At 39.1% G+C, this 108,152-nt stretch overlaps 3 protein-coding genes across 6 annotated transcripts; 1 reads left to right on the forward strand and 2 right to left on the reverse strand.

The window, feature by feature from the left end:
• Positions 1-329: 329 nt before the first annotated feature.
• Positions 330-39,664, reverse strand: LOC132396640 (caspase-3-like). Of its 2 annotated transcripts, none has more exons than XM_059974359.1 (7): positions 39,555-39,664; positions 31,624-31,696; positions 21,204-21,331; positions 17,692-17,820; positions 13,149-13,324; positions 11,284-11,419; positions 330-2,264 (listed from the first exon to the last, which is right to left on the reverse strand). In XM_059974359.1, exons 2-7 carry the CDS (start codon positions 31,689-31,691, stop codon positions 2,038-2,040), a joined length of 864 nt encoding a protein of 287 aa, XP_059830342.1. In that variant the 5' UTR covers positions 31,692-31,696; positions 39,555-39,664; the 3' UTR covers positions 330-2,037. The 2 variants fall into 2 exon arrangements, with proteins under 2 accessions (XP_059830342.1, XP_059830341.1); XM_059974358.1 differs by having other exon boundaries at positions 31,624-31,699; positions 39,555-39,640.
• Positions 39,665-39,827: 163 nt separating this feature from the next.
• primpol (primase and polymerase (DNA-directed)) lies at positions 39,828-76,928 on the forward strand. Of its 2 annotated transcripts, none has more exons than XM_059974361.1 (13): positions 39,828-39,890; positions 45,016-45,198; positions 49,322-49,425; positions 50,776-50,914; positions 57,571-57,718; positions 60,777-61,073; positions 61,627-61,789; positions 64,575-64,672; positions 68,946-69,032; positions 69,136-69,244; positions 73,584-73,666; positions 73,766-73,812; positions 76,651-76,928. In XM_059974361.1, the coding sequence occupies exons 2-13, from the start codon at positions 45,019-45,021 to the stop codon at positions 76,912-76,914; spliced, it is 1,719 nt and encodes a 572-aa protein (XP_059830344.1). In that variant the 5' UTR covers positions 39,828-39,890; positions 45,016-45,018; the 3' UTR covers positions 76,915-76,928. The 2 variants fall into 2 exon arrangements, with proteins under 2 accessions (XP_059830344.1, XP_059830345.1); XM_059974362.1 differs by having other exon boundaries at positions 73,746-73,812; positions 76,651-76,888.
• Positions 76,929-77,058: 130 nt separating this feature from the next.
• Positions 77,059-107,204, reverse strand: cenpu (centromere protein U). Of its 2 annotated transcripts, none has more exons than XM_059974364.1 (13): positions 106,967-107,204; positions 105,818-105,905; positions 102,885-103,065; positions 98,098-98,254; positions 95,126-95,240; positions 88,414-88,680; positions 87,268-87,388; positions 86,162-86,279; positions 81,401-81,479; positions 79,980-80,027; positions 79,821-79,882; positions 78,943-79,099; positions 77,059-77,648 (listed from the first exon to the last, which is right to left on the reverse strand). In XM_059974364.1, exons 2-13 carry the CDS (start codon positions 105,863-105,865, stop codon positions 77,535-77,537), a joined length of 1,467 nt encoding a protein of 488 aa, XP_059830347.1. In that variant the 5' UTR covers positions 105,866-105,905; positions 106,967-107,204; the 3' UTR covers positions 77,059-77,534. The 2 variants fall into 2 exon arrangements, with proteins under 2 accessions (XP_059830347.1, XP_059830346.1); XM_059974363.1 differs by having other exon boundaries at positions 77,060-77,648; positions 106,915-107,204.
• Between the last annotated feature and the right edge of the window lie 948 nt (positions 107,205-108,152).

Below are 108,152 nucleotides of genomic sequence, written 5' to 3' on the forward strand. Positions count from 1 at the left end.
GCTTCTTCCGGTCTTGGACAGGACAACTTCCATACCAGGTTGTGATGCACCCTAGAAGAATGCTTTCTACGATGCATCTATAAAAATTAGTGAGGGTTTTAGGTGACAAGCCAAATTTCTTCAGCATTCTCAGGAAGTAAAGGCGCTGGAAGGCCTTCTTGGCAGTGGACTCTGCTTGTTAATGCTTGTAATACAGCAATTAACAGACTAGTGCACTAAAAATAAGTAAACCATTTTGGTATTAATATTAAGAACAGAAAGGAAGTCTGCATGAAATAAATAGATTTTTAATGATCAAAACAGGTAAAGTAATATCTTTTGCATTAGGGTTTGTCATCAATGAGTTTTTATTCAAAAATTACCAAGAACTTTGAAATCTAATCAGTGTTAAATTAACAAATAGTATACTTCCAGTAAACAATGGCTATGCTTGAAATTTTAAAGACATACAATTTGTATTCATTAAGCAACTTTTGATAGCCATGCACTAATTGCAGTACCTATAGCTGAAGTACTAGTATATTATATCCGTTATCATCACGGGAAGGCACTGAACCAAAGCCAATGACTACGCTTCCCATTCTCTCCAGAGGATAAAAAGGAGAAAAAGGTACAGAACATCAAATCAACAAATCATCACATGCTGGCTGTTTGTACTCATCATTTAGTAGGGGACAACAATTAATTCTGGGTGAGAAACTACTGAAAAAGGTTTTCAAATTGTACCTTACCTATTTCAGTATTGCTAATCAGACACTAGCACTGCCTAATTACACTGTGAAAGATACAGATTTGTATAATTGATTTGGGTTGCCATCTGACTTTATTTTATAAGAATTGCACATAGAGCAAGAGTTGCATATTTTAGTACTTCAGGATAATATGGTCAGAATCCTTCCCCCCCATCACCAATTTTTAAGGGGGATAACAAAAAAAAATTCTTGAGAAATTGGGTATGCAATTGCTGAACAATTAGTTAGTAGGTCTCTACTCAAATATTCAAGCTTCAATTATTTAGCAGTATGTATTACCCAAGGATATCACAATACTTCACAGCCCAATAAAATTACATGCAGCCATAATGTATTTAATCATGGCAGCCAATCCTGCAAATGGCTTACAATAAATGATCAATTACTTTACTGATACTAATGAAGATCAAATTTGGTCCATGAATAAATATTAGCCAAGGTATCTGGGGAATTCTGTAGATTAATTTGAATAATGCCATTAAATTTATTGGGAACTAGGGTCAAGTTTGGGCCTTTAACATCTTGAAATTGAGTCTTTAAACAATTTAACATTTTAGCATTATTTCTGCATGCTGAAAGATTCAAAGTATATATGCAATATACAACCCTGAGATTTGTCTTCCCACAGATAGCCTCAAAACAAAGAAAGAAAACCATGGAACCCGTGCAAAGTAAATCACAATAAGAAAAAAAGAGTTGTGCAAACAGGACAAAACAAAACATAAAAACACAAAATATAAAACACCAAATTACAAATGATCAAACTAGCTCAGTACAATTTAGCTGTGTCTCTCCAATCAAAATTGCACAAAATAGCAACAGAAGACCATCTGGATTTGTGTATTCATTTCTGTTGACCACAGCTTTAAATGCCAACTTTGAGGTGAAAATAAACCGTCTAGCTGCTTAAACAGTTATGAAAAACAGCAAATATAATGATCTTCTTACACATGTTCATCAAACCATAATTTTATCAAAGGCAACTTCTCCATTAAATTTGTAATGAAGTCCATTTAAAATTTAAAAAGATGTCCTTAAAACCTAGCACTTTGTTGTTAATGAAACCCACAGATAACTTTCAAAATTGTCAGAAGGAGATCGTCTTTAACCATTTAATAGATTGAGATTTCAGAAACAAAGTAACTGGTACAAAACAATATAAATAACTACCTTGATTGAAATCTTTATTTCTCTACTGACTGGTGAATTATAAAGTGTAAGAAAATTATCTTTGTAATAATTCTGCATAGAGTTTCAGCAATTTTCATACATTTCCACAGCTGTCTTAAGGAAAATAAAATTCCTTTGTTAGCATGGAAATAATGCAAGGGATTTGTTTTTTTGCACTGGAGTAGTTTGCATCAGTATTAGATTCAAATTCTAGTGCCACTTTGTGGTTGACTCTGGTGAGCAGTTGCATGAGTTCCAGCTTCTTCCCATAGCTATCCAGTACATGGCATAATGCCTGAATAAACCAAGAACCATTAGCTGTATTTCGCCAAGAGTAATAACCTGAAAAAGAGAAACATAACTAAATTACTCTAGAGATTATTAAAAAGTTTCAAAACAAAACTATAATTCAATATCTACACAACTGCACTTAAAGATTTCACACAGGTACAGTACCAGAAGGACCGGATATGTAGGGTTATTATGGAAAGATATGAAAACAGGTTAGTTATGGTGGGCGACTTTAATTTCCCTAATATTGACTAGGACTGCCTTACCACCAGAGGCTTAGATAGGTCAGAATTTGGTAGACTCATCCAAGAGGGTTCCTGAAAAAGTATGTAAACGATCCAACCAGGGAAGGATCACTTGCTAGAGTTTGCATTGTGAAATGGGCCTGGCCAGTTGATCAGACTTTCAGTGGGAGAGCATTTTGGGAACAGTGATCATAACTCCAATTTTTCAAGTAGTTGTGGATAAGGATAAAACAGAATCTCAGCAGAAAGTGAGATTAGGAGAGGCCAGTTGTAACATTGAAGCTGCAAATAGTAGGAGCTGGTAAACAGCAGATTAGAAGTATAACTCACAAGCAAGTGGAAGATGCTTAAATATTAGCTGGTCATAAATCAGGACTGGCACGTTTCTGTGAGGAAAACTTACAAAGATGACAAGTTTCGGGAATCTTGATGATGAGAGATGTTGCAAATTCAGTCAAAAAGGAAATGGAAGTACTTGTAAGGTTTAGTAAGTTAAAATTGAACAAGAAACCTGAAGGATAAATTGAACAAGGTATTGAGGGCTAAAATGATCCATGAAACACACTGGTGAATAAGATTAAGGAAAATCCCAAGACATTTTATACTTCAAGACACTCAACACCAGCAATGCCACCACCACTCAGATAGCAACATACCCTAGAACATCAGGATTCAAACAGTGCCTATAAAGTATTCACACCCCATGGACGTTTTCATGTTTTATTGTTTCATAACACTGAACCACAGTGGATTTAAATTAGCAACAGAAAAGACTTCCATGTCACAGTGAAAACAAATTTCTACAAATTGGTCTAAACTTACTGCAATAATTAAACACAAAACAGTGATTGAAAAATTATTTACCCCCTTCAAGTCAGTATGTGGTAGGTACACCTTTGCAACAATTACAGCCTTGAGTCTGTGTGGATAGGTCTCCATCAACTTTGTACATCTGCACAATGCAATTTTTCTCCATTCTTCTTTACCAAATTGTTCAAGCTATGTCAGATTGCAAGGGGACTGTGAATGAATATCACTTTTCCAGTCCAGCCATAAACTCTCAATTGGATTGAGTTCTAGACTCTGACTTGGCAAATCTAGGACATTAACTTTGTTGTTTTTAAGCCATTTCTATGTAGCTTTGGCTTTCTGCTTGAGGTCTTTTGTCTCGCTGGAAAACAAATCTTCTCCCAAGCCACAGTTCTCTTCAGACCATCAGGTTTTCCTCCAGGATTTCCCTGTATTTTGCTGCATTCATTTTACCCTCTACCTTCACAAGCCTTCCAGGGCCTGCTGTAGTGAAGCAACCGCACAGCATGATGCAGCCACCACCAGGCTTCACAGTAGGTGAGTTCCCCCACCCCACCGAACAATGGCTTTCTCTTTGCCACTCCCCCATAAAGCTGTGATTGGTGAAGCACTTGGGCAACAGTTGTTGTATGCACAATCTCTCCCATCTCAGCCACTGAAGCTTGTAACTCCTCCAGAGGTGTCATAGGTCTCTTGGTGGCCTTCCTCACTAGTCCCCTTCTTGCACAATCACTCCATTTTTGAGGACAGCCTGCTCTAGGCAGATTTGCATCTGTGCCATATTCTTTCCATGTCTTGATGTATTCCATTGTATTCCATTCAGAGACTTGGACATTTTCTTGTCTCCATCTCCTGATGTGTGCTTTTCAGTAACCTTTTCACAGAATAGCTTGGAGTGTTCTTTTGTCTTCATTGTGTAGTTTTTTTGCCAGAATACTAACCCACTAGCAATTGGACCTTCCAGATACAGGTATATTTTTACTACAATCAATTGAAACAGCTTGACTGCACACAGGTCTCCAAAAACAGATCTCCATTTAACTAATTATGTGACTTCTAAAAACAATTGTGGTGTGTCATATTAAAGGGGATGAATACTTATGCAGTTAATTATATTTGTAATTAATTCAGATCACTTTGTAGGGATCTGTTTTCACTGACACAAAAGAGACTTTTTCTGTTGATCAATGTCAAAAAAGCCAAATTAAATCCACTGTGATACAATGCTGTAAAACAATAAATCATGAAAACTTCCAAGGAAGGGAAGGGATGAATACTTTTTATAGGGACTGTACAGTGAAATGTTGTTTACATTAATAATTTAACCTGATCTAACTCTCCTTGGAAAATAATGATGTGAAATACTTGTTTAGTATCCCATCCATTCCCTCTCACTCCAGGCATAAATTCCCTCCTTTGTTCTGGAGTTTTTCTACCCTATCCCTGAAACCCCATACTTTTTAAATGTATGTATAAAATTATGAATGTCTGATCGTCTTTAGCCGTTTAATAGTAGTAAAGTGAACATTAAAGTGAATGAGTCCCCAGATAGAATTTATTCCACATTATTGAGAGGGCAAGAAAGGAAATTACTGAGCCCCTGACAGATGCCTGTATTCTCCTTAACCATAGGAAAGGTCACAGCAAGCAGAATAGAACAAAGAACAGTACAGCACAGGAAATGCCACTTTGGCCTACAATGTTGTGCCAAACCAAATACCTTAATAATCAAAGACAACTAAACTAATCCCTACAACAACACACACAAAATGCTGGTGGAACACAGCAGGCCAGGCAGCATCTATAGGGAGAAGCGCTGTCGACGTTTCGGGCCGAGACCCTTCGTTATGTAAACTAATCCCTTATGCCTATGTGATGTCCATATCCTTCCACTTTCCGCAATTCACGTTCCTATCTAAAAGTCCCTAATGTATCTGCGTCTACCACCACCCAAGGCAGTATATTTCAGGCACCCACTACCTGCCCCTCGCATCTTCTTTGAAATTAACCCCTCACCTTAAATGCATTTCCTCTGGTATTAGACATTTCGACTCTGGGAAAAAGGAACTGTCTACCCTATTTATACCTCTCAATCTTTTAAGCTTCTATCAGATCTCTCTTTAGCCTCCACCGCTCTAGAGAAAACAACCAAGTTTGTCTGACTTCTCGTTATAGCATATACCCTCTGTTCCAGGCAGCATACTGTAAACTTCTTCTGCACCCTCTGCAAATCCTCAACATCCTTCCTATGAGGTGACCAGAGCTGGATGCAATATTCCAGATGTAGCCTAACTAGAGTTTTATAAAGCTGCAAAGTTACGTTCTGACTTTTGAACACAATGCCTTGACTAACAAAGGCAAACATACCATATGCCTTCTTAATCACCCTGTCAGCCTGTGTAGCTACTTTCAGGGACCTAAGAACTTGGACCCCAAGATCACTCTGCTCAACACTGTTAAGGGTACTGTCTCCTTACATTTGACCTACTAAGGTACCACTACACATTTAGCCAGGTTAAGCTCCATGTGCCATTTCTCCGCCCATATCTGTAACTGTTCTACATCCCGTTGTATTCTTTCCCACACATCTACACCATCCAGAACACCAATAATCTTCATATCATCTGTAAACTTACTAACCCACCCATTTACATTTTCATCCAAGTCATTTATATACATCAGAAACAGCAGAGGTCCCAGTGCAGATCCCTGAAGAACACCATTAATCACAGGCCCCAAACTAGAAAAAGTCCTTTCAACCACTACTCTGACTTCTTCAGACAAGCCAGTTATGAATCCAAACAGCCAATTCACCATTAATCCCATGCACCTTAATCATCTGGATGAGTCTCCCTTGAGGGACCTCATCGAACACCTTACTAAAATCCATGTAGACAACATCCATAGCTCTATCTTCATCAATCACTTGCACCACCTTGTCAAAATATTAAATCAAGTTAGTAATACACAACTTGCCCCACAGAAATCTATGGGGGCTCTCCCTAATGAGGCCATGCTTTTCTAAATGCTCATAAATCCTATCCCAAAGTATTATCTTCAGCAACTTCCCTACCATTGACATGAGATTCATCGGTCTATAGTTTCTACAATTACTCCTTGTTACCTTTTTGAATAATGGAACACTTTAGCCACTCGCCAGAACTCCAGGACCTCACCTCTGGCTAAGGAGGACACAACTATATTGGGCAAGGCCCTAGTAATCTCTTCACTTGCTTCGCTCAATAACCTGGGGTAAATCCCATCAGGCCCTTCCTTAATGCTCTTTAAGGGACCCAGTACTATCTTCTCCTTTACTGCGAAATGCCCTAGCATATTAATACTCTCAGCAATAATCTCTCTATCCTCGATGTTCTCCTTGGTAAATACCAATGTAAAGTTCTCATAAAGGACCTCACCCACATCCTTCACATTCAAGCAATGAATAACCCTTTTATCTTGTGTGGTCCCACTCTTTCCTTAGTTACCCTCCTGAAAAAATGTATAAAATGCCTTGTGATTCTCTTTCATCCTACTTAACCTGGCCCCTCTTAGCTTTCCTAATTCCCTTCCAATAGTTAATGTTGTTTTATCTTTTTTAATGAGCAATAGGAATAACCCAACAAATTATAGACTGCTGTACCTTACATCAGTGGTAGGAAAATTATTTACCATTCTTAGGCATCGGATGTTTTCCACATCTGGAAAAGCACAGGTTTATTTGTGATAGTCAGCAAAGCAGTTTTTTGGGGGGGGGGGGGGGGGCGGAGATAAACTTGAGCAAAACACACAAAATGCTAGAGGAACTCAGCAGGTCAGGCAGTACTTATGGAAACGAATAAACAATGAATATTTCAGGCAAGATGAATGAGGGAGGGGGATGAAATAAGAAGCTGGGAGTTAATAGGTAGGAAAGGGAAAGGTCTGAAGAAGGAATCTGACAGGAGAGTGGACCATCGGAAAAGGGAAGAAGAGGGGCACCAGAGGGAGGTGATAGGCAGGTGAGAAGAGGTAAGGAGACCTGAGTGCAGATTTAAAGAGAGAAGGGGTATGGGGAGAAATATTGCCAGAAGTTGGAGAAATCAATATTCGTGCCATCAGGTTGGAGCTGAGCATGGAATGAGATGTTGCTACTTCAATTTAAGAGTGGTCTCAGGAGGCCATTGGCCAACACGTTGGAATGATAATGGGGAGAGGATTAAAAATAGATGGCCAGAGGGGGAGCTTATAACTTATTTTTCTTTTGGGAAAGTGTCAAATATAGGGAGTGAATATTGTATACGTGGACAATCAACAAGGTTCCTCATAGTAAGTTGATCCAGAAGACTAAGGCACACAAGATCCAAGGCTTGAGACAAAACGAAGTAGAAAGATATTATTCTGACATGGTCTGTACCAGAGATGCTAATACCTCAATGATTTGGACAAATATTTAGTGGGGTGGTGACTGAGGAAAATTGTCAAGGAACATAATAGGATATAGAACGGTTAGAAATAAAAGCAGAGAAATAGCACATGTAAGAGACAAGAATACAGTAAATAACAGTATTGATGTATAGAGGAATCTTGGGCTACAAGTCCAGTTTCCTGAATGTGGCAACACAAATAAATAGGGTAGCAAAGAAGGCATATAGCATACTTGCTACATCGCTGGAAAGTAATGTTGCGTTACAAGAAGGATGTGGAGGATTTGGAGAGAGAGCACAAGTGGTTTAACAGTTCATTGTCTAAATTAAAGAGTATCAGCTACAAGGACAGGTTGAACAAAATTGTATTCTTTAGAGCATTGGGCTAAAGGGCTGACTTGATAGAAGTATAGAAGATTATAAGAGACATGGATAGTAGATAGTCACCTCAGGGTAGAAATATCAAATACTAAAGGTTATAGTTTTAAAGGCAAGAGGGGAAAAGTTTACAGCAAATTTAAAAAGCAAGTTTTATTTTACATTGACTGATATACTGTAGGTGTCTGGAATGCACAGCCAAGGGATATGATGGAAGCTGCATCCTTTTGTTTGCACAATTAGTTCTCTCTCTCTCTCTGCACATTTGGTGTATGTGCTTTTTTTTTTAAGCTGGATTCTTTCGGGTTTCTTGTTTTGCGGCAGTCTGTAAGGAGACTACTCATACTTTGACAATAAAAGTACTTTGAACCTGATACGTTAGCAACATTAAGAGGGATATGAATTTATATGCAGGCAGATATGATTAATTTAAATTGGCATAATGATAAGGACAAACATTGCGCAATGAAGTGCTCATTCCCGTCTGTACCTTTCTGTGTTAAATGACATACTGGCAATATAAGCATGCCTACGTTATAGGTTTCTTCCTGTACAGTAAATCAAAAAGTGGTTCAGGATTTTTACTCTTTCCCTATAGATGTGACCTCACCTGCTGGGCTTTGCTGGTATTTTTTACTGCTGAATTCCAGTAACTGCTCTCTCATGTGCCTCACTATTGATGTGGCATTTTCTTTCCCTATCTCCTGTATTCTTTTCTTTCTCTTAAAAATTCAAGTTCTTCTGCCAGCTGACTCCAACAATATCTATAATCCAGTTTGAGGATTAAACTATTCAAGTCTCTGGAGATCTCCTTGGTCTTCACCCACTGCCAGACTTTTCCTCTGATCTCTTCACCCCTTCCTTTTCTCTGCAATTAAAATGTTTGTTAGCTTCCAGCTCTGAAGGAAGATTGCTGACTTGAAACTTCAACTGTTCTCTCCACAGTTGCTGCCTTTCATGCTGAGTAGTTCAAGTTTCTTATTTTTGCTGACAAGTCCTCATTTGATTTTTAACTCATCTATTAACAGATATTAAGCAGGTTCTTACATAAAAGATACACCCAGGATATCTGACTCTACTTACAGTTTTTAAAGTTCTCCCAACTGAACAATCATGGAAGTCCCATCCTTTCTCCCCATTTTCTGTTGCCCTGCAACTTATTCACTCTCACACCCCCAATGATTCCCTGTTGATTTTTCTGCCACTTACCTACACTAAGGAGTAACTTAATAGTGCAATTTAATGCAAATTTTGGCCTGCAAACATTTGTTACCCAGGATCATTTAAAGCTGTTAACCATCAAACTGGTTCAAATAAAGCAAGTGATAAACAAGACAGATGTAGGAATGAGAGTTTAGGTTGCCTATGTGTAGTTGGTAGCTGCTAAGAGTTTTTACAGTTACTGTTCTGGGACTCAACTCTCAGATGAATAAACTATTGTTGAGCTTCCAACTGGGTACAGGTATTGATGTTAACCGACATTTTGATGACAAACTCAACTGCCTTCATCAGGTATGATGCCTGCGCATGTCTAGTCCAGTGGCATTTCTACCACCATCATCCTTCCTGCCTGATTGGTTAGTCATCCAATCAGGTTTCCACTGTGAATCGAATTCTAGTTCTAACTTAGAGTGAGACCTTCATCTTTATTAAAATTCTTCTTCTCTAGTTTAATTTCAATGGCTTCCTTCACCAGGCAGTCCCAAAAGCCATTGATGTGGCACTGTAGTTTTCTGCTAAAGTCAATACTATGGCCATGGTGAATGCAATGTTCTGCTACCACTGAAATGGATACACCTCCTGTGCACCTTAATGCAAGATTCAAACATGCGTCCCATCTTGCCAATATGTACTGCTCCACATTTACAGGGAATCCTGTAAACACCAGTTGTCCTGAGTCCCAAATCATCTTTGACCCCCATACGCTATGATTTGAGCTTCCTTACAAGTTTGTGGATGCTATTAATCTGGTATTTCTTCAGAATCCTGGCAATCCTTCCAGAAGCTATTGAAATATAGGTGCAAACAGGCAGTAGCGAGAGGTTCCTCCAATTTACGATTTCAGTTTATGATGGAGATGGAGAAGAATGGCTGCCTCCTGTTGCTGGAGATTCTTATATGATGGAAACCAAACAGTAGCCTCGGACATGGTGTCTATTGGAAACCCACTCACACAGACTAATGCCTCAACAATAACAAACACCATCACGATACCCAACTTAAGAGTGGTTCTTTCAACTTTAATTAACTATGTGAAAACTACTTCAGACCCACAGAGACTCCACGAGGAAATAAGATGATCATGCACAATGTTCCTACAGAATGGCTAAAGGCGGAGGAAATCAATAGAACCCTTAAAAGGGCTGACAGAAAAACCAGGAAACCTAACAATCAGGAGGAACTCATCGCAACTTCCTGTCTTCCCTGTATTTCCATGGTTTCTGGAAGGGTCACCCGGATCCTGAAGAAATACAGGATTAATAACCATACACAAACCCACAAGGAAGCTCAAATCACAGCTTATGCAGGTCAACAATGTCCTGGGACTCAGGACAACTGGCGTTTACAGGATTCCAGGAAAGTGGAGGCCAGATTGGACACACAGTGGAAACCTGCATGAAGGAGCACAGGAGTGTATCTGTTTGGGTTACCCGGAGAAATCGGCAGTAGCAAAACATTGCATCCACAATGGCTATAGTATTGACTCCGGAGGTACAAAACTACAGTGCCACATCAATGGCTTTTGGGACGGCCTGGTGAAGGAAGCCATTGAAATAAAACTAGAGAAAAACAATTTTAATGAAGACAAAGGTCTCGCTCTAAATAGGAACTGGAATCCACAATGGAAACCTGATTGGATGTAGACTAAACAATCAGGAGAGGTAGACGACAGGGGTATATATACCACCAGACTAGACGTACCCAAGCATCATCCCTGAAGATAGCAGAGTTTGTCATTGAAACTTTGGTTAAAAACAATACCCCTACCCAGCTAGAAGCCCGAGAAGAGTTTATTCATCATATCTGCTGAGAAAGCACTAGATCCGTTTTCAACACTCAGATCGTCATAAGAAAAACACTCACAGGTTTAGTCTACATTAAAAAAATGGCTTCCTGTCGATAAAAGATGAGAAATTCATGTAAGGCAGAGCTGGGTTCTACTCATAACCTGAGCATTTGTGACGACAACCAGTAGAACTTTACAGATTGAATTTTAGAACATTAATCAATAACCTGGTGCTGTGGAGTAAGCGTAAAGGAAGTCTGCCTCTATAGGTATTTTTTGCAGGGATGTAGCCGGTTCTCCTTTGCTGTCAGTTTCAATTCCATCTGTTTCAACACCAGCATCAAATTCATTTCCTCGACAGGCCTAATAAACAGTAGAGAACAGAGAAGCAAAGACATTAAAATAAAAGACATCAGCAAATTAGAAAAGCAATGTATATGTTGCTTAAACAAAACATAGCAGCAAGTCAATCTCACACAATTCTACTGTAACAAATGATTTGTATTGCATGTTGTTTATTTTTCTCTAAAAAGATTGATTCCTGGGTTCATGGTTTATGGATACAAACATGATAGTTATTCCTCTACAATATCTAGATACAGCTTACCAGATTGTTCAATAGTGAATATTTCTTCATCCTGCCTTCACACAACATTCATTTTCCACCAGGTGCCAAAGGTGATCAGAAAAAGGGCAATGATTCATTTTCCACCATCAGCAAAGGTTATCTCAGTGACATGATTACCCCAATGAAATCTACGTTAGTGTTGCCTTTGCTTTAGTGGTACCCTCCAAGTCAAAAATTATGTATTCCAGGTTTATGATATTTTAGACTAACACTTCATCAACTTTGTTTGTTTAAAAGGAACAGTCAATAAAGAAAACAGAACTAAAAGACAAGTTCTAGAAAAGATCTAGAAAATACTGGGAGAGAGAAAAGTGAAGGCAGATTTGGTCATCAAATTCAAAAAGGAACTAGATAGTCATTTGAAAGGAAAGCATTTGCAGAACTATGGGAAGAGAACAGAAAAGTTGGTTTGCGAGATTGACCTTTTATAGAAACAGCAGGGCTAAATTGCCTCATCCATGCTCTAGACTTTCACAATAAATTACAAACCAATGTGATTTAGGTCTAGATCAAGTGCTCCAAGCTGCTCTAAAACTTTACTTTCTAAACTTAAGTGTTTCTCATTTGTTCTCTTTTTCAACATTTTTTATTCTCTAGGTAGTTTATCTATTTGAAGCCAAGTATTTCATTCTCCTTTTGTTTTCTTCCTGTGTTTTCGCCTTTAACTATTATCCCTACCGACACCTCCCTACTTCTCCCCTTTTTCCCTCCCGCACCGAACGCGCTCGAAGTGCATCTCCATTCTCCTTTTGAAGTATTTTTAAACATTATTTTATTTCCTGTTATTACTTTATACTTTGGGTGAAGAGACTGCATACAAAATGACAAGTTAGCAACTTCTAACTGGTGGTTTAAAATTAAAATCTATAAGATGATTTTTTAATCTGAGAGAATTTGTGGCCAAATTAATATGGATTTTCACATACATATGTAATGGAAAATGGATAAGTATTCAGAAATATAATCATACAATTATGCAGATTGATCTAATTTTAGATATATTCACTGCTAGAGCATCCTGTGATTTTTTTAAAAATTGCAAAAACGTACTTACTGGACAAATTTCATTACTAAATGATTGACTATTTTTCCAAGAATATAACTACAGGTTGGAGACTCCAAATATTAGGAAGAACCTCTCAGCAAATAATCAAGCTCCCACAAAATTAGCAAGGTTGGCAGAGACAAAGAATCTGTTACTGTTAAATGACTCAAGGGGATTACGCAAGTACAATGTCTTTAATTATTAGTATTGAACTCTAAGTAACAATTGTAGAAGATTAGCTGAACTACAAGCTGAAGCAACATTTTCTCTTAAAGGAAGAGCAAGTTAAAAGTGTATTTGTACTGGAACCATTTCAGTGCACCAATTACCACCTGCTATAGAAAATGTACGCCAAGATATGCTCAAATACTTCCAGAATATTATAATCAGCTTTAAAACCAGGTTACAAACTTCCATACCTGTATGAAAAACAACTTTGGCTTGCCAATTAGAGATCGGCATAGATCTCCTCTAAAAATACTTGTGAAAGTCTTAATTTCTTCAAGGCCATCTGTTCCATACAGCAATCCTTCTTCTCCATGACTGAGGAAAACACAGATAAAAGCTGCCATTTGGCTGTGATCACTCTTGGCAACTATAAACAAATAGAATGCAATGAGTTGTAAATGCAGTAACAGTTGGCACTACTTTAAAATCCATGTTTCTTTATTTCTTCCCAAATCTGCCTTCTTTAGACACATATTTCTTGCAGAAAATCCAGAAAATCATGGAAGACAAATACATTCAATGGCCATATTATTAGGTACACCTGTATACCTGCTTCTAAATAGATGTGTCTAATCAGCCAATCATGTGGCACCAACTCAATGCATACATGCAAGCAGACATGGTCACTAAGTTCAGTTGTTGCTCAGACCAAACATCAGAGGGGGCAGAAGTGTGATCCAAGTGATTTTGACTGTGTTATGATTATTGGTGCCAGATGGGGTGATTTGAGTACCTTAAAAACTGCTGAACTCCTGGGATTTTCAGTTTCTAGAGTTTACAGAGAATGGTGTGAAAAACATATACTGCGTATGTTAATCAAAATGGCTTCTTTGTTCGTTAAAAGTAAAACTGCTTCTTTGTTATGCTAACTGGTGAGAGTGTTGTCTGGCAGAGCATTCTCGAAGCTTCTCACAGCCTGTTTAGGTTTATAATTGCTGATAACAGAGATTGTATTCATTTGTTAACCAATGGAGTTGGATGTCATTTTTTTCTTGTGGGACTGCGAGCTGGGATTTTGCGGTCTTTTGGGGAGTCAGGGAAGAAGATGCCGAAGAAGGTGGACGTGTGCCGCACATCTCGGTCAACCACTTCAGGTGGTCCCAGGTGCGAGGTTGTGGAGTACAACGAAGAGTGGTAGAATGGGTCAGTGGTTGAGCTCCAACGATGTGCACTAAATTGACTGAACTCTGGTAAGTTTTGGCGCCTTTTTGTTTATTTTCTTTTCCTTCATATGTACTGTATCGCTAATACTCACTTAGTTCTGGTAAAATTCTTAAAGTATATTCTATAACTGGTGTGAGTTTGATATTGTGTGTGTGACGTTGCATTAACTTGTTTTCCAAAGCATCTGCATATACGGGAGGCAGAGTTGGCGAGCGGCTGGAATTTCCCTAGACATATACCAGCCTGTCGCGTAAGCGTTACAAACAAAAAGCATTCAGTGAGCAGTAGTTCTGTGGGCAAAAATTCTTTGTTTTGAGAGATGTCCAAAGAGAATGGCCAGATTGGTTCAAGCTGACAGCAAGGCTAAAGCGACTTAAATAACCACACGTTACAACAGTGGTCAGAATCAGAATCGTGTTTAATATCACCAGCATGTGTCATGAAATTTGCTAAGCAGCAAAATACAATACGTAATAATAGAGAAAATACAACTGAATTACAGTATCTTATATATAGTAAGTAGCAATGAGAAGAGGGCATTGATGGACACCATCTTTTTGAGGCATCTCTCTTTGAAGATATCCTGGATATAGTGGAGGCTGGTGTCCAAGATGGAGCTGACTGTTTACAATTCTCTGCAGCTTACTTCGATCCTGTACGGTAGCTTGCCTATCTGACAGTAATGCAGCTAGTTAGAATGCTCTCCACAGTACATCTGTAGAAATTTGAGTCTTTTAGGTGACACACCAAATCTCTTCAAACTACTAATTAAGTACAGTCGGCCCTCTTTATCCGCAAATTTAACCAACTGCGAATCGAAAAAAACCCGGAAGTACTCTTACAGCACTTGTTGTTCAAGCATGTATAGACATTTTTTCCTTGTTGTCATTCCCTAAACAATGCATATAACAACTATTTTACATAGCATTTACATTGTATTAGGTATTATAAGTAATTCTAGAGATGATTTAAAGTATACAGGAGGATGTGCGTAGGTTATCGTGGATCGGGATTTTAAAAAAAACATTCTCTTACCAAGTAAGACCCAGTAAGTCGGAACAGGAACATTCAGTATTATTTAGCATCAGTTAGTCAAATGTTTGTCTTGGTATATAGTATATATTTTACCTTTCTATGCATATAAAACACTTAAGAAACATACGTTTCAGCACCAGGCGATCCAGTAACGGATCGCTCCTGAGTGCGCTGTACATCCGTGCCGGGTTGATGTGGAGGATCAAAAACTCAAAACCCCAAAACCCAATAATTAAACCACTGCGTTGCTTAGTAATAATTGTAGCTTTCATCGGGGCAGGGCCTTTCTCACTTTATCCTTTGAAATTGTTCCGATCGTTGACCGACTGTAGCCTAACGCTTTTCCAATGATCGATGGTGTTTCACCTCTTTCCGATCGCATTATTACTTCCACTTTATTTTCAATCGTGATCGTGATCATTTTTGTGAACAGGAACACTGCGGATTCAGATCTCTGACGCTGGGTCCTAATGTCCACAGCACTGAGACAGGTTAAATAGGTTCCCGGGTTCCGCTGGGTCCTAAGGTCCACTGCATCGATACAAGTGGAATAAGAGACTTAAGCATTCGTGTTTTTTGGTATCTGAAAGTGGTCCCGGAACCAATCCCCTCGCGGATAAGGAGGGCTGACTGCATAGCTACTGTTGTGCTTTATTTGTAGCTGCATTGATATGTTGGGCCCAGGATAGATCCTCAGAGATACTAACACCCAGGAACTTGAAATTGTTCACTCTTTCCAAGGACTGGTGTGTGTTCCCTAGTCTTACCACTATTGAAGTCCACAGTCAATTCTTTGGTCTTACTGACATTGAGTGAAAGATCGTTGCTGCAACACTGCTCAACTAGATAATATACATTGCTCCCATACACCCCCTTGTCACCAACTGAGACTCTGTGAACAATGGTTGTATTGTCAGCAAATTTATACATGGCATTTCAGCTGTGCATAGGCACACCATCAAGGGTGTAGAGAGAGTAGAGCAGTGGAATAAGCACACATCCCAGAAGTGCGCCAGTGTTGATTGTCTGTGAGGGGGAGGTGTTTTGTCCAATCTGCACAGATCGTGGTCTTACAGTTAAGAAGTCGAGGACCCAGGGAATGACAGAGATTCAGGTTCTGCAGCTTCCCAATCAGAATTGTAAGAGTGATGGTGTTAAGCAATGAACTGTAGTTAATAAACAGCATCCTGACACAAGTATTTGGATTGGTGTGCAGAAGAACATCTCTAAACGCACAAGTCAAATCTTAAAGTGGATGGCCTACAGCAGCAGAAGACCAAGAACATACACTAAGTGCCACTTTATTAGGTACAGGTAGAGGAAGCACCTAATAAAGTGGACACCGAGTATTTCACCCTTCACCCCCACCACCCCATTTACTTATTTTACAAAGCATGGTTTTACCAGCAAAGCCCGCAGTTACATAACTGTTACATACAGGTCTATAACTGGCAGGTCAATTTTGTTGCAAGTGGATCAGTAGACATTGCTAATTATGAATACCAAAAATGACTGAAAATTGTGTGGGTTGCAGGTTTCAATAATCACCGATTATTAAGACAACAAGACATAGGAGCAGAATTAGGCCATTTGGCCCATCGAGTTTGCATCACCATTTAATCATGTCTAATTCATTTTCTTCTCAACTCCATTCTCCTGCCTTCTCCCCATAACTTTTCACACCCTGATTTATCTACAATTTATCAACCTCCACCTTAAATGTACCCAATGACCTGGCCTCCAAAGCTACCTGTGACAATAAATTCCACACATTCACCCTCTAGCTAAAGAAATTCCTCCTCATCTCCATTCTAAATCAATGTCCTTCTATTCTGAGGCTGTGCCCTCTGGTCCTAGATTCCTCCATTATAGGAACATCCTCTCCATATCTATTCTATCGAGGGCCTTTCAACATCAGATAGGTTTCAACCCCTCATTTTTCTATACTCCAGTGGGTACAGGCTCAGAGCCATCATACATTCCTCATATGATAATCTTTTCATTCCCAGAATAACCTTCTGAACCCACTCAATGTCAGCACAACCTTTCTTGAATAAGGAGCCCAAACCTGCTCGCAAAACTCCAAGTGAGGCCTCGCCAGTGCCTTATAAAGCCTCAACATTACATCCTTGTACTAGTATACTAGTCCTCTTGAAATGAATACTAATATTACATTTGTTTTCCTCACCACCAACTCAACCTGCAAGTTAACTTTTAGGAAATCCTGCATGAAGACTCCCAAGCTTCCTTGTATGTTGGACTTTTAAGTTTTCTCCCCATTTAAAAGATAGTCTATGATTTGGGCTCCCCAGTCCAAATGTGTTCTCTTTTCTCAGTCATTCCATTAAAACCTTTGCTAATCTTAAGATCTACCAAAAGCACACAGTTGCCTGTGCTTCTATCCTGCTCTCTGCACCTCAAGTATCTCATCACAAGCAAGCAGTGATATTACAACTTAGTCCAAGGTGCCAGAACTGCAACATGAAGATAGTTTTTTTTTAAAATTCAATTTCATTTGTTTTCACCAACACTTACCATTGCTTAGTTTTTGAAACATCTGCTGACATGTTTGATCATTAAGAATTTCAGTGTGAAAACCCAAGTTTTTGAATGTCTTCATCAAATTACTGGCATCTTTGTCTGTACCATTGCGTATACTCATGCCTATAAAAATAATTAAAGAAAAATAATAGCAATTTTACTCTAATTAACTTGTTCTATATGTTAATTGCATCATGGATGTTAATTCTTCAGACACTAGAGATCCACTTGGGAAAAGGGCCTATTATAAGGGTGTTGGTCTTGATGGCAAATGCCTGAGGAGGAAGGTAAAGCTGCGCAAGCACGGGTGATGTCAGAGGTGAGCACGGGCTTTAAAAAGTGACCCACTTTCAGGAGCAGGCAGCGTCAGTTTAAACTAACTTTGCAGGGGGCGGGGATCCAGAATGTGAGAGAGGATAGCGAGAGGAAGAATAAAGGACAGGTGGGGACTACACGGTTCCGGAATATTAAGTGTGTAGTAGAGAAAGGTGAGGCGGAACAAGTGATAAGGAGGACACATGTACAGAGGATGGTCTGACTGAACATGAAGTTAAATGTGTTGAAAGAATAAGTAAATTTAGGAAGAACAACAAAATTCTAGAGGCATATAGCCTGATGGGAGTTCGGGGAGCTGGGTTAAGCACAATAGGCAGCGATTCAAACAGAGAGAGGGGAAATGGGCTAAAAATTCTATATCTGAATGCATGAAGTGTCAGAAATAAGGCGGATGAGCTTGAAGCTCAGGTGCGAATGGGTAACTATGATGTTGTTGGGATAACGGAGACATGGCTGCAGGGAGATCAGACCTGGGAATACGTGCTATCGTAGGGACAGAAATGTGGGCAGAGGGGGTGGGGTGGCCCTGTTGGTGAGGAATGAGCCTAGCAGAAAAGACAGTGGAACAGCAATGGCAGGTATTCTTGGGAATAATGCACAAGGTGCAAAAACAGTTCATCCCCTGGAGAAGGAAGGATTCAAAAGGGGGAAAGGGGCCACAGTGGTTGACAAAGTAAGTCAGAGATTGCATAGCATTAAAAAAAAAGGAAGTATGACAGAGCTAAGGTGAGTGGGAGGACAGATGATTGGGAAGTTTTTAAGGAACAACAGAACTTAACTAAAAAGGCAATACGGGGAGAAAAAATGAGGTACGAACGCAAGCTAGCCAGGAATATAAAGGAAGATAGCAAAAGCTTTTTTAGGTATGTAAAGAGAAAGAAGATAGTTAAGAACAATGTTGGGCCCTTGAAAAATGAATTGGGTGAAATTGTTACGGGAAACAGAGAAATGGCAGACGAATTTAATGAGTACTTTAGATCTGTTTTCACTAAGGAAGACACAAGCAATCTCCCAGATGTATGGATGGGCCAAGGACATAGGGTAACAGAGGAAATGAAACAAATTGACATTAGGAAGGAAACGGTGATGAGTAGACTGATGGGACTGAAGGCTGACAAATCCCCAGGTCCAGATGGTCTGCATCCTAGGGTACTAAAGGAGGTGGCCCTGGAAATTGCAGATGCATTGGTAATCATTTTCCAATGTTCCTTAGATTCAGGATCAGTTCCTGAGGATTGGAGAATGGCTAATGTTATCCCACTTTTTAAGAAAGGAGGGAGGGAGAAAACAGAGAACTATCGACCTGTCAGCCTGACATCGGTGGTGGGGAAGATGCAAGAGTCCATTATTAAAGATGGCATATCTAGATAGCAGTGATAGGATTGGGCCGAGCCAGCATGGATTTACCAAGGGTAAATCATGCCTGACTAATCTATTGGAGTTTTTCGAGGATGTAACCAGGAATTTAGACAAGGGAGATCCAGTGGATGTAGTGTACCTCATTTTTCAAAAGGCATTTGATAAGGTCCCACATAGGAGATTGGTGGGTAAAATCAAAGTTAAACAAATTTATCGGGGGGGAAGACGTCGACATGGATAGAAAACTGGTTGGCAGATAGAAAGCAAAGGGTAGCGGTGAATGGGTGCTTCTCGGAATGGCAGGTGGTGACTAGTGGGGTGCCACAGGGTTCGGTATTGGGACCACAGCTGTTTACAATTTACGTCAACAATTTAGATGAAGGCATTGAGAATAACATCAGCAAATTTGCTGATGATACTAAGCTGGGTGGCAGTGTGACATGTGATGAGGATGTTAGGAGAATTCAGGGTGACTTGGATAGGCTGGGTGATTGGGCAGATACTTGGCAGATGACGTTTAATGTGAATAAATGTGTGGTTATCCATTTTGGGAGTAAGAACAGGAAGGCAGATTATTATCTGAACGGTGTAGAGTTGGGTAAGGGAGAAACACAAAGAGATCTAGGAGTCCTTGTTCATCAGTCACTGAAGGTGAATGAGCAAGTGCAGCAGGCAGTGAAGAAGGCTAATGGAATGTTGGCCTTTATTACAAAGGGATTTGAGTACAAGAGCAAGGAAATCCTCTTGCATTTGTACAGAGCCCTGGTGAGGCCACACCTGGAGTATTGTGTACAGTTTTGGTCTCCAGGGTTAAGGAAGGACATCCTGGCTGTAGAGGAAGTGCAGCGTAGATTCACGAGGTTAATTCCTGGGATGTCGGGACTGTCTTACGCAGAGAGGTTAGAGAGACTGGGCTTGTACACGCTGGAATTAAGGAGATTGAGAGGGGATCTGATTGAAACATATTAAGATTATTAAGGGATTGGACAAGATAGAGGCAGGAAATATGTTCCAGATGCTGGGAGAGTCTAGTACCAGAGAGCATGGTTTGAGAATAAGGATTAGGTCATTTAGGACAGAGTTAAGGAAAAACTTCTTCTCCCAGAGAGTTGTGGGGGTCTGGAATGCACTGCCTCGGAAGGTAGTGGAGGCCAATTCTCTGGATGCTTTCAAGAAGGAGCTAGATAGGTATCTTATGGATAGGGGAATCAAGGGATATAGGGCAAGGCAGGAACCGGGTATTGATAGTAGTTGATCAGCCATGATCTCAAAATGGCGGTGCAGGCTCGAAGGGCCAAATGGTCTACTTCTGCACCTATTGTCTATTGTCTAAATCCTGATTAACAGGGATCAAGTAATAAAAATCAAGGCTGAGCCTGCTGCGTGGATTCTCTACATGGACATCAGAAGTAGGAATCACATCTAATTTCCCACTCTAATAAAATCTACACAAGCTGAATAACATTGGAAATTTGTTTAACTGTATTTTTGTTCAACAGATCACTGACTCAAATAATTTACTGGACAAGTTCTTCAAGGTATCTAAGCTTACAAATAGTTCACATAACCAGTATTAAATTACATTAAATTTTATCAAAATTATTGCATAGCCATTAATAATTGCATGTTGGACTTAACCAAGGGTTCTGCAACATTAAAAAAATATATATTCTAACCATCAGAATAGTTCAGCAACAGTGATTATAGATTATCAGTTTTAACTCAAATACAATTTATATTCAAAATATAAAGATATACAAGTAAATAGCTCTAATTCAAGATAGAGTATGTGGAAGAGAATGTGCAGTTACCTGTTGATGGGTGGAAATTCTTATTGTTAAAAATGATGCATGTGCCAATATGTTGATAGTTCATATTATATTTCATACATGGATCAGCGAATTCTCTATCCAATTGATTGGCAAGCTGTTTTTGGCTTCTGAACAGGAACACAATCAGACTTAGTATTTGACAAGATTGAAGAGTCATCCAAGATTAAAAGTTTCAGAACAGAAGGAAAAATATAGCAGTCAATTTTAGTACAAGTATACATTCTTTTAGAGAAAACACAATTTAGGGAAGTAAACCGCTTGAAAACATAATACTGACAGCCAACATTCCATCTCCCAGGGTTCATTAACTACTGTATATCTTTTCTATTTGCTTCTTTTATGTTCATAACTCCATGCATTAAAAAATTAGAAATCACAGATATTTTCTGATTTATTCAATTTACAGGACTCAAGTTTGCCAGCAAGGTCTGTACTCAGGAGAATGATTTTACACAAGTTTAATGAATAGCTCTATATAAAGTTTCAAATCCAAAGTCAATAGACTTTGCTATGCATGAAAATCAAACTAAATGGAAAAGGAGTAGGATTTATGGCCATTTTTTAATGGTTTCAATATTTACACTTGTGCACTCAATTCATTCCTTTCACTTCTGGAACAATAGCATTACAAACTGTAGTACAAACAGGATTTAAGAATTAAGAAACTGCATTTAAAGCCACCATTTAGTATTTCAAACTTCCATAGTTTACTAGTCTGGTCTACTTTTTTACTTTTGAGTTTATTGTGCTTTTTAAATTATCTAATTGTACATTCTATCTAATTGCTCCACATCTTGTACCTTCTCTTTGGTATTATTATATTCAATCCCCTCAATTTCATATTTCTATCAATTGACTATTTGCCATTCTTCTGGCCAATAACCAGACCATTATGAATACAGATTAAAACATTCCTTCATAGTCAAGCAGATGACCAGTGTTTTATCATAAGCACTCTGCATTTGGATTTAATCAGAATGTCAGAGTCAGGTTTATTATCACTGGTAAGTGTTGTGAAATGAGTTGTCTTGGCTCAGCACATCCTTGGGTGTGATGGTTGTTAACCGTTAAGTTATAATAAATAAATAAATAAATAAATAAATAAACAGTGCAAAAGAAGAACAAGGTGGTGCTCATAGACCCTTCAGAATTCTGATGGTGGTGAAGAAGCTGTTCTGAAAACTTATGTGTGAGGGTCTTTAGGTTCTGTACCTTCTCCCCAATGGTTGTAATGAGAAGAGAGCGTGCTATGAAAAATGAAGGAATATGCACTAGGGAATTCTTGCCACTGAGCAAGTTTTACATATAATTTTCAACTGTTCCTTGGATTCCCCAACTTTTAGTTTTAACTACAGCTTAAAAGCATTTTAGATCTTAAAAACTGACATAAACTTTCTAGTACATCTTCCATAAAAGTGATAGTTAAATCTCTTTATATATATCCTATTCAGTATTTTAGATACTTGCATCATTCCCCATTTTTGTTAAGAGATATTACTAACCTTTTAAACAAGAAAAGTTTAATGTATCCATGCTGCTGTAACATTGGACAAGAATTGGAACACTTTTAAACATTCACATTTCATAATCACTGATAATTACAAGTGTTGTAAATCCAGAAGCACCCTTCTTCATGACCCATCACTGTGATCAATTCTTGATCACAGCAGTACTGTACATTTGGAATGCACTGAATTAGATAACATCAACAACAACAAACTCTAGAAACCATTTTAAAATATCCCTAAAACATTTACTAGATCTTCACTTGTAAAGTCTTATGTGGCAGACTGCTTCAACATCACATCTAAAGTTAGGAATCATATCTAAAGTGAATACATGCCCTGCTGACAACTGCATTCATGGCTTTTATAAATGACAGAACTTTGGCCTTCACTGAGCTGCAATGCATCTCTCTTCTGATGCATTAATGTTCCTTACATTTGCTTACTGTTTTCCTAAACATTCTATGATGAAATGTAATGCAGTCCACCTCTTTTTTTTCACTAAACATTTGTCTTGTACTATATTCTGTCCAGTGAGTTGAATCCATTAGTGTTGCCAAAATGATTTATGGAAAAGGAATGCTTTGAAAGATCTGATGGGTTTTCAGTGGTCTAATATTGTAATGAACGTGATCAGTAGGTTGAATGATAGGTGATATTTCCAATTTACACCCTTAATTGAAAACAAGACACGTTGAAAGTGCTTACACTTTTACGAAAGAACTGTTAGAAACCATTTTTAAAAAATTATACTTTTTATAAGAATTGTACTTTTTAACAAATTCACATTTTTCACAGTATGTGGCAGAAAGTGATATAGTAGCTAAGCTAACGGTTTATCACCTGTCTCATTTTTAATTGGCTAAATATTAGCCTATTACCCACATGGTTTAATTGTTTTAATTATGTAGCCTATTAACTAGTTTATTTCTATCTAAGTAATTTCTTATATTATGTACAAAAATGATGGATTTTTCAGAGGTGCCATCTTTATTTCTTTTGTCTTCACATCCATTCACCTCTCAACATTGTTTCTCAGCTGTAAATTTAGTTTGTTTAGTACTTGCATGTTTGTTTGTAGACTACAGTATACTAAACTGAAATGTTGGAATACAGACCACTCATTATTCCTGACTCCCAAAAGAACCTTATGGATCAGAAAATGAAGAGATCCAACAATTTAATAATCCACATGTTATGACTACTTGAAGGAAAAAAAAGATTTCAGAAGGAAGTTTTAAGCATGCAGCTGGGAAGCAAGACATTCCACAATTCCTCAACTGTCTGAGAATAAGTATCTTCAGTACGTCATTTAACAAGAGTCCAAGAGTGAGCGGAGTCTGCATTTAAGTTGTGGTGGATTTTGAGGTTGTACGTCCTGTGTAGGGCTGGTCTAAATTATCCGAAAAATATCTGATATTATAGTCACAATGGAGTTGTGAGTTGTCAAACAAGAGGCCCACAAAAGTTTTCAAATAGAAGTTTTAAGATATTATTTGGTTGTAACCCAATATTATAGTCACAACAGGGTTGTGAGATCTTTGACACCTAAAAGTATAGTGTATTTCTTAAGGAATATATACACCCTATATATGGCCCTCTCAAGTCAAAGTTCATGGATGGTTTGAAACCAGATATTGCCAAAATGGTGAAGCTAACAAAAGTAAATTGGAGTGAAACTGCTGTTTCCAACAGTCAGCTGGAACAAGCTGCCAAACAAGTGGAGCAGGATATCGACGGCCAAATAAGATCAGTACAGACCGGTCAACAGTTTTCACCAGGTAACCAATAAAACAAGTGGAATGGATACGCATATTATGGGATAGAAGAGGACATTGGGGTTCTCAACAGGTTTCTGGGGCTTGGAGTGGTCCATCAGAAGGAGGATACACCTTGATTCCAGGCAAGTGGGCCCTTATCAAGAAACTCCATTAAGAAAGCCTTGGGAGCTCCATGTGAATGTCCTTAACAAGTACTGTTAATTACTAATTTAACAGTTAAGGTAGAAGGTAAAATTAATTGGATACACACCAGGCACTGCAAGCGAGCTAAAGTGACTCCAGATTAAGATAAGTACCATGCGAAGATTTCAAACACAAATATTATTCGACTTAACATAATCTATATTCTTTGTGTTTGCTTAAAAGCGATTACTCTGTAACGTAGATATTTTAAGTTTTTCCACCTCTGAATTTTCAGTCATGATCCTGCCAGGTTCCCTTACAGAATCAAAAGGGAAGACATTGGAAACTACTGTATTTTTTTAAATAATACGTTTTATAACATTTATACTTTTTAAAAAACAAATGTAATTTCCACAGTATGTGGTGGTTCATCCCCACTCACTAGCCCAAAGTAATATAGCAGCTAAACTTCATCAACTTTCTCATTGGCTGATGTAATTGGATTAAGCATGTAGCCTATTAACTAGTTTATTTCCATCTAAGGAATTTCTCATCTATAAAGTGATGGATTTTTTCCAGAGGCACCATCTTTATTCCTTTAGTCTTCACATCCATTTACCTCTCAGGATTGTTTCTCAGCTCTTTATTTAGTTTGCTTTGTATTTACATGTATGTTTGTACTCTAAAGCAAATCTTGGAATTAAGACCGCAGTCATTCCTGACTCCCAGAAGAACCCCAAGGATCAGACAGTAACAGAGATCCAACAGAATGTAGAACAGTACAGCACAGACACCAGCCCTTTGGCGCATAATGTCTGTGTTGACCACAATACCAAATTAAACAGTCTCTGCACATGGTCTATCTCTCTCCATTCTGTTTGTTCATGTGCCTAGAATTTAAACATTGCCATTGCACTTGCTTACTCCATCACCCCTGGTGGCATATTCCAGTTACCTATCACTGAGCAGATAAAAAACATACCTTGTAACTCTTAAATTTTGCCCCCCTCATCTTAAAGATACTTCTCTAGTATTTGAGCTTGCCACCATGGGGAAAAACATGACCACTTAACCTTTATAGCCCTCTCAGCTGCTGAAACTCCAAAGAAAACAATCCAAGGTCATTAACATGACACAATAGCAATTTCACTCCAGAGATCCTGCCCAACCAGAGCAGTATTTCCAATATTTTCTCCTTTTATTGCAATTTTCAAAGAACAACTTCAGATTACAAATTCCATCTGGCTGAGACACTTCATCAGAATTTATCATTTCCCTCCAAAGCAAGGTTCCCTCCAAGCCAATACTGACCATGTTGTTTCTGAACATTTTTCCGTAACAACTTTAATAAAGCCCATCATTGCAAAATGGACATTACACATTAGTGCACTGAATTATAAAGTAGTGTCTTTAAACTCAGTATAATGCATTATGTCATTTTCCCGGGAACTTTGCCAGATTATTTTAAAATTTATCAGAGATTTGACGACAGCCTGAAATGCCTAAATGAAATTCACGTTCTAAAACAGTACTGTCCATTTGTTAGTAAAAGGAAAACCAACTGTGTTAGCAATCTATTTCAGAATGTACTACTCAACAGCTGACATGTCTGTACATGCAAAAGTTTTGACAAGTTCAGAATGTTCCACATTTCTAGTCTCAGCTCCTAGATCTGCAATGAAACACGGGTGTAATATTTGTCTTATTATTTTTTGCTTGTGATGCCAGTTTGAATGAAGCATTATGTTTTACATTATAATTGTGATCCAATTTAAAATCAAAATGTACACGCCATGAATATCATGCATCACCACAAATCAAGTTGTGTAATAAATTTGTTTCTATAAATATCTTTCCTCTTGCTTAATCACTATCCTACTTAGCAGCTTTTTGTGCCAACTGGTGAATGTGTTCAAAGACACTTTCAATCTCTTATTGCTACAGCTGAAAGTTCCCACCTGCTTCAGAAGAACAACAATCATACTAGTGCCTATGAAGAGCAGGGTGAGCTGCCTCAACGACCATCATCCAGTAGCACTCACATCTACAGCAATGAAGTGCATTGAAAGGTTGATTATGGGTAGAATTACATCAAGGACCTGGACCCACTACAATTTGCCTATTGCCACCATTGGTCTGCAGCAGATGCAATCTCATTGACTCTTCACCCATCAATACTAATACCTCTATCAAGATGCTGATTATTGACTACAGCTCAGCATTTAACACAATCACCTACAGTTCTGATCAAAAAGCTCCAGAATTTGGGCCCCTGTACCTTCCTCTGCAAATGAATTTTCCATTTCCTAACCAGAAGACCACAATCTGTGTGAATCAGAAATAGCATAGCGACCTCACTGGCATCAACAATGACGCAACCCTCTAAACCCTACAACAAGGTAGTGGTCCTCCTGGAGGATCAAATGCCATCTATAAATTTGCTGACAACACAACTATTGTAGGCAGAATTTTAGATGATGACAAGATGACATACAGGAGTGAGATATATCAATAAAGTGTGTGGTGTCGCATCAACAACCTTGCGTTCACCATCAGTAAGATCAAAGAATGGATTGTAGACTTCAAAAAAAGGTCTTCATAGAGGGATCAGAAAATGAAAGAGTGAGCAATTTCAAGTTTCTTGATGTCAACATTTGAGGATTTATCCTGAGCCAAACATAATAATGCAGCTACAAAGGCAGCATAACAGTAGCTATATTACATTAGTTTGAGGAGATTTGTTATGTCACCAAAGACACTCACAAATTTCTACAGAGCATTCTATGGAGAGCATTCTAACTGGTTGCATCACCGTCTGGGGTGGGGAAGAGGTCTACTGTGCAGGATCGAAGTGAGATGCAGAGTTGTGAATTTAGTTAGCTCATTCAAGGGCACAAGCCTCTGCAGTATCCAGGACATCCTCAAAGAGTGATGCCTCAAAAAGGTGGAATTCATCATTAAGGACATGCCCTGCTCTCATTGCTACCAACAGGAAAGAGATATAGGAGCTTGAAGGCACACAGTCAGTGATTCAGGAACAGCCTCATCCCCTTTGTCATCAGATTTCTGAATGGACATTGAAACCATCCACACTACCTCACTACTTTTTAAAAATTTTTGCACTGTTTAACTTAACTATTTTATACTTACTGTAATTCATGTTTTTTTCTCTATTATGTATTGCATTGTACTGATGCTGCAAAGACGACAAATTTCACAACATATGCCGGTGATATTAAATAAGTGGATTCTTTGAAAGCTTCCAAGCTGTGACAAATGAAAGCTTACAGGATTCTGTGCTTGGGTCCCATCTCTTCATGAACTATATTACCAATTTAGACCAAGGTACAAAATGTTGTATTTTCTGATTTGATGATAACACTGAAGTAGGCAGAATTGTGAACACTATGGAAGAGGGAAAAAGGTTCTAAAGGAAATGGACAAGACTAGTTTTTATTTTATTTACTTAGAGATACAGTGTGGAATGGACCCTTCCAGCCCAACAAGCAGCCCACCTATTTAACACTAATCACAATAGCCAATTAACCTACTAGCTGGTATGTCTTTGGACTGTGGGTGGAAACCACAGCACCCAAAGAAAAACACATGGTCGCAGGGAAAATGCACAAATTCCTTACAGACAGTGCCAGAAATGACTCCAAAATCCGCATCCTAAGCTATAATAGCATTGTGCTCACTGCTACACTACGTGGCGCACCGCGAATGAGAGCATGCATGTTTGAATACGTATAACATTATATTTGAGCAGTGAGAGATGAGAGTGCTGATATTCAAAAACTTTAATACAAATCACTAAAGACAAACATGAAAGAGCAATGACCAAATACATTAAAAAATAATGTTATCAACTTTTATTATAAGATGCTTTTAATATGGTGATAAAGAAACAGAGAGCTCTTGGAACTTAATATGCAGAATAGTATCTATAGTTATGATCTCCTTGCCTTAGAAAGGATGTACATGTCATGAACAGAGTACAATGAAGATTCACTATACTGGTTCCAGTGATGTCATAGGAAGAAAATTTGAATGGACTGGACAGTATTCAAGAGCTCAGAAGAATGAGAGAAAAATGTCAAACTTTCAAAAACTTTTTAAGAGCTTCAAAGACCAGATGCAGATAAAATGTTTCCCTGACTGGAGGATCTTGTGTCAGGAAAAATTGTTTGAAAATGTGGGGCAAGACCTAGACAAGGAGAAATTTCCTTGGACGGTGATGAATCATTGGAATGCTCTATTTCACAAGCAACTTCCCACTCATTAGGTCCATTTAAAACTGAGATCAAAAGACCCAAAATCTGAGTAAATGAGTAGCAGAAATAGCATTGGAAAGTGGTCTGAGGTAGTAAATTGTAGAGCAGCCTAAAGGGTCACTTGCTTTACTCATTTCTAGTTATTATGATTTTCTAATATTATTTAAAGTGCGCAGAGTGGTATAATATAGTCAATATAGTTTTTCCTTTTTCAATTCCCATATATTGGTATATAGTAGTTCACTGTTCCAAATCAGAGGTCTGCTGAGAAATACCTAAATCTGGGATCTAGGATGAAGTGAGCAGACAGTGAGATCCTGGAAGTGGTTAAGAAAGAAGCCAGGGATCATCAAAATAAAAGCTACATCTTCTAACCAATAGCAGTAGAGACCTGATTAATCCTCAATAACGGTCACAGAATGATAATAATTAGCAAAAGGAACCAAGTGATTAAGATCTGGAAAGGATTCAATAACTTTCAAAAGGTAACTGAATGAGTAAAAAGGAAGAAAAAGCTGTAAAACAAGGAACTATATGAGTAGTACTAGAAAAAACTGCACCCATACACTTTACCTATGCCCCTCAATTTTATATGCCTCTATAAGATTACATCTCACCTCCTACACTCCAAGGCAAAAGTCCTAGGTTCACCAGTCTCTTCTTTAACTCAACCCCTCCAGTCACAATAATGTCCTCGGAAATTTTTCCTGCATTGTTTCCAGCTTAATAACTTATTTACTATAAACTGGGCACTGTACTCCAAATGTGATGACCAAGTGAGTAACTTATACAGATGCAACATTACACCTAACTTCTATACTCAATGCTGTGTGTTTGCGTGTGGCCAAGTGGTTAAGGCATTCATCTATTGATCTGAAGGTCTCTAGTTCGAGCCTTGGCTGAGGCTGTGTGTGTGTCCTTGAACAAGGCACTTAACCACACATTGCTCTGTGACGACACAGTTTTTAAATCACCAGCCATGTCCAGCTGTATCTGTACTCCTAGATCTGATGTCCTTTTTGTTCAAAGCCTATGACAACAGTAAAATGCCATTAGGGTCATCCTGGGGAAGTCTGTTAGGAGTTGCCCAAGGTCTAGTTAATGCTTGCACAACAACCATGGCAAAAGGCATTCAGGACTGATTCACACATTCACAAAAATAATTGCAGCCGCAAAGGCTGAATTATGAGTGGGTGTGAACAAATTTAAGTACAAGTATAATATATTTTGTAAATTTGGTCTTTTGCAATGTATTGGTTTGCACATAGTTCATGGGAAAAGGCAAGAAATCGAATTGCACGCCTGTCTAATGTTAAAGTAGATTAGCATAAATTATGAATACAGTAGATTTTGATTAATTGGGGCAGTCACTTACTTGGGACAATTCTTCAAGAACAAAAACTAATCAAGAAAATAGCCAGGATTCCTTTCATTTATTTGGGACACGATGCTGCTGAATTGGGACAGGAGACTGTGCTGAACTGTTTCTAACTAGCATTAGTCCCGTGCATTTGTGTGGCTGTATACATGTGGTGTGCTTAGAGCAAAGTTTTTAAATAATGTCAGTTGTGTGTGCTTCTGTTATGAATCCATTTAGGCTGACAGATGTCAATTCAAAAAGCAGTGGTTTTTGAAGTCCAAAGTTTAACCTTCTATAGGCAGTACAGTTTGTTGTTGATAGTTGGTGAGAAATAAGCAATAAGCCAAGTCAGAACTGTTTTGCTCAATGAGGTTTCAAACATTCAGGCTTAGTTGCCAGAAATGGCCAGGAGTGAAAATGAAACAATTTTATTTTCCCTCAAGGTCAACAAAAGCTAGACTGATTTCAGCCAGGGTGTGTTGATATGGTACACAAGCTCCTGGTGCTAAGCTCAAGGGGGTGAGAGTTTCAAGTCCAAAGGAGTGAACAGCCCAAGCAGTCTGTCCTGATGCAACCATGTTAACCCACGACCAAGGAAGCTCTTCAGTGCCTTCTTAGGAGGTGAAAGAAATTTGGTACGTCGTCTTTGATCCTGGCCAGTTTTCATTGTTGGACTATAGAAAGCATCCTATGGATGCATTGTCTTGGTACGGTAACCACTCTGCCCATGACACAAGAAACTGCAGATAGCTTTGCTGAGTTGTGTCCACACAGGAAATCAGCCACCTTCCATGGATCCTATCTACACTTATTATTGCCAGGATAAAGCAGACAAAGATAATCAAAGATCCCATCTGCCTGGACATTCTCTCTTCTACCCAGTGCCACTGGGCTGAAGATACAAAAGCCTGACAACAGTTACTGCCAGGCTCATGAATAGTTTCTATTCTGCTGTCCTAAGACCATTGAATGGCTCCCTAGTACAATAAGTTGTACTCTTGACCTCACAATCTACTTCATTATGATCTTGCACTTCATACTTTACCTGCATTGAACTTTGTCAGTAGATTTTACACTTCATTCTTTTACACTTTATACACTGTTACTGTTTTGCCTTGTCCTACTTTAATGCAATGTTGTAATGAATTGATCTGTATGAACAGCATGCAAGAGAAGATTATCACCATCTTAGTACATGACAATAAATCGATTTCCCACACATTCATATTATTCAGATTACAAGGATTACATTGGATTAATTGAAATAAAAAGCAAATGTAAAAGCTACAAATTGTAAAAGAACTCAATGAGAACAACACAACATATATTTTGTGAAAAAAAACAAATCCATCTCACCCTTCACTGATTGTGATGGACTTTGCATCTGGAACATCACCTTCAGAAATCGCTTGTTCATCAGCCATTGCTTCTGCTGGCAAATAAAACATGATGTTACTTCATATTCAAAAAAATATTGAGCATCCTGAAGTCAACAGGAAAATAACCACAAGAAGCACTTGCATAGAGATAATAGAACATATTCAAAATAAAACCCTAGAAAGCAGAAGTCAAAGTTAGGGGAGGTAACAAGACTTGATCAAAAATACAAAGGCCTTAAAACATCTGTCCTGGTGGATAAACAACCCTGGCACATAAACAATGTGGAAAAATGAGAGGAACAGAATACGCAGTCTGATGAACAAACTTTAAATTGGGGAAAGTTAACTCAGAAAGACGAATAATCCACTAAATCCAGTCACAATCTAAGACCATGCCCCAAACCTCAGATAAGGCAACAAACTCGCTCACATACTTGACCCATTGTGTTCCCAACTTGGCTCCAGCTGCAAAGCAACCAGATTACAACATGTCAATACAGATATCAAATGCAAGCCTTCTCATGGCAAAGAAAGGGCCGCAAAGGGATGTCACGTCAAACTGAGTTTATTGGCATGTGCACAAGTATGGTGAAGTAGAGACAATTAACTACTTGCAACAACATGACAGACATAGGTTCAGACATCACAAAATAATTTATACCATACAGTGGAAAAACTGTACAAAAGACCTTAGTGCAAAACAAAACAGACAATTAAAGACAAAGACATGGAGTGCAAGAGGTGGTCTGTAGTTGCTGAGATTGTACAGATGAGTTCAAGAAACTGATGGTTGTAGGAAGGTAGCTGTACCTAAACCTTTATATGAATCTTTAAGTGTCTGTATGTCCTATCTGACAGTAGCAACAAGTAATGGACATAACCCTGATAGTGAGGATAGAACACAGAAAACCTACAGCACAATACAGGCCCTTTGGCCCATAATGCTGTGTCGGCCATGTACTTACTTTAGAAATTACCTAGGGCTACCCATAGTCCTCTATTGTTCTAAGCTCCATGTACCTATCCAGGAATCTCCTAAAAGACCCTATCATATCTGCCTCCAGCATTGTCACTGGCAGCCTATTTCATGCACTCACCACTCACTGCATAAAAAAACTTACCCCTGACATCTCCTCTGTACCTACTTCCAAGCACCTTAAAACTATTAGCCATTTCAGCCCTGGGAATAATCCTCAGACTATCCACACGATCAATACTTCTCATCATCGTATACACCTCTATCAGGTCACCTCTCATCTTCTGTCACTCCAAGAAGAAAAGGCCAAGTTCACTCAACCTATTCTCATAAGGCATGCTCCCCAATCCAAGTAACATCCTTGTAAATCTCCTCTGCACCCTTTCTATGGTTTCCACATCCTTCCTGTAGACAGGTGACCAGAATTGAGCACAGTACTCCAAGTGGGGTCTGACCAGGATCCTATAGAGCTGTAACATTACCTCTCGGCTCTTAAACTCAAACTCACAGTTGATGATCCTTAAAGTTAGATGCCTATAGATGCAGTCAATGGTGAGGAAGGTTCTGCCCACAATTCTCTGCATCTCAATAAGCTCTTAAGAAATTAGTGATACTGGTGTGCCTTCTTTAAGATTGCATCAATGTGCTGGGCCCAGGAGAGGTCATGTGGAATGTTAACACTCAGACATTTGAAGCTGCTTATTCTCACCAAGTCTAATACAAAACAATGAGAACTGATATGTGGTATCCATCCTTCCACTTTTTGAAGTCAACTAAAGTAAGGGTTAATTGTTGATGCTTAGTGAGAGGGCATTATTGGAGCACCACTAAACCAGATAACATACGTCACTTCTGTACCTGATACATCACTACCTATGATTTATCTGACATCATTATTTACAGATAACATTGGAGCTGTGCTTAGCCACACAGTCATAAATGGAAAGAGAGTTGAGTGGGAGCCAAGTATGCAACATTGAGGCGCACCTGTGTTGATCATTGAGGTAATGTTGTTACTGTTCCATTTGACTGAGGTCTGCTGTTAGTGCTACTGGATGGTAGCCATTGAGGCATTTCACTCTGTTCTTCTTGGACACTGGTTCTACAGAAGCCCTTTTGAAGTAAGTGAGAATCTCAGGTACAGGAGACGTTGAAATGTCCTTGAATATGCCAGTCAGTCTGCATACACCTTCAGCACTCTGCCAGAGTACTTTTTCTGGGTTGAAACATGCCCTGACATCAGCCTCAGAGACCAAGATCACAGGGTCATCCAAAGAACTGAGGGTTTAATTATTTATTGAAATATAGGTGGATTAGGCCTTCTGGCCCTTTGAGCCACGCCACCCAGCATCCCTTGATTTAACCCCAGCCTAATCACGGGACAAGTTACAACGTCCAATTAACCTACCAACTTGAAACATGCCCTCATATCAGCCTCACTTAGAGATCATAGGGTCATCCAAGAAAGTGGAGGCCAACCAGTACGTCTTTGGCTGTGGGAGGAAGAAACCCACATGGTCAAGGGGTGAATGTACAAACTCCATACAGACAGCAGCGGGGATTGAACATGGGTTGCTGATACTGTAAAGAGTTATGCTAACCACTATGTTACCGAGCCACCCTAGCAGTGCCCAGGTGTGTCATTATTCTACCTTTCAAAGTGCATGCAAAAAGCAATCAGTTCATTCAGAAGTAATGCATTTTTGCCCTTATACACACACCAGTATACTGCCCTTACCACCTGTTTTAGTTTTTTGGGAAGTGATGGCAAGCAAGCCCTGCCACAACTGTCAAATATCTCAGGTTGCTTCCTTTGTCCACCCAGGAGTCAAAGATCTGGCAGCAGGATGCCTGTTTCAGGAGTCTGATGTTAAGTATGAGCTGTGAACTAGTGCACCAAGATTCTCAGTGCTGGGAAAACTGGTCTGCAGAACACGTGCTAGGAAGCGGAAGCGAGGCGAGCAGGCAGGAGTCCATGCCAGGAAAAAAGCAAACCCTATCCGGCCAGCCCTCCTGTCCATTCTGCTTTCCGACGGACATTAAATTAGACTACATCTGTGGCACCAAAATACTCAGCGGGAGTACAGAAACGTACGGAATCCTGGACGCCGTCATTCAGCTGATTATTTATGTAACAGATTTTCCCCCAAGCTATCAGACTACCAACCTACTGACCTCTGCTGTGCCGATTGTCTTGTTTATTATTTATAACTGTTTATTATTAATACTGTTCTGTGTTACTTAATGCAGTCCTGGGTAGGATGTAGTCTAGTGTAGTTTTTGTGTTGGTTTACATAGTTTAGGTGTAGTTTTTGTATTGTTCATGTAGCACCATGGTCCTGAAAAACATTGTCTCATTTTTACTGTGTACTATACCAGCAGTTACGGTCAAAATGACAATAAAAAGTGACTTGACTTTAGCAAAGGTTTGAGTATACTGTTGTCTTGGTGATGGTCCAAAATTTTGAGTTATCAATGGTGGGCAGACCATTGTTCATTGTTCTCCTATTGACCATGGCCTTTCACTCAGTTTTGAGACCTTAATCTTCAAATACTTTTCATCCAATACACAAGTGTCCCTTAAGGAACTAACACTTACGTATATAATGCAACTAAGTTCAGCAATAATGGTTTAAATAAATTCATCTCAACTGCAAATCATCAAACCTAATGATAAAATATAAATAGAGTTTACCTCACCCAAAAGATGACATCATTTTATCTACCCAGTGTCACTTGGGGAATGACTTCATCAATATTGACGTTACTGACTGAAGACCAATCAATATAGCAGCATTACACAGATTGCATCATACTTCTTAAATGCTTATAGTGCTTTAAGATCTGGGTACATTTTCAAAATGCAGGTCTTCCACATTAATACTTTAAGTTACAGGCAGCAAAAGAATATTTGACTCAGATGGCATTATACAATTTTTCTGCGACAAAGCAAGGATTATGAATGCTGCTTACACGTAGTCAAGAAAATATTTGACTCAGTTGGCATTATACAATTTTTCTCCACATAGCATGGACTGCGCAAGGTACGCATTAGATGATTCCATTGGGATTTTATATTCTATTTCAACAGCAGGTCAACATTTCTGAACACAGGATACACAAGTTACAAAATGCAAACTAATCACAGCAAATCCAAAGCAGGAAATGATTGGTAAAACCAACCAGTCTCATGACTCACCTCGTGATAATCAAACCTCAAGTTCAAACTTCACTGGTTTGCATTAACATCAAATATTAAATACTGAACTGGAAAAATTGCGAGTAAATAGTTGCTTCACTTTAAGGACTGTTTGGGTTCACAACTGCACATTAATTTAACGAGGCAGCACAGTAGAATAGCGGTTAGCACAATGCATTCAGTACCATCGTCAATGGATTCAATTCCCACTTGTTTGTAAGTTTATATGTCTCTCTGTGACCATGTGTGCTTTCTTTAGGCGCTCTGGTTTCCTCTCACAGCCTAAAGACATACCGGTTGGTAACTTAATTGGTCAATTGTACAATATATGACATAAATATATATATTTATATTTGTTTGTTTGTTAATATATATGTTTTACAATGACCAATACACATCTGATGTTCAGATTTGCGGCACATTTATGAATTTCCCTAATTCTCAGTTAGACTTGCCTCTTGTAGCCTAGCCACTCATAGCCATACTCCTTTGCAATCAGCATAGTATCCAAGATCTATATGAACTACTGTACTGAGCCAACTGAGACTGGGGAAGTCAAACAGAATTATTCTGGTAACACAAAAATGTAGGCTGACATTTAAACCAACACCAAAAGAGTGTTTGTTAGAGATGAGATTTTGAAGCAAAATCTCACTTGCCCTCAAAGATGTATGATGTAATCAAGGATAAGTAATATTGCTGTAGTCTGGACATCAGTTATCCTTAGGTCACATCACCAGGCTACATTCTCTTTAATTTTTGATTTACAGCTGCTCTGAGCAGGAAACTGTTACATGGCTTGAAAACTGTATGGCTTGGTATGTTACCTTGATTTCCAGCATCCACAGATTTTCTCTTGTTTGTGGCACTTTAAATGTTTTCTTTTGTAATACACACAAATACCATTCCTGGACTACAGTTCAGCATTCAACAGCATAATTTCCCCCCAGACTTGACAGGAAGCTCAGAGACCACGGCCTGCACCCTGCCTTGTGCAGCTGGATCCTAGACTTCCTGTCAGATCGCTGACTGGTGGTAAGGATGGACTCCCTCACCTCTACCCCTCAATACAGGTGTCCCCCAGGTTTGTGTCCTGAGTCCCCTCCTCTACTCCCTTTACACCCACAACTGTGCTGCCACACACAGCTCCAATCTGCTGAACAAATTCACAGATGACATGACTTTGATCGGTCTTATTTCTAGAAGTGATGAGAGAGCCTACAGAGGAGAGGTTTACACTCTTGACACAGTGATGCCAAAGTCCAAAACCAAAAGAGCTGATTGTGGATTACAGGAGGGATGGAGACAGGCTCACCCCGATCAACATCAATGGGTCTGCAGTTGAGAGGGCGAGTAGTTTCAAGTTCCTTGGTATACATTTCACCAAAGATCTCAACTGGACTGTATACACCGGCTTTGTGGCAAAAAAAAATGCACAACAACATCTCTTCCACCTCAGGCAACTGAAGAAGTTCAGCATGAGCCCCCAAATCCTCAAGACCTTCTACAGGGCCCACTGAGAGTATCCTGACTGGCCGTATCACTTGGTACAGGAACTGCACCAACCTTGATCACTGGGCACTGCACAGACTGGTAGGAAGAGCTCAGCACATCTATGGACGTGTACTTTCTTCCAGTGAGGACATTTACAGCTGAAGGTGCAGAAAGAAGGCTTGGAAGATCATCAGGAACACCAGTCACACCAACCATAAACTGTTACAGCTGCTTCCGTCTGGCATACGGTGCTGCAGCAGTAAAGCCAGGACCAACAGGCTACAGGACAGCTTCTTCCTATAAGCCATTAGACTTATAAGCAAAGATTTTTACTCTCTCACTTTGTGGGATAGATATAAGATTTTTAAAAATCCAAAACTCGCAACACAAGTAAATAATGACAGGCACAACGGGGAAAAATAAAATGTTTTGGCTAAATGGTGTGAACACTCAAGCAGGGTGGCATTTAATTAACATTACGCTTCTGACTTCCATTCTGTGTTTATTGTTACAATTTGTAACAGTGTTTGAAACACTAACAAATTAAATAGATTGAAGCTCTAAAATGTTTTTAAGTAAAGATTGTGATATGCTTAGTTTTTAGAATATTTATAGATTATATGTATTAGCACAACTACAAGGCCATATTAAATTATATCATAGACTTTAAATTATTTTAGCACAATTTCAAAATTATATTAACATTATATAAAAGAAAACTGCAGCTGTGTGGTAACAAAGCTATGTGCATAAGAGCATTTCTGTTACTGGAGGGAACAATGTCACCAGGGTAGAATATTAAAGCATAAATGCTACACAAGCATCCTAGCCACAAATCATTCTTCAATCTTGACATCACCAAAACTAAATCTTGTTCTTAAAGATTCTCAAGGCAAGCTCAAAGAACATCCTCAATTCTGTACAGACATACTGCAGCCCTTCAAAATCAAGTCTTTTAGTTTCTTCCACAGGTGCCTTTCAGCTAACTTAACCACATTTTCCCTCTACTTTAAGTGATTATACTTTCAGTTTCAATCACAAACAAGAGAAAATCTGCAGATGCTGGAAATCCAAGCAAGACATACAAAATGCTGGAGGAACTCAGCAGGCCTGGCAGCATGTATGGAATAGAGTACAGTCGATGTTTTGGACTAAGACCCTTCATCAGGATTGAAGAAAAAAAAGATGAGGGGTCAGAGTAAAGAGGAGAGAGGGGAGGAAGAAACACAAGGCGATAGGTGAAACCGGGAGGGGTGAAAGTAAAGAACTGGAAAGTTGATTGGTGAAAGAGATACAGGGCCGGAGAAGGGGGAATCTGACAGGAGGACAGAGGTCATTGAAAAAGAGGGAGAGAAGCACCACAAGGGGGTGATGGACAGGTGAAGCGATAGGTGACAGAGGGAACTGGAACGGGGAATGGTGGAGGGGGCATTACTGGAAGTTCGAGAAATCGATGTTTCTGTAACGCCTCCAATTGCCATTCTTTAAAGTAATTGGTATCTTAACTTTAGCTTCTTTTCCCTACACATTTACCCTCTTTGCATTTTTGAAACACACTGCCTTTCAATTCTGTTGAACAAGTCTCAACGTGATCAACATTAAATTCCACCAATCAATTTTAGCACAAAATCGCGAATATTTCCGATGTGCGCGGTTCCTCGCTGAACAAGAAATGACATTGTCGGATAAATTGAAACGGATAAATTGAAACAGCTCAATGAAACGCAGATCGGGACTTTTCAAATAAAGGTTTTGCCATGTTACTGACACAGGGAAGCCGAACACACCAACCCACTGGCAATTTTGCAGAGCGCTTTTGAACTCATCGAATTTGGGATACCCAAAATGCTGCTTTAAAATTAAAATTTGCCAACATCCACTTTGTGCTAAACCCCCCCCCCCCCCTAAAGCTCAGTAACACCACGAGGCAACGACATGCTTCTAGAGTAACGTAAGAATGAAATGAAAAGGCTGTCGGTTTAAGGAGGGGAAATGGACAGGCGAACACTGAACGAGCCCGGTTCTGGGGTGACGGCAGTGGGGAAGATATAGACAGCCCGGTTCTGGGGGTGGGGTAATCACTGACGATGGCTTTCGCTGGCGGCTTTGGGGTGGTAATAATGTACTGTGCTCGGCTCGAAGGGGAAAGGAGGGAACGGCAACGCATCTGTGGAGATCGCTGGTTCCACCTGTGCTCAAGTGCCGGGCTGCAGGTAGTCTCGATGCTGCCCGCCCTTACCTCAGAGACCGCGGCACCCAGCGTTCGCAGCCGACTGAAGCGAAGCCCCGGCGCTGGCCGCTGCTGACGTGTGCGCTTTGTGAGCACGTCACCGGCCCCACAGAGAGGGAGGGAGCCATGCTGATTCTCCGTGCGCATGAGCAACCCGTGCCGTTCGTCGCAGGTGTTGTAGTCCAGCGCTTCTTCCTGCCATGAGAAACTGGCGCTGCCTGTGGAGGAATTGGACTACAACTCCCAGCGTTCATCCCGCTCGCGATTTGTTCTTCGCGCCCAGTTGAATCATTTTTAAAACTGGGGTTGGGAAAGCAATGAACTTGTCTAACTGAAAAAAAACTGGTGAGTATTAACTCTGTTTGAAACGCGGATATGTCTTTTATGATTTATCGAACTGTATATTAAGGCAGGATGAAGAGTTTTGTGCTTTTCCCCCATTCTTAAATTTCACTTATTCTGTATTGCTACTTGCTAGTTTAAAATTATTTTACTTTTTTATATTGACAGTAATTCAAACCTAACGTAACTTGTACTTCATACCTTTCACTCGCATTTCCAACTTCTTTGCTACTATCTTAAATTGTGTTTTAAAAAAAGTTGTGGCTTGGAAGTATAAGTTTTCATAAATGGCATAATAAATGAATCGGATCTGATCTGAATTCTTTATATTCCTCTCAGCGTCTCTGTTTTTAATTAAAGATACAATTTCTTTTACACTGTTTTGAGAGAGAATAGATCGCAGCTGGAAGGAGGTAGGTGGCTGGGATTGGGAGTTGGCATTGACTTGTAAAATAAAACTAAATAAAGCTCTAGAAGTGGCAAAGAGCTCCCAAGTCTTGATTGAGGGATATGATAGTCAAACAATTCTTTCCCTGTTTACTGAAGCCTTCGCCTATTGGTACTGGCCTTCTGGAACCATCACCTCCCTTAAATTACTTTTCTGCCAAACATATCCTTCAACTATGAGAAACGGAGAAACAATAGGTCATTTTCTACCCCACCACTGCACTCCAAAATTTAGTAAAGTCATGCCTGATTCTTTTATAGTGTCAGTTTGCTGTACCCTGTGCCCTAATATCAAAAATGTGTAATCTGCCTTAAATATACTGCATGCCTCACCCTCCACAGATCTTGTGGGTAGAAAATACCATGTCCTTTCTCACACACCCTTCTTTCCAACCCCATTTCAGGTACTCCCATTTCCCATCACCCACATTCTCCTCCACTGGGTCTCCTATCACTCTGCCCACAACACCTCCCTTATTTTGGTTCACCTTTACTTATCACACTCCATGATCTGCAGCCCTTTCTCGTCTCCACCTTCCCATCTTCTATCGCTTTCCCTCCTCACCTAATTCCATGTAACAATCACCTCCTCTTCACCTGAATTCAACCAGTGCTTGCCAGCACTCTTCCCCACCTGCTTCCCCTTCATCTCATTATACTGGCCGTCTTCCTGCCACTTTTTCCAGTCCAAATGAGGGGGTATCAACCCAGAACATTAACTTGCCATTTCGCTCCATTGATGCTGCCTGGCCCACTAAGTTCCTCCCACAACGTGTTTGTTGCTACACATTCCAGCATCGACAGTGCCTTCAAGTGATTTTCCCTACATCAAACCTGTCAAACACTATAAAAAACCATGTTTCAATAAGATTATCTCGTCTTTTAAGCTCAGTTAATTCCTCCTCATGGCCAATCCTCTCTCCCCTTCCATTCAATCCCATAAATTCTGTTTTATTCACTATGAGCAATTTTATCCTTCCTTTAGTAGGAAGGCCCTAGGTACAGAGTTGAGTCATATTTCCAGTAGATGTAGGGGAAAGTACTAGAACAGAGGGAGGGATGAGCAGAACAGGGTGTTCTGAAGAGAGTCGTGTTCTTAAAAAGGTGATGCATAGACTCCTCCAGGTCCAGGTTCACTCATTCCCTACATTGATGTATTCAGTCTTGAACTTGTATCCTTTCGGGGAATGAAAAACTAACACAAAGTTTGCCTTCCTTTTTGACTGATTTACCAACATGTTAACTCTAGATGATGTGTGCTCAAGGACATCCACTCTTGCATTAGAAAATTATACAGCAGTATTTTGCTAATTCACTTATCTCTGCTGACAATTTGCCCTGCTGCACTGCTTAGTGTTATGTGATTTAGGAGAGAAATAAGGCCACATAATTCAACTCTCCTTTTCCTCTATCTAATAAGATCGTGCTTGATACACTTTGCATTTCTGTCTCCCTGCAGTGACGTGTCATGTTTATCAAGTATCTAAGTAACTGTGCCTTTAAAATATTCAGAGACCTTGCCTCCACTATACAAGAGAGTTCCAAAAACTCATGACCTTCTGAAAGAAAAATATAACACACCTCTGTCTTAAATGAGCAACCCCTTATTTTTAAACAGTGACCTCTAGTTCTAGATTACCTCACAATTTACCATTCACCCTGTAATGCCTTTCCATATCTAACTGTTTTAATTACATTTCTTTTCATGCAGCTATAAGCTAAACCTGTCAAATAGTTCTTCATAAGCAACCCACCTATTCCAGATATTAGTCTAGAAGACCTTCGCTGAAATGCTTCCAAGACATTTATATCCTTAAATAAAATGACTGGCATCATACAAGGGGTGATTGATAAGTTTGTGGCCTAAGGTAGAAGGAGTCAATTTTAGAAAAGCTAGCACATTTATTTTTCAACATAGTGAAGCAATATATTGTACTGTGATTACTCATTAGCATGAAAAACAACAAATTCCAAAACCGGTGAAATGAAAGTGAAAAATTTGAATAAAGGGAGGAAGAAATGGGAGGAAAATAGAATAAGATTGAGAATTGAAAGGGAGTATAATGCCCTGTCAGATCACTTACTTTTCATCTGGACAGATCAACATACAGTAAGGCTTATATCAACATCCTGGAGAGCAGCATCCATCATCAGGGAACCCACCACCCACCTCATGCTCTCTTCTCACTGCTGCCATTGGGAAGAAGATACAGGAGCCTCAGGACTCACACCACCAGACTCAGCAACAGTTATTGCCCCTCAACCAGCAGGCTCTTGATCCAGTGGAGTAATGTTATTCAACTTCATCTGACCCATCACTGAACTTTTCCTACAACTACTGGATTCACTTTCAAGATTTCAATATTTATTGCTTAACTACTTATTACTATTTTTTCTGTCTTTTGTATTTGTACAGTTTATTGTCTTTTACACATTGGTTGTTTGGCCTGTTGGTTGTGGTCTTTCATTGATTCTTTCTGGAGATCCAAGATCCGTATGCTCCACAACAGCTGGACTAAGTATGTAAATGTAGGAGGGGACTATGTTGAAAAATAAATTTGCTAGGTTTTCTAAAATTGACTTCTTCTAACTTAGGCCACGAACTTATCAATCACCCCTCGTACACAGTATCCCAGATGTGATCTCATAATTGCTCCTTGCAACAGTAGCATAACCTTCCATACATTTGAGAGAATTTTCAAGCTAGTAATAATTTTTTTAGGAGTTTCATTAATGACTGCATGCACTAGGTGTTCCAGTAGTTTAATTATGGGTAGTGTTGGGTTGTTGTTTCGGTATGGCGTGACCCAGGAGGGGCAGGCGTGGGTCTATCCGTTTGGGAGCTGGGGTTGGATCAGTCTCTGTCTGGCATCTCATCCACAGCCGTTCCGACTTGGGGGCTCTGAGTTGGCATCGCAAGCTCCACACAACGTCAGTGTGTTGATCCAGGTCATGGAGGAGTGTGGGGTGATAGAATGATAGGACATGTATGCAATGAGATATAATATGGGCAGCTAAAGAAACTGGACTTGCATGGAGTTCTCAGGAAAAGAACCCTTGTGTAACCTTGTAATGTGGAAGCAGGTTTGCAGGTTTGGTGAGTGAAGATATATAACCATATAACAATTACAGCACAGAAACAGGCCAACTTGGCCCTTCTATTCCGTGCCGAACCTAGTCCCACGGACCTGCACTCAGCCCATAACCCTCCATTCCTTTCCTGTCCGTGTACCTATCCAATTTTACTTTAAAGATGGAAGGCACTGATTACAACTAAGCAATTCAATCAGTTATTTACAAACAGTAAAAGATTCTACCAAACATCTAAGTTTGCCACTCAAGTTACACAAACTCCAAACCTAAATCTGGAGCATACATTCCCAATGGTTCTTCAGCACTGGTCACAACCTCAGTGTGAAACAGACCCTGGGAACAAAGAAAAGACTGAGATTCTCAAGGTGTCTGAAACCAGGCACCAGTGCTTTGGCACACAAGGCAACCGATGGGAAAGAGCTGCTGCATCTTCAAATAGGCCACTCAATGACTGGCATGATGGAAGCAACTTGCAACCAGCAAGTAAACTAACCCCCAAACAGCAAATCTGCCAAAGGTCAGTACTGAGAAAAACATTCTAATATTTTAAAACTTGAGAAAGATGATATTAAGTTTTGCTCCGGTTGCAGTGAGGTTCCTGGAATGATTTTGCATGCTGAAATCATTACAGAGTTTGAAGTAAATTTATTATTAAAGCACATGTATATCACCATATACAACTCTGAAATTTGTTTCCTTGCGCGCATACTCAGTAAATCAAAGAGCCATTATAGAATCAATGAAAGACCACAGCCAACAGGACAGACAAACAAACTATGTGAAAAAGATGATAAACTGTAGAAATACAAAAGAGAGGAAAAATAATAATAAATAGTTAAGCAATAAATATCAAATCATGAGAGCCCTTGAAAGTGAGTCCAGAATTTGTGGGAAAAGTTCAGTGATGGGTCAGATGAAATTGAATAAAGTTACCCCACTTGATCAAGAGCTTGCTGGTTGAGGAGTAATAGCTGTTGCTGAGTCTAGTGGTGTGAGTCCTGAGGTTCATGTGCCTTCTTCCCAATGGCAGCAGCAAGAAGAGAGCATGAGGTGGGTGGTGGGGTCCCTGATGATGGACGCCGTTTTCCAGGATGTTGATATAAGCCTTGCTGTATGTTGATCTGTCTAGATGAAAAATAATTGATCTGACAGGGCTTTATACTCCCTTCCTCTTTCAATTCTCAATCTTATTCTGTTTTCCTCCCATTTCTTCCTCCCTTTATCCAAAATTTTCACTTTCAGTTCACCCTGTTTTTTGAATTTGTTAATAAGTAATGCTAATAAGTAATCACAGTACAGTATATTGCTTCCCAGAGTGAATGTTTCAAATATTAGAAATTATATTTGAGAAATTTTGAAAATACAGAGTTAGTAACAGAAAAAAGGCATTAATACAATGTTTCATATATGTGAAATATTTTAAAGGGATATATATTTGAGTGGTAATTAAATATGCTTCTTGAAGGATATGTTGACAAAGTATGTCAATTTGAAAAGAGAACGAAAAGGATAATGGTTATGATACCATGTTCTTTTAATATCTTTAAATTGTAAGAGCAACTAAATGAATTGTTTTTATTCCTATTAGAATATGAAGAAGAATTGGCAGGAAAGGGTAAAAAATGTTGAACATTTAGCAACCAGCTACCAGAAGCATCCCATCAATCTGGCTTACAAACCCAAACTTTCAAAGCCTTGGCAACCATCATCGATTTGGAAGTTGTTTTATCGTCAGCATCAAGCCTTTAATTTTTCCAAGAGCTGTAAGGCGGTAAAGTAAAATATGTCAATGTATTTAAGTAATGAGTTTTTATACTGTGAATAACAATGGATTTTCAGGAAGGCTTTTCAGTGAGCTTTATAGATAACTTAGAATTTATAGATAATCATTTTTAAGTTTCAAACGTTTATGTTGGATTCGGTGCTTAAAATAAAAAAAAGTGAGACCTACAGTAAACTTTCTCAGCCAAAGCATAGAAATCAAATTTTGAAGCAAGGTCACTTGGCTTGTTTCTGTAATCTTAGCCTATTTATGTTTTTAAAAGCAGTGCAATCATTGAAGATTTTGGTCTTTGCTTCAGATTGTAGGCTACAGTATTCTATTAAATAAGTAGTGCAAAAACAGAAATAAAAAGTAGTATTCATGAGTTCAAGGTCCATTCAGAAATGGCAGAGGGGAAGAAGCTGTTCCTGGTTTGCCTTCATGCTTCAGGCTTCTGTACCTCCTTTTGGATGGTAATAATGAGAAGCTTCCCAAATCAAAAACTCTATAGCAAGTTATAAACATTCCATATTTACTTTCTTAAGTCCATCTCCCTGACTGGTGATTAAGCCCATCAGCCCTAAAGCTCCATGCCCAAACCTCCTTTTACAACCAGGCTTGGGATTGTCAATGACAGAGTTATAAACATTCCATACCACTATTAGACTCATTCTATCCTAATATCTAATGCCATCTTTATTGCAGGAACAAGAATGATTTTCTTTTGTCTCAGTTGTATGCATTGTAAGGTGATTTGAGACGCTAATGTGAGATCTGCAAATTATTGCTCTGATGGGAAAGGAGAATCTTGACAGAATGGATGGGCAGATAGTTTGTGAAGTGGTGCACTCCTGCCATTTATACAGGGATTCTGAGTGCTCCTGATGCATGGACTTGAGGTCCTCAATGTCATTCCAAATGCTCCATCTCAACTTCAAGCAGTTTAGGAAAAGAGATTCCCAAGAGTCAATATGGATTGCATTTATTTTTGTAAGTTTTAAAGTTGGAATCCTTTTTAGAAGCGTGGCAACAAGCGTTGGAATGATGTGACCTGTGCAACAGAGTTATCAAAATGTAGTAATGTCTTTACCGTTGTTCATGTTATCCTAGGGCAGAACAATGATACTGTTTCACCTTCTGGTGAGATTGGAGGAACTTGTAAGGTGCTGCATCAAAGGTTATTGCCAAAAATACAAATTCATACTCTAGCATTTTGGCATAGATAGAAGATTGGTGAACAGGAAACATTGCATTAATGGGTCTTTTCCTGGCTGGCAAAATGTAATTATTGATATGCCATAGAGATTGGTTCTGGGACCTCAGCTGAATATAGAAATGATTTAAATGAAGATACAAAAGATATTGTTGCAGGTGATACAAAAATAGGCAGGAAAATATGCTGTGAAGGAAATATAAAAATGCTACAAAGTTATGCAGATAGATTAAGTGAGTGGGGGATGATCTGTAGATGATGTGAGATTTGACAAGATAATTTTTTTAAAAAGCATATTGTCTAAATGAGAGATTTTGAACCCTGTGAGTTGCAGACAGACTTTGGTATAGTAGTACAGGACATGCAAAAGGCTAACATGTTGTTACAGCAGTAATAAGGAAAGATAACAGAATCTGACTGTTGTACATGAGGAGAATTAAATGTAAAGTTTGTGAAGCTCTGCAACGGTTATTAATGAGAGCACATCTGGAGTGCTCTATACAATGCTATTCTTATTCAAGGCAGGATATAAATATATTGGAGGCAGCAAAGAAAAGATTTACTAAACATAACACTAATGGGCAGGTTATCTTATCACAACTGTTGACAGGACTACAGTGGTATCCATTGAAATTTACAAAAACAAGTAACTTAGTTGAAGCATATTATTATGAGTGATTGTTGAAAGATCAGATGTGGAAAGAGTAGTTTCTTCCAATGGAAGAATCTAGAAGCAAGAGGCACCCATTTATGATAGATGAGTTACCATAATTCTTTGGAATTCTCGTGTTAGACACAGATAGGTTGATTCCTGATCATCAAGGGGGAGAACAGTTACTGGAGATAAAAATGGGATTTATTTACTATGTAGTAAGCCATGGGCTTATTGAATGCAGAACAGGCTCAAGGGATCCATATTGTTATATGTTGCAGAAACCATAATTTAGGTATGCCTTTAATTATTAATGGATGTCTTTGTTGGCTTTGGTATCATGGTGATTAATAACTGGACAAGTTTCCAGCTTCCTGGACAAATGAGCTATAAACACATTTATATATTCAGTTAGGAAATTAAAAGATGATTTCAGTAACTGTGGCAATAAAAACATAGTTGTAAAAACTCCACGGAAATGGAAACCTGTCAGCCTTACTTAGATTGGTCTTAGTATTTTACTCACTGTTACAGCAATAGCATTGATTCTTATCTCTTCCTGAACTGGCCTGGCCTAAGCCATTATTTTGGGGGCAACAATGTAATAGATCCGGGCATAACTAGTGACGTCTATATCCCCATTCCAGCTCAACCTTCATCTCATAATATGGAAGGAGGCAGAGCAATTGAAGCTAAATGTCTGGCTAAAGACAGCATAAACCAAGTTGTCTACCTATCAACTTTGCATGCCAGATGGCACACAATGATGGGTAAGAAGGAGCCTGATGTATATATTCCTTTAGAGAAGAGTGACTGTAACATCATTCCAGTGCTTCACTCAAATGGAGAGTGACATGGAATCAGAAATTAGTGTTTTCAATGTGAACAAAGGGTTTGGAGAGAGGGAGAAACTGAAAGAAATGAATATTAAAGTACTACTGCTGAGGAAATTAATGGACTAAATGTCAACAAATCCTTAGGATCTGATAATTTACATCCCAGTATACTAAATATAGTGGCCCTGAATATAGTAGATGCATTAGATCATCTTTCGAAATTCTTTGGGCTCTGGAGGTGTTCCCTCACATTAGAGGTTGGTAAATGAAATCCCTCCATTTAAAAATAGTAGAAAAAATAGGAAATAAAGATCACTAAACTGAATGTCAGGTGGTGAAAATATTAGACTCTTTTATGACAGAACATTTGGAAAGCATTAACAAGATTGGACAAAGTCAACATGGGCTTATGAAAGGGTAACCTTGTTAAACAAACCTAGCATTTGTTTTGAGAGGGTAGCTTTTCAAACAAGTTGTGTGTGGTGTATTGGACTTTCAGTAGCTTTTGGTAAACTCCACAAAAGAACTGGTGCACAGAATTAAAGTATGGAAGATTCTGATTATATACTGGATATGCTGATAGATTTATAGACAGATAGGAAACTGACAGTAGCCTTTAGTTGACTGGATGGTTGCTACAGGGATGAGAGATTGTGCCTGAGATGTTCCTAATATATTGAAGGCTTGGTCGAGAGAACTAAATGTAACATCAAGTTTGCAAATGCCACGGATCTGTGGCGGAGAGGTGGTGCTGTGTGAGTAGCAAGGGGAAAGCAAGAAGGTTTCAGTGTAATTTAGACAAGCTGGCTGAGTGGGTAAATGCATGGCAAATGCTGATTAATGTAAACAAACAAAGTTAAGCATTCTGGTTCTGAAACTTTATCTGATTGATCATAGATTGGGAAAAGGGAAGGTGAACCAAGATGTGAATGTCCTTGTCAGCTAGTCTCAGCAGTTGTTCCAGGTGCAATGAGAACACTAACTGGGGAATGACATCATACCCTGCATGACTCACATGACACAAAGAAGATTCGTTCTGTTTTATTTCCACACTGTTGAGAAACAACCTGGAAAATGTAAAGACAAGTTTCTGCAAATGTTGTAAATCTAGAGCTGTGCAAACAAAATGATGGAGGAACTCAGGAGGTCGAATAGCGTCCATTGAGGGGAATAAACAATCAGTAGGAAAATGTTATTATTGTGTCTACTCCACAGAAAGTCAATTTTCATTTGCATAAAGTAGGGTGGGGGTAGAGGAAGCTGCTTTGAAATAATTGAATTTTGAGACAGAACTAAACTCTTAGGAAAGAGAAATAAGAACTGATAACTAGGCAATAGATTTCAAAAATATAATTCATGTAATTGTACCCAAAGCATAATAAGCCTTCAGGAAATATCACGAAGATGAGATGTAATCTTTCTTCATTGAAGGATGTCCATGTTTTTGCTTTGGAGAATGAAAATAAGAAAGATGCTCGGCTTGGACAGCGTATTTATCTTGTTACAACATACACCGAGCTGTGGTTTTATTACCGGTAAGTGACTGTATCATCTTAATAAGACCTAATAGAGTGTGTTTCAAGTACTTTCCAGGGTAGAGAAGACCCAAAGAGGAAGAGAAGAAACTCTTTTGTTCGGGTAATAGTATTATCTGCAATGTCTTTTCTCCTGTTTTGATATATCATGCAGCTTTGATCTGCTTTGCCATATTTCATGCTAAGACTCACTACGAGACCTATTAATGCGGAAAGAAAGAGCAATGAATAAAACACAGGTAACATCTAGGCAATGATGATCATGTGATCATAAAATAATGAATAACAATTAAGAGGCATATATTTCTGTCAAGGACTATGGATGGAGATGAACTCGGTTATTCAGATACGTTCCTAGCTCTACACTTCATAAACCGGAGATGATCCAAAAATTAATAGACATTTAGATATATTTAAGATTGAGATAGATATAATATTTGACCGCTGTTTGAGGAATGGAAGATTATGCAGAACTGGCACAAAGGGGGAAGTTGAGACTAGCTAGCAAGAAAGTAAGGGCAGGAATAGGTCAACAGGTTCCTCAAACCCGCCCCGCCATTCAATATGATTATTCATATTGAATAATTCTTCTACAGTAGTCTCATCTTCCCCCTAGGAACGTATCTGAATAACCGAGTTCATCTTCATCCATAGTCTTTGACAGAAATATATGCTTCTTAATTATTATTCATTATTTTATGATCACATGATCATCATTGCCTAGATGTTACCTGTGTTTTATTCATTGCTCTTTCTTTCCGCATTAATAGGTCTCGTAGTGAGTCTCCTCTGTTTGGCTTTGTATACTATGTGTTAGAAAGGAGATCTTTGTGCATTATAGGAGTTCCAGTACAATATTCAGTTCACCCATTGCTCTAGACAATTTGCTTCAGGTATTAAAATCCTGAATAACAAGCTGTTGTGTGTAATAGGATAGGAATTAAATACCAGAGAAGGGGAATAATAAAAATGAATAAGTAATGCTTTTAATCATGTTCCCTAAGCATTTGAAATATTTATGCATTTAAAAAAATTTAGAATAACTGATACTTACTCCTGCCCCAGCCTCCCGCAGCACATCTGACCCTTGTTCTATATTCTAGATAATTCAGTGACACTGTTGCTGAAAGACTAGGATTTCCAAGCAATTGGATATCAGATTATTGAGTTTTATTGTAATTTGAAATCTAAAGTTTCTACTGAATTTTAAGTAAAGCTATAACCCTCATGCAGTAAGGTCTCTAACATCCTCCTCCTGAGATTTACAGATGCAATTTAAACTTCAGCTGGTTTTGCATTCAGTACAGATCTAGAGTACTTTGTTTCCAATATTTCTTGGTTGTTTTTCAGGAATTATCAGAAGTCGTTAATGCACTGCTATGAAGTGATTCCAGAAGGAGCTGTCTGCCATTTGTATTTTGATTTGGAATTTAGTAAACAAACAAATCCAGAACATGACGGGAAGCAAATGGTGGCAAAACTAATCCAGGTATTGACGTTACTTCCGTTTTTCTTTTGATCTTGATTTTTATTATGAAACACTCAATTTATTAATAAACATTATAACTAGATTTTAAAAACTTGTTTTATGTTGTTGTTTTGTCCCTCTCAGCGCCTTGTGGTGCATCGGGCAGCAAACTTGCCATTTCTTTAGCATTTGTCTGTTTTTTTTTACAAAGCCAAGTTACTAGCTTCATGCTCAACCCAACATGGGTGGGTGGAAAGTGTGCAAAGAGGTGGCCGGAAATGAACCCAAGGCCATTTGCCTTGGAGTCCGGTGCGGATACCACTACACCGCCAGCCGGCCTTCTATGTTATAAACATTACATAAATACAGCTGTCAGGCTACTTAATTGCACTGCATGGTAAGCATTAACTTTCAAATATTTAACCTTCATAGTTTTGTGAAATTGCAGTGAAGCTCACCAGTCCTTTATTTCTCTACTACCATTCACAACCCATGGTCCTTGTAGTCTGAGAAAACTTGATACTATCACTTTCTTGGTTAATGAGTTTTTACATGATTAGTGACTGTTTCTAGAGCATTATCACCCTCGAGAGTTCAGTGTTTTCTGAATATGTTCAGGGGAAAACCATTATAGAGTCGAGGGGATGTTGAGAAGATCACTTAAGGCAAGATATTAGAGGAGGCAAAGAGTTAATCAAGAATTCACAGGCAGAGAAGGTTTAGGAAGTATTTTCAGCTCACAACATTGTGCTGACTCAAAGGCATCCTGTTCCTCAACTATATTTTTCCCTGTGGCCTATCCTTCCCATGTTTTGGGCTGCAATAAATAGGGAATTTTGAGGACACATGGAGAATAGCACATCAGAAGCTCAGAGGGTGGTGCAAGTGTGAAACGAGCTGGCGTCAGAAGTGGTGGATGCAGCTTTGACTTCAGCACTTAAGAGAAATTTGAATAGGTATATGGAGGGCTATGGTCCAGGTATAGGTTGATGGAACTAGGAAGAATGATAGTTCAACAAGGACTAGATGGATCAAAGGACCTGTTTCTATGCTAGTGTTCTAGGACTATACGACTACAAGGAAATTGCGAGTTTAGTGCTTGATGATTTGGAAGGTAATGCAGTTTTACAAAGCATGGGTAATGGATAACGACAGTCGTACAGTTTGGGGTAATAAATAAAGTTTCTTTTGGATGAGCAAGCATGTGGGGGGCTGATTGTTCTTTAAAATGTCAGAGCCCAGAGCTGTCAAAATCTGACAAATAGAGTTTTAGTAGATGATGCTTTGAAACAGGGCAGAAGTGGGCAACGTAACAAATGTGAGAATAGGAGGTCCTTATGTTTGAATGGATACAGATGTTGATAGTTTGGTTTAGGTTTAAGTCACATGTCACAGTTACATGCAGCCTGATTTAATCCAAGAAAGCACTAGGAAGGACTGCTATATAAGATAAGGATTCAGAGGCCAAAAATAACCAGCGTTTAACTTCTCTAGGACTGAATAACAGACAACCCAGTGGCCAGCACAGAGACTGGTTCCTGGGGATGCTAATACTGTGTTTTTAGCTGACATGGAACACACTAAGCTGGGCAGCGGAGTTTACAGTAGATGCTGGGACAGAGTGATGTAGTTTGCTAGTACAGAGAAGTTGAATATGGTTAGGAAAGGACTGCCTTGATTACAGATCCAATTGCACTTTTAATTTCAGTTTCTATATTTGTGATTTTAAAAAGTACAATGCATTTTACATAAATATATACTGCAAATTACCCATGTCCTTAAATTTTAAGTTCAGATAATTATGGTTCAAGATTCTTTGCATTATAAAATTAGTTTGGATGTGTCAGAGTTAAGACTTTATAAATCAAATCTGTTTTGAAATTCTTCTGTGTCCTTGGAGAGCTGTTAAGATATGATAGGCATCAGTTTCTACAAACATTTGTAGTTTAGTGCATTATTCCCTATTTGGATTTATTCATGTGCTCACACAGAATAGTTGTAAATAAGAAAGATCTTTAGTTTGCCCAGAAGAGGTCTTCATTTCCCCCATTTTGGCACCTTACTGTGTCTAGAGCAATTCCAGAGTCTTATCTTTACTGAAGTGGTTGGCAGTCTGTTCCATGTTGTTGACTTATTTATAAGCCCTCCTTCCACTTTTGTTCCTGTTTTCAAAGTTTGGTCTTTAACTCAAGCAATACGTGTGCCAGCCTAACTGGTGATGTAACTTATAAAAAGTTCTATTGTGACTTGAAACTGCTATACCTTTCAGTCTACTGCTTTAATTGACCAAAAAGCTAGGAAAGTTGTAGGCTTGATTGCTGTATTGGTAGACAAAATAAGGAAAGTCAAACTGCAGTCAGCTTGGTAAGTTGGTCAGGTTTCCTGATTCTGGTTATATCTACCAATGACTGGTGAAAATACAGAAATGAGAATACTGTGTGATGAATACTGGTATCCTCGAAGTTCAGCTCCCTATTGAGATGTTAGAAATAAAGCAGTTAATGGTTTCTGTGGAACTATAATCCAAACCCATGTATTGTTGGAGCAAAATTGGATAGCACTTCAAAAGATGCACTGGAAAGACTTAACATGATGAAATGTTGACCATTTGACCTGATGCCGCCTACGGGTAAATTGAAAGGCTGCATGTTCGTGATCGAGATTTCAGTGACTGGCCAGCTGAAATCGTTCAGTGCTACAGTACATTACCATAGGGTAATGGATAAAGCCCCCTGTGTGGATTATAGCAAGTCACTCAATATATTAAGGAATATATTGTGATAGAACGTTAGTGAAAGACATTCCAAAGATTTTCCAGCTTACTCTCTGCCATAACAGAACATGGACAACAAGGGGACATGGAATTCCACACATTTTAATTCCAGGTCCCATTCCCATTCTGATATGTCTATCCATGGCCTCCTCTACTGTTAAGATGAAGCCACACTCAGGTTAGAGGAACAACACCTTGTATTCCGTCTGGGTAGCCTCCAACCTGATGGGATGGAATTTCTCTAAATTCCGTTAATGCCCCTCCTCCCCTTCTTACCCCATCCCTGATTTATTTATTTCCCCCCTTTTTTTTCTGTCTCTCTGCCCATCACTCTTTGCCTGTTCTCCATCTCCCTCTGGCGCTCCCCTCCCTCTTTCTTTCTTCCCAGGCCACCCGTCCCATGATCCTTTCCCTTCTCCAGCTCTGTATCACTTTTGCCAATCACCTTTCCAGCTCTTAGCTTCACCCCACCCCCTCCAGTCTTCTTCTATCATTTTGTATTTCCCCCTCCCCCCCCCCCCCCCCCACTTTCAAATCTCTTACTATCTTTCCTTTCAGTTAGTCCTGACAAAGGATCTTGGCCCAAAACGTTGACATTGGTTCTTTCTATAGATGCTGCCTGGCCTGCTGCGTTCCACCAGCATTTTGTGTGTGTTGCTTGAATTTCCAGCATCTGCAGATTTCCTCGTGATTACCCTTATTACTTGCCTTTTCCAGCTCCTTTTGCAATCTCACCTCACTTCTTGGCTAATGTTTGAAGGCCTATATATGACAACACAGATTGGGGCTTGTTTGCTAAGGGAACAGATCTGGAGGAATATATTGGTTCAGTCCTAGGATATATTAAGTTTTTCACAGAAAATGTAAAAACACAAAAGACAATTAAGGTGTTTCCCAATCAAAAGCCATGGATTAACAGCAATGTGAGGGCCCTACTCAGGGAGCGCAATACAACCTTATTGGAGACAAACAAGCCTACAGTGAAGCATGGGGGAATCTCCACAAGGGCATCAGGGATGCAAAGCACAAATACAAATTGTGCATTGAAAATCGGTTTGATAACAACAACTCTTGCAGTATTAAGGCGCTGACAGACAACAAAACCAATAATCTGCTGCCAGAGGATGACGCCACACTGCCTGATGTCCTAAACCGGTTCTCTGCCCGCTTTGATACTCAGGGGGAGGAGGCTGCTCCACTCTTCAACCCACCTGACGATGAGTCCACACTGATCCTCAAGCAACATCGGGTGAGATCCACCCTGAGGAAAGTGAATGCCAGTAAGGCAGCTGGCCCAGACGGAGTGCCCGGCCGGGTACTGAAAGCATGTGCCGACCAGCTTGCTGAGGTGTTTACAAGTATATTTAGCCTCTCACTGCAACAAGCTGCTGTTCCAACATGCCTTAAAACCTCCACCATCATCCCAGTGCCCAAAAAATCAGCTGTGAAGTGCCTGAATGACTACCGCCCTGTAGCGCTGACACCCATAGCCATGAAGTGCTTTGAGAGACTTGTGTTTTCACACATCAAGGCTATAATCCCACCTGATCTGGACAAACACTAGTTTGCCTACCAGGCCAACTGCTCCACAGAGGATGCAATTACAACAGCCCTCCATATTGCTCTGACTCACTTAGAGGAACCAAACACTTATGTGAGGATGTTATTTGTGGATTTTAGTTCTGCATTTAACACAATCATCCCCCATAAACCGGTCAGCAAACTGAACACTCTTGGCCTTGGTTCCTCCCTGTGTTCATGGGTCATGGACTTTCCCACAGACCGACCACAGCAAGTCAGAGTTGGTAAGCACATCTCTACCACCCTCATCTTAAAGACAGGCACCCCGCAGGGCTGTGTGCTGAGCCCTATGCTCTACACACTCTTCACACATGACTGCACCCCCATCTACACCTCCAATTCCATAATTAAATTTACGGACAATACCACAGTGGCTGGTCTGATCTCGGACGAGGATGATACAGCCTACAGGCTCGGGGTGGATCATCTGATGGAGTGGTGTAAGGACAACAACCTGGTCCTTAACACTTCTAAAACAAAAGAGATGATCATTGACTTCAGGAGATCAAAGGACAGAGTACATACTCCCCTCCATATACATGGAGAAGGAGTGGCAAGTATGGAAAACCTAAAGTTCCTTCGAGTTATGTTGTCAAAACAGCTGACATGGACCACCAACTTCTCTCTGCTTGTAAAAAAAAAAGGCACAACAAAGACTACTTCTTCAGAAAGCTGAAACAGGCCAAACTCCCATAAAAGCTGTTACTTAACTTCTACAGAAGCACAACTGAAACCATCCTGACCAACAGCGCCACAGTGTGGTATGCCAGCTGCACAGCCGCTGAGCAACAAGACCTGCATCGTGTGGTGAAGGCGGCCCAGTGAATTGTCAGCTTGGCGATCCCAGGACTGGACACCATCTATTCCAGCAGACTCAGGAGGAAAGCAATCAGCATAACCAGAGACACCACACACTCCGGCCACTCCCTGTTTGACCCGCTTTCTGTCCAGCAAAAGTTTCAGGACACTAAAAACCAGAGCAAGTAGACTTGAGGAACAGCTTCTACCCCAGAGCCATGGCCTCCATCACACCACTCCCACAGAACGATGACTGAAACTGTGAGCACACACATGTACACACAAGGACTCAAATACTTGCAATAATGGCACATTGTGCATTACTGTGACATTCTGGTGCTGCTGCAACTTATTTTCTGCTAATTATCTAATACTGTTTTTCTATTACTGTCTTATTTTTATCTATCACTTTGATTGTCTGAGAAGAAGCCAAACAGAGTTTCATTGTACCTATGTATAATGACAATCAAGATCATTCAATTCAATTCTCATAGTGGTTTTTACCCTTGCAGTTTCTTAATTCCACCCACGAAGATTCAACATTCTCTGACCCTGTGTCACCTCTTTCTAAAGATGTAATACCACCTCTCAGCAAGATTCCTTCAGCTTTTCTGTTCTCTACCACACCCCTTCAGACAAGGATCTATTAACTGTGGCTAATTAACCAGCGGGCATGCACATCTTTAGAATGTATGAGGAAACCAGTGCGCTTGAATGAAAACCCCATCGTCACATCGAGAACTTGCCAGCTTCCTTCAGACAGCACCGGAAGTCGGAACTGAACCGGTCACTGGAGCTGGGACGAAGCTGTTCAGTTAGTTGTGCCTCCGTGCTGTGGATGTAGTTTTATTTTTACTTAGAAATACAGCATAGTTACAGGCACTTCCGGCCCAATGAGCCCACACTGCTCAATTGCACCCATGTGACCAATTAACCTACTAATCCATACATCTTTGGAATGTGAGAGGAAATCAGAGCGCCTGGGGAACACCGTGTTGTCATGGGGAGAATGTACAAACTCCTTACCCAGGTCCCCGGAACTGTAAAAGTGTAGCATTAACCACTGCGCTACAGTGCTGGCCCTGCTATATCATGGCTGTGGGCCCCAAAGGAGCTTTAAAGTTACCGCAGTACTCTGAAAATCAATCCTATCGTTTGACAGGTTTGCAGGATTGCTCACGCCCCTCTGCAGTTAGAGACAGTGGTTTCTTGGATCAGATATTTGTTATCTCTCAAGATAACATGATCTCACCATTACCATCCAACAATATCTTCTCTACTTGCCTACTAGCCAGCTAGCGTAAATTTTGGTTTTTGAAAGTGCTGGTAATAAGTTGTTTTCAAGCCACCCGGACAAAATATGTTCCCTCCAGACATTTGTGTTGACTTAAAGTTATGCAGTTGGTCTTTCTTGTGTAAATTTAATTTAATAGCAACATTTAAGTCATGCAAAATCGTGCGTGCTTACAATCTTTTTGGCAAGGCAATCAGCTGTTGACAATATTTTTCTCGTCCTCTAATTTAGTATGTTTGTCAAAAATTGGGAGAAATGTACAACATACCTTGTTCAGTGGAAGATGTTTTGAACTTGGACTCCAGCACTCATGAAAAATTTAGCCGCCATCTAATATTTCATCTTCCTAACGGGGCCTTTCAGAACAATATACATGTTGGTAAGTCTCTGATCATATTTCCTTTAACAGTCATTGACAAGGTTTGATATTATCACAAAACCCAAACTGTCCTATTGCCTGTCAGCATAAGTGTTGTATCAGCCAAGTTGTATCCAGCATATGAATCCAAGGATTATGATTCAAGTAGCTAATCTATACTGTTTTTATTAATATTTAAAAATTCTAGTCAGTTTGACAAACCTTCAGTTTTTTTTTGATAAATAAGAGCAACTTTAAAATTTGAGTAGAAGTTTTTGTATAGATGACCATGCTAATTCTCAAGTGGACCAGTGTTGTCTCTTCCTATACTTTTGCTCTTAATATATCTGTAGAAGCCCTTGGGATTCTCCTTCACCCTGTCTGCTAAAGCATCTCATACCTTTTAGCCTCCCTGGTTTCCCTCTTAAGTGTTCTCTTGAATTGCTCATACTCCGTAGGAGCCTCATTTGTTCCGTTTTGCCTATACTGTGCACTTCCTCCTTCTTAATCTGGGCCTCAATGCCTCTCGAAAATTAAGATTCTGTAAACCTGTTAGCCTTGCCTTTTATTCTGACAGAATCATGCAAGCTGTGTACTGATAATATTTCACTCTTGAGGGCCTCCCACTTACCAAGCATCTCTTTGCCGGAAACAACCTGTCCCATTCACACCTGCCAGGTCCTTCTGATGCCATCAAAACTGACTTTTCTCCAAGTTAGAATTCCAACCTGAGGACCAGTCCTATCCTTCCCCATAATTATAAAGATTAGCTTAATATACCACATGTACGTTGAAACTTACATTGAAATGAGTCTTGAAACTTATGGTCACTAGAACCAACATGTTCACCTACACACACTTCTGTCACCTGCCCTGCCCCATTCCCTAATAGGAGATCCAGTATCGCACTCTTTCTCTAGTTGACACCTCAGTATATTGATTAAGGAAAGTTCCCTAAAGACATTTGACAAATCTATCCCATCCAGACTTTTATACAGTATGGGAGTCCTAGCCAATCTGTTGAAAGTTAACTCATGGAGATAGATATTTTATTGATTCCAAAGGAAATTACAGTGTCACAATAGCATTACAAGTGCACAGATATACAAAATGGAAGAGAAGTGAGAAAGAATTTTTAACAAAGTTACCTCAAACAGTGTCACAGGAGGGAGTCATCACTTCCCCTGGCTATAGGTTGACTCAGTTATCGAGCCTAATGGCCAAGAGTAAGAAAGACCTCATTGAGAGCTCTTTGGAGCAGTGCAGTTGTCCTGCAATCACAACTTATTTTTCTTGCAATTGTCTGCCACCACTCTTCAAATTTGTTCCTCTAAATTTCGCTAACTGTTGGGTGGATCTATAATATAATATCAATAATATGGTCATCCCTTTCTTTTTCCTCAGTTCCATCCATATAATTTCAATAGACAAGCCCTCCTGTTATTTAGAATGGAGATGAGGAATTTCTTTATAAAAGAGTGATAAATCTTTGAATTCTCTCTTTTGGAGAGCTGTGAGGCTCAGTAATTTGTGTTCGTTCAAAACAGTCGTTGATAAGTTTCTGAATGGAGGTGTAGCGCAAGAAAATGGTCCCTAGATAGAAGATCTTGAATGGTGAATCAGGCTTAAAGAGCCAACTGACCTGTGCACAATCCTATTTTTTTATTTCCTCTTAGGTGTTCTGCATCTGTTTGTAAATTTTGGATTTCTGCTTTTGATATTACCTTTGCAGAAGTCCCAGACTTAAATAAATAACCACTTTTTCTCAAACTGATTCACTTCTTAAAATTTGGGTATTTTTGATTTTCACTAATTATGCAGAAAACTGATGAATCTTTGTCCATGTAACAGAGTATAGAACACTACAGCACACAGTGTTGTACCAACCTTTTAACTTACTGGAAGATTTCTCAATGTATCTATTAACATGGCGCCATGAGAGGCTACTTTATGCCAGTGAAACAGTCCAGGAGGCACCTATAATTTATTATAAAGTTCCTCATCTAAATTCTGATGTGCTGTAATGTTACTTAACATTTGCAAAAGCCACATACACATACAACTAGAAGTGCACCGCTGATCTGGGATTTTATGCATAATTTTTATGGTTTTTGTATTTTATAAGTAATGTTTATATTTTATAAGTAATTTTTTTGCTCGTATACATTTGCATTTATATTCCAAACATTGAAAGGGCTTATGTGCCATCTGAGCCAGACATTCTCTCTCCTTGGCTGTATTTGACTCTTCTAACGGTGTTCAGAGACCCCCGTGGTTCCAACTGGACAACAACCATCAAGAAATTTACCAATGCGGAAAGCTTTAGTTGCTTGATTTCCTGTTATGCAACACACACGTTTCTCTGGTCTCTAAACTGGCTCTAGCCAATCTGACTGTTCAGGCCCTGTCCAAATTTCTCATCTCACCAGTGACCCATTTCAATTTGTATTGGCATTCACTAATCCTACTTCTGAATTAGTTTTGTTAAACAAAATACTTTTATATTTTTCACTTTATGATCCCCTTTCCATTTGATCTTGTCTATTTTTATGTTTGGAGAAAGGTGTATTCTCATGATAAATATTCCCATTTGTACAATGGATTAATTTCTTTATATAATTATGTGTTTTTTTTTAGTAATGGAAGTTTAAAAACAAGAAAGCCAAGGTTCTTTAAATACACTGACTAGTATCTGGCCCAGTGATTGAAATGATCCTAAAAAGTGGTAATTTATATAAACTTCCATATATTACAGGACAGAAGTCTTGGGCACATATATATCGACAGGGTACCTAAGACTTCTGCACAGTACTGTATTGTCAACATGGAGCAGAGAGCAAGTTTGTAACCTGGCAGGAATAAAGGATGTTGGGAATGGCGAGGATGGGGTACCATGGGAGGGATGTGGAACAGTTGGCAGAGGAGTTCCGGGGGAGGGGTGGCCTATGGAACAGATTTGGATGTTCAAAACCATTTCCAAATGTTATTTTGAGAAGTAGGCTTAAATTATTAGAGCTCGCAAATTATTTTACAAGAGATCATACAAGAATTTACCATTTATATTTGTTTCTTATTCCAGGAAACTTTGTAAGAACAATAATGCAACCTATGATTGAAATATTAGAAAAAAGACATAGTGGAATTGACCGAGAAGCTCCAAGAACTGGTGGTGATGCTTTGCTGTCATCCAGCACACTTGTGTCTGTCACTCCAGAGAAGAGAAAGCACTTTAATGCAATGGTTTCTGAGAACCTTTCCCCAAAAAGGATTAAGTGTGCATTGTGGGAAAAATCAGAGGAGAGAACTTCGGATCCAGACTTAACATTTTTGATTATTAAAGATAAAAATGGAATTGATCAACTCTTTGTGGATCTTGGTAAATTATTTTTTTTCCCCTCGTTTTGAACTGCATATGCAAATAAGAGGATTCTGCTTACTGTATATGAGAGTTGTGTTGTTCAGTTAGTTTGCTAGCTTTTGTCATTTCACTGTTGAACTTGGAGATAGATTATGCCTTTCCAGGCAGTAATTGCACAGAAAGTTAGTGAGCCTCTAGACTACAGATGTCATTTTACTACTGAAAATAGTAAATACTCAAAACAGTAAATTTCAGAAACATAACATCTGTAACAAAAAAATTAGGAGAGGGAGACACTTGTTATATTTGCAAATATGATTGCATTTTACACACTTGGAACAACAATTTTATAGTGGCTTGCTACTCAAATTAAGAATATGGGGTGAATTTTGTCATTCATCATTAGTGTAGTTGTAGGATATTGATTATTAAATTTAATCAACAAGTACAGCTAGTGAATGATCACTACCATTTTGAAGCCAATGACTAAAGACTAACTTCTCCCCCCATCTCTATCTCAGTTGTTAATTTTTTTTTGCAGTAAATGCAATACGACGTTTTTTTTTTAAAGGTGTGTACACAAGGAACAGAAACTTTCGACTGTATGGATCATCCAAGCTGGGAAAGAACACTTTGTTTCGAGTTGCTGAAGACAATCAGTTTACTCCCAAGCCTCAGGATCATGCTTCTAAAGAGGAGCTATATTTTCTGAGCTCTCTAGTCAGCAATGTTAGGTAAAACATTTATAAATTTCAGTACTGCTTTGGAAGGAAAGTGGTGAGGAAACTTCATAATATGGATCATATTTTGTGATTACTTGTTACCTTTCAAGTCAAGTCAAGTCACATTTTATTGTCACTTTGACCATAACTGCTGGAACAGTACACAGTAAAAACGAGACAACATTTTTCAGGACCATGGTGTTACATGAAACAGTACAAAAACTACACTGAACTACATAAAAACTACACTTGACTACAGACCTACACAAAATGCTGGTGGAACGCACCAGCATTTTGTGTGTGTTGCTTGAATTTCCAGCATCTGCAGATTTCCTTGAGACTACAGACCTGCCCAGGACTGGATGAAGTGCACAAAACAGTGCAGGTATTACAATAAATAGTAAACAAGACAATAGGCCCAATAGAGGGCAGTAAGTTGGTGTCAGTCCAGACTCTGGGTATTGAGGAGTCTGATGGCTCGGGGGAAAGAAACTGTTACATAGTCTGGTATGCTTCAGTGCCTTTCCCGGATGGCAGGAAGGAGAAAAGTTTGTATGAGGGGTGCGTGGGGTCCTTCATAATGCTGTTCGTGTAAATGTCTGTAATGACGGGAAGAGAGACCCCGATGATCTTCTCAGCTGACCTCACTACCCGCTGCAGGGTCTTGTGATCCGAGAAGGTGCAATTTCTGAACCAGGCAGTGATGCAGCTGCTCAGGATGCTCTCAATACAACCCCTATAGAATGTGATGAGGATTGAGGGTGGGAGATGGATTTTCCTCAGCCTTCGCAGAAAGTAGAGACACTGCTGGGCTTTCTTTGCTATGGAGCTGGTGTTGAGGGACCAGGTGAAATTCTCCACCAGCTGAACACCGAGAAATTTAGTGCTCTTAACGATCTCTACCGAGGAGCCGTCAATGTTCGGCGGAGAGTGGTCGCTCCGTGCCCTCCTGAAGTCAACAACCATCTCTTTTGTTTTGCTCACATTCAGGGGCAGGTTGTTGGCTCTGCACCAGTCCGTTAGCCACTGCACCTCCTCTCTGTATGCTGACTCGTAATTCTTGCTGATGAGACCCACCACAGTCGTGTCATCAGCGAACTTGATGATGTGGTTTGAGCTGTGTGTTGCAGTACAGTCATGGGTCAACAGAGTGAACAGCAGTGGACTGAGCACATAGCCCTGGGGGGCCCCCGTGCTCAGTGTGATGGTGTTGGAGATACTGCTTCTGATCCGGACTGACTGAGGTTTCCCAGTCAGGAAGTCTTGTATTCAGTTGCAGAGGGAGGTGTTCAGGCCCAATAAGCTCAGCTTTCCAATCAGTTTCTGAGGAATGATTGTATTGAATGCTGAACTGAAGTCTATGAACAGCATTCAAACGTACGTGTCTTTTTTGTCCAGGTGGATGGTGATGGCAATGACATTGTCTGTTGAACGGTTGGGATGGTATACGAACTGGGGGGGGGGGGGGGGGCGTCCAGTGAGGGGGCAGCAGGGTCTTGATGTGCCTCATGACGAGCCTCATGAAACACTTCATGATGATGGATGTGAGTGCAATGGGACTGTAGTCATTGAGGCAGGACACCGAAGACTTCTTCGGCACGGGGACGATGGTGGCGGCCTTGAAGCAAGTTGGAACAATGGCGCTGCTCAGGGAGATTTTGAAGATGTCAGTGAGAATATCTGCTAGCTGGTCTGCACATTCTGTAAGCACTCTGCCAAGAATATTGTCTAGTCCAGCAGCTTTACTTGGGTTGACCCTGCCACAGGGTTCTACTCACATCGGCCGTGGTGCGACACAGCACCTGGTCATTTGTAGGAGGGGTTGACTTCCTCACCGCCACATGAACATGAACATATTGATGTTTGAATTCTTTTTGAGTTTGGTTCTGAATATTTGTTTTATTTGGTTAGAAACTAGGAATAGAGGTTCTTCTGACACACTGGCTTGTCACTTACTCTTGTCTAGGACTAAAACAGTCCTTATAGTTGTTGGATGTGTGCATGATTGCTGCTCTCTTTGTATGTTTAACGGCGGCAAGTAATTGTCTGTAAGCAGCTTTGGGATTCCAGAAAGTATAGTACCATCTTAATGCAATTTCTATGTTTTACTATAACTATTTGTTATATAATCCCATCATGAAGCAATTTTATCATAATGGAATCTTAATAAAATATTTAAAAGTAATTTGACTTCAGACTTCAAACTCTGTCCTTGTCTTAACAAATTTCATTGACTTCTTTATATTTGTTTTGATGCACATTCAATAATCCTACTTTTAGATTACTTTTGTTTAAAACAAGTATTATATTTTATCAGTAGCAGGTTTATTACTAACATATGTCGTGAACTTTGTTGTTTTGCAGCAGTACAGTGCAATACATTAAAATACTAGTAAGTTACAAAAGGAAATATAAAAAAATTAGTGCAAAAAAGTAAAATAGTCAGATAGTATATATTGATTCATATTATCATCTCTTCATTTAGATCTCGTGTATTGTTAATTTTTGGAAACTATGTTTTCCCATAATCAAAACTTTCCATTTGTGGTATTGATTATTTTTTTCATATAATTGTGGGTTTTTGTAGTGGTAGAAGGAAAAATGAAGATTGATGAATGTACTAATATTTATTAATCTGGTGTAGTGATTTTGATTATCTTAAAAAGTGGTTAAATTTTAAATGTTCCTATTTAAATTTGCCCTTAGCTTATGCAAGATGTAAAGTGTTAGATACTGATAGACTAAATTTAATAGCAGAGTTTACAAATCGCATGATCAACATACAATAACGTTTCAGATTTTTTGACGGCTTGACCATTTTGACCTGTGATAGCCCAGATGTGAAGAAATCAAAAGAACAGCACATTCAAGATGATTCGTATCATTTTGTATCAGGTATTTGGCTACTGAATAATATTTGAACTTGGCTGAATTAGCTTGTCAAACTAGAAATATAATCTGCATCTTTGTAGATATTTGTAAAGCTAATTGTTAGTTGCTAACAATTATAAGCACAAATGGTTCCATTTCTACCTACCAGTACACTGCACATATTTAGCTGCAGTTGTTCCATCCTGATTTCTTGAAATTCAGCATTATCTTGTTGATGTTTGGCTTTGGAGGGTGGGGAATAGCAAGTGCACTGATTGCTATACCTCCAGTGTTTGGTGCCTCAGTGAGTGCTATATATATACAACATAGAACATTACAACATTGTTCTATGTTATATATACTCTATGTATATAGCTGTGTTAATTTTGCAGTTTGAGTCTTTGGTTAAAAATCAATCTTAGTTGCATATCCAGAATAAAGAAGTATTAAAGGATTTCAAGTTCTTGTATCTGCCAATAAGATCATGTCTTAAAAAAATCTATGGATTAAGCTGGGAATAAACAAAGTAATATAGGAAATTATAAAAAAGTACAAAATCAAAATGGCCAAACAAATATCTTGTGCAGCATCACTTCCATTCTTAGTAGAGGCCTGGAGTGAATGTTGAGTAATTTGTGAGTGTATAACTGGAACATCCATATCTCAAAAATGACACTGATCTAAAAGAGGATTTGAGGGGGAAGAGCAAATGGAGTGCATGAATAGTAAGGAAGTAAAGGATAAAATCTTTTTTCTGAATCGCTTGGAATTAATTCCATGGCTGCATTTGATTCTTGTTATAGAAACATAGAAAACCTACAGCACAATACAGGCTGTTCGGTCCACAAAGCTGTGCCGTACATGTCCCTACCTTAGAAATTATTAGGCTTACCTATAGCCCTCTATTTTACTAAGCTCCATGTACCTACCCAAAAGTCTCTTAAAAGACCCTATCGTTGCTGGCAGCCCATTCCACGCACTCACCTCTCTTTGAGTAAAAAAACTTACCCCTGACATCTCCTCTGTACCTACTCCCCAGCACCTTAAAACTGTGCCCTCTCGTGCTAGCCATTTCAGCCCTGGGAAAAAGCCTCTGACTATCCACAATCAATGCCTCTCATCATTGTATACACCTCTATCAGGTCACCTCTCATCCTCTTTCACTTCAAGGAGAAAAGGCCAAGTTCACTCAACCTATTCTCTTAAGGCATGCTCCCCAATTCAAGCAACATCCTCGTAAATCTCCTCTGCACCCTTTCTATGGCTTCTACATCCTTCTTGTAGTGAGGCGACCAGAACTGAGCACAGTACTCCAAGTGGGGTCTGACCAGGGTCCTGTATAGCAGCAACATTACCTCTCGGCTCCTAAATTCAATTCCACGATTGATGAAGGCCAGTACACCATATGCCTTCTTAACCATAGAGTCAACCTACACAACTGCTTTGAGTGTCCTATGGACTCGGACCCCAAGATCCCTCTGCTCCTCGACACTGCCAAGAGTCTTACCATTAATACTATATTCTGCCATCATATTCGACCTACCAAAATGAACCACTTCACACTTATCTGGGTTGAACTCCATCTGCCACATCTCAGCCCAATTTTGCATCCTATCGGTGTCCCTCTGACAGCCCTCCACACTATCCACAACACCTCCAACTTTTGTGTCATCAATAAACTTACTAACCCATCCCTCCACTTCCTCATCCAGGTCAATTATAAAAATCACGAAGAGTATGAGTCCCAGAACAGATCCTTGAGGCACTCCACTGGTCACCGACCTCCATACAGAATATGACCCGTCTACAACCACTCTTTGCCTTCTGTGGGCAAGCCAGTTCTGGATCTATAAAGCAATGTCCCCTTGGATCCCATGCCTCCTTACTTTCTCAATAAGCCTTGCATGGGGTACCTTATCAAATGCCTTGCTGAAATCCATATACACTACATCTACTGCTCTTCCTTCATAAATGTGTTTAGTCACATCCTCAAAAAATTCAATGAGGCTCATAAGGCATGACCTGCCCTTGACAAAGCCATGCTGACTATTCCTGATCGTATTATACCTCTCCAAATGTTCATAAATCCTGCCTCTCAGGATCTTCTCCATCACCTTACCAACTACTGAGGTAAGACTCACTGGTCTGTAATTTCCAGGGCTAACTCTACTCCCTTTCTTGAATAAAGGAGCAACATCCACAACCCTCCAATCCTTCCAAACCTCTCATGTCCCTATTGATGATGCAAAGATCATCACCAGAGGTTCAGTAATCTCCTCCCTCCCCTCCAACAGTGGCCTGAGGTACTTCTCATCCGGTCCAGGTGACTTATCCAACTTCATACTTTCCAAAAGCTCCAGCACATGCTCTTTCTTAATATCTACATGCTCAAGCTTTTCAGTCTGCTGCGAATCAGCACTACAATCACCAAGATCCTTTTCCATAGTGAATACTGAAGTATTCACTAAGTACCTCTGCTATTGCTTCCAGTTCCATACACACTTCCCCACTGTCACACTTGATAGGTCCTGTTCTTTCACATTTTATCCTCTTGCTCTTCACATATTTATAGAATTCCTTGGGGTTTTCCTTAATCCCTGCCCACCAAGGCCTTCTCATGGCCCCTTCTGGCTCTCCTAACTTCCTTCTTAATCTCCTTCCTATTAGCCTTATAATCTTCTAGATCTCTAACGTTACCTAGCTCTCTGAACCTTTCGTAAGCTTTTCACCTTGACTAGATTTATTACAGCCTTTGTACACCATGGTCCCTGTACCCTACCTAACTTCCCTGTCTCATTGGAACATAACTATACAGAACTCCACACAAATTTGCTACATTTCCCTGAGAATATATGTTCCCAATTTATGCTTCCAATTTCTTGCCTGATAGCCTCATAATTCCCTTTACTCTTAATTAAATGCTTTTCTAACTTGTTTGTTCCTATCTCTCTCCAATGCTATTATAAAGGAGATAGAATTATGATCCAAAATGCTCTCCCACTGAGAGATCTGACACCTGACCAGATTCATTTCCCAATACCAAATCAATTACAGCCTCTCTTGTAGGCTTATTTACATATTGTGTCAGGAAACCTTCCTACACACACCTAACAAACCACCCCATCTAAACCCTTTGCTCTAGGGAAATGCCAATTGACATTTGGGAAATTAAAATCTCCCATCACAACTCTTATTATTACACCTTTCCAGGAAGGTTTCCCTATCTGCTCCTTGATATCCCTGGGCGGCCTATATAAAAAAAAAACACCTAGTACAGTTATTGACCACTTCCTGTTTCTAACTTCCACCCACAGAGACTCCATAGACAATCCCTCCGTGGCATTCAACTTTTCTTCAGCTGTGGCACTATCTCTGATCAACAGTGCCACACTCCAACCTCTTTTGCCTCCTTCCCTGTCCTTTCTGAAACATCTAAAACCCTGCTCTTGAAGTAACCATTCCTGTCCCTGAGCCATCCAAGTCTCTGTAATAGCCACCACATCATTGCTCCAAGTACTGATCAATGCTCTAAGCTCATCCGCTTTGTTCACAACACTCCTTGCATTAAAATAGACATATCTCAAACCTTCTGTCTGAGCGCGTGCCTTCTCTATCACCTGTCTATCCTCCCTCTCACACTGTCTACAAGCTATCTATTTATGAGCCAACCTCCTCTTCCCCAGTCTCTCCAGTTCGGTTCCCACCCCCCAACAACTCTAGTTTAAACTCTCCTCAGTAGCCTTAGCAAACCTCCCCGACAGTATATTGGTCCCCCTGGTATTCAAATGCAACCTGTCCTTTTTGTACAGGTCACACCTGCCCCAAAAGAGGTCCCAATGATCCAGAAATCTGAATCCCTGCCCCCTCTTCAATCCCTCAGCCACACATTTATCTTCCACCTCATTCTATTATATCCTTGTTGGCTCCAAGCCAGTGCAATAAATAGTGATTGTGCTAAAAATGTGTAAGGGTGATTGTATTATTCCACTTGTGTTTTTAATATTTAGGATAACTGGCATGTCAACATGATAAAGTACTGGAAGTTCACTGAAATATAGATCTCCCAGTATGCTACATCTACTCTAATCTGAAAAGTAATGATGTTCTTGGCATGTCTGATATTAGATACAATTTGCTGATCAAAAGCTGTTTAAGTAACATTAACTCTGTATATTAGGGATGGATGTTTGCATACTAAATTTCATTATTTCTTTTGAAATGGCAATATTAAATGTTCAATCTTTATCCTGTGTGTAATTTCATATGAAAATAACTGAGGTTGAATTATGTTCTCCAGAGACAATGGGCGGTTACCACTGCTCACCATATCCAGAGATTGACAATTTTATCACTAGTCAAATAAACAAGGGAGGCATACAAGGTGGTAAGTTTTTATTGCATTGGACATCATTATGACATTTGTTGCTTTAATCTCTTAATAATTTTATCATATGTTGTACTTTTAAAAAAATATTTACTGCCCTCAGTCTTGCGGCGATGGAATTATTTCTCTTCTGAAGAATTGATTGTTTATGATATCAGCAAAAACCACTGGTGCGAGAACATTGGTAGAGCACACAAAAGCAACAATATCATGTAAGTTCAATTCATGTAAATGTTAAATTATCTAAGCAGAAGCCCCTCCAAACAAGAGACATGTTTTAATTCAGTGTGCAAAGTGTCATTCAACCCCACCAGATTAGGTGCATGTGGTGAGCAAATGAATGACGTGAAGTAGATTTGATTCCCGGTCTAGCCTCTGTATATTGTTGAGACCCGAAGTAGGTTCGGTGACAGCTTTGGCGAGCATCTAACCTCTGTCTGCCAGAAAAAGCAGAATCTCCCAGTGGCCACCATTTTAACTCCACTTCACTTTCCCCATTTTGACCTGTCAGTCCATGACCGCCTTTACTGCCACGATGAGGCCACACGCAAGTTGGAGGAGCAATACCTTGTATTCCATCTAAGTAACCTCCAACCTGACGGCATGAACATTGATTTCTCGACCTTTTGGTAATACCCCCACCCCCTGCTAATATTCCCCATTCCCCTCTCTCACCTTATCTCATCACCACTCTCTGGTGCTCCTTCTTCCATGGCCTTCTGTCCTCTCATCAGATTTCCCCTTCTCCAGCCCTTTATCTCTTTCACTAATTGACTTCCCAGCTCTTTACTTCACCCCAACCCAGTCCCATGGTTTTGCCTATCACCTACTGCCTTGTATTCCTTTCTCCTCCCACCCCACACCTTCTAACTCTGACTTCTCATCTTTTTTCTCCAGTTCTGATTAAGGGTCTGGGACCGAAACATGAACTGTTTACTCTTTTTCATAGATGCTGCCTGGCCTGCTGAGTTCCTCCAGCATTTTGTGTGTGTTGCTTGGATTTCCAGCATCTGCAGATTTTCTCTTGTTTGTGAATATGATCAGTGGCATACCAAATCTTTGCCAGTGATGTCTGGGGCTCACGTAGATGTATAGATAACCATAAAAGGTAGCTCTCATTGCCATTGGTCAGATGATTAACAACACATGATTGAGATGGAAAAAATGGGCAGGAAAGACGGGGGAAAATACAGGAAATATAACTACTTAATCTTGGGCTAGCATCCTAAAATGTCTTATTTTGGCAATTATGCATTTTATGGTTTGTTGAATCATGTACACAACCTGGTGTAGTTTACCTAGGGTAATAAGGCTAGAACACATTATCTGTGTTTACATGGATAATCCAAAATACCTCATTGCAGAAAGTTAGGCCACAGAATGGGACCATTAGACGTATCATACTGAAAAGACCTACCTAGACTAACCCTACCATCCAGCATTTGGTCAAGGCTCTTCAGGCACACAATTATGTACTGTCTACAAGTGATGAGGTTTTTTGCCATAAACACCCTTTCAGAGTGCAAGTTCCAGGCCCCTATTACCATCTGCTTGTGATTTCATTTCCTCAGGTCTTCACTAATCCTGACAATTATTTTGAATCTGTATCATCTGACTTTTAATTTCTTAACGAAGGTAAATAGGTCCCTCTTAGCATGAGTTGTAAACCCTATTTTAAACACCATTCAAATCTCTCTTTAGTTTTCTGTTTCATAATTTTTAGACATAGCTATAATTTTGAGTCGTGACATCGTCCTTGCAAATCTCCTTGCACTCTCATTAGTAGGACCACACCCGTATAGCCAAAGCTATATGCTAAAATCCAGCTGTGGCCTAACTAGAATTACACTGTATTAGTGCCAATCCAAGCCCAAGACAACTTTATCAAATCTGTCAGGTGTAGCTCAGATGGCATAATAAGAAAAAATATAGGATCCTGGTCTTGAATCAGCATCCATTCACTCTTTATTAATAAGTGTGCTAAAGTTTAAGGATTCTGTTCCAAGTTTAAAAGATGCCGTACAGAATCAGGGGAAAATGCAGACTGCATTCACAAGCCAAAACAGGACTTGTGGTAAGCAATGGATTGGGTAGCAAAAACGTTATCTGTCTTCAAGCTTGGGTTAGGTTTTAATTTTGTACATGAACTTATCTCTATTTGGAGTTACACAGAGGAAATGGCATAAAATGTGCTTTGTTTTATGCACAACCACTAGAAGTGGAAACTGGAATAATCCATTTAGCCCCTGAACTCCACTCTGACGTTAAGTAGGATCATAGTTGAGTCAACATTCCTCAAGATCCATTCAAACCTCCTGCTTTTTCTTCCCAAAGCAACACACACAAAATGCTGAAGGAACTCAGCAGGCCAGGCAGCATCTATGGAAGAGTAAACAGTCGACGTTTTCAGGCCTCCTTCAGGATTCCTGTTGAAGGGTCTCAGCACAAATCATCGACTACTTACTCTTTTCCATAGATGCTGCTTGGCCTGCTAAGTTCTTCCAGCATTTTGTGTGTTACACTGCTTTTTCTTATCTAAATCATTCAGTTTAACACTCTGTTCCCTTTTCCCTCATAGGCTCGTCCAACTTTTCTACATTTATTCAATTCAGCCATTCCCCATGACATTTGAGTTGCATAGTTCACACTATTTTGGTTAAAATTTCTTGGCGACAGCTATGTATAGTGGGTCTCTCTGGCATTAGCAAACCATGCTGCAACTTTTAATGACTAGTTTCTCTTCCTTGCCTGTGCATGCACTTGTACTAGCTCACATTTAAAATTTAAAAGAAATTCTGGGATATTCAACAGGCCTGGCAGCACTAATGGAAAGAGAAACAGTGAATGTTTCAAATCGATTATCTTTATTAGGATCTCAACACTCTCAAGTCCAATTTATCTATACTGGGTTGGACTTCATTTTCCAATTATCTTTCTGCATCAATAAAAATCCATTTTGAATTTGTTGCCATTCCTGGTATTGAGTATTATTCCAAATTTGATGATTTGGTATAATCCACATTTTAGAAATTGGGGCGGCATTGTAGCGTAGTGGTTAGCACATTGCTTTACAGAACAGGCAACCCAGGTTCAGTTCTTGCCACCACTTGTAAAGTTTGTCTGTTCTCCCCGTGACCACATGGGTTTCTGCCAGCTGCTGCAGTTTCCTCCCACAGTCCAAAGACCTACTGGTTGGTAAGTTAATTAGTTATTGTCCCATGATTGGGCTGGGATTAAATCAGGGACTGCTGGGTGGTGTAGCTCAAAGGGTCAGAAGGGCCTGTACAATGCTGTATCTCAATAAATAAAATAAATTGCATTTAATTCCGGGGTTTTAATTTTTGGAGGAGACTGTATAATTTTATGGTTATTGGAGGTAAGCCGGGGGGGGGATGCAGAGTTAGTTATATTATGCATAGAGTAGTAAGTGCATGGAACGTGCTCCCAGGGGTGGTGGTAGAGGCAGATAAATTAGGGATATTTAAGAAACTCTTAGATAAGCACATAGATGTTAGGAAAATAAAGGGCTGTGCAAGAGGGAAAGGGTAAGATTGTAGCGGTGTGCTACACGCAGCGCTAAAATTACGACACGGAGTCGGTAACTGCAGTCAAAGGAAAAACTTTATTCGAAATCCCCAGCCTCACTTTTAAGCCTCCCTCAACCTGCCCCCCGTGGCGCAGAGGCTCCAAAGCTCTGTGCTCACAAATCCCCGCAGGCTATCTCCCTTAGCTGGAACGCTGGCTAATTGTGAGCCGGTTCGGATGTGCCAGGAAATGGGTCGCCACAAGATTAATTTTAGAGCAGTTATAAGGTCAACACAACATTGTAGGTTGAATGGCCTGTACTGTTCTATGTAAACTGAGAATCAGTCTTCCTCTGCAAGAAGTTTCCATTCTACAATCCTTCCAAATTGACTAATTTTCTTATTTTCCCTTTTCCTATGCAGGATTGACTGAAAAATAAAGTCTGTTTCTTTCCACAGATGTTGCCTGGCCTGTTTAAGTTATTCCAAAGTTTTCTATATTTACTTGAAATTCCAACAACTATGGTTTGTTGATTCTCTCTTCATTCTGATTTTTATCCCAATTCCGTGCCTAACAGGGTAGCCTATAGAAGCTATTTGAAAACACACACATTCCATTTATTCATTACCATTTTCTGTTGTTACCTGCTCATAACAAAATAGTAACATTGATCAAGCAAGACTTTCCTTTTTTTAAGTCTCTGCTGACTGTTCATTGTTATTCTTTTCATGTCTCTATGTCCCATTTGGAAGGTATTCCATTCCATTTCTTACAACCAGCATTCCACTGACTGGTTCATAGTTCTCTGGATACTCTATCTTCAACTACAGGTATTGTGGTAACTAACAATCCTCTGGTAACTAACTATCCCTTTCTAATAAATAATTGAAGATGTATAGTAGTGTTAAAGGAATTCTTCATTCGATTTATTTGAACAGCTGTATGCAGTTCTAATGTTGTGACACTCTCAACGCTGGCAGCAAAATCTCAACAAATTCTTATGTTCTGAAGTCTCTTATCTTCTAGGATTGTAGTTGATTTGAAGAGAGAAATATGGTATCAGAAATGTTATGATCCTGTGTGTCGAGCTCAAAGATTCAGGTCTGAAAGTAAGAAAGAATCTTATTCTGTAAACCTTTTAATGATTTATTACCAAAGCTTGTAGGCCTGTTGCAAATTAATTTACAGTGAATTCTTTTGGATTCAAGGTTACTCATTACCCTGTGAATGCTGTTTGGATTTTCTCATTGATATGGTATGTATTGAAACAATGGATTAATGGCAATGCCAAAGATTAATCTAACATGAAAGTTATTTTCTCCTGTAATAATCATGCATTTCCTATTAAACTACAGTTTAATCAAACTTATTTCTATGTTTCAGAGTATAATCAGTTCTATTTGCATGCAACTTACAAACTGTGAATGTGCAAAGTGACCCATAGTGCATATTTTCCAGAATATTTCAATGTTAAATCTGCAAGCATCTTTCAGGAATCTGATAGCAAATGTTCAATTAATGAACACTTCCTATTATACACATCAGAGATGGCACCTTATTAGGAATCTATAAACCCCTTGCTCACTTTTAACTTTAAAAACAAATCTGGAATTTAGCAACACTGGAGATTTGGTGGTAATACAATTCAAATTTAGTAATAAAATACCAAAAATTAAAAGTGTGATCTATTTGAAAAGTTTAGACAATTGAGACAATTGTATTTTAATAATAGATGAGAATTAACTTCCTTGTGGAAATTTAAAACAAAAGATAATATTTAAATTAGAGCTCTGCCACATAGGTTGACACTTGGAAGAGTTTTTCTCAAAAAAGTATTCTACAAATCTTTTCAAGTTCTAAGTAGATATGTCAAAGATCAAAGTACATATGTCACTAAATACAACTTAGAGATTTTCTTGCAGGGAATCACAGTAAATACAAGAAACAAATTATGCAAATACAAAAAAGGAGAAAATAAATAGGCAGGTAGATAAATAAATAAGATAAATAACAAGAACATGAGATGAAAGTGAAACTTCTTCAAAGTGAATCTGTAAGTTGTGGGAACAGTTCAGGGATGGGACAAGTGAAGTTATCCCTCTGGTTCAAAAACCTGGTTGAGGGGTAATAACTGTTTCTGAACTTAGTGTACATCCTGGTGGCAGAAACGAGAAGAGAGCGTGGCATGGAAGGTGGGGGTACTTGATGATGAATGCTGGTTTCCTGTGACAGCACTCCCTGTAGATGTGCTCAATGGTGGGGAGGGGCCTGTGAAGGACTAGGCTCACACAACTACTTTTCGTAGGGTTTACCATTCAAGGTTATTGGTGTTTCCACCACACATCTATAGAAGTTTCTCAAAGTTTTAGATGACATGCTGAAAATTCACAAACTTCTAAGGGAGTAGAGGAGATGCTGTGCTTTCTTTGTAATGGCATTTACGTACTAGACCCAGGACAGACCCTTTCCACATCTGATTCCCCCAGTCAGGACTGGCTCATGGACTTGTGATTTCCTCCTCCTGAAGATGATCATCATCTCCTTGATCTTGCTGACCAAGAGGTTGTTGTGACACCACTCAGCCAAAGATCCAATCTCCCTCCTATATGTTGATTGGCTATTGTTCAAAAACCAAAACTGTGCCAATATAATTTTAAATTTCATTCAGGAAAATTAAGGGGTTTCAGTTCACCCATCATTGAACTATAGTTAGAAAACATTTAATCCCATTTAAGCAATAAATTATCAAGTAAATAGTTTTATTTTGAAGTGCAACAAAAAAAGCACGATGATAATAAATATTTAAATCAATTTAGTAAAGCAGGAAGAGATAATGATCTGGAGGCAAAATAATAAAATTATTGGAGGAAGGTCCATGATCAGAGGGTGCAGCAGTAGTTTTCTCATTTTGGGTTAAATATGGATCAGTTATTTTGCCAAACCTAGACATACCTACACTTATTCCAAAATAATATACAGTGGATTCTGGTTAATTGGGACCTGTACATTTTGGCCCAATTAAGCTGCTGCCTCAATTAGACAGTTTCATAGAAATAGTTAAAAAGATATAAAAAAGACAAACTGAATAAATTATGTATTTAAATGAAATACTGAACAAATTAGAACACTACCAGTAAACACTGGAGTACTATAAAACTGTTAGTACCTAATAATGATGTGATTAATTCATCCAGTGCATGCAATGAACAAAACTGATACTTTTTATAATCTGTTCACTCTAAGGACACTGTACAATCACACGTGTGCACAACTGATGCTAGTTAGAATCCGTTCAACAACAGTCTCCTTCCCCAATTAAGCAGTATGGTGTCCCATATAAGCCGCTGTTCTGATTAATCAAAGGCTCAGTTAACCAGAATTCACTGTATTAAGTATTGTTTACAGCTGATCACAATTTTTCAGTAATGTTATTAGGAGCAGACATTACAAAGATAGCTGTTGCAGTTTAATTGTCCACCATTGCAAATGTGAGACTGAAGGATAACTATTCTTGATTTTAGCTCAAAGTGTCACTGATGTACAAAAATTGGAGATAGTTTTACTCAGTGCATTAAAAAACTAAGTATGGTTTATCTTTGTCATTTAGTGAAGTGAAATCAACATTTATCTTCTGCTTGATAATGATTCAATCCTGCTAAATGCAGTATTTTATGAGGAAAATATGTTACGCATGCATCATGTGAGATCGACAATATTTTCACTGGTGATCCTAGTCCTATCAAATGCAAATATCCAAAAATCCCCTCCAGCTACTTTTAGCAGCATATAAAGGGATACCAATTTATTAATGTAGATGTGTTCTGAAATTGAGTTTAACATGTTTTCTATGTATTATTGCTTAAGTACTTATTATTTTATTTGTATTTAGTTTGTTATTTCTTGCACATTGGTTGTTTATCTTGTGTGCAGTCTTTATTGATTCTATGGTGTTTCGTTATAGTTACTATGATTGCCTGCAAGATTACGTATAGAAGTGTTGCATATGGTGACATATACTGTATGTACTTTTATTCAAAAATTACTGAACTTTGAAAATTAGATTTATCTGAAACTAAATTAAATACTTTTACAGGACAATGAATTGGTTTTTACCATGGATGAAGATGGAAATATTGAACCAAGTCAAAAAACGTATGTGTCACAAAATCCCATCCTTGTGGAAAATATAGACACTGGATTTGACAACATTGATGATGCAATGTTGTTAGAAGCTGCAGAAGACACTGAATTTATTGCTGAGTTAAATTCAGAACTGAGTAGTGAGGAGCTGTCAGACAATGACCTGCTCGCTGCTGTGGAGGAACTGGAGGGATCTGTAAGTATAGAAACAAAATAGATAATGCTGAAAATACAGCAAAACATCCCATGCCTGAGATTTGAACAGCTCTCCACAGAAACAGTTCAGTATCTGCATTTTATTAGCATCTATAGCAAGGATATCCTGCAGCAGTAGTTGTTTAATTTATTCATTTCTACTTTATGAAATAAATGCTGCCATTTTATGTACAATTATTTTATTAAATACATATCTGCTTAAAATCTGAGTCTATTGATGTTTATACACTTTGCTCACAAGTTTTTCTCTTAATAGAGATGTTTATATACAAAAGCATCACAAAATGTACATTATTTTTTGGCCAATTAGTAAATTTGACATAAGTTCATTACCTTGAAACAGCAAGATCAACCCTCAGAATTGAGAGAAACAGCATACACCTACTGCAAATTCATGTAGTTATTAATTATGCAAACCACTGCCTACTTTTTCTTGGTTAGAAGGTCTACATTGTGCCCATCAAGAACTTGGTTCACCTCACCGTGTAGCATTTTACAAGGGTTGTCAGTGGTGAGGTAGGAAAGTGTCTTCAATCAATTCAAAAGGTATAAAAGAGGTCAGTTAACATTACTTGTTTTTTTTAAATCAACAGCTCCGATGCTCTTTGGTAAAACTGGGCTTTACTTCTTGTCCAGTGACTGTTGTATCTTTGTATTTATTAGGTGAAGTTGTTTCTCAGCTCCCAGAATTCCTCGTGCTTCTACCAGCAGTGCAGGAAAGCTGGAAATATCATACTGCAGATAAAGAAGGAAAAGTTAATCAGCATGCAAAACAATTTTAGCAAATAAAATACATTCATTCTTGCTTTACTTTATGCCTAAAAATAAAAACAAAATCAACTGTTGGCTAAGTTGTTTGTTTTAACAGAAACCAGGGAGAACTATAATACCAGATAATATACTTACAAGAATAGCTTTAACTACGGCTAAAATATATATTTTTCTCTCTCCTTTAAATTAAGGCTGTTATCCAATATAGTCATCGTATAGGTTAGTAGCAGTTATATTACAGAATTAGTAATCAAGAGGTCAGGACTAGTGATCCTCAGACAAGTGGGGAATTCAAATTTGTAAAACCATCATCCAAACTGGTAACAATTATTTCCAGAATTTAGTTTTTAAAAAGTCCATCTGATTTAACAATGTTCTATAAAATAAGCAGATTTCTCTAACTTCCAGTAATTTTTCCTCCTTCCCTCTCCCACTGTGGCTCCCCTCTCACCTGCGTCAATGAGCCCTTTCTCATATCAGATTCCCTCTTTTCCAGCCCTTTACCTTTTCCACCTATCAACTTACTGCTTCTTACTTCCTCCCCCACCCACTTTACGTCACCTATCACCTAAGCTGTTGTCCTTCCCACACCCCCAACTTCTTATTCTGGCTTCTTTGCCCTTCCTTTCCAGCCCTGATGAAGTTCTTAGCCCAAAGTGTCAACAGTATATTAATTTCCATTGATGCTGGGACCTGCTGAGTTCCTCCAGCATTTTGTATGTGTTGTTCTGGATTTTCAGCATCTGCAAAATCTCTTGTGTTTTTTTTTTCTTTCTTGTCTAGTCCAGATCCACAACATTGAAGTACCCTCAGAAACAGCCCACCCAGTAAGCTATTCAGTTATACCAAATCTGGATACAAGACTGACTACTCAGCATTGATTTAGGTGCTACATTTGGATAGCACAGGCAGTCCACCAACTGCTCAAGCAAAAGCCTGACCAACTCACGGAATCAGATTTCAGCCCATGTTCTAAATCATTCCTTCATCACAATCCCTAATCTACTTGAGGTGGCACAGTAGGATACTTGCAAACAAGTATCCCTGAAAATTATCATGAAATCAATGTAAATGTGGGCAAGGTTATCTATCACCAATATCTACCAGTGAATCACTGCTACAACATCTAGGAAACTACTTGGAGGTGCAGAGTATATAATTCATCTATTAGTGGTGATCAAAATGATACACCTTCAAAATACAACTAAATAGCTTTTACAGATGAACAGCACAAATGGTTACAAAAGACAGGTCTTACCGTTTCAGTTTCACTGGGGTTTTTATTCCTATGTTCAATGTACCGTGTCTTCAATTGTTTAAACCCGGACAAGAATTGTGTGGCATGCTGCAAATCTGTTTTCTTCTCGCTCAATTCTGCACGCTCCTTCCGTAATCGTTTAAGTTCTACCTCCTGCCTATGAATAATAATATTTATTTCACATTTGGAATTGAAAAAAAACAGTTCAACTGGTCTTAAGTAACTATAGTAATATTGGTAACTTTTTAAAAAACATTGCCCAATACTGTAACATCGATCATACAAGTCCCCTCCACTCCCAACTATTGCCATTTTTTGGAGATATATATTCTCATTTTCACAATGAAGGTTCTCCAACGAAACATCAATTCTTTATTCCTTTCAAAGGAGGCTGCCTGACTTGCTGAGTTCCTCCACCATTTTGTGTGTGTTGCTCTGGATTTCCAGCATCTGGAGAATCTCTTATGTGCATAGTATTCCCACTTCCATTTCTTTTGTTTTTACCCATGGATTTTTTGGCAGATAAGCAAGTACTAGAAGTTTTCATTATCAAGGAAGTTGTTGGCTAGTCTGTTCTGACAAAGTAAGAAACATAGGTGATTGTGCCTTCAGCTGTAGTTACCGGAACAGTTAAAACGACCTATGGGGATATACTATGGTGGATAATCATACTGGGGTATAAGTTGTACCCTCTTCTCTACAATCCCTTATTTTCTTCATAGATTCCCAGAACAATTAATATACAATTAATTTTAAAGTAGTTATGCATCATGACAACCATATAGTGGCCTAAAATAATCTAAAAGGCCATTTTACTTGTAAAGAGGGACCAAGCCACACAATTGGTACTAAGGATTTGATTAAAAAAGAAACATTACTCATTTAATTCCTTCTGAACAATAAGAAAGTGCTTCCTCGTCTTGCTGAAGCTTGATGTCACCTGCAAATATTACAATATTAGTTAACTTCAACTCAGTGTTTTAACTCTCTAAAAATAGCTTTATAAATGTGAAATCTTTTAAACATTGCCCATTTACCTTTGCATTTTTTCTTTGCAAGCTTTTCAAATCTTGTACTTGATTTATCTTTAAAAAGAAAAAGCTATCAGCACCTGTTGTATTTTCAGATGAATATTTAAAAATGACTCAGGTCAAGAGTTACTGTAAACATTCTGCAGCTGCCAGAAATTCTAAAATATCCCAATAATATTTGAGTTATGTACACAATGCTGGAGCAACTCAGCAGGTCCGGTAGCATTGGAAAGGAATAAAGAACTGATGTTTCAAGTTAAGACCTGAAAAGCCAGCTCTTTATTCCTCTCCATAGATGATGCCTGACCTGCTAAGTTTCTCCAGCATTTTGTTTACATTACTCAAGTATTATTTGGATAATTTTATACTCCAATTTGTACAACTTGTTGCTGGCCATCTAGTTACTGTTATCCAAGTCAAACTGTACAGGCCTGAATTAAAAATAATGTGCCACAAGTCCCAGGCTCTATCTCAAATTAAAAGTCTGTATAATCCACTTTTAAAATACTGATTAAACCCTCCAAATAGCTACACTTCCATGGAATTATACACCATCAGCAGCACAACAGGATATCTGGCCTAATGATTCAGTGCCAAAATGGGGTAAGTAGGAAGAAAGGGCCAGGATGACTGATGTTAGAATATTGAGAGTGTTGAGAAAAAATATCAGGACTTGCAGTCTGAGGGAGGAAGACAGAGACTGAATGGAATGAGGGAATATTGGAACCAAAACATGCATTGTCACAAGCAACAATAAAGACAGGAGCTCTCAATAAGCAAAACCTGAAGGACATCTTCCTCACCTTCCAATTGAGTAATAAAAGCTTTCCTTTACCACGGTAAAAACAACTGCAGTGTCTACCTGGAGTTCTTAAAACAGTGACCTTTCAACTTCAGTTGATCAAACTGTGATTTTGGACTAACAAAAACAGAAAATGCCAGAAATACTCATCAGGTCAGGGAACATCTGTGGAAAGAGAAAGAGTTAATGTTTCAGGTCCAGGGCCCTTAGTCAAATATTAACTTGTTTCTCTTTTCAGTGATGCTGCCTGACCTGTTCAGCATTCCCTGTTTTTATTTCAGATTTCCAACATTTGTATTACTTTCATTTTTACGGTGTTGAAGCCAGGATGTCGGGAAATGCTATGGGAAGGCACCTCACGCTCAGAAACCAGAAAAGATTCATTATGAAATTTGTTGCTTTGTAACAACAGAAAAAGGAATAACAAGGTGGTGTTCATGGGTTCCACCTTAAAATGGGAAAGTCACAGAAATCTCTCTAACTTGGACATTCTAGCAAGCTTTGTTAAATGTGGCCCTTATCAAGTGTTACTATGTTGGATCAGCAAATAAGTTTTAAAGTCCTGATCAAGCCATACAATACAAACAGCTGTTGTAATTGGAAAGGTGCATGTTACAGTACTTACAGTTTCAGTGACTTGCTCCTTTAAGTTAATAAAAAATCTATTAACTACTTTTCTGGAAGTAAAGGGTTCCACAGACTGCCTGTCAAATTAAGCAAAATAGCACAGTATTAAAACTAATGCACATTCTTGAGCCTGAAGTGCTGTCATTAGCTCAGATACTAAATTCAGGAACAGTTATTATCCTACAACTATCAAAATCAAATTTATTATCACCGGCATGTGATGTGAAATTTGTTAACTTAGCAGTAGCAGTTCAATGCAATACATAAGAGAAAAAAATAATAATAAAAAATGAAACAAACAAGTAAATCAATTATATAGATTGAATAATTTTTTAATGTTCAAAAACAAAAATACTGTATATTTAAAAAGTGAAGTAGCATCCAAAGCTTCAATGTCCATTTAGGAATCAGATGGCAGAGGGGGAGAAGCTGTTCCTGAATCGCTGAGTGTGTGCCTTCAGGCTTCTGTACCTCCTACCTGATGGTAACAGTGAGAAAAGGGCATGCCCTGGGTGCCAGAGGTCCTTAATAATGGACATTGCCTTTCTGAGATACTGCTCCCTAAAGACATCCTGCATACTTTGTAGGCTAGTGCCCAAGATGGAGCTGACTAGATTTACAACCTTCTGCAGCTTCTTTCAGTCATGTGTAGTAGCCCCTTCATACCAGACAGTGATGCAGCCTGTCAGAATGCTCTCTACGGTACAACTATATAAGTTTTTGAGTGTACTTGGTGACATGCCAAATCTCTTCAAACCCCTAATCAAGTATAGCCGCTGTCTTGCCTTCTTTATGACAATGTTGGGACTAGGGTAGATCCTCAGAGATCTTGACACCGAGGAACTTGAAGCTGTTTAGTCTCTCCACTTCTGATCCCTCTATGAAGATTGGTACGTGGTCCTTCATCTTACCCTTCCTGAAGTCCACAATCAGCTCTTTCTTCTTAGTGATGTTGAGTGCCAGGTTGTTGCTGCGGCACCACTCCAGTGGTTGGCATATCTCACTCCTGTACGCCCTTTCGTCACCACGTGAAATTCTACCAACAATGGTTGTATCGTCAGCAAATTTGTAGATGGTATTTGAGCTATGCCTAGCCACACAGTCATGTGTATACAGAGAGTAGAGCAGTGGGCTAAGCACACACCCCTGAGGTGCACCAGTGTTGATCATCAGCGAGGACGATATGTTATCACCAATCTGCACAGACTGTGGTCTTCCGGTTAGGAAGTCAAGGATCCAATTGCAAAGGGAGGTACAAAGGCCCAGGTTCTGCAACTTCTCAATCATGATTGTGGGAATGATGGTATTAAATGCTGAGCTATATCCTGACGTAGGTATGTGTATTGTCTAGGTCAGGGGTGTCAAACTCATTTTAAGTCACAGGCCAGATTGGGCAAAATGCAGCTTCATGCGGGCCGGATCAGTCGGGCGTGGGCGAACACAGCTTTCTTTGCCTCCGTTTTTTCAGCCTTTTCTCATGTGTCTCAGTCTCTGCTATAACTACAAAGTGTTTCACTTCACAAATTCCATTTCTTATGAAGAAGACTGCTGAGCAAGCATTATTTTTATGATTGGTATTAACTTACAATCATAGGCTTCATATCGCCGGGCCATTAATAATTAAAATAATAGATCTATCTAAAATGATCTCGCGGGCCGGATATGGCCCACGGGCTTTGAGTTTGACACCTATGGTCTAGGTGGTCTGAAGTCATGTGGAGAGCCATTGAGATTGTGTCTGCCGTTAACCTATTGTGGCGATAGGCAAATTGCAATGGGTCCAGGTCCTTGATGAGGCAGGAGTTCATAACCAACCTTTCAAAGCATTTCATCACTGTCGATGTGAGTGCTACCAGGCGATAGTCTCCTAAACCAACATGAATAACTTTAATCACCCCTATTCTGAACTGATATCTACAACCTACAGACTCACTTTCAAGGACTCTTTACAACTTATGTATTGGTATTAATTTTTATTTGCACAGTTTGTCTTTTTTACACATTGGTTGCTTATCTATCTTCATGTATAACTCTTTTCTAAATTCTACTGCATTTCTTTTTTGACCCTGTAAATGCCTGCAATCACATGAATGTCAAGATAGTATATAGTAATATACATGTACTTTAATAACAAATTCACTGAACTTTAAATAATTTAATTATAATAGAACTATGTCCATAGGAGATACTGGTGACGGTGGTGTCTGAAAAGAGGATGCTATCCAAGTTGCATGCCATCTTGGACAATGTCTCCCATCCACTCCATAATGTACTGTTAGGCACAGGAGTACATTCAGCCAGAGACTCATTCCACCATGATGCAACACTGAGCGTCATAGCAAGTCATTCCTGCCTGTGGCTATCAAATTTTACAACTCCTCCCTCAGAGTGTTAGACACCCTGAGCCAATAGGCTGGTCCTGGACTAATTTCCACGGCATGATTTACTTATTATTTAATTATTTATGGTTTCATATTGCTATATTTCTTCACTATTCTTGGTTGGTGCGACTGTAACGAAACCCAATTTCCCTCGGGATCAATAAAGTATGTCTGTCTGTCTTAAACTGTACTCCAAATAAAGATTACTTCCAGCATTGTTAGCATTCAAGTTGACAAGACCAGGTAAAAAAAAGAGGTCCCTTATAAGCCAGTAGAAGGTTAGATGTCCAATTGTTATTATAGATCAACCCTCAGACATATTTTGCAATCCATCTGAACAATGGAGTAGCTTCAGTCAAGTTGTAAATGCAAATTGTTGGAAATTTTGGTCTTTGAGACAGTGAAAACCACAGACTGAGACCTATCCAGCAAACAACATCACATGTCACTGAGATTCTGACTTCTGCACCTGCAGTACTGCAGGGACATTGGAACATGTTGAAGGTGAGAAGTATCACATGAGATGCACTGTAGGTTATCACCAATTCCAGTACTGGTTTGTTGCTTTCTTGAATTGCTACAATCCTTGTACACCCCCAGTTTAGATTTTTACTCATCACAACAAAAGAAAGACAATTTATTTCAAAGATAGAATGCTGTGCAACCAAGAAAGCAAACTTGTCTTCTGTCTTCAGAACTGCTCGTATTGTATCATGTCCCATTCACAATATAATGTTAGTCCATTTTTGGCATTACAAAGGACTGATCCTTCATACTTGATCCTCAAAAGGAGACCAAGAAGAACCTCTATTTTTGTAGTGTTGGATGGTGAACGCTCCAAACACTTCAGCATCACCACATTTGTCCAGGGATTTGCTATAATTGGAAATATACACACTTCTGGAGCATCTGCATCCTCATCCTCCCTATATTTAATTATACACCAATAAACATATCTGCAATTGGCAGCATGTACAGATTGGATCTGAACAGTCTGGAGCAGGTCCACTTAGATCAGTAGGAATACTCTTGTTTGTTCTGCAGCACACCCCTACTGTTTTGCATGTAAGTATTCCTGTGTAATGACTACACCAGGTTGACATCTTAGTGTTAAATATTACTCCAGGTTTATTCTGATTAAATCAAGGCTGGTATTCCAGCTTGATTGTATTGATAGCGAAAGGGATATGTCAAGCCATGGGAATAGAAATTTTGGTGTTATGGGGTTATGCTGCTCCCATGCCCAGTTTTAAGCTGTTGAGTCCAAAATGAATTTTTACATCTATCTTACAACAATTATTTATAGAAATCACCAGATACACAATATAAAAGGCTACTGCCCTCGACAAAGACAGAACTTGATCTCCAAAGAACAGTTAAGTGGTCACGTCCTTCAGTACAGTATTCCACAAATGCAACCTCAATAGCCAGACTGAGGACCAATTCAAGTAAGAAAACTTTAATTCAGCGGGCTGCAAGCATCACAAGAAATTGTTCATTGGTAAGGTTTAATAAGAGCTCGGGACCTTTAGGAACTTTTTGGCAGGTTGCAATGATAACCGTATCTTAGGCACTTGACAAGAGCCAATAAAAAGTAGTGGGGTGTAAGCAGAGCTGCCATTGTTGGAGTGGACCATAGTTACCATAGCTCAGCAAGCTTTGGCGAGAATAGGCACACGCAGGCTAGAACTTAAGTTTGAGATGTGGGATTTCAGTCTCCCTGATGATTACACCTTTGGGAAATGCATCCAACTGCAGTTCCTGACTGACAACATAAAGGAACTGGAGCTGGAGCCTGGTTATACCCAGGATCAACTGGGAGGCTAAAAATCTCACAGGTGAGACTTTTACTGATGTCATGCCTGGAGCGAAGGCTTCTGATAGTAGATGGGTGATCACCAGAAGTAAGGTGAGTAAGCAGTCAGCGCAAGGTTACTCTGTGCCCATTCCCCTCAGCAAAAGGTATACCCCTTTTGATACTGCTTGGGGGGGAGGGGGGAATGACCTAATATAGTCTCAGCTCTATGTGCATTCCTTTTAAAAATATATACATCCTCTGCATACTTCCTGATAATTAATGGATTATAAATTGCTTTAAAAAAACAGTAAACACTGCTGCCATGCAAGCAAGATTCAACAAGCAATTACAAAAGCAGCAAGATTTCAGAAATGGCAATTTAAAGGAATGTTCATAAAATATGGCTCTTTTGCAGCTCACAGAGGAAGAAATGGCACCTGAAGACACTTATATTCTTCTACATTATTGGAATATTTAACATCTGAGTAACACGTGCATTTATAAGATTCCATTTCCTATAGTAACTCTTTGATATTAATTACTTCTTTAGATGTGTGTATAATACAAGCCTTAAACTTACTTAAATTCTGTAACAATCTGCTCAAAATCATTGAGAACCACATCCAGTTCAGTGACATCTTTTGATAACCTCTTAACACCTTCAGGGCACCAGATTTTCAGAGATAAAGGTCTGTCTTCTGAAAGGCGAAAAAAATACACATAATTCTCTATTAAAAGTTGATGTTCACTTGCGATGAAGTCAAAGTTTAATTTAAATGAAATTTAAAACTACTTTTTAAAGAATTTTCAATAGCTACTTCCTCCTTAAAATATGCAGGCTTTAAGATTGAACTGGGCATGCTGTGCCATGTTATTTTCAATTTCTAATAAAGGTAGCAAAACAATTTAAAATAATGCTAAGATACTTAGGCAGAAGTATCTGGCAATCAAGCTGCTTAACCTGTGGAATCTATTGGTAGGATCACACTTGGATGTATATCTATGAAAAGTAATGGATAAAGCAACAAACCTAAAGTGTTAAGAGGTCAGCTCTAACAAAAGAAAACCAAATTCTACGATTTGTAAATGAAAATTTTCACTGAAATCTTTCCCAAGTTATAATTATTTTTCAGGTTAAGGTAAGATGAATCCAAGTTATTACTTTTTTTGCCTTTATCAACATAAAGCCAAGTTACATAAAAATGGAAAGGAATCAGGATGATGAGATAAACATCAATCATCTATTTAGATATAATTTAAATGTTTACTGGGTCAAATATTAGTAGCCCATTGCTATTTATTGGCTGTGCAACACACTCAATACAGAGCTGGATGAGGCCAGTGAGAGATAAGAAGGGTGATTAAAGAGAGATTAGAAGGTGATAAGTAGAACAAGATGAGGGAGGGCTGATGAGCAGAAAAAAAAGATGGGGAAGGTGGGGTAGACCAAAGGGAGGAGAAATCTAGTTGGATAGTTATGGGAATCCCTTCAGGATGAACTTAAATATTTCATTTCAAGTCGCATCTCCAAATTCTGGCTGTGAAGAGAACCATCAAGCCCAACCTATTCTTGATGAAGAATATTTATGATATTTTAATTGTTCTAACAGAGGCTTCACACAGTCATTGTTTCTTGTATTAATCATGTCATTCAGTACATGCATTCTGCATTATTCATATCCTAACCTGGAGTGGCAGGTCTCAGTGCAGACGAATTAGGTGAAGCATCAGATCCAATTGACGTCCTGCCTAAGGTATTCTCTTTGCTCTGTCCTGAGGTTTTATCATCATTTCTCACTAAAGTGTCCTGTCACAAAGAGGATTGTTTTTCAGTAAATTATTCATTTTCGGGTAAAGTATCAAAACATTTTACATTTCTAATGTATGTTTAACAAAGCAGAAATAACAAAAGATAATGTAGCAGCTGCTGAACCAAAGCAAAGATGGATACGAACAACAGCAATAGTGAATATTTGCCATGACAGAACATGCAAATTGAACTCAACCACAGCCTGCTTCTCCCCCCAAAAATTGACCATTTTTGTCAAAAATGTCCTATCCTCCAAATTATCACTTCCTTGCTGGAGTACAAAGTCACATGCAACAGAACTATTCCCAAACCATTAAGTATTACATCATCTATCACAAATCAGTCTGCACTACATTAATCTAAAGACTTGCTGGAATTTTGCCAAACTGATTTGTATTTGCTGCCAGTTACATAAAAATCATTAGTTTCCTTTTCATTATAAAATGAAACAATTAAAACTTAGTTGTTTTTAAATAAGTCGTTCAAAAGCCTTATCCAAACATCTATTTCAAGACATAACAAAAGCCAATCACAAAAGCAGAAATATTTTAGCTTTCTCTGCTACAGACAAGCTATTTTGAACAAGTTAATAAAATATTGAAATCATCAGGAAAAAGTACCTATAAATTTAAACAACATTTTGAATTTTCACAAATGAAAAAAATCAAAATAGTAGATACTGGAAATCTGAAATCAAAAATGGAAAACGCAGGGAACACTCAGCAGGTTGGGAGCTTGTGTGGAAACACTTAACATTTCAGTTCAAAATATAATAAAAGATTTCAGACCTGAAATTATAACTATTTCTTTTTCTACAAATGCTCCATGATCTGAATGTTTCCAGCATTTACTGGTTCTATTTTGAATTTTCAATTATGTCAGTTATTCTATCATGTCAAAAGACAGCACAGAACCAATTATGATCCAAAAAGTATTTTGTAATTAGCTTATGACACAAGGTTTTTTTCTCTTCATTTTCTTTAGTCTGTCAAAAATATATAAATCCAAAATATCTTCCTTACCATGGGAAGTTCTGTAAGAACAGAGTCCCTTCTAGGATCTGTTAATGTACCTGCTTGCTTCCTTAGTTTTTTTTGCATTGCAGTAGATGCGCGAGTATCAGCCAACGGCCTCTTTGTAGCACCAGCAGAAAGAGTCCTCTGCTTAAATCTAGAGTTCCGATCACTAGAACTTTTTCTTGCACTTGTCCACGATAGAGGATCCTTAGACAAATTGGAGAATTTTCTGGCCTGTGATCTTTTTTTCACCGTCACCTTCTCAGGCTGTGACTATAAAACAATGGTTTTAATTAGATGAAGCAATCAACATTGAGATTTCAGGCATAAGTAATAGTGAATTAAGCATGCTAAGATTTTCTAACATTAATTGCCAGAAGGTCTATATTACAAAACTGGAAAGAAGTAAATCCTCCTACTACATTTCAGTGGTTCTCCCAAACTATTTCTTGTCTGAGTTTGGAAAAAATTAGAAGCACTATCTTTGATTCTTCAATTAAATTTGAAGAAACCTGGGGACCATTTATTCGACACTTTCATATGAATTAATTTGGCCTATTTCAGATCCTTTTCTCTACTTATCCTTGTTCAGGTATGGAGTTCCGGAGTTCTTTTCTTGACACCTTTATATATTTATAAAGTGCTATTATTGCCCATGTTAGTTTAGTTTAGTATTTTTTTCAATATATATTTTTTCTCATATATAATTTCAATTTTTTTTTCTTTTTTGATGATTATTTTTGTTTTTTTTTCATATATATCTATATAGACTTGATTGATTTATGTACCTTTTGTTGATTGATGTTTAATAGGATATTATTATCCTATTACTAATGTAATCTCAAGTTTATTGAATTTGTAATCTATTCATTATTATGTGTTGTTTTTTTATATGAAATTTAATAAAAAGATTGAAAAAGAAAGAAAGAAAGATTTTCTCTCCATTCCCATGGAAGTCCTTTTTTAAAATAATCTTTTTGAGCCTACAACAGGCAGTATGCAAATTCCCATCAGATGCATTCCATTATATTGCTTAAGAGTGCGAGTCCTGATGAAGGGTCTCGGCCCATACATAGATGCTTTTATCCCTTTCCATAGATGCTGTCTGATCTGCTCAGTCAGTTACTATACAAATTCCCAACAAATTTTCTTTGCAGAAGAGGAGGGAATAGAATTAACATATTCACAACAGCTTAACTGCTTCTTAATGTCATCATCCACACTGATGTGTATTGTTTAAGATTGTGACAAATTGAGTTCTGTTTGTTATTGCTCACTGAAACTGCATTCATCACAGTAACAATTAAAAAGGTGTGATCATCATTACAACTCTCGATATTCATACATGTTTATAATGGAGACACCAATAGAAATCACAAAGATTGTGCATTGGGAGATTGCTGCTCCATGCTTCTATAATCCCAATGTCAGATTTAGATTCTTCCCTCAGGTACCCTCTCCTGCAACCTATTTAGTTGAGATGAACATAAAACTTAGAACAATACAGTATGGAAAAAGGTCTTCCAACCCATGATATAGTGCTGAACTAATTAAACTAATCCCTTCCATCTACACAATGTCCATATCATTCCATTATCTGCACATACATGCACAGCCTCTTAAATGCCTTTGCTTCAGTATTCACTATGGAAAAAGATCTTGGTGATTGTAGGGATGACTTACAGAGGATTGAAAAGCTTGAGTTTATAGACATTAAGAAAGAGGATATGCTGGAGCTTTTGGAAAGCACCAAGTTGGATAAGTCTCTGGAACCAGATGAGATGTACCCCAGGCTACTGTGGGAGGTGAGGGAGGCTATTTCTGAACATCTGGCAATGATCTTTGCATCATCAATGGGGAGGGGGGATGTTCTGGAGGATTGGTGGTTTGCAGATGTTGTTCCCTTATTCAAGAAAGGGAGTAGGGATAGCCCAGGAAATTATAGGCCAGTGAGTCTTACCTCAGTGGTTGGTAAGTTGATGGAAAAGATCCTGAGAGGCAGGATTTATGAACATTTGGAGAGGCATAATATGATTGGGAATAGTCAGCATGGCTTTGTCAAAGGCAGGTCGTGCCTTATGAGCCTGATTGAATTTTTTGAGAATGTGACTAAACACGCTGACGAAGGTAAAACAGTAGATGTAGTGTATATGGATTTCAGGAAGGCATTTGATAAGGTACCCCATGCAAGGCTTATTGAAAAAGTAAGGTGGCATGGGATTCAAGGGGACCTTGCTTTGTGGATCCAGAACTGGCTTGCCCACACAAGGCAAACAGTGGTTGTAGATGGAGGTCAGTGATTAGTGGTGTGCCTCAGGAATCTGTTCTGCGACCCCTTCTCTTCATGATTTTTATAAATGACCTGGATGAGGAAGTGGAAGGATGGGTTAGTAAATTTGCTGATGACACAAAGGTTGGCGATGTTGTGGATAGTTTGGAGGGCAGTCAGAGGTTACAGCGAGATATCAATAGGATGCAAAACTGGGCTGAGAAGTGGCAGATGGAATTCGACCCAGGTAAGTGTGAGGTGATTCATTTTGGTAGGTGAGATATGATAGCAGAATGAAGTATTAATGGTAAGACTCTTGGCAATGCGGAAGATCAGAGAGATCTTGGGGTCGGAGTCCACAGGACACTCAAAACAGCTGCGCAGGTTAACTCTGTGGTTAAGAAAACATACATTGCCTTGACCTTCATCAACCTTGGGATTGAGTTAAAGAGCCGAGAGGTAATGTTGCAGCTACATAGGACCCTGGTCAGACCCCACTTGGGAGTACAGTGCTCAGTTCTGCACACCTCACTACAGGAAGAATGTGGAATCTATAGGAAAGGTGCAGAGAAGATTTATAAGGATGTTGCCTGGATTGGGGGGCATGCCTTACGTGAATAGATTGAGTGGACTTGGCCTTTTCTCCTTGGAGCGATGGAGAATGAGAGGTGACCTGGTAGAGGTGTACAAGATGATGAGAGGCATTGATCATGTGGATAGTCAGAGGCCTTTTCCTGGGGCTGAAATGGCTATCACAAGAGGACACAGTTTTAAGGTACTTGGAAGTAGGTACAGAGGAGATGTCAGAGTTACGTTTTTTTTTATTATTTATTTATTTTTAAAAAATAAACACAGAGAGTGGTGAGTGCGTGTAATGGGCTGCCAGTGACGGTGGTGGAGGCGGATACGATAGGGTCTTTTAAGAGCCTCCTGGATAAGTACATGGAGCTTAGAAAAATAGAGGGCTATGGGAAACACTAAGTAATTTCTAAAGAAAGTATATGTTCAGTGCAGCATTGTGAGCCAAAGGGCCTGTATTGTGCTGTAGTTCTTCTATATTTCTATGTTTTCACCTTATCAAATGCCGTGCTTATTTGACTTATTTTATCATTAGTCTCGAAGCACCCCGAAACCTCATTCTTAAATAATAGGCTCGAACACTGAGGCTAACTGGCCTATAATTTCCTTTCTTCTGCCTTCCTCCATTCTTAAAGAGTGGAGTGACATTTGTTTTCTTCCAGTCCTCAGGGACCATGCCAGAATCAATGACTTTTGAAAGATCATGACCAATGCATCCATTATCTCTTCGGCTGCCTCTCTCAGGACTCTAGGATGTAGTCCATCTGGTCCAGGTGACTTATCCACCTTAAGACCTTTGGGTCTGCCTAGCACATTTTCCTTTGTAATAGCAGTGGCACTCACCCCTGCTCCCTGACATTCTGGCACACTGCTAGTGTCTTCCACAGTGGAGACCGATGCAAAACACCCATTAAGTGCTTCTGCCACTTCATTGTCCCGCATTACTACCTCAGTAACATAATTTTCCAGTAGTCCAACATAAATTCTCACCCCTCCTTTTACTCTTTATATAACTAAAAACAAAACTTTTATTATTGGCTAGTATGCCCTCATATTTTTATCTTTTCCGTCTTATAGCTTTTTAGCTGCCTTTCACTGAATTTTAAAAGCTTCCCAATCATCTAATTTCCCACTCACTTTCACTACATTATATGCCCTTTCCTTGGTTTTTATGCAGTCCTTACTTCCCTTGTCAGCATGGCTGCCTACTCCTGACATTTGAGAACAACTTCTTCTGTGGAACATATCTATCCTGCACCTTGTAAACTAGTCCCAGAAATTTCAGCCATCTCTGCTCTGTCACCATCCCCAGCAGCATCTTCCTCCAATCCACCCGGGCAATTCTCTGTTATTCCCTTTATTCCATTGTGATACTGATACATACGAGTTATGCTTCTCCCTGTCAAATTCCAGTATGAATTCAATCATATTATGATCACTGCCTTTCCAGGCTTCCTTTTCATTAAGCTCCCTAATACAATCTGGGTTATTACACAACACTCAATCTAAGATAGCCTTTCCCAAAGTAGGCTCAAGTACAAGCTGCTCTAAAAAGTCACCTCTCAGGCATTCAACAAATTTCCCCTCTTGTGGTCCAACACCAACCTGATTACCCCAACGCCCTTGTATATTGAAGTCCCCTATTACAATTGTATTACAAATTACATACTCCTTCATCTTTCCTAAAATGGAGTGATCAGAAATGAATGACGCAACTAGTTGCACAGAAATTACACTATATCCAAGGTTAGCATTTAACAAAACAAAGCTAAAGTGCCCATATAATTTCCTCTGGATCTTATCCAAAGATTCAGTCATAGAAAACAGAGTGACATATAATCCTTTAGCCACCATATCTATGCCAACGATCACGTACCCATCTACACTAAATCCTGCTGTGCTTCAGCAGTTCATGTGCTTGTCAAGATATTTCCAAAACTTCAAAGTAAATTTATTATCAAACTACATATATCTCACTATATACCACCTTGAGATGTATTTTCTTGCAGGCATTCACAGTAAAATACCAAGAAACACAATAGAATCAATAAAAAAACTACATTCAATAAAGACAAACAACCAATGTGCAAATACAACCAAAAAAAATAACTATAAATAAATAATAAGTATTAAGAACATGAATTGAAGAATAATTTAAAGTGAGTCCATAGGTTGTAGAAACAGTTCAGTTAAAGTGAGTGATGTGATGCACTCTAGTTCCTGAACCTGATAGATGAAGGGTAATAACTTAATGAACCTGATGGTGTGGGATATGATGCTCCTGTACCTCCTTCCTGATAGCAACAAGAAGAAGAGAACATGGCCTGGATGGTGAAGATCCTTGATGATGGATGCTGCTTTCCTGTGACAGCATTCCTTGTCTTAAGTACTGTGATAGTATTTGCCTCCTCAAGCAGCCTGTTCCAGATTGCAAGTACCCAACTGATGAAAAAATTCTTCCTCAGATCTCTTCACCTAAATCCTTTGCACTGGGTCCTTAGATACTTATGCCACATGGAAAAGTTTCATATCATATACGGAAACTCTATTTTGTGTACTTCATATATCTCTATGTCTCCCCTCCGCCTTCTTTGCTCCAAGAAAAACAAACCAGCTTCTCACAACTAAAACACTCCCTCCCGGACAATATTATGGTGATCTCCTTTGCACCCTGTCCAATGCAAGAAAGTCCATAAGACATAGGAACAGAATTAAGCCACTCAGCCCATCAGGTCTGCTCCACCATTTATCATGGCTGATCCATTTCCCTCTCAACCCCTTTCTCCTACCTTCTCCTCGTAACCTTTCGCACCCAATAACCTGGCCTCCAGAGCTGACTATGGCAACAAATTCCAGACTCACCATCCTTTGGCTAAAGAAATTGCTCCTCACTCCATTCTAAATGAACGTCCCTCTATTCTGCGGCTGTGCCCTCTGGTCTGAGACTCCCCATCATAGGAAACACACTCTCCAAGTCCACTCTATCTAGGCTTTTCAAAATTTGATAGGTCTCAATGAGATCCACCCCATCCTTCAAAATTCCAGCGAGTAAAGGCCCAGAGCCATCAATTGCTCCTCGTACTTTTAGCCTTTCATTCCTTGAAGCATTCTTGTGAACCACCTTTGAACCCTCTCCAATGTTAGCACATCCTTTCTTAAATAAGGAGCCCAAAACTACACCCAAAACTCCAAGTTGAGGCCTCATCAGTGTCTTATAAAGCCGTAGCATTACATTCTTGTTTTTATGTCCTCTCAAAGTGAATGCCTTCTTCACCACCAACTGCAAAATAACCTTTAGGGAGTCCTGCATGAGGACTCCCAAGTCCCTTTGCACCTTGGATTTTTGAATTTTCTCCCCGCTTAGAAAATTGTCTATGCTTTTATTCTTTCTACCAAAGTGCATGACCATATACTTCTCGATACTGCATTCCATTTGCTACTTTTTTGTCCTTTCTCCTTAACAGATCCAAATCCTTCCGTAGTCTCCCTACTTCCTCAACACTACCCACCTCTCCTGCAAACTTGGCCACAAAACCATCAATTCCGTCACCGGAATCACTGACGTACAACGCGAAAAGCAGCAGCCCTAACGCTGACACCTACAGAACCCCACTAGTCACTGGCAGCTAATCAGAAAAGGCTCCCTTTATTCCACTCTTTGTCACCTGCCAAAAAACAATTTTCAATCCACCCTAGAATCTTTCCTGTAAGTCCATGGGTTCCATCTTAAGCAGCTTCATGTGCAGCAGCTTGTCAAAGGAATTCAAAATCAATCCTAGAATTATACTTAGTGGAAAACAAACAGCTAGCTGCAAGACAGCAGATGCTACTAATGCAGTTCAAACCAGACTTGATTTCACAGGAAAGTACCTTTTTAACAGGTTTCAATGTACTCTCACTTGATGCTTCACAGTTGTTAACTTCTGTATCTTTTCCACTTTCTTCTGGTTCCACACCTTCAGATATGTGCGCAGGAACTTCAAGACTACAGATATACAAATAAATGGAATCAATGGGGAGAGGAGCATCAAAGCTTGAAGAGAACAGTGCAAATGGTATTAAGGTTTCTCACAGACTGGTACATTGATAATATACTGAATAAATTAGATCTGAAATTTCAGATAATACAGTTACTGGTAACAGTATTGTGAGTACTCCCATATTAAGGACTGCATAGTTTAAGGAGGCAGCTCAGCAAATGCAATTATGGATGGGCAATAAAATAATGACTCAACATATAAAGCCACATCCCTTGAATGAATTTAAAAATGCCTCAATCACATTACTTAGATGAAGTAATTGACAGCTTCTCTACATAACTAGAAAATGAGTAACATTTTTTTCTTCCTCCACCTTACAACCATTCACATGGCTTGAATAAGCATGCTCTCATCTAGTTTTTGAAAACTGACAACAGGAGCATAAAGAAAAAAAATCAACATAGAACTATCTGAAATCCGAACAGAGCCTGGAATATACTTCTGAACATGAAAGAAACTGATCTAATAATTGGGGAAAGAGCATTGTTACGTATTCAGGCAACAATAAATATATGAGTTCGGCAAGGGATTTTTTAACAAATAACACTTTTATTAAACACTGAAAACAAACCCCCAAAAGTAAACAAACACTAACGTAACCGGAAACAGCTGCTGCGTGGCAGCTTAAACAGTTCTTAAAGCAATGTTGCAAAAACAGTTCTTTAAAGCAGTATTGCCAAAAGTTCAGAAATGCTCACAGTCCATTTAAAAGGAGAGACTTTTTAAAACAATTTAAATTCTCTTTCACGTCGTTTTGCTTCGATCCCCGGCGTCGAACTTCTCCCACGAAGAATTTACGAAACGTAACGGCTTAAAGGCACTGACCTTTCCTTTATCACACTGTCCTCAATCTTCTGCTACCCCACAGAGATTAACACGAGAACAGTCAACAAATTTCTTCCAAATAAGAATTAAACAAGGTCGAAACCCGTTTCACTGTCGTAAATCGATTCTCCTCGATCTTTAACTCCCGAACACCTATCTTCACTCTCCACTGATTCTCAAACTAGCAGTATTGTAAAGAACCTGCTGGCAATGACCTTTTAAACTTTAGGCATTAGATAAAACTTCATCCTTCAACTAAACTGCGTCATCACATTAAATCACGCAGTGGCATGAAGTCAACATGGCAAATCCAGCCACGAACTGCCCCCCCCCCTCACAGGGTGGGGTCTTCCTTTTATAACCTGTAAAAAAAAACCTGTCACATGATCTCTACTGGCGGGAAAATGACATCACTGCACCATTACCTCAAGTCCAGTATAGCTTCAACCCCAGTCACATGACAAGGGTACCACTGTCATGTGTCACGAGTATGTAACAGCATAAATAGAAACCTTGAAGAGGTGAGCTGAATCTATTTAAGGAACTTACTGGCTAGAAGAGTAGCAGAACTTATATACCATTTTCAGTATTTTCTATTTTATTTTAGATTTCCAGCAAGCTTTTCACATCAAAAAATGCCAAATTGTTTTATAAACAGAGATACAAAAAAACAGACACCACACAAACAGGAAGATGGAAAGGCCTGAGATCTTTAAAAATTCAGTATGTTAAGAGGGACTTTACCAAACTGACCAAAGGCTCTATCCATCATGAAGAATAAGGAAAACTGCCCAAAATGTTCAAATCTGAAACAGAGTATTTTGGAGGTGATATTTGAAGAGGAAAAGGCTGTCGAGGTAAGTTGAGGAAAGAAGATTCACGGCCTGATAGAAGTAACTATGGATTGTAAACTGATTTACATGGATTTAGTGCAAGCCAGCAAGACCTGAAATAGGTAGTTACAGTTTAGCAGGGTACAAGATACTCACAGCAGAATATTGGACACAGAGCTTATGAAGAATAGAAGATGACAGGACGGAAAGGAGAGCACTGAAACAGCTGGACCTGGAGACAATGATGGTGGTATTTGTGATTAACTGTCAGAAAGTCAAGGTAGGAATTAAAACTGATAATATAATAAAGATGAAAAAAGGAGGCAGTGTTGGATGTGTTGAGCTTAAAGATCAAAGTGGAAAAAACACTAAAGGTTATGAATTATGTGATTCAGGCCAACAAATGGAATGTGTGCCAGACGAGTCAACAGCTTCAGCCTTCCCAAAATGGATGAAATTAAATATCAGTTAAGATCTGCTGACAAACTGGCAAAACCAAGATATACATTGGTCTGTACAGTATATATTGGCATTCCCCAATTCCCTAGCTGCACTATTTCTAACATTACTAAACATCCACAACAGCAAGCTATTCAGCAAGAATCACAAATAGAAATAATGGTTGACTCACTTAGTGTACCAAGCCAAAATGTGATGCCCTCACTTCTGCCTCAACTAATTCAGGAAAGACTAAAAAATGCCTCTTAAAAAAGGAAGTTTGAGACAGAAAAACTAAGTAACCAACTAAAACATTACCATCAACACACACAAAATGCTGGTGGAACACAGCAGGCCAGGCAGCATCTATAAGGAGAAGCACTGTCGATGTTTCAGGCCCAGACCCTTCATCGTGTCTCGGCCCGAAACATCGACAGTGCTTCTCCTTGTAGATGCTGCCTGGCCTGCTGTGTTCCACCAGCATTTTGTGTGTGTTGTTTGAATTTCCAGCATCTGCAGATTTCCTCGTGTTTGCTCTTTAAAAACATTACCATATTATCTCTAGTTTTAATCTCTATTTATGAGTTTTAATCTCTATTTTAGTACTGTGCCAATAGTTTTCAAAATAATGCTGGTCCGACATTTTAAGCAATTCTACTCTGTTCTGAGAAGAGAAACAAAGAAATTCATCCAGCTTCAACTTTACCGTTTTTCCTTCCTGATTTTTCCACCCTGAGGTGCAGAGTGCCATGTAGGTTCCTTATGCATATTACTCCATGCAAGATCTTCATCCCTTTTTTCGTTTCCTTCATCATTCAGTTCTAAATCACCAGAAAACACTGCTGTGCTGTGCAATGGGTGATCTACGTACAAACAAAAAGTTAAAGACAATTAAGTAATTAGGGAACATTTTTGTGAGGTAAATAACTTAATATTAAATGATTAATAAATTTTCTCAAACTATTTATTTGAAGCACAGCTGAAAACCAGCTATGGTCCAATCTTCTGGCTAAGGCAAGAAATATTTAATGAGTGAATCAGAATCAGGTTTATTATCACTGGCCTGCGACATGAAATTTGTTAACTTAGCAGCAGCAGTACAATACAATACATAACATAGAAGAAAAAAGCAAACTAAAGTAATAATAAACAACTAAATCAATGACAGTATACGTATATTAAATAGATTAAAAATTGTGCAAAAAACATAAATACTATATATTTTAAAAATGAGGTAATGTCTAAGGGTTCAATGTCCATTTAAGAATCGGATGGCAGAGGGGAAGAAGGTGAATTAACCCATAAAACAAAATATGACTGAGTTCTAATACTGCAGTATGTCCATTTGCCAAGTGTGATCAGAAAAAAATACTTGAAGACATCTACAAGCCTGTGAATTCAACATCAATACAGTTCACATTGCCATCCACAGAGACACAATAGACTTTTAAACACAATGGACATTTCTCCCCCTCTCCAACATATCATACATGTTTTCAGAAGCACTGTAACAGAATATAAAACAATAATAGGCTTGCAGACAAGGACAATCCAGATTCAGTCATTCTTTTGTATAACTGTAAACATCTGTGGAGAAAGAGTTAATAGATCTGGTGAAAGGCCCTTGGCCTGAAACATCTCCAAAAAATTACTACCTGATTTGCTTAACAACAGCAAATACGCAAGAGACAGGCCTCCAAACCCACGCCTCAAGTCTTGGCTCCACACTCTCAGCCATTGGGCCTCCGGCCTTCAACCTCCAGTCCCCGGCCCACTGTCACAGATATTGGGCTTCTGACCTCTATACATTCAACCTGGGTATTACTAGTATCTATTATCGCAAACCTTCCACCGTGTAGCACTCCAACCTGGACTACAAACTCCAGCTCCTGCCCCTGACTGTTCACTTTTATTGCCGCTGACCTCCAACTCTCTCATCCCCACCACTAAACTCTAACCTGACCCCTAATTCCACACATTGTCCTCTAAACCATTCGTATGAACCTAGATAGAAAATCAATTAAGTCTGTCTGTGACACGACATCGCAGCTCAGTGTCATCTTGATTGGAATTGTGACTCCCAAGCACTTATATAAATTTAAACCCTCATTTTGTTATATTCTTAAATATTTATCTAGAATTCCCTGTTGTTTGCCTTAAGTGCAGAAGCTCTGTGAAATCTATCAAAACTTTATGATGTATGTCAATGATTTGGACTATGGGATGAATTGATTTCTGGCTAAATTTGGCGATGATACAAAGATAGGTGGAGGAGTGGATAGTGTTGAGGAAACAGAGAGCTTGCAGAGAGATTTAGATAGTTTAGGGGAATGGGAAAAGAAATGGCAAATGAAATACAATGTTGGAAGGTGTATGGTCATGCACCTTGGTGGAAGAAATAAACAGGCAGACTAATACTTAGATAGGAAATAATTCAAAATGTAGAGATGCAAAGGGACTCGGGAGTCCTTGTGCAGGATACCCTAAAGATTAACCTCGTGGTGGAGAAGGCGAATGCAATGTTGGCATTCATTTCTAGAGATACAGAATATAAGAGCAGGGATGTGATGTTGAGGCTCCATAAGGCACTCGTGAGACCACACTTGGAATATTGTGTGCAGTTTTGGGCTCCTTAATTTAGAAAGGATTTTCTGATTTTGGAGAAGATTCCAGGAATGAAAGGATTACCATAAAAGGAACATCTGGCAACTCCTGTGCTATATTCTCTGGAGTTCAGGAGAATGAGGGTGGATCTCATAGAAACATTCCTTATGTTAAAAAGCCTGAACAGATTAGATATGGCAAAGTTATTTCCCATGGTAGGAGAGTTTAGGACAAGAGGGCATGACTTCAGGATTGAAGGACGTCCATTTACAACAGGGATGAAGAGAAATTACTTGAGTCAGAGGGTGGTAAATCTAGGAATTTGTTGCCACAAGTAGCTGTGGAGACCACGTCATTGGGTGTATTTAAGGCAGAGATTGATCAGCCAGGGTATCAAAGGGTATGGGGAGAAGGCAGGAGAGTTAGGATGACTGGAAGAATTGGATCAGATTGAATAGCGGAGCAGACCCAATGGGCCGAATGGCCTACTTCTGCTCCTACATCTTATGGTCTTGTGGTCTTAAAACTTCAATTAAGACCTCTATTAAGTCCATTACTATATCTCAATTCTTGTGTTCTTTTGAATTTACATGTTGATACAACTTAGGAAGTCTTACCTGTTTTCATCAGAAATCGATTAAATATTAAGACCATAAGTCATAGGAGCAGAACTAGGCCATTCAGCCCATCGAGTCTGCCCCATCATTTCATCATCATTGATCCAAGATCCCATATACCTGCCCTCTCGTCACATCCTTTGATGTCCTGACTGATTAGGAAATGATCAACTTCCACCTTAAATATACCCATTGACTTGGCCTCCATCGCAGACTGGGGCACAGCATTCCAGATTTACTACTCTGGCTAAAAAAAATTCCTCTTTACCTCTGTTCTAAAGGGTTTCCCCTCAATTCTGAGGCTGTGCCCTCTAGTTCTGGACACCCCGACCATAGGAAATATTCTCTCCATATCCACCCTATCTAGTCCTTTCAATATTCGGTAGGTTTCAATGAGAATCCCCCCGCATTCTTCTAAATTCCAGTGAGTACAGGCCCAAAGCTGCCAAATGATCTTCATATGTTAACCCTTCATTCCCGGAATCATTCTTGTGAACCTCCTCTAGACTCTCTCCAATGACAACACATCCTCTTTGAGATACGGGGCCCAAAACTATTGACAATACACCAAGTGTGGCCTCACTAGTGTCTTATAAAGGTTCCACATTATCTCCTTGCTTTAATATTCTATTACCCTTGAAATAAATGCCAAAATTGCATTTGCCTTCTTCACCACAGACTCAACCTGTAAATTATCCTTCTAGGAGTCTTGCATGAGGACTCTTAAGTCCATTTGATGTTTGAACCTTCTCCCTACTGAGATAATATTCCACACTTTTCTTCCTTTTACCAGAATGCATTATCATACATTTCCCAATACTGTATTCCATCTGCCACTTTTTTGCCCATTCTTCCAATTTGTTGAAGTCCTGCTGCAATCACATTGCTTCCTCAGCACTACTTATCTCTCCACCTATCTTCGTATCATCCGCAAACTTTGCCATGAAGCCATCAATTTCATTATCTCAATCATTAACAAACAATGCGTAAAGCAGCGGTCCCAATACTGACCCCTGAGGAACACCACAAATCACCAGAAGCCAACTAGAAAAAGTTCCTTTTATCTCCATTCACTACCTCCTGCCTGTCAGCCATTCTTCTAACCATGCCAGTATCTTTCCTGTAATGCCATGGGATTTTATCCTTAATACTAGACTTCAATACTTTCCCAACCACTGATGTTAGGCTAACTGGTCTATAATTTCCTTTCTTTTGCCTTCCTCACTTCTTAGAGTGGAATGACATTTGCAATCTTCCAGTCCTCTGGGACCACGCCGGAATCAAGTGATTCTTTAAAGGTCATGACCAATGCATTCATTAAATAGAAGAGAGCTTTAAGCAACTGGAACCTTTATAAATAGCAGGATAAGTTCTAAACAAAACCTCATTCACTTTAAAGCAGCCTTATTAAGAGAATTTTAGTTACAGAAAACACTCAAATTATTTTTTTAAATGTCTGGCGACATCTTGTGTTCAGTAAGGCATTTGCAAGCAATCCTCAATACACTGAAGAACTGCATAAGATAAAGCACTCTTGTAACAGCTTACCTAACAAACCAATGTCACTACTGGCAACCCCAACCAATCGCACCTCCGATCAATCTGATAATAATGTTCCAAAAGTCAAAGAACTGTATTCGATCCTTTATTAGCATTTAGCAAAACATACAGTCTTGAAGGGATGCAATTCAGCGAAATTAAGCTTAACTAAGTGGTGAACAAAAGATATGACATCCATCGGTCCCCAGCTTCAAACTGTGCACAACAAAGCACAAATATGCAACTTATTCCCTTCACGTTTACCATGCCCCCATTTATGTTATAAAAGTGCAACACAGAATACAATGCAGATAGAAAACAGATGCATGGCTCCTACAACTCTAATCCAACATTTTCTTTAAAAAATTAGAATAATCTAGAAGAAATGTAAGGTTTGCTCTAGCTCATTCAAAGAAATCAATTCCAAATTAATTGCCTGTACAAATAGTTAAAATTAGGACCAGACATTCTGCTATGGACAAACCTGGCAGCATTTGTTTCAAATACTTAAGTGATCAACTCGTGGGCTAGTAAAACAACCAAAAGTGCCCAATTAATTCCATAAACAGTAAACATATCTATCAACAAATGCTCTGCAGTGATCTATATTATATTTCCGAGAACACCAGATGCCCAGGTCAATGGGAGTACTGTATCTAAGCAGCAGCACATTTTGTACATCACTGCACAAGCTAACTCAACAACATTTGATTTCTAACCATTAACAACTTACCATAATATTCATTTTGTAAATCATCATACTGGCTTTCTGAATTTTTTAAAATGCTGGATAGGTTTGGGGAAAAATATGGATGCTTTTGACTGGATGATTTGTCTTTATTTTTATTAACAGGAGTCTGTCTGTGTTTTGTTTGATTTTGTCCACCTTTTTTAGCTCTTGCAGCCTTAGAACCCTGAATAAGAGAAAAAGGTCAGAAATAACTTGACACTTTCGATGTTAAAGTGGTATACAGCAACAATTTTTTGAAAATAAATCAACAGCAGCACAGAGGGCTTGACAACTTATTTTATTAATCCCACAGATTGGTCTTATGCTTCCTAAAGTCAATCATTCTACCTCTCAATAAACACTATAATTGTTATACCTGCAAATCCTTCAGATTGAAGTTATTGGCAAGCAAAATATGAACTCAACATTCAGGCAAGGGCAATGAATCACTTATTTGCCATCAGTGTCCTATTTTGAATTTCTGCCTGGATATCATGTAAATTTTTCAAAGTTTAAGTTATTTTTCTCATACCCAAAGTTTTTGAAATAGCTTTAACATATTACTCCGGCTTTCAGAGTAGTTTTATTATGGCTAATCCTTTATAAAGAGAGGGTTCAGAAAAAAATACAGATGTAAAAACTGAAGTGGATGTAATGGAAGCAAAGAGGAAGTAAACTGGGAAAACTGGCAGCAAGAATGATGCAACAAAGAAAATTTTAAAGAAAATTAAGGTTAGTAAAAACTCTGGCCATTTGATAACACAAAATAAGTTCTAGTTTTAACAGCCTGGTTAACATTTCTCTAGTAATTTGCAAACCCAATTGGTGCTGCACAGCTGATCAATTTCATGTGGGAAAAATTTGGCCAGCTATGAGATGTGCTGATTAGAAGCAATAATAAAAAAGGCTTTTATACAGCCCTGTTCTGGAAATCCCCAAGGCCAATGAAGTATTTCCAAAATATACTCAAAGATGCGTGGCAGCCAATTTGTACACAGCAAGCTCCCAGAAGCAAGGTTATAATGACCAAAAAAAAATTATTTTTAAACAAAATACTGGAAATCTGAACAAATCAAGTAACATCAATAAAGAGTAAATGTACTGGGTCAAAGTTCTTTTTTTCTTCTTCGCCAAAGATGCTATTTGTTCTGTACCTTTTCAATGTTTCCAGCACAAACTATGTGTTAAGCCCAGAGTCAAACTATAAAAAGTAGATAACTGTTAAATATTTTTTTAAATTATCTAATGCTTTCCCAGTGTATATGACAAATAAACTCTTCTTGGGCTTCCAGCCAGGTACAAGTATTGATTATAACTGTCATTTCCATGACAAATTCTGCCATCTTCATCAGGGATGAAGATGGCCATTTGCAAAAGTAATGTTCTGCTTTTGCTGATTTCTCCGGGTAACTCCTCCTGAGCTCCCCGATGTGGGTTTCCACCATGCATCCCATCTGGCCGTCCTGAGTCCTAGTTCATCTTTGACCCACTGAAACCATGATTTGAGTTTCCTTTGGGTTTGTGGATGATAATAATCTAGCATTTCTTCAGGATCCTGACAATCCTTCCAGAAACTGTGGAAATATAGTGAGGGAAGGTGGTAGCAACAGACTCCTCCTTGTTGTTAGGTTGACCTGGGACTCAAGGCAGCTGGCGTTTACAGGATTCCCTGTGAATGTGGAGCAGCATTTATCGGCCAAACCTAATGAAGATGGTAGAGTTTGTCATCGAAACATCGATTAAAATCGATACCTGTATCCAAATGAAAGTCTGAGAAGTTTATTCATGTTAACTATTTAGATTACAAATCATGTGGAAGGAATTTTGGAAGAGAATAATTTCTAGAAAGCAGAGTGAAAGGTTCTTTACTAAAATCAGAGTGGGAAATCACAAAGCTATAACAATGTTATAACAATTTAGAAGATTGAGGGGGGGGATCTTATTGAAATGTATAAAATTCTAAAGGCTAGATGCAGGAAGATTGTTTCTGATGTTGGGGAAGTCCAGAATGAGGGGTCACAGTTTAAGGATAAAGGGGAAGCCTTTTAGGACCGAGATGAGGAAAAATTTCTTCACACAGAGAGTGGTGAATTTGTGGAATTCTCTACCACAGGAAACAGTTGAGGCCAGTTCATTGGCTATATTTAAGAGAAAGTTAGACATGGCTAAAGGGATCAGGGGGTATGGAGAGAAAGCAGGTACAGGGTTCTGAGTTGGATGATCAGCCATGATCATACTGAATGGTGGTGCAGGCTCGAAGGGCCGAATGGCCTACTCCTGTACCTATTTTCTATGTTTCTAATGTTGAGCTTAACAAACCTTCAAACACAAGAACAAAAGGAAAACACAAGAATACAGGAGCAGCAGTAGCCCTTAAACCTGCCTCATCATTCTATATGATTATGGATGATCACATACATGAAATTTTAAAACAAATACTATGACTATAGCAACTGACAGTACTTTTATTTGACATATATACATGATTAACTGGAACTCAAGCATAGCGCATAGAGAGGGCATAGACAGAAAGGATGTAAACACAGTCTAAAGAAAGGGAAGCATCAGCAAGAGGGAATGTCTGTATAGTTGTGGGAAATACTAACTTCATAAAATAATTCCAGCTTTTAAAAAAAAAGACTACTATCCCAAATTATCTGTATATCAAAAACTAATTTTACATTTCCTTTAATACCAAATATTAATAGAAATTCATTGTAATAACTGTTGATAATCACAAATGCTGCATATGGTGCCAGATTTAAATATGAATTGAACAATGTACGTATTTCAATACCATAGAAATTATTGTACATTTGATGGGTCAACGTTAAATGTTATTCTATCTGGCACCAAAACAACAAAGGAAGAATTTAAAATACAGCACATAACACATTGCACATTTACAGCACCTCAAGCCTTTAGGTTTGCATTACCTGCAAATTAGATCTTTTTGAAGTTGAAGCATCTTTTTGTTTTCTCATTATTGCTTATCTCAGATGCTTTTTTTACATCAAACAATATCTATACAAAGTAAACAAAAAAGGTGGGTCAAGCCTTGATGCAGATTTCCAAAAATCACCAAAACTAAAGTTGTTAATGCTAACTAGACAGATGAGAAATGACATGAAATAACTTCCTAGCTCAGACTATGAACACAGAAAATTCACTCAAAATTTCTCTCTCATGCATATGTACGCACAGAGTCAGGGAATTGGAGATGACACCTGTCAGCAAGTCTTTCTTCCCACAGAAGATTCCATAATCTTGAGATCAAACTGATAAAAACATTTCAGTCTCAAGAACAACACTAGTGGAATAGCTTTTTTGCTAACGAGGGAGCAAAAATTTGCCACCTTGGTGGATGGAAAAAATTTGAGGAGACCAATTCCAAAGAAATGCAAGAAAGATATCAAATATATCGAGCTAACAACATGACGCTTTAAGCCTTCAACATCATTCATTGTGGATAATATCTATCTCAGCGCCATTTTTCAGCACTATTCCCACAATAGAAATATGTCCATCACTGTTTTGAATGAACTCAGTGACAAAATCTCACAGCACTCTGGGTTAGAGAATCAAATGTTCTCTTACTGTTACTGTTTGTGTTATCTTTGGCTATAGCTCAGTATCTACAAAACTTGAACATTCAGGAGGCAAAGAGTCGGAATAAAGGGACTCAATCAGGTCAGAGCTCAGCCTCCTCTACAAACCCAGCTTCTCCACTCCCTCCTCCATGTAACAAGCTCTATCTCAAGCAGCATCCCGGTGAACGGCGACACAAGTGAAGACAGCTGCTGGATTCTGAAGTAACTCGGCGGGTCCTAGGTGAGGGGAAATGGGGCAGTTGACGTTTCTGATCGAGACCCTCCTGTACTGAGGTCCTGGCGAATCTCTCTGCAACCTTGAGCACCTTTCAGCGTTGTTCCACAAGTATACATTCCCACCATCGCTATAGCCTGGTCCTCGTACGCCGAGCCCAACACTTTACCTTCCGTGGGGAAGCACCGGCAGCCCGGACAGCGCTCACCCGCCCAGCGGCAGCCCCTCGCTGTCCCCGCGGCTTTTCGGCATCCGCTCACCCGTCAAGCGGCCATACTCGGCTTCGCTGCCGCTTTTCCCGCCGACAGACAAACCACCGCCAGCGCCGGGCTGCACCACCACAAAGGGGTCCGGGAAACACGGGAGTGCTCTGGGGAAGTGAGGCAACGGAGAAGCCTTGGTGTCAGATAAAAACATTAAAAGATATATCTTTAAAGCTGCTTCTTGAGAGGATATCTCCAAAAGGAGATTAAAAAGAGTTCTGAATATGTTGGTACTTTCTACAGTCTCCCCTATTTTAAATCTATAACATATTGGACCCTTTAGCGCCTCCTGTGTCCGGGAGGATCAAATGCATCTCGAGTATTTCAAATTTATCCAAACAACACAAATGCTGCAAAATGCTGGTAGAACACAGCAGGCCATGCAGCATCTATAGGGAGAAGCACTGTCGACGTTTAGGGCCGAGACCCTTCGTCAGGACTCGTGTTTGCTCAGATTTATCCAGATCATTTACAATGCACTGTCCATCTCCAACGGCCCAATAAAAGGAGTTTTCTTAGAGCACCATGTTGTGAAGGTACGCTAATGTTACTTTGGGGGGAGTCTGAGGGTCCTGACCCAGTGCCGGTTGAAGACACGCATATATATTTCCTTATCGGGCTGGTTTAAAGTTTATTATCAGAGTACATAACACATACAGACAGACATACTTTATTGATCCCAAGGGAAATTGGGTTTTGTTACAGCCGCACCAACCAAGAATAGTGAAGAAATATAGCAATATAAAACCATAAATAATTAAATAATAAGTTATTAATGCCAAGTGGAAATAAGTCCAGGACCAGCCTATTGGCTCAGGGTGTCTGACACTCCGAGGGAGGAGTTATAAAGTTTGATGGCCACAGGCAGGAATGACTTCCTATGACACTCAGTGTTACATCTTGGTGGAATGAATCTCTGGCTGAACGTATTCCTGTCCCTAACCAGTACATTATGGAGTGGATGGGAGTCATTGTCTAAGATGGCATGCAACTTGGACAGCATCCTCCTTTCAGACACCACCGTCAGAGAGTCCAGTTCCACCCCCACAACATCAGTGGCCTTATGAATGAGTTTGTTGATTCTGTTGGTGTCTGCTACCCTCAGCCTGCTGCCCCAGCACACAACAGCAAACATGATGGCACTGGCCACCACAGCCTCATAGAACATCCTCAGCATCGTCCG

Source organism: Hypanus sabinus, chromosome 7, assembly GCF_030144855.1.
Source record: "Hypanus sabinus isolate sHypSab1 chromosome 7, sHypSab1.hap1, whole genome shotgun sequence".
Classification (NCBI taxonomy): domain Eukaryota; kingdom Metazoa; phylum Chordata; class Chondrichthyes; order Myliobatiformes; family Dasyatidae; genus Hypanus; species Hypanus sabinus.

What these genes read in the sequence shown, in the direction of transcription:
- LOC132396640 (XM_059974359.1), bottom strand. Translation starts at nt 31,691, where the DNA reads ATGGCTGATGAACAAGCGATTTCTGAAGGTGATGTTCCAGATGCAAAG. An exon ending in GAATTTCCACCCATCAACAG is followed by an intron (nt 17,821 to 21,203) that starts GTAACTGCACAT and finishes TTATTTTTATAG; the next exon opens with GCATGAGTATACGCAATGGT. An exon ending in CGCTTACTCCACAGCACCAG is followed by an intron (nt 2,265 to 11,283) that starts GTTATTGATTAA and finishes TCTCTTTTTCAG; the next exon opens with GTTATTACTCTTGGCGAAAT.
- primpol (XM_059974361.1), top strand. Translation starts at nt 45,019, where the DNA reads ATGAAGAAGAATTGGCAGGAAAGGGTAAAAAATGTTGAACATTTAGCA. An exon ending in TGGTGGCAAAACTAATCCAG is followed by an intron (nt 50,915 to 57,570) that starts GTATTGACGTTA and finishes CCTCTAATTTAG; the next exon opens with TATGTTTGTCAAAAATTGGG. An exon ending in CACAAAAGCAACAATATCAT is followed by an intron (nt 69,245 to 73,583) that starts GTAAGTTCAATT and finishes CTTATCTTCTAG; the next exon opens with GATTGTAGTTGATTTGAAGA.
- cenpu (XM_059974364.1), bottom strand. Translation starts at nt 105,865, where the DNA reads ATGAGAAAACAAAAAGATGCTTCAACTTCAAAAAGATCTAATTTGCAG. An exon ending in TTCTTACAGAACTTCCCATG is followed by an intron (nt 87,389 to 88,413) that starts GTAAGGAAGATA and finishes TCTTTGTGACAG; the next exon opens with GACACTTTAGTGAGAAATGA. An exon ending in ACCCCAGTGAAACTGAAACG is followed by an intron (nt 77,649 to 78,942) that starts GTAAGACCTGTC and finishes CTTTATCTGCAG; the next exon opens with TATGATATTTCCAGCTTTCC.